The sequence below is a fragment of the Gopherus evgoodei genome, chromosome 3, assembly GCF_007399415.2.
Source record: "Gopherus evgoodei ecotype Sinaloan lineage chromosome 3, rGopEvg1_v1.p, whole genome shotgun sequence".
Lineage (NCBI taxonomy): Eukaryota > Metazoa > Chordata > Testudines > Testudinidae > Gopherus > Gopherus evgoodei.
The window spans coordinates 24383736-24527914 of NC_044324.1; the positions used below are offsets into that span (position 1 = coordinate 24383736).

Below are 144179 nucleotides of genomic sequence, written 5' to 3' on the forward strand. Positions count from 1 at the left end.
TATCTAGTTCCCCAGTGATTTCTAGCACCTGCATCAATTATTTGTATCTGTTCCTACAGAAACCAAGAACAGAGGTCGTACACGGTTCACTGGAAGCCTGACATGAGTGCAAAACACACTGGGAGTTTGGTTTATGGTTAGCATAAAGCCTTCTGGACATTTGATAGTGGATAACAAGCCCTAAGGGTGCTTGTGACATAGCAAGGTACAGTCCAGACTAATAAGCAGCTGTGTCATCCCTTCCCTGCAACCTTGAGTGCCTGATAGTGACTTCCTCGAGTAGCTCCCACTTGGGCTGCTCACAAACAGCCTTCTCGTGTGTCAGCCACATCCTGAGTTCTGTTTGTAGCTTAAGCCTGCCAGCCACACATCAGTCATACTCTGGTTGTCACCAGCCTGGGTTATACTGCAGGGTGACCTCAACACCCCCCCCAACCCCCGAAATGTATGTCCTGCTCTGCACAGACCTCTCCTGGACAGGACAAAATATTTTAAGTCTGTTATTCTTTAAAGGGACTAATATGCCAGTTTAGCTCAAATAATTATTCAGACCCTTCATTTAAAGACACTGGATTAGATAAAACAGCAAAATAAGTTTATTAACTACAAAGTCACTGTAAGGCACCCAAGGTTGCAGAACACAGATTCCTTTGTTTAGGACAGACCTGTTTGCTGGCCTCTGTTTGGATAGGGCTGTGGGGATTGGAACGTGTGTTACTAACACCAGACAGTGGCATGTTATAACTTCACATACAATGTTGCCCCACACATATTTTGCCAGGACAATACCAGCAAATTCTGAGTTTTCCAATGATACTTTACAAAACATACTTTGTACAAAGATTATTATAATAGTGTGTAGGGTGAGGATCCAGGGGTACATTCTGTCACAGTGCTTGAATTCATACCGAGGCTCAAATTAGTCCTTGATAGCCGAAGAGCTCATGGGGAGGACAAAAATGGTGTTCAACCACCTTTGCCACCTGTCTCGGGGTCCTACACCGAGAGCAGCTCAGCCCTTGTTGAGGATCCGGACCTGTGCTATGAACTCTGCCTTTTGCTTCAGCTGCTGAACTGGCAGGCACTTGTTACCAACAACTTTCGGAGCCTCAAAGTGAAATGTTTAGTGTGGAACAATGCGCGTAAACTAATAACCATTGGCCTGAGAGCCAGGGCATTTCATGACATTAACCTGCTTTTTTCTGGTACCCTTATGTTAACAAGTATATCCATGGACACTCCCTTGGGAAAGGGCCTAGAAACTTAACAAGTAGCCTATAATCAAGGTGATTTGGCCTCTGTTTTCATTCCTTTTAACTGTTTCTTCCACACTGATACGAGTAACGGTGAAGTCAAAAGTTTTCCCCCATTGCTATCAATGGCTCTGCTGCAGTGGTGTAAGCATTGTTATAGGCAAGCTTTTTAACCAGTATGTCAAGTAGACCTGCTCTGAGGCTTACCATGCTCATGGTTGCCTGGGGACCTGTTTACATGAGTGCTCCCACTGTTGCTAGCACCAAGGAAGTGATAGCTGTGATGGGAAATTTTTGCTATGTAAGCCAAATAAAGAGACCCCCTGTTAGTATACAGACCTGCTTGTTAGCCTGACTGGGTTTGACTTTCTTTTTTTCATATTCTTACATCCTTACTAATAAGTGTGAGCAAAGAACAAAGACACCGTGTGTTGCTTCTGCCCAAGCAGATGGGTTTGTTATTATGTAAGGAGAGTCAGGATGAGCACTACCCTGACATCTGGTGGTGAATTGTAGAGTGTGGAAAGAACTTCAAGAATTTGCATTGGCATCCACCCCCCACCACTTAGCATAACCCCACAGCAGCTTGGGATGGTGATTTTAACAGCTCTGGGATCCCCAATTTCTTTGTTAGTGGGGCAGGAAAAAATAGTTTGTCACCCTGATTGTGTGAATGGGTAACTGGGGGACTGCTTTGTGACAGAAATGACTCAACCTCAGTTGGGTGGTACTTGCTAAACATGGACATGGGTTCCAAAACACCATGAATTGAGAGTGGTGGGGGATTGGTGTGTGTACTTGGTGGTATGGGTGCTTTTTGAGGGCTTGGAACACCAGTTGCACATTCTCCTCCCTCCAATGTTAAAGAGTAGAGCTAATTTTTGATTCTGTTAGGAGTCCATCTAGAGACTGCTGAGCTGAATTCATGTTGGGCCAATGGTGCACCAGCACCAGGGCTCCCCTACTAAGAGCTGAAAGAGCTGAATTGAGATCATGGAGTGCTGTATTAACTAGTGGGGGAGCCTGAAGACCTATTGTTAAGCAGCTGGCAGAGCAGAGCAGAGCAGTTTGCCGTGTGTTGGAGCAGCCCATGGAACAGTGGGTGGAGTGAGGCGGTTTGCAGGGACAGCTGGAAGAATGGCACAGCTGGTGTGGTGGAGCTGGTCGTGGTGAAGGCTGCAACAGAACTCCATGGAGAGGTGGAGCAGTTGGCCCTGGCCCATGTAAGGTACCCCTTAACACCCTGTGTGGACTTCCCCCCCTTTCCACCCAGGCTGGGGGGGGTGGTAAAACTCTGCAGATAAACTCTCGAATTCTGGGGTGGCACTGACCAGAGACTTCTGGGTTGTTGGACTTTGGGGTGATTGGACTTAAGACCCTAAGGGGAAAGGGACATTGCCAAACATACCTGGGGGTGGGTTTTTTGTTTGTTTGTTTATGGTTTGTGTTATAATCCTGTTTGTGGTGTTTCTCCAGTGGGATGCCCCATTGTTTCCTTCCTTTATTAAAAAGATTTTGCTACACTCAGACTCTGTGCTTGCGAGAGGGGAAGTATTGCCTCCTAGAGGTGCCCAGGGGGGGTGTGGTATGTAATTGTCCCAGGTCACTGGGTGGAGGCTTGAGTCGGTTATGCATGATGCTATTGAAACGGAACCCCTGGATACTGAACCTGGCCCTTGTTGCTGCCAATTCAGAGGGGCAGAAGGATTACAATTATAATCAGAAAAGTGAAGGAATAGTAGAGCTTAAGTGTTGCTGGGTAGAGTGGGAGTTTAATATATGAACGTATGCTTGAAGAACAATCCTGCCTCAACTCCTCTCCCATGATAAGATCAAGCAACCAGTCTGGAGGGGCGAGGAGGATGGGAGGGGAGGTATAAGAAACACCAAAAGCCAAAGAAATGCCTGTCCTTGACCGAAGCACAACCTCACTCCTTACCCTTCCCACGGGATACAAAAGAGGTGGTACCAAAGCCCCAGAGTCATGATCCTCCAAAATGGAACATGATCATAAATTGTAAGGAGTGGGACCAACAGTGTGTACTACAGGTATAATTATGCCTGTTAAGAAAGAGGAGGTAGGAACGGGGACACTGGTAAAGGCTCTGCAGCCTCAGAGCTATGGATATGCTTGCTTGAAACTAATCCCAGTAAACATCTAATTGCCTGAACTTCACACTTCCGGTCTTCTGAACTCTGTCTGTTTGACAAGAACCAGGGGAGGGGTGAAGGGCAAGCCCCTAACAAGGATCTGAGCCCCTGAAGTTTAGGAAGGCTAAGGCAAAAATTAACACACACAGAAATGAGACAGAAAGCTACTGCTCCAGACCAATAGTTCACTGAGTTGTGGGAAGACACTCTTTAGTAATGTTGATAAAAATCTTGTTTAATTGAAATGGTGATGGGGAAAATGAGTTCTTACTGTTACACTATCAGACTTAATAAAGCGGGTGTGATCTATGATAACTTTTAAAGCAGCTTGAAGGAGATAAGCTATGTATAAAGTTCTACTGTGGACAAAGTCTACGTGATCAGTAACTTCCTGATATGTCACATACAGCTGCTGATCAGGCAGGATATTACACATGGCTCAGAGAGATAGGATCCCAGCTGTAACCTGATTCAGCAACTGCTTGGTCTTAGGTCATACCTACACTACAAATCAAGGCTGACACAAGTTATATGAGAATATAGCTGCCACTTGGGCACATGCATACTTGGTTGCTTGTGTTGGAACCACATACTCAGCAGGGGTCAATGTAAAGCATCGTGCACTGCACACAGGTATCTCAGTGGGCCATGCACCAGCATCTGGTGTAATACTTTTTGGGGCACTTTCATAACGTTTTATGGGATAGTAATGACTTGCCCCGGGATTTCTGGAAGCTAGGAGGTCAACTTTCTCCATCCCATAATACCATCCATATCCTATTTTTTTTTAAATACCCATAAATCCGCATGGCACTTTTCAGTCTCTGTCATCTCTGACAGAACAAGGAATCTGCAGAGGTATGCACCGTTCTCATGAATATTGCAAGAAGAACCATTACAACTAAAGCCATGAGGATATCTTTGAGGACAGTTTGCTAGGGGCATAGTGGAAAAACAACTCAAGGTTGTTGGTAGTGTTGGTGTTGCAGCTGGTCGAGCGCTACTTCTGGGCCTGAGAAATGAACACGGACTGGTAGGCTTTCATCGCAGTGTAGGATTGAGATGACAAGCAGTGGCTGAAGACGTTTCAGATGCGAAAGGCCCCATTCCAGGACCTGTGTGTTGAGCTTACTCCAGCACAGGGACACCAGAATGAGAGCTGCGTTGATGGGAGAAGTGAGTGGGGACTGCACTCTAGAAGCTTACAGTGCCGGATTGCTTCTGGATAGTGGGAAATCACTTTGGAGTTGGAAGGAAGAGGCACACTGGGGGCTGTTGTCATGCAAATGTGGGGCCACTAATTGTCTTCTGCTATGCAAAACTGTGACTCTTGGCAATGGGCAAGAAATAATGGATGGATTTGCAGCAATGGCATTCTCATACAGCATTGTGGTGACAGCTGGCACGCAACCCACCTTATCATGGAGTATATTAACAGAAAGTGCTATTTTTCCGTGAAAGTGACAAGGTAGGTGAGGTAATATCTTTTACTGGGCCAACATCTGCTGGTGGAAGGTACAAGCTTTGCATCTACACAGGTCTGGGGAAGGAAGCAGAGTGTCTTTTCTAAATAGAAGTAGAGACAGATTGTTAAGCAGAAAGAGTATTACATGTTGGAGGTGGTCAACTGAAACAAAGCGGGCAACTGGGGGGTAGTTTGTTATGCATAAAAGGTTCGAAATGGGTAAATATGGGTAGTAGGCAGTGTGATGTGTTAAATTGTTGTAATAAGCCAGAAAACCAATGTCTCTGTGAAGTCTATGGGTTTGGTGTTTAGTAGAGTTATGAATTTAAGTTCCCAGGCTTGCCTTTGAAAGCTGCACAGCACCTGTTCTCCCTCCTCATCCTGCTTCTTGTTGTTCATCCAGGCATTTTTGTCTCAGGCTTCTCCAAGACACTCATGGTTGTCTGCATAGGTGGCGTATGAGTCTTCCGTTTGGGGAGCCTTACACACGAGTGCCAGAAGCTCCCTAGAAGTGTGAGGAGGCACCAGCACCTTCCTTCTCCTGTGGATCTGAGTCCAGTGCAGATCGAAAACTCAGAAGGATCCGATTGTCCTGTTTATTTTGGAGGAGGCAGAATCTTTTGAGATGTCTGTGCTGTTGAATCTGAACTGCAGCTCTTTTTAAACCTATTTCAGAGCTGAAAGCTTCCTTTACAGCCCATATTGAGAGGAAATCTTTCTGAGCAAACTCTGCTTCCCATCCCCAATCCGCCAGGCAAGCCCAAACAACTCTGAGGCAGGGTGGTTCTTACGATCCACACTCTCTACTTGCCGTTATGTACACTAGCATCAGCCATTAACCAGTCACACTGGAAACATAGGCGGCGAGTTATATGGGCTCGAGGTGCCCGGGCTCCAGGAATATTCAGGGTTGGGTGCCCTGCTCCAGCAATATGGAGCTGGGTCTCTCCCCTGGCCCTGCCCGGATCGGGCCCCACCCCCGCAGGTCTCCCCCCACTGCCCTGCCCTGCCACATCCCTGCCTGGAGCGGCTCCCGGCCTCTGCCTTCCACCCCTCCTCCTGCGTCCCCCCCTCCGCCGCGTCCCTGCCTGCTCCCAGATTGGCTCCCGGCAGAACTACTGTCTGCTGCCCCAGGGTCCTAGCGCATGCCATCTGCAAATGGCAAGGCAGGCTGCCCTTACCCTGCTCTTTTGCCCTAGCCCTGAGCCTCTCCAATGCCCCAAACCGTCATCCTCAGCCTCAACCCTCATCCCCCTGCACCCTAATACTCTGCCCCAGCCAGACCCCTCATCCCCCTGCACTCTAATCCTCATTCCCAGCCAGAGCCCTCACCCCCCTGCACCCTAATCCTCATCCCCAGACAGAGCCCTCATCCCCCCGTACCTTGAGCCTCTGCCCCAGCTCTGAGCCCCCCTGCATCATGAACCCCTCATCCTCAGCCCCAACCCTCATTCCCCTGCAGCCTGATCCTCTGCCCCAGCGTGCACCACCTCCCCCTTCCTACATCCCCCCCAGCCGAGCCTGCACCCAAACTCCGTCCCAAAGCCTGCACCCCCCACCCCCTCCTGCACACCCACCCTCTGCCCTAGCCCTGACCCTGCACCCAGCACCCAAACTCCCTCCCAGAGCCTGCACCCCTCATCCCTTCCTAAACCCCCACCACCAGCCCAGAGCCTGCACCCAAACTCCATCCCAAAGCCTGCAGCCCTCACCCCCTCCTGCACACCCACTCCGTGCCCCAGCCCGGAGCCTGCACCCAGCACCCAAACTCCTTCCCAAAGCCTGCACCCCTCCTGCACCCTAACCCCCAGCCCAGGACCTGCACTCCAGACCTCCCCCCTGAAACCACGCCCAGAGCCTTAGGCAGGTGGAGGCGGAGTTTGAGGGGGCGGAGTTGGGGGGGTGGGTTCTGGGCACCACCAAAATTTCTACAAACTTGCCTCCCATGACTGGAAAGGATCCAATGTGATCTCAATCTAATATGTCTTTGTGAGTGGGTACCGGAGTGACACAAAGTCTCCAGTAAATAAAGGGTTAATTCTGGCTGCGCCCCCTCGCCCCGCCCTTGCTCAGGATCAGGCTGTTGTGGTGGGGAGAGGTGAAATGGCTGCGGGAGGCAGGGCTCCACACACAGGTTCCCCCCGGGTATGAATGAATCTCAGGCTTAGGAGGGGTTTGTTGGTTATATTTGTCTGGCTTAAGGTAGTCCCTGCTGCAAACTGCTGAGTTATCTCATCAGCTTACATCGCTCTGCAGAGCAGGATTTATAGCCTATCTTAGAGAGAGAGAGAGAGAGATTCAAAGATCTGGGTGTGTTTCCCATTGCTACCTATTAGGATCCTATCTATGCAGCATGAAGAATAGGACTCACTCAAGGCTTCCATCCAACCCCTAGAAATGGTCCTGAACCAAAACCCTGGATCCAAATGCCCCTGAACTGTACACTGCAGAGTTGTGGACCAATAACGTCAGACAGTTGTGGAGAATCAGGACGTTACATGTAGCATTTTTGATAAGTAGCCAGTGCCCCTCAGGTTATGTTTGAGACTCACCTGCTTGAATGCCAGGAGTTAAATCACAGGAGGCTGTTGAAGGAGAAGCCCACTGAAAAATGAAACAATAACACAGATGGGAGTCCAGGAGGAAACAATGGAAGAGCAGTTTATTGGGGACTAGCCCCCATCCGGCTCCATCCAGGCTTGCTGTCCAAGGCTGAGTCTGGGATCAAAGGATCCTAAATCTACAAAAGTCTGACCTTGGGGAGGAAGGTGAGGTATCAGTAGATGAAAGCTGACACCTCCCTTGGAACACGGGGAGCATGTTGTGAGCAGGAGTGGCTGGCTCTCACAGCTCAGAGATGGGAATAAACTGGACCTCCCTGAGCTGTGGCTAGAGAGAGGCTAAGCAGAGGAAAGGAAGTCTGTGTCTAAGCCTTTTCTTGTATTGATCGAGTTTCCTAAATGCTTTGTACCTTTGAGGAATGAATGAATAATTCTTTGCTGCTGGTTCGGTGTCACTGCAAACGGATGTTGTTACTGGCTCCTGAAGGGAAACTCTTACAGGGGCCAAAACTGAGTTGGGCCTGGTTTGTTAACAGGGTTGGGAACCAGAGGGGCTGCAGCCCAGAGATCCAGTCTGAGAGTGATTGGACTGTGTGGTTCTAGCCAGAGATAAATACAAGGAACCAGGTCTGTCATCTATGGGGCACACTCAAGAGGAACTAAAAGGGCTCAAAGGCACAGTTCACCTAGTAGCCCTGACAGCTGCCATGTTTAAATAACACCCATTTTCCTTGAGTTACAAACATAGACCAATGCTTTCCTGACAATAGTTTACATTTTATTTTATGATGCTGAAAGTTACAGGACAACACACGTGTGTCTCCTTTGAGCTCTATGCAAGCAGATTTTATTAACAATTAACATTGCAAGATATAGATGTGTACAGTAAGCACGGCTGCATTCTCGTTCTTCTATACTTTTGAGATATAAACTAGATACAGTAACTCCTCGCTTAATGTTGTAGTTTTGTTCCTGAAAAATGCTACTTTAAGCAAAATGATGTTAAGTGAATCAAATTTCCCCATAAGAATTAATGTAAATAGGGGGGTTAGGTTCCAGGGAATTTTTTTTTGCCAGAGAAAAGACTATAGTATATATATATATATATATATATATATATATATATATATATATATATATATATATATATATATATATATATATATATAATGTGTGTGTGTGTGTGTACACACATGTACACAGTATAAGTTTTAAACAATTTAACACTGTACACAGCAATGATGAGTGTGAAGCTTGGTTGAGGTGGTGAAGTCAGAGGGAGGGATATTTCCCAGGGAATGTCTTACTGCTAAATGATGAACTACCACTCAAGGGCTAACATGTAGTTAATGTCGCTTCATACTCTACAAAGCAGCACACATGGAGGGAGGGGAGACAGCATGGCAGACAGAGACAGAGACACACACCCTGTGTGTGAGAAAGAGAGATGTGCATTGCTCCTTTAAGTAGGCTGACCCTACTCTAAACGCATTGCTTTTTTAAGTAGATTAGCACGCAACTGCTGCCAGCAAGCACTCTCAGTCCTGAGCCCTGTAGTGTTCCCCCTCCCTGTGGAGATAAGGTACAGAAGATGGGGGTACAGAAGCAGGGGGGAGGGGGACACCCTGACATTAGCACCACTCTTCACCACCATCCTGAACAGCAAGCAGAAGACTCCTAGGAGCAGCTCCAAGGCAGAGGGCAGGAGCAGCACATGACAGTGGGGGTGAGGTGGGGGGAGGGACAGCTGAACTGCCTGGCAATTGATAGCCTGCTGGGTGACTGCGACACAGGGAATTTAGGGGAGCAGGGAGACGGCTGCCAGTCCACCCTGGTTCCAAGTCCCCACCAGCTAGCTGCAACGGGCTGCTCTTCCTGCAAGCAGTGGACAAAGCAGGCAGCTGCCAAACAACATTATAAGGGAGCATTGCACAACTTTAAACGAGCATGTTCCCTAATTGATCAGCAACTAACAACGAAACAATGTTAACCGGGACAACTTTAAGTGAGGAGTTACTGTATTAGGGAGAAAATCATAGTACAAAAATAAAGTGCTCTCATTTGTAAAGTACTATAGACAGTATCCTACAAATGGAAGACATTAACAATTACTTCTTTTAAAAAGGAAGGGTTTTAAAATAACACTGAAAGAAGCTGCACAGGAATTACCGGAATTTGACCCAAAGCAAAATCTTTTAAGCAATGGAATGGGAGGTGGTTAAGGAAATTTCCCCTAGATTTTGAATATACTTTATTGTACATTTTTGAATTCCGAATCCCCATCTAGGGAAAGAAAGCTGGATTATCCAGACAGATGGTAGATAATGTTGTTTAAATAACAACCTGTTAGCTTATGTCAGTCCTTAAGAGACTGTGTGACTGCTAAACATGGGTTTTATTTTTCTTGACAAACTTACCTTTCTAAAATGCAGCTGTTGCATAAATGTATCTTCCTTGGGGCAATGTAACAAACCTACTCTAAGCTTAGGTGGCTAGTACATGACAGTGTCATGAAGAATCAGGGCCGCCCAGGGGGGACAATTTGCCCCAGGCCCCGGGCCCCACAGGGGCCCCCACAAGAATATAGTATTCTATAATATTGCAACTTTTTTTGTATGGAAGGGGGCCCCCAAATTGCTTTGTCCCAGGCCCTCTGAATCCTCTGGGCGGCTCTGTGAAGAAATCATGACACAACAGTTTTCACAGTTCACAGCAATGAAATGTGAATTTTACAGTGTATAAACTCCAGAATTGTTGAGCAAATACTAATTCTGCAGGTCAATTCTATGTAGGGGAATATCTGCAATCACAGCTATAAGGCTGACATTTGTTGAATGTGATGTAGCACCTTTCATACTGCAGGATCTCAAAGCATTTTACAGATGATAGGCTAAGTCTGCACTTTAGGCATACACAGGTAGCACTGGGGACCACTGTGTCAAAGGATTCCCCTTTGAGTCCCAGTTCCCTCCTTTGCCACCCTCCGTATGCTAGTTCTGTGGCCAGCAAGTTGGAGCGGCGGAACCAAGGCTCTGAGCATTTGAGGCCACCTGCTCCAGAAAAGGAGGGAGAGAGTAATACTGCTTGATCTTATGCATTTGGCCCCAGAGTCCAAGCAGCCCATACACGGGCCAAAGGGAGATCTCACAACCCCTTTTCCCCCTTGCACAGCCATGTAGTGCAAATCAGAATCGTTCCCTCCACTCCAGCTTCCCAAAGGTCCTGGACCATTAATCAGTGAAAAAGCATTTTGACCCCATGCTTAATCAGGCACAGGCAGCTGCTCTCGCACACTCAGACAGATGAGGGCATTGGGATCTGCTATAAAGTCCCATTCCCAGAGGACAATCCACCTTGCAGTGATGCTGCAGGGGAACTGGCGAGGGGCACACCTAAAGGTGGATGTGGTTATTGACAGCAGTTCAATGTCACAAATTTAGTACAACAGGCCAGAGTTGATGCTTTCACCTGGTCCATGGCCTGGCACTGCTCTTGCATAGGGGGAAGGCTCAGCTGCCTGTTTGAGGCAGCTTTAGGGACCTTAGGCAGGGCTGAGAATCTTGACTGCAGTCTTAGCCCACATCCTTGTGCTGGGGATGTGCTTGTTACATATTCCCCATTAGGTCCCTTTTCAGCAAAGCCCTGAAGCATGTATTTCAATCTGTCCCTGCTCAGCAAAGCCTTGAAACACATTGATGTCAATGAGACTGAAGAAAGCACCTGAAATGAAGCACATGCTCTGTGTTTTAGCAGCATAGGGATGGACTCCTCGGAAGCAGGGTCTTTGTCCTCATTATGAGGCTGGAATAATTTGGCAAGCACACAGCAATGTTCTCATTAATGCAGGATCCATTTCCTGTTAGCCACTGAAGCTACAACTCACTTACAATACTTCACACCTATTCTAAGATCTGAGAATAAGGAGGTCATTTCAAAGAAGAACTTTCACACTGGAGGAGACTTTAAAGCAAAAATAAATTGCTGTGGGTATAAAGAATTTGCTTGACCAATACTTCTCTATTTCCCTTCTGCTACCATCCCACGCCGCTGTGTAACAGTGACATCTCTCTCCCCACAACACAGGTTTCATCCTACAGTGCAGTCACAGGATCAAATTTGCCACATGCGTACGTGGGCCTAATTCCACTGAGGCTAAATGGAGTTGCACCTACTGTTAATGGTAGTGAATCCAGAACTGGGTGAATTTGTGAATACCTTCTGCCAAATTTTGCATGAAGAGTTCCTTTTATTGCAAACAATGTTGACTTTGGCCATGAGTGTTTTGCAGGCAACTCTCGTAATCCTGGTTTAAGACATCAAAATCTGCAGCCATGGAAACAATTGTGAAGCTACAAATTCAGCACTATGATAATAATTTACACACATTTCATCCTGCCTGGCACTCAAAGTGTTTTATGGTAATACTGATCCTGCAAGCTCTCCGAGTTTGGGCCTACCATTGTGGTCAATGGAAGATCACTGAGCGCTTACATGATGGGACCTTATATACATACATCATATGAATACAGCCACCTGTGGGGTGGAGTGCAGCAACCAACCATCTCCTAACACATTATATACCCATGAAGAAGGGGGAATTTTAGCTAGAGATATAAGGTAAGCCATCGTGTTCTTACAAAAGTCCCATAGGGGGCCTTCAGTGTTAAACCACAGTAAGGGTATGTCTACACTACAGGATTATTCCGATTTTACATAAACCGGTTTTGTAAAACAGATTGTATAAAGTCAAGTGCATGCGACCACACAAAGCACAATGAGTCGGTGGTGTGAGTCCATGTACCAAGGCTAGCGTCAATTTCTGGAGCGTTGCACTGTGGGTAGCTACTCCGTAGCTATCCCATAGTTCCCGCAGTCGCCCCCGCCCATTGCAATTCTGGGTTGAGATCCCAATGCACGATGATGCAAAAATAGTGTCGAGGGTGATTCTGGGTAAATGTCGTCACTCATTCCTTCCTCCATGAAAGCAACAGCAGACAATCATTTCGTGCCCTTTTTCCCTGGATTGCACTGGCAGACACCATAGCATGGCAACTATGGAGCCCATTTTGTCTTGTGTCACTGTCACCGTATGTGTACTGGATGCCGCTGACAGAGGCGGTACTGCAGCACTTCACAGCAGCATTCATTTGCCTTTGCAAGGTAGTAGAGACAGTTACCAGTCATTCTGTACCGTCTACTGTGCCATTGTAAATTGGTGATGAGATGACAGTTATCAGTTGTTCTGTACCGTCTGCTGCTGTCATGGGTGTTCCTGGCTGACTTTTGCTGAGGTTGGCCGGGGGTGCAAAGACAAAAATGGAAATGACTCCTCGGGTCATTCCCTCCTTTATGTTGTATCTAAAAATAGAGTCAGTCCTGCCTAGAATATGGGGCAAGTGTACTAGAGAACCAGTGTATCAGAGAACCAGAGAGCACAGCTGCTTCATGTCAGATCCCACAGAAATGATGAGCTGCATGCTATTCTAGGGGGTGCTCCTGCAACAACCCCACCTGTTGCTTCCCTCCTCCCCCAACCCTTCTGGGCTACCGTTGCAGGGTCCCCCCTTTTGTGTGATGAAGTAATAAAGAATGGAGGAATAAGAAACACTGACTTTTTAGTGAGACAAAATGAGGAGGAGGCAGCCTCCAGCTGCTATGATAGTCCAGGCAGGACATTAAACGGTATGGGGGAGAGGAGCCCAGGATCCCGCTGCTATGATAGTCCAGGCGGTACAGAATCTTTTCTTTAGACATGAAAGGGGGAGGGGCTGATGGAGTTCAGCCCCCAGTTGCTCTGATGAGGACGGTTACCAGCCGTTCTGTACCATCTGCCGGGAATAACCGGGAGTCATTCCTATTTTTACCAAGGCGTCCCCGGCCGACCTCACCTGAGGCCAGCCAGGAGCACTCATGGGCTGATGATGAGGACGGCTACCAGTCCTACTGCACTGTACTGTCTACCACCGGGGAAGAGAGGGGAGAGGATGCTACTGTTCAGTGCCCCAGCACTGTGTCTACCAGCAGCATGCAGTAGACATAGGGTGACATTGAAAAAAGTCAAGAAATGATTTTTTTCCCTTTTCATTCATGGGAAGGGAGGGGGAGTAAATTGACAAGATATACCCTGAACCACCCCGGACAATGTGTTTGACCCTACAGGCATTGGGAGCTCAGCCACGAATGCAAATGCTTTTCGGAGACTGCGGGGACTGTGGGATAGCTGGAGTCGTCAGTTCCTTCTCCCTTCCTCCATGAGCGTCCATTTGATTCTTTGGCTTTCCGTTACGCTTGTCACACAGCACTGTTCTGTGGACTCTGTATCATAGCCTGGAGATTTTTTTCAAATGCTTTGGCATTTCGTCTTCTGTAACAGAGCTCTGATAGAACAGATTTGTCTCCCCATACAGTGATCAGATCCAGTATCTCCCGTACGGCCCATGCTGGAGTTCTTTTTGGATTTGGGACTGCATCGCCACCCGTGCTGATCAGAGCTCCATGCTGGGCGAACAGGAAATGAAATTCAAAAGTTCATGGGGCTTTTCCTGTCTACCTGGCCAGTGCATCCGAGTTCAGATTGCTTTCCAGAGTGGTCACAGTGGTGCACTGTGGGATACCGCCCGGAGGCCAATACCATCTATTTGCGGCCACACTAAACCTAATCCGATATGGTAGTACCGATTTCAGCGCTACTCCTCTCATCGGGGAGGAGTACAGAAACCGGTTTAAAGAGCCCTTTATATTGATATAAAGGGCCTCGTTGTGTGGACGGGTGCAGCGTTAAATTGGTTTAACGCTGCTAAAATCAGTATAAACGCCTAGTCTAGACCAGGCCTAAGAAACACTTAGGTTTTTAAGTCATATCTTTGGCAGACCTACCTGTAGTAATCATTAGGGTACTCCAGGTCTCAGAAGATCAGCACTCTGAGCTAACCCATCTGGGGTTTGAACCTGTCATTCCAGGAAGTCTAGATAGCTCAAGCAAGAAATTTAGATTACTAAACCACCTGTCCCCTACAGGAGTGAGCAGATGGGCTGGGATGCACTTGTGTATATATTTATGCATTTGGCATCATTCAGAAAATTGGAAAAGTGAAATTATTAAGACCATGTGAAGTCTATTGTCATGTAGTGTCATGGCTCAATTCTGTGCAGTGCTGAGCACCTCCACGTTGATGCTGACCGCCTTCAACTGTCACTGAGATCAAGGGGAGCCTATGAGGAGTATTTTAAACATTTTTTTAGCATTAGTGGTCTCTTTAACATTCCACATCATGAAACTTCCATACGGGTTAAGTAGAAGGGATGCTTGTTAAAGAACACGCCAAGGCACAGTGCAGTCTGGGTGATGTCCACTTCTCTATGATTCATAGAGTAGTTTTTCATTCTTTTCACGTATGGCTCACAAAAAGACCCAGGTCCCTTCACATATTCTTGGTTCAACATTTGCAACACATCAATGAAACACAGAATATGTGTTGGAGGTGCGCTCACTAAACGAAGTTGTTGCTTCTGTTGAAGAAATTGTGTATTTTCCTGAAAAGAAAAAAAAACATGTTTTGGAGTTGAAGACACACTGTACTGGTTCTATGTTCCACAGACCCATCTATCCAAAATAAGGATTCTGTCTGGACTGTGGCTACATCACAGACCACAAAAACAACATGACTTGTGATTTGTATCAGATGCTAACACAGACAGATTACGCTGATTTGCATTAGATTAGATTGTTTGAAAGTGACACCTGAATTCCATGATGGAGTTCCAGACGCTGATGTAAATTCTGCTCTCCGTTATGCCTCTGCAAGCCGACTGAGGCCTGGATTCTAAAGTGGGGGCCCAATGATAAACTCATACATTCATATTCAGGTAGGTCTAGATCAGTGTTTCCCAAACTTGGGACACCGCTTGTGTAGGGAAAGCCCCTGGCAGGCCGGGCTGGTTTGTTTATCTGCCAGTACGTCCCTTGGCCTGTGCTGCTTCCAGTAGCTCCCACTGACCTAGAGCGGTGAACCAGGACCACTGGGAGCCGCGATCGGCCAGACCTGTGGACGCGGCAGGTAAACAAATCGACCCGGCCCGCCAGGGGCTTTCCCTACACAAGCGGTGTCCCAAGTTTGGGAAACACTGGTCTAGACGATCTAATCATCCCATCTGGCTTTAAACTATACGAATACTGAGGTAGCTAAATAAGTGACTCGATTTTCAAAGTGCTGAGCACCCAGCAGCTCCCATAGAATGCAATCAGGCTACTTAATGAGGTGCCTGAATACAAATGTGGGAGTATAACTTTAAATATCCATTTGGGAAAATCGTGGCATGGCTTTTAAAAAATATAGGACAAATTCTGTTTGGTTGTACTGATGCAATCTTTTTGGCTTCAGTAGGTTCTGGCACTAGATTTTGCCCCAATATGTGGTTAAAAAGACACTTTTAAAACATAATTGTTTGGTATCTATTAAGATCCCTCATTTGCTGCTTTCAGCCCAAACCTTTCCTCATCTCCTCTGAGCTATAGTTGGATTAAAAAGATCACACCTATAGGGACCAAGTTATTCTGAGTTTAATTTAGAACAATACCTTCCTAAGTATCAATTAATAAGTTCGCCTTAGTAAAACAGCTACCCTATGCCAACAGGTGCTGCTTTCAAGCAACAGCTCAGATCTCCTCAGTCCTAGGTGGTGCAGTGTAGCTCAGAACTATACTAATTGCACCATGTCATGAACACAAGAATGGCCATGCTGGGTCAGACCAATGGTCCATCTAGCCCAGTATCCTGTAGATGATTTTGTATCATCTACAAACTTTGCCACCTCAGTATTTACCCATTTTTCCAGATCATTTATTAATATGTTGAACAGCACTGATCCCAGTACAGATCTTCGGGGAGGTCTGCTATTTACCTACCTCCACTGTGAAAACTAACCATTTATTCCTACTCTTTGTTTCCTGTCTTATAATCAGCTACTGATCCATGAGAGGACCTTCCCTCTTATCCCATGACTGCTTACTTTGCTTAAGAGCTTTTGGTGAGGGACCTTGTCAAAGGGTTTCTCAAAGTCTAAGTACACTCTATCCACTGGTTCACCCTCGTCCACATGTTTGTTGACCCATGCAAGAACTGTAATAGATTGGTGACGTATGATTTCTCTTTACAAAAGCTGTGTTGACTTTTCCCCAACATATCATATTCATCTATGTGTCTGATAATTCTGTTCTTAACTATCGTTTCAACCCATTTGGCTGATACTGAATTTAGGCTTACTGGCCTGTAATTGCCAGGATTGCCTCTAAAGCCTTTTAAAAAAATTCAGCATTACATTAGCTACCCACTATCATCTGTTGCAGAGGCTGATTTAAGCAATAGGTTACATACCAAAATTAATAGTTCTGCAATTTCAGATTAGAGTTCCTTCAGAACTCATGGGTATATACTATCTAGTCCTGGCAAATTATTACTGTATAATTTATCAGTTTGTTCTTGTATTGACTCCTCAATCTGGGACAGTTCCTCAGATTGGTCACCTAAATAAAATGGTTCAGGTGTGGGAATCTCCCTCACATCCTCTGCAGTGAAGACCAATGCAAAGAATTTGTTTAACTTGTCTGCAATGGCCTTGTCTTCCTTGAGTGCTCCTTTAGCACCTCGATTATCCAGTGGCTCCACTGACTGTTTGGCAGGCTTCCTGTTCTGATGTACTTAAAAAAATTATTGCAACTAGTTTTCGTGTCTTTTCCTTGTTGCTCTTCAACTTGTTTTCGGGTCTGCCTAACTATATTTGTACACTTGACTATGCTCCTTTCTAGTTTCTTTGTATTGTTTGACTTCCAACATTTTTAAAGGATGTCTTTTTGTCTCTAGCTACCTCATTTACTCTATTGTTTTACCCATAGTGACATTTTTTGGTACTCTTACAGTTGTTTTTTTTATTTGGCGTACACATTTAATTTAATATCAGAGGGGTAGTTGTGTTAGTCTGGATCTGTAAAAGCAGCAAAGAATCCTGTGGCACCTTATAGACTAACAGACGTTTTGGAGCATGAGCTTTCGTGGGTGAATACCCACTTCCTCAGATGCATGTAGTGGAAATTTCCAGGGGCAGGTATATCTATGCAGTCAAGCTAGAGATAATGAGGTTAGTTCAATCAGGGAGGATGAGAACCTATTCTACCAGTTGAGGTGTAAAAACCAAGGGAGGAGAAACTGGTTTTGTAGTTGGCAAGCCATTCACAGTCTTTGTTTAATCCTGAGCTGATGGTGTCAAATTTGCAGATGAACTGAAGCTCAGCAGTTTCTCTTTGAAGTCTGGTCCTGAAGTTTTTTTGCTGCAGGATGGCCACCTTAAGGTCTGCTATAGTGTGGCCAGGGAGGTTGAAGTGTTCTCCTACAGGTTTTTGTATATTGCCATTCCTAATATCTGATTTGTGTCCGTTTATCCTTTTCCGTAGCGACTGTCCAGTTTGGCCGATGTACATAGCAGAGGGGCATTGCTGGCATATGATGGCATATATTACATTGGTGGATGTGCAGGTGAATGAACTGGTGACGGTATGGCTGATCTGGTTAGGTCCTGTGATGGTGTCGCTGGTGTAGATATGTGGGCAGAGTTGGCATCGAGGTTTGTTGCATGGATTGGTTCCTGAGCTAGAGTTACTATGGTGCGGTGTGCAGTTACTGGTGAGAATATGTTTCAGGTTGGCAGGTTGCCTGTGGGCGAGGACTGGCCTGCCACCCAAGGCCTATGAAAGTGTGGGATTGTTGTCCAGGATGTGTTGTAGATCCCTGATGATGCGTTGGAGGGGTTTTAGCTGGGAACTGTATGTGATGGCCAGTGGAGTCCTGTTGGTTTCTTTCTTGGGTTTGTCTTGCAGTAGGAGGCTCCTGCAGCAAAAAAACTTCAGGACCAGACTTCAAAGAGAAACTGCTGAGCTTCAGTTCATCTGCAAATTTGACACCATCAGCTCAGGATTAAACAAAGACTGTGAATGGCTTGCCAACTACAAAACCAGTTTCTCCTCCCTTGGTTTTCACACCTCAACTGCTAGAATAGGGCCTCATCCTCCCTGATTGAATTAAGCTCATTATCTCTAGCTTGCCTGCATATATATACCTGCCCCTGGAAATTTCCTCTACATGCCTCTGATGAAGTGGGTATTCACCCACGAAAGCTCATGCTCCAAAACGTCTGTTAGTCTATAAGGTGCCACAGGATTCTTTGCTATTTAATTTAATAATCGCTATTATGGTGTTTTTTAAAAGTTTCTATGCAGCTTGCAGGCATTTCACTCTTGTAACTGTTCCTTTTAATATCTGTTTAACTAACCTCCTCATTTTTGTATAATTCCCCTTTTTGAAGTAAGATGTTCTGTGGTGGTTTTCTTGGGTATTTCTCCCCTATAAGGAGGTTAAATTTAATTACATTAGGGTTGCTATTACCACACAGTTCAGCTATATTCACCTCTTGGATCAGACACCGTGAGTCATGTAGGACTAAATCAAGAATTGCCTCTCCCCTTATGAGGTCCTGGACTAGCTGCTTGAAGAAGCAGTCATTAATGATGTCTAGAAATTTAATCTCTGCATCCCACCCTGAGGTAACACACACAGTGTGACGTTATCTGATTACAATATGACCATATAGATCATTGTATAAGATTTGCTGCAAATATATAACAGTGATTGCAACAAAATTTGTCAAATGAGGTGTCTATGAAAAGGTTATGATTTGCTGGTTATGATTATCCTATCTGGATGTATCATTTTTGTATGTGAAGTTAAAGGTTTTGGCTCTATACTTGGATTTCAAATATTTGCTCCTGGGGTAATCCCATGAAGTAATTAGCCAGCACATTTTGGAGGAACTATTCAAATTGAGTAGCCGATCAAAAAACATTTAACTGATAATGAACCACGGGAGATGCCTATCTACACTTAATGAAATTTCCTGCTGTGACTAGGCAAAATGCATGGACATGCGACTTGCTCATGTGACTTCAAACTCCATCTTGTAATTTTCCACGGTAAGAACAATGGGATGCCCTCCACAGGGCAAAAGCTATAAAAGGCCCTGGAAACACCTCCATTTTGTCTTCAATCCTGCTTCTTACCTCTGGAGGAATTTTGCTACAAACTGAAGCTCTGAACAATGGCCTGAATGACCCATCCAAGCTGTGGATGTATTCCAGTGACTTGACCTAAGCCAGCAGTTTATTCCATCACTGGTACAATCTTAAACAAAGAACTTTGCCATTACTGTATGTAATTGATTCCTTTAACCAATTTTAACTCTCACCTTTCTTTCTTTCTTTCTTTCTTTCTTTCTTTCTTTCTTTCTTTCTTTCTTTCTTTCTTTCTTTGAATAAACCTTTAGATTTTAGATACTAAAGGATTGGCACTAGTGTGACTTTTGGGTAAAATCTAAGTTATATATTGATCTGAGTCTGTGGCTGGTCCTTTGGGATCAGAACCACCTATTATTTGATGAGACTGGTTGTAAAGAACCACTCATCTCCGAATCCAGTGTTTTTGATGGTGATATAAAAACTGGACTGCCTGAGGAAACTGCCTTTATGTTTTCTTGTTAGCTAGTGTTGTGAAACAGGAGTTTAATGTTGTGGCTGGTTTGGCATATCTTACACAAGAATAACCATCAGTTTTGGGTTTTGTTTGCCCTATTTCTCAGCAGTTTGTCTTGAATTTGGCTTTCTCAGTTATGACCCACTTAAGCACCATTACACACAGACAAATAGGAATAGTTGAAATCCTCAATATTATTGGGTTTTCTGTTTTTGCAGCCTCTCTAATCTTCCTGAGCATTTCACAATCATGATCACTGTCCTGGTTAGGTGGTTGGTAGTACATTCCTACTGCTATAGTCTTATTATTCAAGCATGGAATTTCTATCCATAGAGATTCCATAGTACTGTTTGGTTCATTTAAAATATTTATTATGTTTGACTCTGTTTTTTCACCTATAGTGTCACTCCCCCACCAGTGAAACCTACTCTGTCATTCCTAAATATTTTGTACCTTGGTATTACCATGTCCCATTGATTATCATCTTTCCACCAACTTTCTGTGATGCCTGTTTTAAGAATATTCTCATTTAATACCAGGCACTCAAGTTCACCCATCTTAGTATTTAGACTTCTTGCAATGTACACAAGCACTTATAAAATTTATCAGTAGTTAGTTGTCGACCTTCTTGTGATGTAATTGAATGAGACTCTTTTTCATTTGACTGTTTCTCTTCAATTTCTACCTGTATTTTATCAACTTCTATCCTCTCCTCTTGTCTAGGATATAGATAAGATCCCCTTTAATAAATCCTCCCCTAAGAGATGTGTCTGTCTGAACCGTGTGCTTTTCTGCACCTGTCGGCTTTCCCTAAGGCCTTACTGTAAAAACCTCTCTATGACCTTTTCAATTTTACATGCCAGCAATTGGTTTAGTTGGAGCCCATCATACCTGTATAGGCGCCTCCTTTTCCAAAAGGTTCTCCAGTTCCTAACAAACCTAAATTCCTCCACCAGACAATTGAGAGTCTATGGTTCTGCTGGTCTAAGTGGCCTTATGCATAGAACTGGAAGCATTTCAGAGAATGTTTCCATGGAGGCCCTGGACTTTAATCTCTTACCTGGCAGCCTAAATTTGGCCCCAATGACCTCTCTCTTATGACCTCTCTCTTACTTTCCCTATGTCATTTGTACTTACCTGTACCACAACCAGTGGCTTCTCCCCAGCACTGCACATAAGTCTGTCTCTATGTGTTGAGAGATCTGCAACCTTCACACCTCGCAGGTGTGAGAGGTCCGCAACCTTCACACCATGAGGCTTTCTCAGTCATCACAAACCCAACTACCTATATTTCTAAAATCAAATCCCCCGTTACTGATGCCTGTCTCTTCCTAATAACAGAGGTCCCCTCCCCAGGAAGGGTATCCTCAGTGTGAGAAGATACCATGGCATCACCTGGAAGGATGGTCCCAACTACGGGATCATTTCTTTCTGCTCCAGCTTGATGTTCTCCTTCCACAAGACTTTCATTCTTCTCAACAGCACAGGTGTCAGACTGGGGGTGGGACTGTTCTACTGCGTCCTGGAAAGTCTCCTCTATGTATTTCTGTCTCCTTAACTTCTCCAGATCAGTCACTCTGGTCTCAAGAGCCCATACTTGGTCTCTGAAGGCCATGAACTGCTGGAGATGACTGATTTTTTTTTTAGAAAAACCTAATCTAATCAATTTTTAAACAAACCTAAATAGAAAAGGACTTGAAAGGATAAAAAAAATCCTGTCTGTTGTCCTTGTTATCACGTAGCCATTGTCACATACCTGCTTTGCCAGATAAGTTGTTTAGTGCTTCTGAGAATGGACAGCTCATCGAGAACGCAGGGACAGAATCACCCAAGGACGTTGACTGTAAGATGGAAACTGGTTTTAGTTAAAAGTCAGGAACATTTTCTGCAGCTACATTTTAAGAGATTGTGTGAATAGAATGCTGTTCAGTGGAGCACACACGTGGCATATAAATGGGGTGTTGGGCAGGCTAGATAAAGAGGCCTTTTAAACCAGTGGTTCTCAACAAGGGTGACCAGACAGCAAATGTGAAAAACTGGGACGGGGTGTGTGTGGGGTAATAGGAGCCTATCTATATAAGAAAAAGACCCCAAAAACCAGGACTGTCCCTATAAAATCATGACATCTGGTCACCCTATTCTTCACCAGGGGTACACGTATCCCGGTGGGTACCCAGTGATCTTCCAGGCCTTACATCAACTTATCTAGATACTTGCCTAGTTTTACAACTGGCTACATAAAAAGCACTAGCGAAGTCCATACAAACTAAAATTTCATACAGACACTATACTGCTCTATATGCCATACACTGAAATGTAAGTACAATATTTATATTCCAATCAATTTATTTTATAGTGATATGGTAAAATGAGAAAGTCAGCAACTTGTCATTAACAGTGTAACGCTTTTGTAGTTTTATGTTTGATTTTGTAAGCAAGTCGTTTTTAAGTGAGGTGAAGCTTGTGGGGTACACAAGACAAATCAGACTCCTGAAATGGGTATAGTCTGGAAAAGTTGAGCACCACTGCTTTGAAGCAATCTATTGCAGAGGGAATAATGATGCTATTGAGGCATCCAGTAGCATTCAACCTATCAGCACAAATTAGAGCCTTCACTTCTCTCGGTGTTTGCTTTCTTGTGGCTTGCTCTGTTTGGACTGGATTGTGGTTTTAGACTGAATTGTTTATGTGTGTGCTGTGACTCTATTATTTGTCTGGCAAATTCTCCAGCCAGGAATATGTACATTTATGGTAACGATCATGGACAAGAGAGAAGCAGACAGATTAAATTTAAAATAAAGTACAAGACACAGCCACAAATAGCCTCTGCCTAAATGGTGCATATGATATATGGGGTTAGACTACAGGACCTTTCACTCCAGACAGCACAGGGCTTCTGCCACTTGAGCTCAATGAGAATTCCCATTAGCATGGCCAATAGCCCTATATCTGACATCTTTCTCAGCAGAGGAGATTACTACAAGCATTTCAGCAAGTCTGATTCCATCCACCAGAGGGCAGGTGGAACACAAACTATAAAACAATTGATATTTTACAGAGGGGCAGGGAGAAAATGAGTTTAGCTTGCTGAAGATGAAGGACATTTCCTTTATGGAAAAGTCCCATAGCATTCTATAGGACTGGAACCAACAGGGTTCTCCAGAGATAAAAAGGGGTTCAATAGAAACACCGTAAAAGCCTATAGAATTTAATGAGATCTCTGCAATAGATCGGTTTAAACTTTCTATAGCAGCGTCCTCATTCCCTATTAAATGTGATAGTGTTTTTATAAGCTTCGTCAGAATGAATGACTGTGGAAGAAAGGATGCAATTTAATAGATTTGAAACACAAGTCCATAAGGTGATCAAGGAAGATGAATGTGAATTAATTATTTTTAAGAAGGATGGTCACATAGGGCCTGATCTGCTTTGCTTACTCTCTCCTTATTGGCAAAACTCACATTGAAAGAGGCCAAAATCCTGAAGGCTGCAACTTCCACTGATGTTGCTGGGAGCTTGAGTTGGCCCAGTGGGGGCTTTTTCTGAATCAGGAGTGAGTAAGGAGTGTGCAATTTTAGTTAGGCTGCTCATTTCTGATTGGAATGGAGCACTGGATGAGTTTCCGATTGAACACTATTACCCATTCATATCAACAACCCAACCAGTGGCAGCAGATTAGCAAGTACCACATGAATGATGACCTGTTTTTTTAAAAAGCTGTATGGAAATGTTCCCAGCCTGACAGGAGGCAGACACGCTCTTTACAAAGAGTCTGTAGTGAAGGTGTGTTGGTGAAGTCCTCTGTCAACCCACAGAATAAGTACAGCACAGGCAGGCACAGTGCAAGCTCTCCTGAACTGTCTAGACAAAGCGCCTTAAACCTTTATGTGGAGGTATCAGCTCTGGGACTGCAAGTGTATTTCATCCTGGGATTCTAATGTGCCTGCGAGCAAGGGTGCTAATTCGTATCAACTGCAGCAGTGGCTTCATGACAGCTATAACTCATTCTTCTGTGCATAAACTCCATTGTCTCTTATAGGCCCGTATTTCTATGAATTTAACCATTTAAAAATGTCAGGGCCATAGGAATGGCCATACTGGATCAGACCTGTGGTCCATCTAGTCCAGTAACCAGATGCTACAGAGAGAGGTGGAGGAAACCCTGCAGTTGGAAATTATGGGATAAATCTGTCTCTGGATGTAGACAGGACATGTCTACATTGCATCTGGGAGCGACCCTCCCAGCCCAGGCACACAGACTCATGCTAGTGGGGCTCTCATAGCTGTGTAAGCCTCACAGCTTGGGCTGGAGCAAAGGCTCTCAAGCCTGGAGGGGAGGAGGTTGGAAGGAGTGGGCATGAGAGCCTGAGCTGCACTGTTAAAGCAACATCTACACGGCTATTTTTAGAGTGCTATTGTGAACCCTGCTAACACATGCCCTTCGAAGCTGTCATGCCCAGAAGCATGTGAATTTCTATCCCTTCCTGTTTGTAGTCAGTGGGCACTTCCCCCACAATCAGGCTCCCCATTTGTTTCTATGACCCTGTGTGTGTCAATAGTGGAGCTGGTTGAAATGTTTTGAATTTCAAAAAAAATCAACCAAATTTCAAAGTTTCAAAGAAATTTTGAATATAATTTTTAAAAGTAAAAATATTGATTCAATTTTCATAACACCACCTCCACCATTTTTGACCAACTATAGGTCAAAATATTTTGAATTTTGAAAAAAGGGGAGATTTAAAAAATATTCATTTCTCCCAACTCTTTTCTTTTTTGAGCAGTTCTAGTAAATAAGTATGAGTATAAAATATGTTTGACTAAATATACATCTGAGGCACCGCAGAGTATTAATAAAGTAACTACGAAATCCATTCTTAGAGAGGATTAACCTTTGTTTGCTGCGTACTCCATCTTCCAAGTGAATATTTGTTCAGCAAGGCTTCTACTACCTGTGGTTTGCAAACAAAGTAAATCAGTAAATCCATGCAGACAATTCAAATACTAAGCATATCTTTGTATCAGGTGTAAGACATTAGTTGAATTCTTACCTTCTTGTCCCTGAGAGTTCCAAACACCAGAATGAATAATCCCTATAAAAATATGATATTTAAATATATATAATATATTTAATTTGTCCACATTTAACCACACTAGAGCATTCCTCTCCCACCATTTGTCTGCCTTGACTATTTAAACTATAAGCTCTTCAGGGCAGGAACCATTTCTTGCTATATGTTTGTACAGAACCTAGCACAACGGGGTCCTGATCTTGTTTGAGGTCCTCTAGGCATTGCTGTAATATAGATAGTAATAATAATTCAGCTCACAGACGTGACGCAAACCAACAGACAAGAATTTCCAGGTTATGGATGTTATTGTGTCTTTAAATCATCCCATTGTTCCTGGGTACTGCATGAGAAGATGGTGACCAGTTAAATGCCCTGTTCTATAATGCATTAGTGCTTATTCAATGTTTCCACAATATTGACTGCCATTCTTCCCCAGGCTGTTACTGTGTGGTTAAAATGTTGCTATCAAAAAGTAATATGCAAAGTGACTAGGGATGTAAAATTTTGAAGATGAGGGGAAAACACATTTTTTTCTCTTTTTGTTTCACAAAAAAAATGAAATTTTGTGAAAAATTGAAATATCTGCAGTAGTTAGTTGCTTATCAAAACTAAACTCGATTAACTTCTTTAAGAACGAGAAATGTATTCTGCATAATTTAGTTAGCACATAAAAAGTACTGTTTGGTATATTTATGAAATAAAGAAGTATAAATTCTATTGTTTTGATTCAGATAATAAGGATAAATATGTCTAGCATTAAGGATGAGCTGCAGCTTTACTCTCAGGTATTTAGGTGCATTTTTTTGCCTAGAGAAACATTTTGTTCATTTAAAATACTTATTAGTTATTATTAGAAAGGCCAGAAGGGCAGCAGTAATATTATTTTAAACATTACTCTAAAAATTAATTCACTGAAATATTTCATATAACAGTTCCTTTTCAATTTTTCCCAAAATATGCAATTTTTCCATACAGGGCAAAAAAATGGGGAAGAAAACCCCCAATATTTTTTCCCAAAAGTTTCCTTTCCCCCCCCAAACCCGTACCTTAGTGACACAATAATTCTGATAGTTCTTTTCAATTTGAAAGGCATTTCACGCAGGGAATCTGAGTGGTTTACACATATGAACTATTTGTTAACAGAGCTGGGTAGAGAAAGTTAATTCCATTTTACGGATAATTTGATATTTCAGAATTTGTTGGGTGTTTTTCTCATTTGCAAAGAAACCAAAAATTTCAAAATTCTCAGTGAAAGGGAATATGGTCCTGCTCTAGAGCAGTCTGCGTGATGGGATGCCATGGAGCTATAGACCCTGAAAGCCCTGGGCAGAATGAAAAACAGAGAGAGGACTAGAACCCAGGAGTCCATACTCCCAGGTTACTTCATTAATGATTATCAGAGGGTAGCCGTGTTAGTCTGGATCTGTAAAAGCAGCAAAGAATCCTGTGGCACCTTATAGACTAACAGACGTTTTGGAGCATGAGCTTTCGTGGGTGAATACCCACTTCCTCAGATGCATGTAATGGAAATATCCAGGGGCAGGTATATTTATGTGTGCTAGCAAGCAAGCTAGAGATAACGAGGTCAGTTCAATCAGGGAAGATGAGGCCCTGTTCTAGCAGTTGAGGTGTGAAAACCAAGAGAGGAGAAACTGGTTCTGTAATTGGCAAGCCATTCACAGTCTTTGTTCAATCCTGAGCTGATGGTGTCAAATTTGCAGATGAACTGAAGCTCAGCAGTTTCTCTTTGAAGTCTGGTCCTGAAGTTTTTTTGCTGCAGGATGGCCACCTTAAGGTCTGCTATAGTGTGGCCAGGGAGGTTGAAGTGTTCTCCTACAGGTTTTTGTATATTGCCATTCCTAATGTCTGATTTGTGTCCATTTATCCTTTTCCAAAACGTCTGTTAGTCTATAAGGTGCCACAGGATTCTTTGCTGCTTTTATCAGTAAGAAACACAATCTGTTTATTGACAAAAAGTCCAGTGGCACCTTATAGACTAACAGACACCTTGGAGCATAAGCTTTCGTGAGTGAATACTCACTTCGTCGGATGCATGTAGTGGAAATTTCCAGAGGCAGGTATAAATATACAGGCAAGAATCAGTCTAGAGATAACAAGGTTAGTTCAATCAGGGAGGATGAGGCCCTCTTCTAGCAGTTGAGGTTTGAACACCAAGGGAGGAGAAACTGCTTTTGTAGTTGGCTAGCCATTCGCACTCTTTGTTTAATCCTGAGCTGATGGTGTCAAATTTGCAAATGAACTGAAGCTCAGCAGTTTCTCTTTGAAGTCTGGTCCTGAAGTTTTTTTGTGGACATATATTGGTCCAGGCTGAGGTTGATGGTGAGGTGGAAGCTGTTGAAATCGTGGTGGAATTCTTCCAGAGTCTCCTTCCCATAGGTCCAGATGATGAAGATGTCGTCAATGTAGCGTAGGTGGAGAAGGGGCATGAGTGGACAAGAGCTGAGGAAGCATTGTTCCAGGTCAGCCATAAAAATGTTGGCATATTGTGGGGCCAATGTTGGCATATTGTGGTGCCACTGATCTGGAGGTATATATTGTCACCAAATTTGAAATAATTGTGTGTGAGGATAAAGTCACAGAGCTCCGCTACCAGTTAGGGAGGATTTATTAAAGGGCATGCTCTATATCCTAGATAAGAGGAGAGGATAGAAGTTGATAAAATACAGGTAGAAATTGAAGAGAAACAGTCAAATGAAAAAGAGTCTCATTCAATTACATCATATGAAGGCCAACAACTAACTACTGATAAATTTTATAAGCACTTGTGTACTTATGCAAGAATTCTAAATACTAAGATGGGTGAACTTGAGTCTCTGGTATTAAATGAGGATATTGATATAACAGGCATCACAGAAACTTGGTGGAATGATGATAATCAATGGGACTTGGTAATACCAAGGTTGCTGAGTCGTGTGACTTTATCCTCACGCACAATTATTTCAAATTTGGTGACAATATATACCTCCAGACCAGTGGCAATCTACACGGGAGGTCCACTTCCTAGACACCACGGTACAAATAAGTGACGGTCCCGTTAACACCACCCTATACTGAAAACCTATCGACCGCTATGCCTACCTTCATGCCCCCAGCTTCCATCCTGGGCACACTACACAATCCATCGTCTGCAGCCAAGTGCTGAGGTACAAACACATTTGCTCCAACCCCTTAGACAGAGACCAACACCTACAAGGTCTTCACCAAGCATTCTCAAAACTACGATACCCGCACAAGGAAGTAAGGAAACAAATCAACAGAGCCAGAAGTGTAACCAGAAGCCTCCTGCTGCAAGATAATCTCAAGAAAGAAACCAACAGAACTCCACTGACCATCACCTACAGTCCTCAGCTAAAACCTCTCTAAAGCATCATCAGTGATTACAACCCATCCTGGACAATGATCCCTCTTTTTCACAGGCCTTGGGAGGCAGGCCAGTCCTCACCCACAGACAACCCACCAACCTTAAGCATATTCTCACCAGCAACCACACACTGCACCATAGTAATTCTAACTCAGGAACCAATCCATGCAACAAACCTCGATGCCAACTCTGCCCTCATATCTACACCAGCGACACCATCACAAGACCTAACCAGATCAGCCACAACATCACCGGTTCCTTCACCTGCACAACCACCAATGTAATATACGCCATCATGTGCCAGCAATGCCTCTCTACTATGTACGTTGGCCAAACAGGACAGTCCCTACATAAAAGGATAAACGGACACAAGTCAGATATTAGGAATGGCAATATATAAAAAACCTAGAGGAGAACACTTCAGTCTCCCTGGACACACAATAGCTGATTTAAAGGTAACCATCCTGCAGCAAAAAAACTTCAGGACCAGACTTCAAAGAGAAACTGCTGAGCTTCAGTTCATCTGCAAATTTGACACCATCAGCTCAGGATTAAACAAAGACTGTGAATGGCTAGCCAAACTACAAAAGCAGTTTCTCCTCCCTTGGTATTCACACTTCAACTGCTAGAAGAGGGCCTCATCCTCCCTGATTGAATTAACCTTGTTATCTCTAGACTGATTCTTGCCTGCATATTTATACCTGCCTCTGGAAATTTCCACTACATGCATCTGACGAAGTGAGTATTCACTCACGGAAGCTTATGCTCCAATATGTCTGTTAGTCTATAAGGTGCCACCGGACTCTTTGTTGCTTTTTACAGCTCCAGACTAACACGGCTACCCCTCTGATATAATCTATTTACTGTAATTTCACGGGCCTGAGCATCTTAGTCCCTCCAGTCTTCTTCTATGAGTCTGTGTTAAGTGGTCATGAAAAATAAAGCAGTGCATACATGATACTTACTTGGAAAGCATTGAGGAGAGTAAATAGTATATGGAATACTATTGGGCTGCCATTGCTAAGGGTTGCGACTCCAAATCCCCAGGTAAGGCCAAATAGCGGCGTCAGAGTGGCAACATTTTTGATGGCTTGAATCAAGGAGCTCCTCTCCTGCTTGCTTGGCTTCTCCCCAATGGCAGGCCTTAGTATTTTGACTAGGATTACAACAGCAATGATTGAATTCACAGCCACAATGATCAGCGCGGGTATAATGAAGGCAAGGAGAGCTTTGCTTTTCTCCCAGTTGAGCCAGCAGGCATTTTCCCTCATGTAAGTGTTATGAGGCTGAGTGACAGCTATGGTGATGACTGATATAATAAGAGGGCACCCATATCCCAAAGAGAATGCTATAGCTTTCTGGATGGTCTTGCTAGTGTCATGTAAAATGAAGACAAGGCGATAGAAGATCATGAGGCCCAGGGCAAGCATCCAGAAAAAGAGACTGAGGTAGAACAAGTGGATGAAAAAGGTGGCAGCTATGCAGACATTCCCATTCACTAGCTCCTTTTTGTCTTGTATGAAGGCAGTGACAATGAACCAGCTGTCTGCAAGCAGAAGAGACACAGCTATGTTCAATATACAGATGTGACGCATGTAGGAGGTTCTGTTTTTGGTCACATATTTCCATACCAGGGATTCAATTAATATGCAGATCATCAAGCTCACTATGGAAATGCTCAGGCCAATGTAGGTAATGTAATCTAGTGACTGCAGTTTGGCTCCAGAAGGGGAGGACCCCCGGTCGAATGACATCAGAATTGAGAACGAAGTCAAGTGATTGCAGGTGCAAATGACATTGTCTCCTTCATCCTTCGGGTGACAACCAGTGTCATCCCATCCTCCTACAGCAGCAGAGTGAGAGAAGTTCCAGAAGACACACTGGGGCTCTTTCAGGGAAGAATTGCTTTTGGCAAATGTCAGAGAGATCTCTAAGACCTGAGGGCCCATGCTGTTTGTTGTTGTCATCATCACCAAGCCATTCACATCCTTAACTGTCTCATTGGGGTTGGGCAGAATATATCTGAGGGTTGAGAAAGCCACAGTGATGATGGTCAACTTTTCTGTCAAGTTCTTAATGTTATTTCTAGTAATTAGCACATTGCCGCTGAGGTTTGCTGAATTGGAGAAAGTAAAGCTCTTATTATAGTCCCACGTGCTATTTTCTGTGATAACTATACCTTGCAGCTGAACGTTGGTGTTGGTGATCGAAGGAATGGGATTATTAGTTGGCCGGAGGGACCGGGAAAATTTCTCCACTGAATCCAGTAACCGAGAACTGTCCCCTGTTTGCTGATTGTTCAGATCTTTCCAGGCAAGTATTGTGGAATTGTTGACAATAGTGTTCACTGTAGAGAGGAAATTCTGTAATAAAGACAAACATCTGGTATTAATGAAGTTCTTTACGATCATTGCTACTATCAACAATAACATCTGAAATTTATCTTTTTAGCCTGGCCTCTCTCCTTTTGCCCAGTCTCAAACAACCCCTCAGACCTTTCCCCCTGGATGTCCCATCTCAAGTCTGGGTCACTGAAAGCAGAGGTGCTCATCTTTCCTTCTAATACTGCTACACTTTTGCCTGGCTCCAATCCTGGCTCCCAGGTTTGCATCCTCTGTGTTATCTCTGACTCCAGTCTCCCTTCTGCTCAAACATCCAGTCCACTTAGCTGGTGTAAATCAGCAAGTCTCATGCTGAAACTTGCCATTTCTTCCAGCTAGATATATTACTAAAAATCAGCCCTGTCCTCTCTAATTCCTTTTCCTGTCCATTCCTTGTTCATCTCTTGCAATATACCTGTTTTTATTGCCAATTCGTTTCCCTTACCTCATCATAACAACCCCTCCACATTTATCCTCCTCCTTTTTCCCGTACCTGCTTCTAACCCATCATTCCTCAACACACACCTCTGCCATTCACACACACTCTTCACCTCAGCTGCCTCCCCCCATTTCCATCATCTTGGTTTCATTAATCCTCCAGATAACTCATAACCCTTCTATAAACACCATAATTTATTAAAGAAATAATCTCCCAAGTCCTTCCTTTATAAACCTAGGGGAACCATCTTGATTTGAGTAACTGTATGACCATATCACCGTAACCTCTGTACTCCTCCTTTTCTCCTTTATCCCTACCGTTTATCAGACTCACTTGTGTATCATGTCTAAAATGAGGACCAGACGCTTTGTGTTAGAGACTGTCTTCTATGTTCTGTAAAGTTATTAGCACACTTCTAGATGCTGTACAGATAATAATCGTCCTCTCTCTATTGCTCCAAACATGTCACCCTTTTGTGAATCCTTTCATATAAAAGCAAAGCTCCTGGTCTTCACCTTCAAGGCCTTCCATCTGTATCTTTGTTCTTACTTCCTCTTACCTTATCACTCCCTCAACTCCTCCCTAGTCCACGTACTAACCAATCAGGGAGTATATTCCCATCTGCTGCAAAGGCCAAAGAGCCATCCAGCTTCTATAAGGCTTAACTGTAACTTACTTCCATTGTGCGTGGCTTTGCATCTGTTGGGATATTTGAAACCAAATCCAGAATGGTAATTACTGCCACCAGGTTTGCAGGTGAAGTGTTTATTTCTCGTTGTTCCTTTAGTGTAGTATTATGAAGAATCTCAAGATATGTGGGTAGCTGTTCTTCTGCCTGTGGATCATACACCAAAGACTAGAATGGAAATTAAACATGATGTTACATATATGCAATGCACCTGGGGCTTGATCTTCAGTCAAGATACACAAAGAATACATAGGGAAAGATGTGTAACTCCCACATCGGTCTAGTTGGACAGAGGAACAGGGTGATGGCAGGTGATTTTTAGAAGGGAAGACAAAGGATGCAGCAGCAGGACTGTTTGTATCCAATGGACAGTGCAGATCAGAAATGGGGTTATGACAAAAGCAAAAATGGGAGTGGTCCTACCAATCACTCAGCCAGACTCCATGCTGTGGGAATTATTCCAAGCCAGCGACTAGCTGACAGCAAGGGATGGCTTATGCTCTGGAGCAGGGGTAGGCAACCTATGGCACAGGTGCCGACGGCGGTACACGAACTGATTTTCAGCGGCACTCACATTGCCTGGGTCCTGGCCACTGGTCAGGGGGCTCTGCATTTTAATTTAATTTTAAATGAAACTTCTTAAACATTTTAAAAACCTTATTTACTTTACATACAACAATAGTTTAGTTGGATATTATAGACTTATAGAAAGAGACCTTCTAAAAACGTTAAAATGTATGACTGGCACATGAAACCTTAAATCAGAGTGAATAAATGAAGACTCAGCACACCACTGCTGAAAGGTTGCCGACCCCTGCTCTGAAGCTACCTTTAAAGAGCAGTCATATGTGTGGGGTGTGTCTGCAGATAGAGGACCACTGTTAATGAGCAGTATAAAGGCCAGGGTAGGACAGAGTGATGGTCACCATCCAGCCACTGCAGTATGAACAGAGGGCAGGAACATGCTCCTGGGAGTTGCAAGCCAGCAATGCTCACTGATGGATAGGCAGCACTACAGTAGAACCAGAGGCAAGAAGCAAGTGTTGTGTTAGTGTTGGACAGCTCTGGAGAGAGTCCTGTCTATTTGACTTTGTCATAATTTCTCCTTACTTCCTGTGAAGGCTCTGTGTTGTGGTGAACCTCCCTCTGGCAGTGGAGTGCCATGAATGCTCCATTCAGAGCTAGTCATGGTATGTGTACTATATACACTCACCTATGGCAGATAAAAGTCCTACTACTTCTAACAGCTAAGAATTATTCACCTTTAAGACAAGTGGTATAAGTCTGTACTTATGGTCCCCAGGTTGGTTAGGTGTGGTATAGCACACACATTGCGATGATGAGTATGGGATAAAGCCTTGATTCAGGACAGAACTTAAACACATGCTTACCTTTAAAGATGTGCTTAAGTCTCATTGACTCCAATGGGGCTTAAGTATGTGCTTAAAAGTATGCATGTGCTTAAGTGCTGTTCTGAGTGGGGAATGCTTTCCGGAACCAGGGCCTATATGCCTAGTCAGAATGACCTGAACAGTAATGTCTGCACAGTAGGTAAGTATCATGCAGACTAAGCTGATGCTTCTCCACCTTCTCAGGTTGGTAACCCTTTATTCCGAATCAAATATTTGCACTACCCCCTTATATTTACTATGGAAACAAGCACAAAATGTGCATCTACAATAACAGCGCTCAGCCTCTATAATTTATTTGTGCGTGTGTGTGTGTTTCGAAAGGTTAACAGAGAATAGTGGACCCTGCAGGCTAAGGGTGTGTGGAGCGTGGGGGGGCAAGATTTTCTTTGCTTTAGATTGTAATAGAATTTTCAATGCCTCACAACCCTGTTCCTTCGGTTGGCTTGATAAGCACTGCACCAGGATATTCTAAATTACTCTGCCGCACTCATAGCTCCCCGTAGCCCATGGAACAAAGGGTTTATTACCTAGCTTTAAAAGCACTTGTAATTGAACAGTTGCATTTTTTCCAGTATTGAATGTCTTTTTAAATGGTTAAAGCATTTTGAGCAATAGAAACAATTTGAAAGCACTGTCTATTCTTTATTTAAAACTACTGAAAAAACATGAAAGGAACACAAAGTTGTTACCTCAGCACGATCGAGCAGCGTGTTTATTTGGTCAGATATGCAGCTGTTTCTAGCAACCTCCCAGTTGGTGTTGTTACACACATAGATTACAGTCCCTCTAACCGTGGTGCTCATGCCATTCACACCTTGAGAGGCTGGGCATGGTTTTGTTATCTGTGCTCCTTGCTGTCCCACACCAATGCTGCCTGAGCACGTAACTTTATTTCCTGTATTAAGAAAAAGAAATAAATGGATGACAGGGAATAGAATTCTCTAATTTCTCTGTATTTTCCTTATTACAGATAACTTTCCTTCTGTCTGTCTGTCTATCTATCCACACACACATAGTTCCCTGGCACTCCTCACTGTAGCATTGTATCTGCATGCCTCACAAGCATTACTGAATGAAACCTTGCAGTGCTTTGGAGACAGAAAAGTCCTCTTATCTCCAGGATGGAAAACTCAGCACTGAGTCATTTACCCAAGGTAATTTACAAGAATCCTGTGGCAAAAATGAGAATAGAGCCAAGATCTTCATCCTAGACCTAGGACCTTAACCACAAGAACATCCTTCTTCCTAAAACAATCACAAAATTTTCAAAGCACAGTACAAGCAAGGACAAACTTATTAGCAGACATGGGCTCAGGTTTGAAATATTTGTGGCCACAGCTGACCTATCCCAAATTAAGAGGTGTTTCGATACAGCATTTTGGTTTGGGCTGATCCTTAATTATAACCCTCCCTTGGATATAAGTTTTGGGAGGCTGTTTGCCTGCAAAACCGCCCAAAGATTTGCTGTTGTATAGGATAAAAATTAATCACAGGGATGGGCGAATCTCTCCAACCCTTTTTCTGAAGCCTGAACAGATGTTTTTCTGAGGTTCAGCAAGGTTTGGTTTAGGACCCCATCCACTCATGTTATTAATTTATTTTATTTTCATTTTCATGTACCTCAGCATATATTGGTTCCAAGTGGGAGCAGAAGCAGAAGAATAAAATTCAACATTTCTCATAGATTTCGAGGCCAGAAGTGACAATTGTGATCATCTAGTCTGGTCTCCTGTAGAACTCTGGCCACAGAACGTTCCCAAAATAATTCCTGGAGTATATCTTTTAGAAAAAACATCCCACTTTGATCTAAAAATTGTCTGTGATGGAGCATCCACCATGACCCTTGGTCAGTTCTTCCAGTGGTTAATTACTCTCATTGTTTAAAAATGTACACCTTATTTCCAGTCTGAATTTGTCTAGCTGTACCTTCCAACCATTGGGTCATGTTATACTTTTCTCTGCGAGATTGAAGAGTTCATTATTAAATATTTGTTCCCCATGTAGGTTCTGATAGACTGTAATTAAGTCATGCCTTAGCCTTCTCTTTGTTAAAATTTCAGCAAAATTGACTTTTCTAATGACAACCATATTTTCTACCAAAACCATTTAGATAGAAAATTACCAACCAGATCTAACCACAGCACATGCTGCTGCATTTAAGCAGCCTCATTGATACAGTACATGTCCTTTGATTTGGCAAATACATTAGGGTTGTACATTCAATTGCTGTATATAATTACCAAGATTTCTTCTTACCTAGTATAATACTTAGATTCATAAGTGAACTTATGACCTTATCCTGAATGCGGTTAACAAAGGTACAATATGCCACGACATTTGACTTTGAGCTGCACCTTTCTGTGTAATTGCACGTGTAGCACACTAGGTTTCCTTGTGTGTTTTTCACTGCAAAGAAAGATTTTAGGTGTGTTAACGTAATCATGGGTGGCAGGTATCGAAGACCAGTGGAGGCTAAGCCTCCCCTAACCCAGGTCGTGCCGCCCCCCTTCCACGCTCCACCCCGAGACCCCGCCTTCATTCCCCACTCTTCTCTGATGCTGGTGGGGACTCAGCTCCAGCTGGAGGACTGGAGCTCGGGGATCGGGCTGGTGGCTAAGGGCTGCGGTGACCAGGGCCAGCCCAGGGGTTGGACCAGCTGGGGTTCCTCCGGCTGTCCCTGGCATGCGGGGCTTTGGGCAGAAAGGGCAGGGCCTGGAGACTAGCCTCCCTGAATGGGGGCGGGTTCACCCACCGCCCGTGAATGTGATAGTTTGGTTCTGTAGCCAGAGTAGAACAGGAAGTGCTTGTGAAAACCTCCTTTCTCAGCCTCTTAAAGAACAGCTCTCTCAGCTCCTCTAGGGACAGTCTCCTACTGTTCACGTGTATGATCTTCTGCTGCTTATGCTCATTCCTTGCTACCTTCTTAGGTTGTCTCTTCTGTCTACAGACATAGTTTAACCATCCTTCTGGCCTTCCGCTATGAGAGCAACTTTCCCCAAAGTCCTTTATGGTGCAGCAACAGTGGCTGGGGTAGCCACTTTCGAGCACCTCTTTCATTTCTGCTCTCCATGCTTCTGCTGAAGCCTTTCAGTTTAGGTTAGGATTTTTAACTCTTCATCTGGTGACTCTCAGGTTCTGCACTGACCTCAGTTTATCTTTCAGTCATCCCAAGGGTCTTCAACAGTAACCTCTCCTGTGTTGTTCTCTGCATCCTACTCACAAACCTAATGATCCCCCCGTCTCCTACTCCTTTACACTCCCTCCCAGAAACCTCAGGCGAGCACACCGTGTCCATTAGTCTTCTTCTAGCCAAGGAAGGTTAGATGCAATTCCCCTCAAAGCCCATCCACAGTGATGTTAAATTAATCTGAATGTCTGTCTCCAATAACCGACTAGCTGAATTGCTGAGGGGATATTTTTAGTCAAATTAATTAAATCTTTGACTTTATTACATTTCTGTTCTTGCTTATTTTAGCTACAAGCAGAGCACAAATTCCTGACAACTGCTGACTGATGCAAACAGAATGCACTGTATTTGCATAATTAGATGGTTATTCCTCTCTCTTTTATATCTCATGAAATTTGTTACTTTTTTGAGCCACTCGGGAACTTCAACAATATGCTAAATAATCGATAGAATGTAGAACTGCACTAAATTCAAAGACCTAGAACCACACTGAAAAAGTCCTTTTGTTCATATTCTTGGTGAATATGGGATAGTTCCTTACGTTATATTCTTGAAAGTTTTATCCCATTTGGTTTGAAATTACTCAAGTTGTGGAGTTTTCACCACTTGCTTTGAGAGACTGTTCAACAGTCTAGTAGACATCACTAACAGGAAATGTTTCCTCTTACTCATCTTAAATATGCTTTTGCTTAGTTTCACGGCTATTACCCCTACACACTTGAGCCAGCCTTAACGACGTCTCTTTCCTTGGTATTTACGCATTTGAAATGCTTGGGGATGGCTATCATATCAACCTGAATCATGGCTATGCATCAGTTACATGGACCCACATGAAAAATATACCCTAAATTTCGAATATAAAATTAAATGAATGGCTAGAAAATGTTGGCAAACTGACCAAACCTGATATGACAATCACTGGTAGAAAGTAAAGACAGAATGCCAGTGAGTACCTGTAGCACAGGGATTGGCACATCCCTGTGGCTCGCCGCTTCCCGCAGCTCCCATTGGCTGGGAACGGCAAACCGTGGCCACTGGGAGCTGCGGTGGGGGCCGTGCCTGCGGACAGTCAATGTAAACAAAATGTCTCGCGGCCCACCAGTGGATTACTGATGGGCCGCGTGCCAAAGGTTGCCGACCTCTGCTATAGGACTTTAACGTAACCACATTTTGGATCTGATCCTACACTCATGGAAGTAAATGGCAAAACTTCCATTAACTCCAATGGGATTAGCGTCAGACTTTTTAAGACTAAATTATGAGAGTGCGCAACTTGCACTATGGCATGAACAGAAAGATCTTGGGTTCAAAATGGTGACAATCCCAAATTAGACATGATGTAATGATTAAGGGCAACAAACCACAAGGATAGGAAGAGCCTGGATTACAGTAATGAGACTGCACATTTTAAAAAATACTTACAATTATTTGCTCACTAATTGTGGGCATCATAGAAGAAATGAATCTTATGGGGGGATGTCCACAATTATCCATACATTCAATACCATTTTCAGAGTAAAGTATCGACTTCCTTACCACTCTTACATTCCGTTTGTTGAACTGTGAATATAACGTCATAGTTTTCTGCTCCATTTATGCAGCACTTTAGCACCTGAGGTACATTACATTGTATAAATCCTTGAATGGGATCCAGTACAATATTCTGTTTCAGAGGCAGAGGAACAATCTCAACTGTTGTACTAGAAGAACTTGACAAAGACTTCTGAAATGATGTGCAAGTATAAGTGCCTGAAAGCAATGAAACAAAACCAGGCCTCAGTTGAAAGCCATGGAAAGCAGACTGTGATGAACTGGTCAAATACCTGTATTACATCTTTATGAATATGGTAGATGTCTCTGTGTGGTTGTTTATGGAGGCTTGCTTGCTATGGAGATAGATCAAAAGGGATTGCTAAAGACACTGAGCAGGAAAGGTAAAACAATGGCCCAGATCAGGAGCATCCCTGCAAGCACTCAAGCACAACAGCCAGGTTAGTAGATGCCCGCTGGATTGTGCACTGCACAAAACACAGCTGGAGAAGGAGCTGATGGTGCTCCCTTTATATGCACTACTTGGAGTACTCACGAAGGATGCAAAAGACAGATTCAAATCCCCACTCTGCCTGCTTTGGAGGAGGGACTTGGACCCAGCTCTGTTACCTCTCGCCTGAGTGTCCTAACCTCTGGTGTTAGGGTCTCTCCAGCTCTCTTGTTGAAGCTGTTCCACTCTGTAAAAAATACTTAAATATTAATTGTGCCGGAGAGACCATGAGACTTACCCTAGAGCCGGCTGGTTAAGTCATCCACCAGGGAGATGCAAGTTCCAGCCCCTGTTCTATTGACTTAAATGGGAGCACTTGTGTGATGAAAGCTGTGCATGTGTTTAAGTGTCTTGCCGGATGGGGGCTTAGGTGAAGTTCCGATGTCGGGGCTGCCCAGAGGATTCCAGGACCGCGGGTCTTCGGGGCACTTCGGTGGCGTGTCTTGGAACTGAAAGACCGCCCGCCGCTGAATTACCGCTGAAGACCTGGCTGCACTTCGGCGGCGGGTGCCGCTTCGGTGGTAATTCGGTGGCGGGGGGTCCTTCCACCCCAGAGTAGAAGGACCCCCCGCCGGTGAAGACAGAGAGTGGAAGAAGCTCCAGGGCCCGGACCCCACAAGAGTTTTCCAGGGCCTCTGAAACGAGTGAAGGACCCCACTCCAGGGGCCCTGAAAAACTCTCGTGGGGGCCCCTGCTGGGCCCTAGGCCTGAGGCAAATTGCCCCACTTGCCCCCCCACCCTGGGCAGCCATGGGTAATATCACCTACCTTGTCATTCTGACCGAAACACACTGTGAGGTGATGCCTTCTCTTACCATTCCAGGCCTGAGTGGCAGAGTTCACTGTGAGTATGGACCTGGCTTTGCTTGGGGATTCCACCTTGCAGCTATATAGCCGAGAATCTATCATTTGAGACTGGATTTTCCAGGTGACATTATCGCAATTGCTCACATCGCTGGTGCATATTAGAGTAAAATTGTGTCCCTCAGAAACTTGTGTTTTTGTACTTGGAAATATTTCTGGTTTTGCTGAAAAATATAAGATAAACAACATATGATTGTTATTTGTCATTTGCATGTGGCACAATAGGTAGGCAGGGAGCCATGTGGAGAGAACGGAGACACAGTCCCTGCCCAAGGCACTTACACTCAGCTATGTGCAATCAGATTCTATCAGCATTCTGCAAAGGCTCCTTACCTATTTGTAAATATGTCACGTTGATGGTTTTACTTCTGATGGCGCCATTCCCCGTGCTCAGCTCACACGTGTACGTTATCTCCTTATCAGACGGGTTTGGGCACTGAGAATGACTGGCTTGGAGAGTGTACTTAGTACAGTTTGGAGTTAAACTGGCGGTTCCTGTATTGAAATAAACAATCCCAGAGCTGTCACTACTGTCTGTCTAGCTCAACCACAGTAAAGCCTATAGATACAGGACTTCTCCCAGCTATGCAAACCCTAGGTGTAGGCACAAGTTTTGACAGTGAGACATTTTAAACTTACCCATCCTGAAGTCCACACTCAGTCTTTACGTGGGCAAAACTCACAGTGGCCTAGGAAGGACTTCAGGATTGGGCCAAAGTGCACTTGGCCATTACCTAAGGCCTGGTCTACACTAGGCGTTTATACCGATTTTAGCAGAGTTAAACCGATTTAACACTGCACCCGTCCATACAATGAGGCCCTTTATATCGATATAAAGGGCTCTTTAAACTGGTTTCTATACTCCTCCCCGACGAGAGGAGTAGCGCTGAAATCGGTATTACCATATAGGATTAGGGTTAGTGTGGCTGCAAATCGACGGTTTTGGCCTCCGGGCGGTATCCCATAGTGCACCACAGTGACCGATCTGGAAAGCAATATGAACTTGGATGCACTGGCCAGGTAAACAGGAAAAGCCCCGTGAACTTTTGAATTGCATTTCCTGTTTGCCCAGCGTGGAGCTCTGATCAGCATGGGTGGCGATGCAGTCCCAAATCCAAAAAGAGCTCCAGCATGGGCCGTACAGGAGATACTGGATCTGATCACTGTATGGGGAGACAAATCTGTTCTATCAGAGCTCCGTAACAGAAGACGAAATGCCAAAGCATTTGAAAAAAATATCCAGGTTATGATACAGAGTCCACAGAACAGTGCTGTGTGACAAGCGTAGTGGAAAGCCAAAGAATCAAATGGATGCTCATGGAGGAAGGGAGGGAGGGACTGAGGACTTCAGCTATCCCACAGTCCCTGAAAAGCATTTGCATTCTTGGCTGAGCTCCCAATGCCTGTAGGGTCATACACATTGTCTGGGGTTGTTCAGGGTATATCTCGTCAAAATACTCCCCCTTCCCGCCCGTGAAAAAAAAGGGAAAAAAATCATTTCTTGACTTTTTTCAATGTCACCCTATGTCTACTGCATGCTGCTGGTAGACACGGTGCTGGGGCACTGAACGGTAGCATCCTCTCCTCTCTTTTCCCTGGTGGCAGACAGTACAGTGCAGTAGGACTGGTAGCCGTCCTCATCATCAGCCCGTGAGTGCTCCTGGCTGGCCTCAGGTGAGGCTGGCCGGGGGCGCCTGGGTAAAAATAGGAATGATTTCCAGTTATTCCCGGCAGATAGTACAGAACGGCTGATAATCGTCCTCATCATAGCAACTGGGGGCTGAACTCCATCAGCCCCCTCCTTTCATGTCTAAAGAAAAGATTCTGTACTGCCTGGACTATCATAGCAGCTGGAGGCTGCCTCCCCTTCATGTTATCTCACTAAAAAGTCAGTGTTTCTTATTCCTCCATTCTTTATTACTTCATCACACAAAAGGGGGGACCCTGCAACGGTAGACCAGAAAGGTTGGGGGAGGAGGGAAGCAACAGGTGGGGTTGTTGCAGGGGCACCCCCTAGAATGGCATGCAGCTCATCATTTCTGTGGAATCTGACACGGAGCGGCTGTGCTTTCTGGTTCTCTGATACACTGGTTCTGTAGTACACTTGCCGCATATTCTAGGCAGGACTGACTCTATTTTTAGATACAAAATAAAGGAGGGAATGTCCCGGGGGGGTCATTCCCATTTTTGTCTTTGCGCCTCCGGCTGATCTCAGCAAAGGTCAGCCAGGAGCACCCATGATAGCAGCAGACAGTACAGAATGACTGATAACTATCATCTCATCGCCAATTTACAGTAGCAAAGCAGACGGTACAGAATGACTGGTAACCATCTCTGCTACCTTGCAAAGGCAAATGAATGCTGCTGTGTAGCGCTGCAGTACCACCTCTGTCAGCGCCATCCAGTACACATATGGTGACAGTGACAAAAGGCAAAACGGGCTCCATGGTTGCCATGCTATGGCGTCTGCGAGTGCAATCCAGGGAAAAAGGGCGCAAAATGATTGTCTGCTGTTGCATTCACGGAGGAATTTACATTTACCCAGAATCACCCGTGATACTGTTTTTGCACCATCATGCATTGGAATCTCAACCCAGAATTCCAATGGGTGGGGGCTACTGCGGGAACTATGGGATAGCTATGGGATAGCTACCCACAGTGCAACGCTCCAGAAATCGGGGCTAGCCTCGGTACATGGACACACACCACTGAATTATTGTGCTTTGTGTGGCTGTGTGCACTCGACTTTATACAATCTGTTTTACAAAACCGGTTTATGTAAAATCGGAATAATCCTGTAGTGTAGACGTACCCTAAGACACCCATTGGCCCAGTTCTACAATCTTTACTCCTGTTGAGCAGCACATACTCTCATGAGTAGCCCCACTGAGTCCAATAGCACTGTTTGGGTGAGTGAGGACAAATCACTGTGAGTAACGGTTTCAGATTCAGGCCTGAGAGAAGTATTTGGAGTCAGATAATCTCAGTATTGGCAGATTCAAGGCGTTTCTTACAGTGAGCAGTGGAAAGTACAAAGAGATACCACAAATATTAAACTCATCTATTTATCTTAGGGGAAACTAACATTTTTAAGGGCCACCCTGTAACTGTATTTTGGGTGTCAAGAGAGGAGGGTTAGACATAATGGGGCAAATTTACCAAAACTGCCTATCTAAATCACACCCACAAAATCTGAGTGTGCATCTGTTGTGCAAGCAAAACTCATGGTCGAAATCCTGACCTCACTGAAGTCAAAGGCAAAAATCCTGGTTTCAGTGGGCCACGATTTCACACTGTATGTCTGAGTAATTCATAAGTGCATAAATCCCTGGATCCAAGTGCAATTCTTTGAGGGGGTTAACAGGCATGTGGACATCGGGGATCCAGTGGATATAGTGTATTTATATTGATCTGGAAAAAGGGGTAAACAGTGAGGTGGCAAAATTTGCAGATGATACAAAACTACTCAAGATAGTTAAGTTCCAGGCAGACTGCAAAAGCTACAAAAGGATCTCTCAGAACTGGATGACTGGGCAACAAAATGGCAGATGAAATGTAATGTTCATAAATGCAAAACATAATCCCAACTATACATATAAAATGGTGCGGTCTAAATTAGCTGTTACCACTCAAGAAAGAGATCTTGGAGTCATTGTGGATAGTTCTCTGAAAACATCCACTCAGTGAGAAGCAACAGTCAAAAAAGCTAACAATGTTGGGAATCATTAAGGGATAGATAATAAGACAGAAAATATCATATAGCCTCTATAAAAAATCCATGGTATGCCCACATCTTGAATACTGCATGGAGATGTGGTCGCTCCATCTCAAACATAAATAAATAAATAAATAAATATATTGGACTTGCAAAAGGTTCAAAAAGGGCAACAAGAATGATTAGCGGTCTGGAGCATCTGCCATATGAGGAGAGATTAATAAGACTGGGACCTTTCAGCTTGGGAAAAAAGACGACTAAGGGAGGTCTATAAAATCATAACTGGTGTGGAGAAAGTAAATAAGGAAGTGTTATTTACTCAGTGGCGTAGCTGGGGGGGAACAGGGAGGGCGGCTGCTCCCCCTGAGCACATTCCCCCAAAGTGGCGCCTTTTTAACTCACTTACAAAAAAACGCGCCACCCGCTGTGGTGCGGTCTTTGGCGGCGGGACCTTCACTCGCTCCATGGGGCTTCAGCGGCATTTCGGCGGCGGGTCCTTCAGTGCCGCCAAAGACACCTGGAGCTACTGAAGGGCCTGCCGCCGAAGACCCGGAGCGCCGCCCTGTCAGTAAAAGCGCCGCTGGGTGAGTAAAAGCGCCACAGCAGGTGGTGACTTTTTTTCTGATTGCTCCCCATTCCCTCCACCTGGCTATGCCACTGTATTTACTCCTTCTCATAACACAAGAACTAGGGGTCACCAAATGAAATTAACAGGCAGCAGGTTTAAAACAAACGAAAGGAAGTATTTTTTCACACAACGCACAGTCAACCTATGGAACTCCTTGCCAGAGGATGTTGTGAAGGCAAAGACTATAACAGGGCTAAGAAAAATAAAGAACTAGATAAATTCATGGAGGATAGGTCCATCAATGGCTATTAGCCAGGATGGGTGGGGATGGTGTCCCTAGCCTCTGTTTGCCAGAAGCTGGGAATGGGTGACGGGATGGATCACTTGATGATTACCTGTTCTGTTCATTCCCTCTGGGGCACTTGGCATTTGCCACTGTTGGAAGACAGGATAGTGGGCTAGATGGATCTTTGGTCTGACCCAGTATGGCTGTTCTTATGTACCTTTGTGCAGTTACTCAGTTTGCAGTCATACTTCATATTAAAGTTCCATTTATATACAGTTAATAAAAGGCTAGTAAATGATTAATAGGTGTTTTAATAAGTAGTTACTCCTTTGCTATAGGTTGTTATAGAGTCCAAAAGGGCAACTGGTTGCTTAAGACTTACAACCATCTATAACACCATCTACTGATGTGCTTATAAAAACTCTACCATGTTCTGCTGATGTCTGTAGCATGCATGTGCTATATACATCTATTCATTATTTATAAATCCATTTGAAATGGAACTTTAATATCAAGCATGATTCATTTTGCATGGGACAGTTCAAACTTGCATGTGGGGTTTTGGCCCCAATCTTTAGCTGTGCTGCAGCTGTTTTGGACCACACATTTCACTTACCAAAGGTGAGTACGTGGCCCGTGGAAGGTACTCTCAATATAAGGGTTACCCTGAAGTTGTGGACGACCAGTATAGGGACTTATACACCTCATACTCAGCTTGCTATCAACAAAGCAGGAAAAGGGGAAGATGCACTTTCTGAAAGATGACTAGATATCAGCATGCTGTGCTGATCCTAGGATAGATTTCCAGCCCTCTGTGGCAGTTATGGGATGGCAGAAGTTAGAGCAGCCCCCACTCTAACAGTGCATGGCAATAGCTACAGTAGCACTAAGACAGTGCTAGTGGGAACTTTATCTTGGCTTGGCACAGCACTCGCTGACTTGTGGTCTAAGCATTTGGGGAGTCCCTGAGGATCTGGCCCATTTGTGCATGAAACAGCTGCATATGCCTGCAAATTAGGAGGAGAAATTTAGAAAAAACTGGCCTGTATTTGGTCTCCAGGTAGTATTAAAGTATTGTATATTTCCATCAATGCAGCACCTCAGCGATACTTTGGTACCATCACATATAACCTTAGTGTCTCCTGATTGCATGATGTTTATTGGAGCTACTGTTACATTGCGTGTTGCTTTAAATTCCAATGTGGAGCTCACACTGCTGTCTATGAAAACGCAAGTATAAGGACCTGGAAAGGAAATACAGTATTACTGCTGAGAACTCATTCTGCCTTAATTCCCCAAAGCAATGAAAAATAAATTCAGCTAGTCACCCCCTAGCCCAGTAATAGCTTAATCTCTTTAACCCCTTTTTTGCTGGCCACTGTCATGGTTCCACTGCTGGTGGTATGTGTCATAGGCCCATTGGAACAATGGCACTTTAAGGAGAACAATGAAGTACTGCAAGTACCTCTTATACCATGTAGCTAGTACCAGTGCTCCCAAGCCTATCTCTCTGCCTCTTTTCTTTATCATTGCTGGCAATTTCACTCCTCACTGTGTCCTTCAAGCTTGCTGCCGTGGCATCATATCTTACTCCTTTCTCTCCTTCCCTCCAATAAATAGTGCTGGATTTTCCTCAGCTGCTTCTCCAAAATCTACCTGCTCCCTACTGTTCCCACTGCCAAGCCCTTTGTATCAGCCCAACACACCTCTTGCCTTAACCACTGACACCTCATCTTCTCTGGCTTCCTGAACTCCCACCAGCCAAACTACTGCTGCAAAAATCATCTACATTGCCTGTATCTCTGATCAGGTCCAGCCCCTCCCTTCTCTCGGATATAAAGTGCTGTGTAATAATACTTGGCTGTTTTCATCTATAGATCTCACATTACCCCCTTTTACAGATGATGTGAAGTAGCCTGACCAAGGTCACATAGTAGATCAGTGTCAGAGCTGGGAATAGAACTCATGGTTCTTAACTCCCAGTCCAGTCCATGTTACCTGGCTCCTTAATACTAAGCTCTAATATATCACCTCATTTCAAAGGGCTCTCCAAACATTTAATTTGCTATGGAACTCTAAGCTGTTACTTTTTATTATAATATAATAAATACACTATGCTGGCATCACCATTCAGAAGCTGATTCATTAAAGAAAGTCAGAGAAAGATGATGGGGGGGGGAAGGTGCATTTGCCCTTCTGTTTTAAATAAATAGAATCATTGCATTCTTCTTTGTTCCTTTGTCAATTACAAACAATACACTTGCATATACAGACTCAATCGTACCGGTATCATCCTGTGTAACATTGGTAATTTTCAGAATTGACGTTGTAGTTTTTTCTATAATTATTGTAGATATTGAATGCCGGCCTCTATTCAAGATTACATGTCCAGAATGATACCAGGTCACATTCCCTGTATCCAACTGTATCACACACTTCATTTTTACTGTATCCCCCTGGAAAATGTCCTCAGGGGACACAGAGAAGTTGGTTTGATCTGGAAAGGCAAAGAGAAACCTGCAGTATTATTTATTTTATTACTTCAGCTGATGTTTACCTGGTGCCTCCCATCTCAGAGGAATCCTAAGCATTTCACAAATTATACACATTCAATGTCAATGATATGCAGCCACCTCTAGGGTGCAGGGCATCAGCCCGAGATTCATGAAAAAATCATGAGTGTTGGCAAGATTGCACCATGATCTGAATGGGGCCACTTGGATCAAGATGGAGTTTTGCATGCTGGGAGATGTAATTAGCAAGACGCACTTTCCTATTAAAAATAACAGCTACAGTAGGCCCCAACATATTGTGCTTGGTCCATGGATCACATTTTAGCCAGCCCCACTGACGTGTAAAGATCACTCTCTCTCTCCTGATTAAACTTCATACTATATGCTACTAAGCACAACTTACCTTCAGACTGAAGCTGACAATAGGGTCCTTGAGAAGGCACCTGTGTGATACAGTCACAGATCTCCTCTTGTGTTGGGATGGTACTAGGACAGATTGAATTGGCACTGCACGCTGCAGCTGGCCATCTGTACCCACTTTCACAAGAACAATGGGTCTCATTATTACTGGTGAGACTGCATACTAGTGTAAAATAGAAAGTCTGTGTTAATGGTGCGTTATTCATAATATTTTGCACAGCATGGTTCCCTTAAGTATATTTACCCTACTGGATGTGTATGCAAAAGTTTATATAATATGCTGTGCATCTTAAATGTTCGCTAGCAAGATATAAGCCTGAGTATCTAATGCCCTGAGAATCCTGTTATATGAATCATGAGCAGCTAAATAAGAGGTGGTGATACGGTCATTACACGCTAAGTTTGATTCATTACTCTAAGGCTTGTCTATATTACCCGCTAGATAGGTGGACAGCAATCGATCTAGAGGGGGTCAACTTATCGCGTCTAGTCTAGATGTGATAAATCGACCACCGAGCACTCTCCTGTTGACTCCGATACTCCACCGCAGAGAGAGGTGCAAGCAGGGTCGACGGGAGGGCATCAGCTGTCTACTCACAGTGGTGAGTAGCTCTAAGTACGTCGACTTATTCATGTAGCTGAAGTTGCGTGACTTAGATCGATCCCCTCCAGCGTAGACCAAGCCTAAGAGTTTCCTTTAAATATACAGCATGGACTGAAAATTACCCTGTTCCAAACTCTTGGATCTGTTGTGTTTAGTCTTGGATCAATGTGTTGAAATAGCCCTGCTCATCTATGAGAGCAATGATAGTTTTATGGTCAGATATTTCACAAACTACCTGGGCTAAAAACAAACACCGTATATCTTCTAGACTGGTTTCAATAACGTTTTGTAGTGTTTGTTTCTAGTGAGATATTGAACCATAAAATGATACGATTCTCATCTCTACCTTGAACTTTAGAATGCAAGGGCATTTCAAAGGGCACTATCAGAAAAATGCTGTAGACAAATATACTTCATATCATCTAAAATCTTAAGTCTTAGTTTTCGAACAACATAAACCCATTTTCTTACTGTTTATGAGACTAAATCAAAGTTAACTTTCAATGACATAGCATGAAGTATTGACAAAATGTTTTGAATAAACTAGCTCATGGACAAACACTTGGAAAGATGAACACACGTGTTTAGAACCAGTACACACAGCTTTCCACTGCTCCTGGATCAGAGATTTAAATAAAAAAAAAATCAGGTCCTGAACTATTGTAAATACACGTGGTGTTTATATTTTGTTTCATATTTTAACTATTGAAAATACTATATAGCTGCAATTTTGTATAACAACTAGTGGGAAAATAAAGGTTCTTCAATTCTTTGCTCTTTAATAATGTCCCTTGGAATCACATTGGAAAGAAAATTAGCCCATGAAATGTGTGTCCACATGCTAGGGACAAAGCATAGCCTCTCAGAGTGATTTACATTCCAAATGTCGTTAGAGGGAAGTAAACACTTTGAAAATTGGTGCTGCAGCTTTCTGAAACATAAAAGTAAATCAGACTGCTATTATTATTGTGGTATTAAAGCCATAGCAGAAGGTTTTAGCACAGGGTTTCTCAGGTTCCCTCTCTTCCTATGGCACAGAGGAGCATTCAGGCCTCTCCTAATGTCAGTGTTTTGTAAGAAGGAGAGGTGTGGAATACAAAGACCAGAAAGTGCTGTTATCTATGAATTTTTCTGTCTTGCTGGATCCTTCCCACTCAGACCTGATCTACACTATGAGTTTATATCGAATTTAGCAATATTAAACCAAATTAACCCTGCACCTGCCCACACAACGAAGCCCTTTATATCGATATAAAGGGCTCTTAATACCGATATCTGTACTCCTCCTCGACGAGGGGAGTAGCGCTGAAATCGGTATTGCCATTTCGGATTAGGGTTAGTGTGGCCGCAATTCGACAGTATTGACCTCCGGGAGCTATCCCACAGTGCACCATTGTGACTGCTCTGGACAGCAATCTGAACTCGGATGCACTGGCCAGGTAGACACAAAAAGCCCTGCGAACTTTTGAATTTCATTTCCTGTTTGCCCAGCATGGAGCACTGATCAGCACAGGTGACCATGCAGTCCCAGAATCAAAAAAGAACTCCAGCATGGACCGTACAGGAGATACTGAAGCTGATCTCTGTATGGGGAGATGAATCTGTTCTATCAGAACTCTGTTCCAAAAGATGAAATGCCAAAGCATTTGAAAAAATCTCCAAGGCTATGATAGACAGAGGCCACAACAGGGACTCAACACAGTGCTGCGTGACAAGAGTAATGGAAAGCCAAAGAATCAAATGGACGCTCACGGAGGAAGGGGGGGAGGACTGAGGACTTTAGCTATCCCACAGTTCCCACAGTCTCTGAAAACCATTTGCATCTTGGCTGAGCTCCCAATGCCTGAAGGGTCAAAAACATTGTCGCGGGTGGTTCAGGGTATATGTCATCAATCCTCCTCCCTCCCCCCCATGAAAGAAAAGGGGAAAAAAATCATTTCTCACCTTTTTTCAGTGTCACTGTATGTCTACTGGATGCTGCTGGCAGACGTGGTGCTGCAGCGTTACACAGCAGCATCCCATTGCCTTCCCTTCCTGATGGCAGATGGTACAATATGACTGGTATCCGTCATCATCAATATCCCGTGAGTGCTCCTGGCTAGCCTCGGTGAGGTTGGCTGGGGGCACCTGGGCAAAAATGGGAATGACTCCTAGTCATTCCCTTCTTTAAGCTTTGTCACCTGGAGATTCAGTCCTGCCTGGACTATCATAGCAGTTGGAGGCTGCCTCCCCCCTATTTTATCTCAATAAAGTCAGTGTTGTTTCTTATTCCTGCATTCTTTATTACTTCATCTCACAAATGGGAGGATAACTGCAATGGTAGCCCAGGATGGGTGGGGGAGGAGGGAAGCAACGGGTGGGGTTGTTGCACAGGCACCCCCTAGAATGGCATGCAGCTCATAATTTCTGTGGCATGTCTGGGGCTCTGACCTGGAGCAGCCATTTGCCTCTCTGGTTCTTTAGTAGACTTGCCTGATATTCTAAGCAGGACTGACTTTATCTTTAGACAAAACATAAAGAAGGGAATGACCTGGGAAGTCATTCCCATTTTTGTCTACGCGCCCCTGGCCAACCTCACCGAGGCCAGCCAGGAGCATCCATGGCAGCAGCAGACAGTACAATATTACTGGTAACCATCACTGCCAACTTGCAACGCAGCAGACAGTATAATATGACTGGTAAACATCTCTGCTAACTTGCCAAGGCAAGGGGATACTGCTGTATAGCACTGCAGTACCGCATCTGTCAGCAGCATCCAGTAGACATATTTTGTGACTGTGAAAAAAGCCTGAACGGGCTCCATGGTTGCTGTGCTATGGTGTCTACCAGGGCAATCCAGGGAAAAAGGGATCAAAATGATTGTCTGCCGTTGCTTTCACGGAGGGAGGAATAACTGATGACATTTACCCAGAATCACTCGCGACACTGATTTTGCCCCATCATGCATTGTGCTCTCAACCCAGAATTCCAATGGGTGGGGGAGACTGCAGGAACTATGGGATAGCTATAGGATAGCTACCCACAGTGCAACACTCTGGAAATTGATGTTAGCCTAGGTAACAGAAACAGCCCTGGATTTGTAACACAGGCCTGCTTGGTGTGGTGCTTTGTCCCCCTCTAGAGGCAACTAGCCCAGCTAGAGATTGATGAGTCTGCTATGGCCTTAGCTAAGAGCCATGTGGCTTTCAGTTCATGCGGAAGAGGCTCATATACTAAGCTTCAGAGGTCTCAGGTTCAATCCTGCCTGCCGACAAGCAGGGTCTATCAACATTACGAGTTCATTGCTTTCACATAGCAATCAATCAAATTATTGACAAGCCACTGCATCGTGCAGAACATCAGAAGAGCAACTGACTCACCTGTAGTAACATTGAGGCTTGAAATGTTCATTGCTGCATCTAAGGTGTTTACTATGACTGGAAAACTAAGATTCTTGAAATAATCTTTGATGGCTTCCAAGAGAGATGGATCTGTATAACTGATCTCAATGTCAATCTTGTATTCCATAGGGGAAAGGCCAAATGTAGCGACTGAGAAGAAAAAGGATGGATGTGTTAGGATGTATTATAATAACTGAAGACTTCCAGACTAGCATCTGTGCTTCTATAGCTATTCAACAAGAGCTAATGAGAGGTTGTACTGAGGCAAATAAGTGTAATATTGGCCCTTCTTACTCAGCAGCTCTGTTCCATGTGCCTGTCCTATCTGCCTGCACTTCTGACAGAGGGTCAAATCGTTGCTTCTGAGTGGGCAATCAAAGGAGGAGAGAGTAACAGGAAACCCACTCAGTGGTTTGAAATCTATCAGAGTGAAGGGAGTTAAAGCTGTTTCTCCGCTTTGACCCAACAATCATATCCATCCCAGCTGAATATCCATTGGCCCAGATCTGTAAAGGGGTTCGTTCTTTCTCTCAAACCATTTACTTGACTTATATAGTTGTGTAAGCAGGGTCTGAATGAGCACTCCCCTGACAGCTAGTGACACACCGGGGGAAAAGACTTCAAGAGCAGACTGCGTTTGCATAGACACGCCTAGGTGCACAGCGCAATGGTGCTGCTTTGCCAAAACAATCAATTTTGGTTGGTTTGGGGTTACAAATCCCTCTAGTATCATATGACTCATGGTATTGGACACCATCAGGTGGTCAAGAGACATCTATTTAGAACACATCACCGGACATCAGCAATACCAGGAGAGAGGAGCTGGAGTACTACTGAGAAGTGAAGCTGGGAAAGTAACTGAAATACTTCTCTGGTGTGTTGTAGTTACTGAGGGACAGCCTATCCTAAATTCTCAGTTACTGAGGCACAATCTACACGCATTGCTAGATTTGCTTTTCATAAGCTACTCTTCGTATAACCTTTTATGGATGATTTACCCGAATATTTGGATGCTAAGACAGTATCTAAACTGTATTATTAAATGTATTAACCTAAATTTGGGGTATTGCAGGTTATGTACTATATGTATTTTATGACTTTTAAACCAAATTTTGCACTTTTTGACAATGTAAGCATTATATCCAGATGTACAGACGCTTTCCCTATAATCTGTGTATTCGATAATTTTAACATTAGCTTTAATAAAAAAAATGTAAATTGGAATGCAGGAGTAATGAAATGTCATTATCCTTATTGTATAAGTAAGGGCTGCAGAACTGTGCTTAGCATGCACTGACAGAGGGAGTCACCCTAAACTGAACTGAACTGTCTAAGCGAGTGGGTTAGGAGTGCCAAATCCCAGTAACAAAATGAGAGCAGATAGGGACAGCTGGTTCTATCTGGTTGGGCAGTGGCTGCCTAAGGACGTCTAGACACCAATGGACCTGCCTCTCTTCAATATTTAATGACAGAGTAGATTAGGCTCAGTGGAGAGTCTTTCTTCCTGGCTGTTATTCCTAGAGCTGATGTCATGTCTGAGTCGGTGTAAAACCTAAGTCTTATACTCTGAGTGGGGACAATGAAAGACAACATAGAGACTGCAGTGGCTGTGAGACTACCCTCTATCTGCTGCAATCTCTAAGAGCTGGGTGAAGTGGTGGAACCTCAGAACCTGATGTTGCAGGAGTAGCCAGCGGCAGTGGCTGGGGACAGCAGAGAAACATCAGAGAGAGATGGCGGCCAGCAGTGGCAGCAGAGTGGCAGCAGAGACACAGTACATAGCCAGTGGTGGCACTGAAGCAACAGCAACACAGAAGCATCAGCAGAGACAGTGGCAGCTGGGGGTGGGGAGGTGAGAAGCCTAGGCGACTGCCTCCCACCCCTACCAGTGGGGAGCCAAGAGCTACGGGGGCAGCTGGGCTCTGGGCAAGGCATGGATAGCTCTCAGCCCCTCACACTGCCTCTCTTCAGTTGGTGGACACGCTCCTAATGTGGACACGCCCAGCGACACGAGGAGGGGAACGTGGATATCAATTAATTAGTGTGGTGGCTATAAGTCAACCTAACATAAGTCGACTTAGGGCTGTAGCATAGACATACCCTTAGTGTGCAGTGGAGATATACACTGAGTGACCAAGGATAGAAAAGGGAGGTGGCATAAGCCATTCCTTGGGGGAGGAGCTACATAGTAAAATATGTTCAGACACTTTCATCTGTGATTGGCCACAGGTTTGCACTGCAATGATTCACAGGCTTGATCATTGCCACTCGCTATGTCTAGGAATGACCCAGGAGACCTGTTCCCCTGCTACCTAAAGAAAACCTGCTGTAATGCCAGTGCTGACATACCCTGTCGCTTCTGCTTGTGCAGCTCTGTTGGGACGTTCTCTTTTGTTCCATTTTCGCCATCAGGCTGAAAAAAGAAAGCAGTTGTATAAGCTTTATATTAATTTATTTATTATACCTGAGTTGGAGAAAACTGAGAAGACAATGGAACTCTGCCAGATAGCACAGCTAAGAGTTTGGTCCATCATCTTTTTCCACATGCTTACACAGATCAAAAGCAGCCAGTGATTTCATGCTAATGCACTGACATCTCCTTATTTTCTTCTTCTTATTATTGATTACTTGTACACTCCCCGTAAGTGTGTCCCAGGGTGAAATTCACTCCTCTGCAGAGGCCCAGCACAAAGCCTCTAAGCCGCCTGAGTCCAAATGAACCGTACATACTTTATAGAATGGATACATGGAAATTATCCGTATCAAAGAGTTCACTATCTAATTTTAAACATGACGTGACCAATGACAGTAAGACACAATCGGGGAGATGGGGCAAGGAGTGACAAGGGTTACAATAATAAGATCATGCTGTTACTCACTATGTGATTATATTGAAGGTTCTATTAATTTGACTCTTATGATAATTTAACCCATTTTTTGTAGGTAAATCTTAGATCATTTTTGGTCATCATAATTTCTGACAGCAAAGTAATACTGTGTATTAAAAGGTCAGTGTGGGTAGCCTTGCTTCCGCTCTCATTAAAATTGATGGAAAAACTCGTTGGCCTCACTACAAGGAGGATTGGGCTCATAATTATATGTGCCCTATCAATGGAAATGTTTATTAAAGGGATATTGCAACTATGAGTAACCAGTTGTTGTTTTGCAACCTGAGAGCCTCCAGCCTGTCAGACAATGAGAGAAAACCAACACACAGAATCCCACCTCATTTTTACTACAGATCAGCTCAAACCAGCTCCTGTCCATCACCTGGAAGCTCTGTGAAAGCAGAACACCAGGGAACGCTGTACTCACACTTAGGGACAAAATTGGATGAAAGATGTCAACCTAAAGATACAGAACTTCAAAATAAACCGCACAACTTATCTATCTAAGGTTCTTCTATTACCCTGGTATCTGAGCACTGCCCAATCTTTAATGGATTTCTCCTCACAACAACCCATAAGGTAGCAGCATTTTAACAGTGGGGAGTGGAGGCACAGAGACACTAAGTGACTTAAACAAGGTCACACTGGAAGCCACTGGTAGAGTAGGGAATTGAATACCTGCTTCTCCCAAGTCCCAGGCTTGAGTCCTAACCACTGCACCATCCTATCTCTTGCTCCATGCCACGTCAACATTTGGCCAAGAGTGTTTGACACACATAAAGTCATTTGTCTAAGCTGATGGGGAGCATGTGGATCTAGCGAGAAGACACTGCCTGTGAGGTCCTCCCACCTGAGTCTCCCAAAGGCTGTGGATTTGGGCTAGGACTGACCTTGCTGTAGGGCCTCTGAGGCCTGGTCTACACTATAGATTAGGTCAACATAAAACAGCCTACGTTGACCTAAAAATGTCAGGGTCTACACTACAAGGTCCTTCCTGCCATTGTAACTCTCCTGCTATGCAGACTGAGGGCTGGTCTACACTATGCAGTTAGGTCGACATAAGGAACGAAGCTGTGAAATTGCCGATGCTGCCCTACTCCCCAGAGAGAAGGTGGGGAGGCGGGGAGGAGCCAGAGCAGTGAACCATGCTTCCTGGGGGCGAGAAGCTCAGGGTGGCTTTCCCTGCTCCCAGAGGGGAATGTGAGGGAGGAGGGGCAGTCCACTGGGAGCCTGTGAGCCTGTTGGGCAGCAGGGCTGACAACAGAGCTGAGAGACCAGCCACTCAGCTCCCCACATTTTCCCTCTTACGATGGCAGAAGCGCCCCGGGAGAGGATGCGCTCCGCTGACCCAAGGAGTGCAGTGTGCACAAGCACCATTGCAGTAATTACTGCCGTGGCTGTAAGTCAACCTAATATAGGTCAACTTACGTTTCTAGTGTAGACATACCCTTAATAACTCCACCTCTGTGACAGGCATGGCATTTATGCAGACGTAGTTAGGTCAATGCAATGGCAGAGTAAACACTGTGTTGCTTGCATCGATTTAAGTGCACTCCACAAGGCGTCTCACAATGACCCATTGTGACTGCTCTGGTTGCCATGTTCAACTCCTCTGCCCAGCAGCCAGGTACACAGGAACAAGCGCCTCCCTCCTTACAGGACTGCTAATTTTTTAATTTTCATTTCCTGTTTGGTTGGTGTGGAGAGCTCACCTAGCAACTGACCAACTGAGCATGCCAGGTCCATGCTCCAAATGTGCTCTAGCCTAGAGTACACAGAAGGTGGTGAATCGCCCGTGTCTGTGGGGAGAAGAACCTGAGCAGGCCCAACTCAGATCTAGCTGTAGAAATGTGGACATTTACAAGCAGAACTCTTGGGTTACAGGGAGAGAAGGGCTGCAAGAGATACCTGCAGCAGTACCAGGTGAAAGCCAAGGAGCTGTGTCAGGCTAGAGGAGACCAGCACTGAGCACCCAGAGGCTGCAACTCAGCAGCATGCAACATCTCTAGTGCGAGCTCCCTCCCACTGCCTACTCATGCCGCTTGCGGGGACAGAGACTTGTCTGGCTCTGGCAAGGGAATAGGGCTTAGAGAATGGGGCTGTCTGTCAGTACGGATTCCTAGGTTCTCTCCCTGGCTCCAGGAAGGGAGTGAGGGGTAGAGGTCTGGGGAGGTATATCATTCAGAGATCATAGAAAGTGATGCATTTGCAAGGTTACATTACTCCACTCACAGCATGGTTCAGACCAGGGTGCCAAAAACACAGTGGCAGGCACAACACAGGAAAGCAACATACATTGCTGGGGGTATGGCCATTATTAAAACAGTCTTTCAAAGCCTCCCTGAGCCGTAAGCTCCCTGTCAAGTTCTTCTTATAGTCCTGGTATCTGGCTGCTCAAAATCAACAGACAGCTGATCCACTTCCACCCTCCATGCGGCGGAAAATTCTCTCCCTTTGTTCCACAGATATTATGAAGCACACAGCAGACAGCTATAATCATGGGAATATTTTTTTTTCACTGCAGTCTAACCTAGTGAGTAGACTGCTCCAGTGCCCTTTCAAATGGCCAAAAGCACATCAACCATCATTCTGCACCTGCTGAGCTGATTGTTGAAATGTTTCTTGCTGCTGGGCAGGTGTCTTCATGAGCCATGAGAGTCAGGGATAGGCTGGATCTCCCAGGATCACCGTGGGCATTTCAACATTTCCAATGGTGATTTTTGTGGTCTGGAAAGAAAGTGTCTGCTTGCAGATATCTGAACAGGACTGTATTTTTAAAGATACGTGCATCACGCACCTTCCCGGTCCATTCCATGTTGATGTTGGTAAAAACATCCCCAGTGATCTACCAATCCTTGCAACACCATAGAAAAGTATCATTTTCTGTTTATGTATTCTGTGGCAAGGTGGTCTGGTGCCAAGATAGGGATATGCATGCCATCTATCGCATCACTGCAGTTAAGGAACCCCTATTGCAGCAAAACCATCCAATATCTTCTGCACATTGCCCAGAGTCAGAGTCCTTCTTAGAATCATAGAATGATTGCAGAAGGCAATCTTAGCAGAAGGCAATCAATTGTCTTGCAGACTTGGATCAAAGCAGCCCCCCAGGTGGATTTCCCAACTACAAATTGATTCACGACTCAACTGTAGCAGTCTGGTATTGCCAGCTTCCACACAGCGATCGCCACTCACTTCTCCACTGTTGATGCAGCTCTCATTTTGTATCGCTGTGCTGCAGGGCTAAGCAGAGCTCCTCCCAAAATTGCTGGAAACTGGCCCGGCACATACAAAAGTTCTGCAGCCACTGCTCATCAGCCCATACCTGCACAATGATGCAATCCTATCAGTCAGTGCTTGTTTCTCAGGACCAGAAACGGCACTCCACCATGTTCTTCTGTTCTGTGACTGCCAACAGCAACCAGGAATTGTTTGTTTCCATGGCTTCCAGCTACTTGAAAGGAAGTTGCCATATTCCATGTGGCGGCTCCTCTAGTGGGTCTGGAAATACTGCAGGATCAAGTGTGTTGTGTTTGCCACGCTCACCACAATAGTGCAGAGCTGTGCGGGATCCATGCTTGTCCAGAGATGGCAGATGCATGGCTATATTAGGCTTTTGAAAACAGGCATGAAATATTACGGGATGTAGAGAAAACTGCATTCTGGGACATTCACTCCATGTTCCCAGTCACCCCTGCGGGAATGTTTTGCCCCCATGAGGCACTGAAAGCCCTTCCCATAACACCCGGTACTAGATTCTGGCAAGTTGCACTGTGGGATAGCTACCCAGGGTGCACTGCTCTCAGCATTGATGGAAGTGCTACTAGTGAGGATGTGCTGTGCCAACACGCACAACTGATTTAACTACTGCGGTGGCTGTATGTCGACTTAAGTCGACTGAATTTTGTAGTGTAGACATGCCTTGAAACAGGAATGTCAGCCAAGGTCTGAGGAGCCCAGTGGGGGACAGGGAAAGGGAACTGGAGCTAAGGATATGGGCACTTAGCTGAATTTTTTTTAAATCTGGGGGTCCAGTTTCCCCCAGCCCAATAGCAGGAGCGCAGAGTTTTATCAGCTCTCTCTGGATCCCCCTCAGGTGAAGGACTGGTGGCATCCCAGTCAATTGAAAAATCTTTGCTTCCGTTTAGGTAGCAGATGAGCCACCTATTTCACAGGCCATTACTAGCATGCTTTAGACAGGGGCATGATGGCACAAGGGACATAGAGCAGCCGAGTTCATACAGGGGTCTGCCAAGTAGAGTAGAGCATGTGTTATTTTTATATCATACCCTAGAATGCACTGGCACCATTCTTAGTGATGGGCGAAAAAAACAAGTGGCAATACAGAGGCAGGAAGTTTGCATCTTTGCCAGTTTGTGGAACTTAATTCAAACCTTTATTTACAGAGCTGGTGAATAGCTTGGCACCCCTTAAGACACTTCATCACACAAAGGAACCATGTGGTGTGTGATTAGAGCTGCTTCCTCCTCAGATTACATCAGTTCTCATTGTAAAGATTCCCAGTGCATATGTTGCTGCACAAGTAGGGATGTGAGCCTTTCTCCTGGCCAAATTTCTGCTTAAACAGTTACATGATGCTTACCTAAGTCCACTTCCTCCCTCAGTTTGAAGCTGTAGGAAGAAGTCTTAAGTTTTTCTCCGAAACGATTGTCGTTTTGCTGTGCACTATTAAACAACTGCCACGTTGCACCAAGAGGTGGCTGCAATTCAGGAACTGGTGAAGTTGGTTTGTTTGCAAAGCATTTTGGGACCCTTCTGAATTGTAGATACTATATAAATGTTAGAGGTGGTATATTTAAAAGAGGGTAAAAAATACAAGCTGTCACATTAAATCCTAAAGGGTTGCCTGGTCCTACTTGCCCCCAAGGAAAGTGTGTGATCTATGTCTTATGCAGAAAGCCAGGCTGGAGCAAGGTGAGTTGAGTTGGGCCTCTCTGCTTTAGGGAGCTGGCAGTTTTGTCTCTCTCTGTTTTGAGGTTCTTGTCTTAGGGTTCTGAATTCTAAAAAGTAAAGCAGTGTTACATCACAACCTTCCTGAAGGAACACTGTATGGTTTTTATCTATCTTCTTTGTGTGTATGCTGTGAACATAACCTAGGATATCAGATATTTTTGTTCAATATACGTTCTCCACCCAAAGCACTGTGGTTAAGTAACAGCCTGCCAAAACAAAACAAAAAGAGGTACCTTCTCCCTGTTAGTCGTCAGTTGTAGGAAGTGAGGTGCTGGTGGAATGAGAGAGCTGATGCCTTTAGCTCCTGATCTTGGGCAACCTATTAACTCAGTAAAGCCGCTAGTACAGACAGGGTGAAAATCACTCCTCATCACACTAAGGCCAAGTAAACAGATTTAGTGTGGGGAAATAAGGGGGAGAAAATTGATGTCCCAGCCCAGTCCACCAACAGCTGCCTATGATAACTGCTTTATGCAGAGATTCCCCAACACTGGTTCTAGCCATTGGCTCCTCCTCTGTCTTGTTCCTCTAGGTTCCTCTCTGCTCCATTGTATTTAGTACTAGTGCAAAGTCCATCTCAGTGGTGCAAAGGGGGTGGAGAGCTCTCTCTCCCTCCTTAAATCTGCTCCACTGAAGAACAAATCCTCTCTATAGGCACTCACACTCCGAAACACAGTGGGAATGCGAGGTTCCCATTGCATGTAGAAGATCTGGAAGTTATGGCCCAACACAAGGGGCTTTTGTGCCTTGTGTGTGGTGCTGAATTGTGCTCCATGATGAGGATCTGCACAAGAATGTGTGCTGCGAGGTGTGTGTGTGGGGTCTATTGCCCAAGAACCCTACAGTGGGGTCACAACACGCCACAACCACTTCTCCCTGCAGGCTATCTTCATCTTATTATTTATTTCTAGTGCAGTTGTATGTTGAGGCCCCAGTGGAGATCAGGACCGCATTGTTCTAGGCTCTGTAGATACACACAGAGCAAGAGGCAGTGTCTGCCTTAAAGAGCTTACAGCCAAAAAACAAGAAAGGAAGTATTACGAGGTCTAAGGATTAGCATACTAGACTGGGAGTTGGCAAACATGGGTTATAGTCCTTCTCCCTACACTAACCAGTTGTGGGACCTGGGGTAAGACTTTTCACTTCACGGTTTCTCCTCCCACCTTTTGTCTTGTCTATTTAGACTGTAAGCCCTTCGGGGTGGGGGCTGCCTGCTACCACGTGTATGTTGAGCACCTAGCACACTGGGGGCCTGTAGGTGCTACCATAATAAATATTATCCCTATTTGCCAGGTAGGAAATGAGGCACAGCGAAAAGACATTTTGCACAGGAAGACGATGGAAGAGGTGAAAATTGAACCTAGATCTGAGTCCCAGCTCTGTTTTAAACAGGAGACGCCATTATCATAGCAGCTGACGCTTTTGTCCAGACATTACTCCAGTGCCTGCTCTCAGGGTACTGGGAGCCGGATTTTTGTCTACACTGTGACGTTGCAGTCTATACGGTTTTATAAAAATATGCTAATGAGTGAATATGATGTAACTGGAATATGCTTCATGCAATAGGGTTCTTGTAAGGTATTACAAAACTTATAATCTACTGAGTGTGATCATCCTATTTGTATAAATGTACCATGCTTGTATCTGAAACTAGAAATATGAAATATAACTCTGAGGGCCTATTGTAAATATGCAAAGTGTGGGCCATTAATGGTGGTTTGGAATCTTGATGACTTCCATTAACCAGGACAATTGTCTGCAGATGGCTGTGTTTTACCTGTAAGTCTTCCTGTATACCCGTGTGCTGGCAAGTGGGCAATGAAGTCTTGCAGTGACATGTGATCATGTCACCTGAACTGGAATCCATCTTTAACCTGGTGTCTTTCCATTGAGAAGGATGGGGGGGAACCCGGAGGGGGACAAAGGATTCCAGCCTTATGCAAAAGATATATAAAGGGGTGGAACAGAACAAAGTGGAGGAGCCATCATGAAGAATCCCCTAGCTACTACCTGAGCTGGAACAAGAGCTTTGCCAGGGGAAAGAATTGTGCCCAGGCCTGGAAGGTGTTCAGTCTGAGGAAAAAAATTAATGAAGCGTTTCTAAGGGTGAGATTATCTGTATTCAATTTGACTAGACACAGATTTGCGCTTTTTATTTTATTTTGTTTGGTGACTTACTTTGTTCTGTCTATTACTACTTGGAACCACTTAAATCCCACTTTCTGTATTTAATAAAATCACTTTTTACTTATAATTAAATAAGCTTCATACAGGGTAAAACGGATTTATTTGGGTTTAGACTCCATAGGGAGTTGGGCATCTGAGTATTAAAGACAGGAACACTTCTGTTTGCTGCTTTCAGGTAAACCTGCAGCTTTGGGGTAAGTAATTCAGACCCTGGGCCTTTGTTGGAGCAGACGGGAGTGTCTGGCTCAGCAAGACAGGATGCTGGAGTCCTGAGCTGGCAGGGAAGGCACGGGTGGAAGTAGTCTTGGCACATCGGGTGGCAGCTCCCAGAGGCTTTCTGTGATCCAACTTGTCACACACACAACTATTGACAAAATTCCCACCCAAGCATAGCCCACAGGGCGAGCATTTAAACCAAGCTAACTAAGCCGCCAATAGCCTGACATGGTAAGAAGGCAGGAAATATGACGTCTTGCTCAGTTTACGCTGAATGTGTTGAGTTGGGGCTGCACTTACTGGTTGCTGTGGGTTATTTCTGCAGTCAGTGGAGCAGGACATTTAGCTGTCTATGCATTTATAAAGGATGGCTACATTGCAAAATCCAGCAGCTCCTCAAGTTGTTCTCATTTGACCCAGTGGACAGGGCACAATAGGAGACCTATGTTCAGATCCTGGGTCTCCTGGTTGACTTTGGGCAAGTCATAATGACACTGATCTCCTTTGAGGCTGATGGAAGGAAAAGTGCTACTTAAGAGTTAGGTAGGGTGACCAGACAGCAAATGTGAAAAATCGGGACAAGGTCGGGGGGTAATAGGAGCCTATATAAGAAAAAGACCCCCAAAATCAGGACTGTCCCTATAAAATCGAGACATCTGGTTATCGTAGAGTTAAGCGTCGTTATAAACCAACTGAAAACCACCATAAAAGTTGAAAGTTACTTACTGAGAGATAGACGAATGGGTCAAAATTAACTTCCATCAAAGCATGGGTAGACGTGGTGACAATTAGAAGCAGAAAGCAGAAGACTGTCATGCCCAGGGACGGCATTTCACCCAATATTTTATTGCAGAACCTGAAGGAAAAATATAGCAAAAGGTTAGGAATTTTTCTATTGATTTATATAGTGAAAATCATTAATAAACCCCATTGAAAAGCACTATTTTCAGTCAAATTATGGTCACTGTAGTGCTAGGTGAGCAACAAGCCACAATGAGGGGGAAATATTTATTTATATGATGTACTTTCTTTTTCTCTGCTACCACATGACTTTGTCCTTCAACTCCCTTTCCCAGGGTATCCTGGCCCTAAAAGGCTTCCTGGCTTTTTTTGTGTGCTTGTAGTACTTTCCCCTGAAATGTGTGAGCTCTGCTACCTGCCAAGGGAGAGAAAAGGATTCCTTTCATTGCTGTTCTACCTACTCGGGAGCACCTAGAGGTGCTGTTCAGGGACTGGCAGGTGCTGTACACAATGGTCCCTGCCCCAAAGAGGTTTCAGTCCCAGGACAAGACGGAGTGTCTGGTTTTTACCAGCAATGTGCTATGAGTGCCATTCTCATGATCAGCATTGCAGTTACTAGCTTGTTGAGACTAGACTAGTCTCGTGGCTAGGGCAGTTGAGTGGGACTTAAGAGTGCTGGGTTCTATGCCTGACTCTGCTGTGCACTCTTGACTGAGTCACCTCACCTCTTGTTTTGCTTCCGTTTCATCTCCCACTCATTGTCTCGTTTATTTAGACTGTAAGGTCACCAGGGCAGAGACTGTTTCTTACTGTGTATGTGTGTACAGCACCTAGCACAATGGAGCCTCTAGGCATTACTCTAATAGTAACAATAATGTTCAGGAACAACGAAGAGTTTCTAAAAGGTGTCGGCTTCAAGCTAGTGTAAAGGATGAATGTAAGGCCAATGCACCGCTTTCAACGCGGCATGTTTCCGGATCCTCTTCCTAGACAAGGAGGAAAGAAGCCTGCTTTCCTGGAGAAGCTATCCACGGGGATACACATTTGTAAAACAGAGAAGGACGCCATTGTGAGGGGCAGGAACAAAACTTACTCCCAGTAAAAAGGGACAGGAGGTGAATGAAGATACAAAAATTAAAACCCAGCAATTTTTCAGATTTCGAACATCAAGTATGTTGGGTTCATTTAATCAAATCATTGGAAAACGTGGAGGAATTTTTTTTGTACAAATGTTTGTTTCCTTCTAAAGGCTCTTTTTCATAAGGGAAAAAAAAGCTTTTCTATGAAAAAAAATGAGCAGCTTATTTTCTTGCTTACACCAGTATACATCTATAGTAACGCCACTGAAGTCACTCCTGCTCTACGCTGGAGTAAGCAAGAGGAGAATCAGTGTAATCATAACTCATTTGGAGCTATTGGGCCAAATTCTGCTCTTTTTTGTTGTTATTTACTATTTGTATTACTGTAGTACCCAGTGGCGGATTAATGACTTTGCCACTCCTAGGCCCTGAAATAATTGTCTCCCTGCCTGCCCCGGGCCCCACCCCGACTCCACCCTTTCCCCATCCCCATTCCCCAACGTCCCGCCCAAAGTCCCGCCCCAGCTCCACCCTGTCCCTGCCCTTATTGGATCACTTCCCCAAATCCCCACCCTGGACCCACCTCTTCCCCCAGTTCGTCGTGTTCCCTCTCCTTCCCCCTCCCTCCCTTCTCCATGAAACAGCTGTTTCGTGGCGCAAGCGCTGGGAGGGAGGGGAGAGAAACAGGACACGGCGGCACGCTTGCAGAGGCAGCGAGCTGGAGCAGGGGAGCTTCTCCGCGGGTGCTCAAATTTGCCACTCCTTCAAATTTGCCACCCTAGGCCTTGTCGGCCTAGGCATTAATACACCGCTGGTAGTACCTATGAACCCCAGTCAGGGACCAGGGGCCCATTGTGCAAAGTCCTGTACAAACAGAGAACAAAAAGACAGTCTCCAAGGGACTTGCAATCTAAAGTATAAGAAAAGAGACAACAAATAGATAGAGCCCGATGGGGAAGCCCAAGGAAACAAAGAGATAGCACTAGTTAGCATGACAGGCAGGAGTTTCTGCACACCAGCAGTTTAGCCGTTGTTAGCATCATGGCAAAAGAGATTTTTGAGGAGCGAATTAAGGGTAGATAATGAGATCGCTTTGCTGACATTTACAGGGCACCTCTCCCAAGTGGGAGAGGCAGCGTGGGAGCAAGTACGAAGGCACTTGTTTGATAATTTAATAAGTGGGCAATGGACATTGGCATCGTGGGCTGATTGGCAGTGGGAGCTGACATTTCCATAGCAAATGAGAGATGGTAGGTAGGGTAAGGACAGGCTGTGAGGGTGGAGCCCTGAAAGTGAAGTCAAGTAGGTTATGTCTGACCCAATAGAAAAGGCCAACCAGCAGAAGGATGCAAAGAGGGGAGACATGGTCAAAGTATCAGGTCGAATGATCCTTATAGACTCATAGACTCAAAGACTCATAGGTCAGAAGGGACCAATCTGATCATCTAGTCTGACCTCCTGCACAAGGCAGGCCACAGAACCCCACCCATCCAATTTTATAACAACCCCTATCCCAGGACCGAGTTATTGAAATCCTCAAAATTGGTTTGAAGACCTCAAGCTGCAGAGAAATCACCAGCAAGCGACCCGTGCCCCACGCTGCAGGGGAAGGCGAAAAACCTCCAGGGTCCCAGCCAATCCGCCCTGGAGGAAAATTCCTTCCCGACCCCAAATATGGCGATCAGCTAAACCCTGAGCATGTGGGCAAGAGTCACCAGCCAGCACCCAAGAAGGAATTCTCTGCAGTAACTCAGTTCCCATTCCATCCAACATCTCCCCACAGACCATTGAGCAGACCTATCTGGTGGTAATCCAAGATCAATTGCCCAAATTAACGATCCTATCATAACATCCCCTCCATATACTTATCAAGCTTTGTCTTGAAGCCAGAAAAGTCTTTTGCCCCCACTACTTCCCTCGGAAGGCTGTTCCAGAACTTCACTCCCCTAATGGTTAGAAACCTTCGTCTAATTTCAAGTCTAAACTTCCTAATATCCAGTTTATACCCATTCGTCCTCGTGCCTACATTAGTACTAAACTTAAATAATTCCTCTCCCTCCCTAATGTTAACCCCCCTGATATATTTATATAGAGCAGGCATATCCCCCCGCAGCCTTCTTTTGGCCAGGCTGAACAAGCCAAGCTCTTTGAGTCTCCTTTCATAAGGCAGTTTTTCCATTCCTCGGATCATCCTTGTAGCAGCCTTCTGAGTGGATGTGAGAGGGACAAGATCGCATTTGTCAAGGCCAGAGGGAAGGAGGGGGCACTAATTGCAGTGTCAGGTGACGAGAGCCTGGAGGACAGTGTGAGCTGTGTGGATGGATAGGACAGGCTGTATCTTGGTGATGTTATGCAGAAAGAAGATTTAGACATAGCCTGGGTATCATAACAGAGATCTGAACTGAAGACGCGGCTCAAGTGATGGGCCCAAATGACAGGCAGGATAGTGATGCTGTCCATAGGGCTTGAGAAAGAAGGATGAGGGAGGGTTTGGGGAGAAAGATTATGAGCTCTGTTTTAGCCATGTTGAGCTTGAGCTGACATCGAGGAGGAGAAGTCAGAGAGACTAGCTGAGGCTTTAGTTTGGACAGAAGGAGGCAGGCCTGAAGTACAGAGGTAGATCTGTGAGTTTTCAGCACAGAGAGGGCAGGTCAGTTTGTGTTTGTGGATGACATTGCTCAGATATAAGCTGTAGATGGAGAAGATAAGGGACCAAGGGCAGAGCCCTGAGGAAAGCTGGAGGGGAGGATGAGGGGGATCCTCTGAAGCACTTGCTGAAGGAGCGATTAGAGAGGTAAGAGGAGAACTAAGCAAAGTGTGAGCCACAAAAGCCAAAGGAGGACAAGATTTCAAGAATAAGACCACGGCCCACTGTGTTGAAGTGGCTGACAGGTCAAGGAGGAAGAGGGTAGAGAACTAGTTCTGAGATTTACCTAGGAAGAGGTCATTACAGCCTTTGGTGAGAGCGGTTTCAGTGGAGTGCTAGGGTTAGAAGCTGCATTAGAGAGGGTCTAGGATGGAACTGGAGGAGAACTCCAGTCGTGCAGTCCATGAGCTCAGAGATAGAAGGGAGATGGGGAAGTGGTTGGTGAGGCAAGAAGGGGCCAAGAGGGGTTAAGATGGGAGGACTGCAGCATGTTTGTATGGGGAGGGGAAAAGCCAAGGAAGAGTGAGAGGTTCAGAAAAGAGTATGGGAGCAGATATGAGTGGGCATTGGGGAGATTAGGAGATGGGATGGGGTCACAGGGGCACGTGGACAGTAGGAGAAAAGCCAAGAAACTTCTGTGTCTGTAACAGGGAAGAAAGAGGAAAGAGTTGTAGGAGGCGAAGGGGGAAGGTGGGCAAGTGAGGGGAGGTGGAGATTGTGTCCTATTTTGCCCATTTTCTTGTGGAAGAAATTGGTGAGATCCTGTGTGGAGAGAAAGTGGAGGCAGGAGGAACAAACGCTTTGAGGAGTGAGTCAAAGATGGTAAAAAGGCAGCTGGGATTGCAGGCATGAGATCTGGTTAAGGTGGCAAAGTGGACTTGTTTAGCTAGGAAGATGGCAGAACTGAAGGAGCAGAGAATGAATTTGTAGTGTAGGAAGTCGGGCTGGTCATGGGATTTCTGCTTGAGATGCTCCTCGGTGTAAGGGCAGGAGCAGAGGAAATGGATGTTGGAGGAGAGCCAGTCACGCTGGTGTAAATCCAGAGTAACTCTATTGGAACAGCTCATAAGGAGGCACTTTGGTAAGACAGAGGTGGAGCCAGTGATACCCAATTATATGGACCCACTTGGCATTCTGTCCTATGGATGGCGAGGTGCTGCTGTCCTGAGTGGATCCTTCTCCCCAGACCCTGTGGAAATCATTAATGCACAGCCCAGTGCCTTATGCTGTTCACCGATACCAGCATCCCTCATACCAAGCCAGGACCTCCATTCAATGCTGATTCCAGGGGAAGAGTGCCCCTTGCTAACTAACAAACCTCACTTCATGAAATGTTAGGAAAATGCTTGTAATCTCCCACTGTCAGACCCATCACACACTGTGGCTGCAGGCCAGACAAATTCACATGGAAATATTTGCACGCTTTATGGTACTTTATGAAAGACTCTCTGTAGTCTTCATGCAAATTCTATTAGTCCATATGCCCAAACTCTTTGAGATCTATGAAGTATAGGGGAAATTTATGCCGTTAACTGTAGGCACATTCATAAATCCACAAAGCATAGATGAGAAGAATATTTATTATTACTATTATTACTGCTACTACTACTACTAATTAATAATTTATATTGTTATGGCACCCAAAGGTCAGGACTCCATGTGATATGGAAACATATAACACAGAGACATCCCGTGCTCTGAAGAGCTTATAGTTGAAACAAACCATAGGTGGATAAAGCAAACAGATGGGGAGAGGAAACAATGAACCAATACTGACCATCATGAAAAATAGCCGTTGCGCTGAGCATAGACAGCGCCTTGTGAAATTCTGCATTCCCCGTTCCTCTATTCACAATCTTGTGTGTAACTGCAGACACTATGGGTCAGATTCTTTCCCCAAATACATCATTAGGGCAGCCACATAACTCAGAGCAAACGTCCCATGAGCTGTATCTTTAGTAGGTGCCTTTGGTAGTTGGCCAAAGGAGACATGCACTAATTGCATTGCATCTGAAGAAGTGTTTACCCACGAAAGCTTATGCCCAAATAAATCTGTTCGTCTTTAAGATGCCACCGGAATCCTCGTTGTTTTTGTGGATACAGACTAACATGGCTACCCTTCTGATACTAATTGTGTTATTACTAAAACATAAATATTTATTTATGTATTAGGTAAACACTGAGGTGTACATTTTAATTATACAGTATATCTAAACAGGTTTCTAAATTTATCTTGTTTCAGAGCAGGATGGTACAAAGAACTGTCATATGCCTTCTTGTTTGCATATGAACGAGTAATAAGAACGATTATTTTCCTGCTGAATGAATGCATTGTTTTGATATTCTTTATTATAATGTTTCCTTCCAATACATTATGTTATCTAGCATGTCATTAATAAACATAGATCTAAATTTCCTGGGATTAACCCAAATCTGAAATTAAGCAAAAATTAAGAAAATGGTATACAAGCAAGTTAATTGCACTATTGGTTATCACAGCAAAAGGCACCTGTCACATCAGATCCTTTGTGCTGAGATAGCATGAAATGAAACTTAGCGCAAAAGTATTATTTTTGCAGAACATGAAGCTTCTCTCTCAAGCAGTCTGTTGGGTCTGTGGTAATACCCCTGTAGGTTTGTGTTTCAAGGTAGCTTTTAAGTTATCTCAGCAGCAATGGTGTTTTATATGGACATTATAAAAAAACAGTGAAAAGAGGTAATGAAACATTTCTGAGCTATTGTGTCAGCATGACAAATACAGTGAAAGAGACTAACACCCTTGGAGACTGAGAACATGATGGGAGAACATGGTAAACATCAGTAATTTCTTTCTTTCTTCTTTCCCCTACCCCAGACAGTCCCTGACGCCCCAGAGCTGTTTAGATCTAACTCTGCTTAGTTTTGTCCCAAAGGCAGTTCAAGCAAGGTCTTCTAAACAATCTCTAATCACTTTAATTTTGGATTCCCTAGTCCTTCCTACTTCCTCTACAAACTTTCTTTCTGCATTTCTCACATTGTGAAGGCAGGCAACTAAAGTGATCTTATTTTCCTGAAGAAAATGTCTGCCAAGCCAAAAAGTTGCTTCTGTCAGAATTCCCAGCAGAACATTTCAGCTGTTCACTGCAAAACCCAGAGCTAGAAACCCGAGCTCTTTTTTGATTTTCAGCCACCACCCCACCCATAATCCAACATTTTCAAGAAAAGCAGACAGTTTCCACCCATTAGAGCAAACCTCCAATTTTAGGTTGAAAAAAGTTTGGGTGGGAAATATTCAGCCAGCCCTCACTCCAAGGTGTCTGTACTCCTTCATCGACACATCTCTAAGCCGCAACAGCTCAGAAAGCAAGAAAGACCAACTTTGCTTCCAGCTCTGCCTCCTGCGCTACAGCATTTGAGAGTTTGCTGTCAAATCACTGGCTGAAAACAAATTTGGCTCGCGGATACAAAATAACCGTAGAAAACATACACTGGGGAACCAACCTGAGCTGGGAGAGGATAGTCTGGCTTTCCATGAGCTGAAAGCTGCTCTTCTTCATTCCCAACTTCTGAGAGTTTCTCAGAACTTTAAAGTGCCTCTTACAAATCCAGTCTAACGTTTCTTGCAGATGAAAAGGCAGTAAATGAAACCCAGGTGTGTAATCTCATTTATTTGCCCAATTTTCCCTGAGGAAAGCTCCCTGAATTCAACTCGTGCCATCTTAAAAGTCTTTCTCTCTTCCACTAGCTGTCTGCCTGCTCCCAATGCAGGATGTTTAATGAACTGGCTGGGTTGTCATTGCTGCCTGGAGAATGGCTGCGGTTTGTGGCTGGGACTCCCTTTCAAAGTAACCTCAGTGGCACTGTTACAGGAGACAACATGCTAGGTATTTTAAGGTTTCGTTTCCTGATACCTCTCACCAAGTAAGTATATTACTTTTTCCCTACACGTGATCCAAGTCTCCAGCCTCTTTTCTGCACACTGGTCCAGCAAGTGGCTTAACTTGTTCTGCCAGCGTTACTCATACTGTTTGTTTGGATTAAACAAAGTGTCATGAAAGTAGTAACTAACCTGACAAAAATGAGGTCTGGGCAGCTGGCCCAGGGTGCTCTTCTTTATGAAATTGCAATGGAATGATATTTACTGCCTTTGATTTAATCGCCAAGGGGAAAGAATATGAAAGTTACTCTGATAGGCCAGCAGGCTGGTTGCTTTTCAGAGATTCACAGAGTTCAAGCAGCCCCATATGTAACAGGAATATTTACAGGCACATGATATATCACAACATCATTGCAGGCTGCGATGCACCACTGTCGTCAAAGTCTAGTTTAACAATGGTTTAACCCCAGCCTTCTCAGGGGCTCAAGCTTTTAGGGAACAGACTGCCAGGTGCTTACAGAGCTCTCCCTAATGTATACACAAAATGCAACTTTGTTAACTGGACTTCGAGTTCATTTCATAAGCACCTGTGAAAAAACTGCACCATTAAATCCAATGTCAAAGCATTGGGTACATATTCAACACGCAATGTCAGGGCTGGTGGCCAGCCACGCCTCCTAATCACACTGCTAAGTGGTTTTTTCCTCATCTCATTCATAATTTACAATCGCATCACCGGAGGCTGTAATCATGCCAGAATTTACAACTTCAGACAGATCTGGCTGGGTCACTATTTGGATGAAGGAAGCTAGCAGAAATTTTATGCGCTGCAGGAAGAGTTGTTAATAAGTCAGTAGGCGATAACCTGGTCTCTGAGTCAGCTGGTATTATCTGTAAGCATTTCTGCAAGGGTCACAGGACCAAAGATTACAATCGGTTGTGCTGAATGCTGCACAAACACAGATAAAGTGGCAGTCTCAGCCTTCACGAGCTTAAACTGAAAAGGTGCAAGGCCCGATGGAAGGCCCGATGAAAGGCTGGGGCTGGAGCTGGGGCTGAGGCTGTGACATAGCAGCAAGTTAGTGTGGAGCGGGTGAGCCCAGCTGTGTTAGTTTCATGGTTTGCTGGTGTTGGGAATTAACAGTGAACCGAATGCTCAGCATGGCATTTGGGAACATAGCGCTGCTGACAGCCCTTACCTACACCACTGTGCAGACCTGGGACAGTTTTACTGTCTGGAGCAATAGTAACCTGCCGTGCCTGCTCTGTGAGCCCAGTCAGAAGGGTCAGGTGGGCGAATTGCAGCATGGCCACTGTGCCTGCAGTGTTGCCGGGGCAGAGGAAGTTAAGGAACTGGCCAAAGTGGTTGCCCGGAGACTGGTAAGGTTGGGAATGGCTTTCCCCATGAACCTTTGGGTACCATACATGGGAGAGACGCCCCATTGCTTGCCCCCAAGGGTGGTGCATAATGGAGGCTGAGAGAGGCTAAGCCTCCTCAAACCTCATGCCAACGGGAGGGGAGGGGCAGTGGAGGATTTGGGGCCCCTGGAAAAATCTCCCCTCACCATGCCTCTAGGGTTGGAGGAGCTCGTGCTCCCTGCTGCAGCCCCAGGGATATGGTGGGGTCACAGAGCTTTTCTGGTCTCAGGGCCGCAGCACCGGAGCAGGGGGAAGGAGTGAGCAAGGGGCGGAGCCTTGGGAGAAAGAGGCAGAGTAGGGGCAGAATGGGGATCGGAACGGGAGAAGGGCTGTGGGGTAAGGGGCAGAATCGGGAGGGCCTCTGGGCTCGGCACTCCACTTTCTGAGGGGGAAACAAAGGGAAGCCACATGAGCGGTCATGCGACCCTCCCCAGCAGTATGTTTTGGGTACCCAGGGCAGCTGGCAGAGAGGTAAATCTCTGTGAGGGAGGAGGTGTGACTGGGGAAGACCTGGCTGGTGGCTTGTACCCTGTGCCAGACTCAGCTGCCAGTCCCGGCTGGGCTGGGGAGGATGGGATTTCCTCTTTCCCTGCACAGCATCCAGTACCTGGTCAGACCCACCCCCAGATTCCTCCCCCAGCTATAGGAAGCTCTGCAAACTTCCCCCACCCCCATGTTTCCTGCACCCATCGCTCCTTAGCTTCAGGGGGAGGGATTCCTGTACAGGGAGCTGCACCCCCATCTGCTCAACCCCCATGCATTCAGACCCCTCATACTCAGACCTTCCCACCGTGTCTCACCCTGTCCCGCATTCAGACACCCCCACAATGAGCCCCACTCCCCCTGCACCTGGACCACCCTGATGCACCATCCACATCCAGATCCCAAACCCACCGAGTCTCAACCAGCTGCACCTGGATCCCCACCCCACTGAGCCCCACTTCTCCTACACCCAGAGCCCCCACACTGAACTCCCCACAACCAGAGCCCCCTGCTGAGCTCTATTCCCCCCCACATCCAGACCCCACCCTGCTGAGCCCCAACCACCTTCACCTGGACCCCCCTGCAGAGTCCCATTACCTTTGCACCCAGAATCCCCCCCCAACAAGCCCCTGTGCATCCAGATTCTCCCCTGCACCTGGATCACCCACTGAGCCTCCTGCATCCAGATTGCCCCACACAGAACCCTTTCAACCCACACCTGGATACCCCCACACTAAGCCCCTCCACACTTGGATCCTGCCTTGCTGAGCCTGCCTGCCCACTCCTGTTGCATCTGGCACAGAGGGGCAGGGCCCTGGGGTGTTTCTGGGGCAGGCCCAGTCCTTGCACTGTGTCAGGGTTGGGTGCAGCCTCACCACTGATTCCATGTCCCAGCAGGGTAGAGCTGCAGACTGATCTCCCACATTTGTGCAGCCAATGGCCTGTGCTCCCCAGTGCCATGCTGGAGCCTCCACATTCATTTGACAAATAAACTTTGCAAAATTTTGCAGAATTTTAAAATATTGTGCACAGAATTTTATTTTTTTGGATGCAGAATGCCTTCAGGAGTACTCCATGCAGTCCTTGCACCCAGAAGAATGCAAGAACTGTGATTGTGATGGGCTCTTACGTGGAGGTTGTGTGGCGAGTGACTGTTTCATGAACCCCCTCCACATACACCCTTCATCCCCACAGTGGACCATCATAACCTGATAAAGTGAGGGTGTAGCCCACTGACCCACCCCACCCCTTATTCCTCACCAAGAACACTTCAATCTCCCTGGACACTCAATAACAGTCTTAAAAGTGGCAATTCTTCAACAACAAAATCTTCCAAAACAGACTCCAACAAGAAACTGCAGAGCTGGAATTAATTTGCAAACTGAACACCATCAAATTGGGCCTGAATAAAAACTGGGAGTGGATGGGTCACTAGAAAAAGTAATTTTCCCTCTGCTGATACTCACACCTCCTTGTCAGCTGTTGGAAATGGGCCACCTTGACTGCATTGGCCTCGTTAGCACTACAAAACTAATTTCCCCTCCTTTGATATTCACCCCTTCTTGTCAACTGTTGAGAACAAGCCACTTCAACCTGAATTGAATTGGCTCATTAGCACTGACCCCCAACTTGTAAAGCAACTCCCATCTTATCATGTGTTATAATATATATTCTGCTTACTGTTTTTTTTTCACTCCATGCATCTGATGAAGTGGGTTTTAGCCCACGAATGCTTAAGCCCAAATAAATGTGTGAGACTCTAAGGTGCCACCAGGATGCCTCATTGTTTTTAGTGGTGTCTGAGTAGCCCGGGAACGTATGAGCTCATTCCCACAAGCACCGAGTGCCCTCATCCATCTCCCATCAACTTCAGTAGGGATTGCCAGCATTCTGCGCCTATGCCAGCAGTCTCAGCTATGCAAACAGTGGCCAATGTTCTGATTTCAATGAGGATGTGCATTTATTTTCTGGGATACTCATCACCATGTATCTAAGCGCCTATTGGCTGCCATGCCTATTGCCCCTGGTAGTTATTGAGTTATTTTCTCTCTCAGCCATGTATGCGGGAAAGTCTATGCTTCCAGCCCCTGAGAGGAAAGAAAAGCAGGGAGGGAGGAATTAGGAGAAGCTAGAGACTTAAGTCCAGCTTTTTAAAGGCATTGAGGTACCTAAACATGCAGATAGGCATCTACAAGGTGTTTCAACAATGCCTCGGTACCTAACGCGCCTAGAAATTGAAATCAAGAGGAGTTAGACACCGAGGTGCTATTTTAAAAAAATCACACTAGGCACCTAAATGCCTTTAAAATCTAGCCCTTACTACACAAAGGATTGTGACTAGAGAGGGGCAAAAAATTTCAGCTGAAATGAATTTTCTTCCTATTTTTTTATTCACTGAAAATTTTTAAAATATGTTGGTTTGAGGTTGACCCAAATTTTTTTTTCTTAATTTTGGACTTGCCAGGAACTGAAACATTGATTAGTAGCCAAGCACTTGCTGTAACTGGCCATTGGATTAAAGGACCGGATTTATAGCTGGTGTAATTTTGCATAGGTCATTTGGTGTCAGTGGAGGTACACTAGGATCTGGTCTGAGGTTTTTAAATCTACCAGCATCAACTGTGCATTTGTTCTAAGAGACCAGATTTCTGGAGCCTAAAGTCATAATTTAAGTGCAAACTTTCTTTTGCTGTCTACGGTTCTTTCCTGTCTGCCAATATGGACTGGCTTTGCCTCCATTTGATTATTCATCGCCTAAAACATGACTTTTGACAGGGGTATAATATGACTGGTAAGCAGACAATGTTTGTTTCAAACAGAAAACACACAATGACCGTAAGAAACACGCCCATGCACAACAATAATTTATGGGTGAGTTTTCTGTAAGGGTAGGTGGGGGAAATTGTGCTGACTTTAGATAACGCATCTCATAACTTTAGAGACCAACATAATGTAAACAAATATTAATCAAGGATTCCAGGCTCAACTGCTTGGTGATAAGGATTCAGGAGGTAAAAAACAGGCTGTGACGCACTTTTCTGCTCTGACTTTTTGAAAATGAGCATACAGGATCTGATTATGCCTCTGTTCTTCCAGTTTTATGCCAATGTAATGAAAGTTGTCTGCACAGCCCTGTAGTTCAGGAGTTCTCAAACTGGGGGTTGGGACTCTTCAGGGGTTCGCGCGGTTATTACATGGGGGGTTGTGAGCTGTCAGCCTCCACCCCAAACCCTGCTTTTCCTTCAGCATTTATAATGGTGTTAAATTAAAAACACTATCTAATATATTTATGGGGAGAGGGGTCGCACTCAGAGGCTTGCCATGTGAAAGGGGTCACCAGTACAAAAGTTTGAGAACCACTTCTGTAGCACAATGCTGTCTCAAAAAGGGCTAATGCGATCCTTGGATGTACAGAAATGGACCTCAGGAGGTCATCTAGTCCAACCCCCTGCTCAAAGCAGGACCAATCCTCAGCTAAATCATCCCAGCCAGGGCTTTGTCAAGCCTGACCTTAAAAACCTCTAAGGAAGGAGATTCCACCACCTCCCTAGTAACCCAAGTAGAGAAGTGATCTTTGCCTCTCAATATACTGTTGATAAGACAATAGTGTAGCCAGCCCTGGTGTCCACTATTCAAGAAGGATGTGGAAATACTAGAAAAAGTTCAAAGGAGGGCCACAATAATGATCTGAGGGATGGAACACAAGGCTTTTCATGTGAGGCTTACGGAGTTTAAGCCATTCAGCTCATCGATGAGAAGCCTGAGATGTGACTTGATCACTATATGTAGGTTCTTACACATAGAAAAGAGAGCTGATGGCAGGGCCAGGGTGGGGTGCAGAGGAGAAGAGCATCTCAACCCTGTTGACAAAGGCATAACAAGAGACAGTAGCTGGAAGCTGAAGTTAAATAAATTCAACCTTGAAATAAGACACAGTTGCTCAGCAGTGAGAGCGATTAAACATTTGAACAAGAAGGAGGTGGAGTCATCATCACTTGGAGGTTTTAAGATGAGATTAGATATAATTTACTTTAACACAGTTTCTGGAAGAAATTCAACAACCTATGTGTGTGGGGTAGGGTAGGAGGGAGATTGGGCTGGATTTGTTTTCACTCCCTTCTAAAGCCCCAGAGCTGCCCCAGCTGGAGCTGGGACACCGATTAGGGTGGGCCAGTGCTCTGTGGTGGTACAGAGAATTCTCTTTCTAGATGCCTGGCTGGTACATCTTGCTCACATGCTCAGAGTCTGACAGATTGCTAGCAGTCTGAATGAATTTTGCCCAAGGTCAGATTGGCAGGGACCTTACGGTCTTTCTCTGCAGCATGGAGCACAGTTCTTCTGCTGGGATCATCTGGGCATAGCTCAACTAATCAATTCCCAGGCATTGCACGGATCATGGACAGTGGCAGCACCTCAGTCTCTCCCTGTGGCACAGAACAGTTTTGTCTCCTGAGGTCTGAAATGCTTTAGCCCAGGTCTACACTAGCGGGGGCGGGGGGGGTCGACCTAAGATACACAACTTCAGCTATGTGAATAGCATAGCTGAAATCAGTGTATCTTAGGCCGACCTACCTGGCCGTGAGGACGGTGGCGAGTCAACCGCTGCCACTTCCCTGTTGACTCTGCTTCCGCCTCTTGCAAGCTGGAGTTCCGGAGTTGACAGGGAGCGCGATTGGGGATCGATTTTATTGCGTCTACACTAGTTAATAGGGGTTAATAGGCATGTACCAGTGTAAAATGTAATGGCCTGTGAAGTCAGACCACATGATCTAAGACCACTTCTGGCCTTCAACTCTGTGGAACTATAAATGATTTAGTTATTTAGTTAATTATGCCAGTGGAACAGCAGCAATTTAGACAATGGCCTTAGTCTGAGAAGTTATGCTGTTATACACCTAGTGGGGAATCGGGTCCCAGTGCTTTAGGAATATGCATGGTGACCATTAAACAAGACTATGACGACCATTCATGGTGCTCCCCAGACCCAGTATTCATAGCGCTACTTAGCAGGGACAGGCAGCTGAGTTTGCCTAGTTCTCAACCCAGCGTGTATACTGTGGCTTGGAAAGTTTCTCTTCAACTTGCATATGGAGCTGGGTAGGAAATGATTTTTGAGATTTCTGACAAAATTTCCCATTCCAGATCAAGCGAAAAAGTCAAATTCTTTAAAATGTTAGTGAGCCAACACTGAAAAATACAGCAATCAGATTGGGCCTAGTAAACCATTTCATTTTGCTGTCAAAACATTTTATTTTGTTACTTTTTTTTTTTAATTTTTAACTATAAATTAGTTACCTTACATTTCTAAACTATAAAATTAGTTTTGATCCAAAACCCAAACCTTTTCCATTAGGAAAATGTCAAAACTTTCCATCTAGACAATTCTGAAGCTTTTTTCTCAATTTCTCCCAAGAGGAAATTAATCAGAATTGACCTTTTCCAACAGACTATTTTGATTTTGACAAATTGGCATTTCTGGATGAAAAAACAATTAGTTGAAAAATTCCCAGTCAGCTCTACTTCTGTGTTATTGGGCTCATGTTCCACTGAAGGAGACTGTGAAAAAAGGAACAAAGGGGGGAAAAACCAAACAAAAATAGGATGAGAAATGGCAGGCATTATTCTATCTTACTGAGGTTCTTACACCTTGCCCCTCACCATGGTATTTGAACACAATGTGTTTGGGAACACTCTAGAAGAGCACGTCACCCTGCTTTGGCACAGGCTCTTCTCTGCTGGCTATTGTGATTGGAGAGATGCAACCGTGAACTTTTTCTTCCCCTCCTTATAACATTTTGGAGTTTCTAGAGCTGTTGGCTGGCATGCAAAGACTGGGAGCATGTGTATGAGCACAAAGAAGTTTGAGAACCTCTCGTACTCTCTCCTATCATGTGCACATTGACGGCCCTAATCTAATAACATGCACTGAAGTCAAACGTCCATTGACTTCAATGGGTGTTGGCTCACATCCCTATAGTGGGCCGGGAACAAGCTACTCCTACAGACTGAAGTCCTAGAAAGCCCAGTGACTGGATCCTTCCTGCTGGTTGAGCCTTTTTAACTTCCTATTTATTTTCCTGTTATCGCCACGGGAGCTGCTGAAATGACACAAATGCAGCTGCCTCTGGCTAGCTTTGTAGGAAGTGACTGAAGTGGCTTGGTATTTACATAACCCACTCTGGAAGGTGAAGGAGATTCCTGCACAAAGGAGCAGCCTGTTACACCTAGCAACCAGAATTAAAAGTCCAAAACAGCGTTCAGTGCCTTCCACGTACTCAGGTCCTGCCAGAAATAGTACAGAGTATCTTGGATATGGTGAATACGGCCCCAGCATTTCCAGTGGGTTATGCCAAGGCTATTGTTTTCTTATGACCTTTTTATGCTATCAAAGCTGTTGGTTCCATTTTAGTCATAGGCATTTGGAAGGTGGTTAGCTAGTGATTCACCACTGTGTTACTCTAATTTTATGCCAAAGTAACACCACAGAGAATAACCCTGGTTCTGGAACATGAGGCATGTCTACACAGTATGGCGGTGAGGGCTACAGTGGTGGGATTTCTAAAGTGCATTAACATATTGGACACTAGTTGGGCTCTGTAGACCTTGCTGGTGTGCACTAAACGTTCCCTAGTGCTCTTTAACGTAATATTGTTTGAAAAGGAATGACATTAAGGAGTGCTAGGGAACGTTTAGTGCACACCAGCAGGGTTTAGGTGGAGCAATTAGTGCTCAATATGTTAGTGCGTGTTAGAAATCACACTCCTGTAGCGCACATTACTGCACCATGTTGACAGTAAAAGTGCAGGAGTTCAAAAGGCAACATTTTTGTGTGAAGACCATTATCTTGGCCATCACCTCACTGATTGATCCAGGCACCTCCAGAGCTAAATGCATGAGCTGCTTCAGCTGTACCTGGGGCTACACCAATTCATGTCCTCTGTGGAGTGGGGACCTCTAACACATGCTCACCAGTGGGTTACACTTGTTCTTTGTAAAGGGTTTAAGTCAGCAGGATCCTTGGGCTCTGAACAGAGCAAGCCAATGACATTACTCTGTTGTAAAACTGGAATAACATAGTAGTGACTCGGAACTGCTCGTTTCATTTATGTGGGGCTCGATCCTCCGCTGGTGTAAAGGGATAGCACTCCATTCAGGCTGCCTGCTGCTGAGACTGGTGCAACTCCACCTGTGTTAGTGATACTGGGTAGCCCTGGCGCAGACGTAAAGCCTGGCGGCAATTAGACTGGCTATGAACAGGGTTAAAGATCATAGGGCTTAAAACAGTTCTGGGAGCCAATAGTCCAGCACCACTAGGGATCCTCGCATTGCCCATCTCACCCCACTCTTTGCATCCCTCCACTGGCTCCCTGTCCTCCAGCACTTCAGACATAAGCTGCCTGTCTTCATTCTAAGGCCCCCTAAGGCTCTATCAAATTCATGGCTGTAAAAAATGGACTCAAATCTGGTCTCCGCCATGAAATCTGGTGTTCTGGGGGCTTTTATCCTATATACTAATGAGGTAAAGTATGCAAAAGTACTAAGGCCATCAAGTGTTTAAAAAACTTAATTGTGATTAATTGCAGTTTTAATCCCACGGTTAAACAATATTTGAATGCCATTTATTTAAATATTTTGGAGGTTTCTATATTTTCAAACATAGGGTCAGAGCTGGGGGCTCGGGGCTCCAGCCCCCATCGAGGTGCAGGCCTCCAGCTGCTCTCAGGGTTAGTGAATGGGGCTCCAGCCCACCCACCACCTTGGAAGCTGAGCACTGGGGCTGCTCCAGAGCTGCAGGGCTGCAGCTTCAGTCCCCCCTGCACCTCTGCTGCCAACACCTCCTGCCTCACCATTAATTTTGATTTCAGTTAATCTCAGGTGTTAACTGCAATTAATTGACAGCCCTAAAAAGTACACAGCATTTCTCAAACTTGGGGTCCCAACCCAAAAGGGGGTCACAAGCCAAGTGTGTAGAGGGGTGGTATTAGTACCCTTACTTCTGCCCTGCCTTCAAAGCTGCGCAGCCAGAAAGTGGTGGCAGCTGTCTGGGCGCTCAGCTCTGAAGAAGTAAGGGTGGTATCGTGGGGGGGTCATCACTTTTTGGGGGACAGCCTGAAATATTTTCCACGGGGATCCCAGCAAAAAAAAAAGTTTAAGAACCCCTGATTCAGCAGACTCCCTTATCCAGGGCGACTTACAAATGTAACCGTAGTAGTAATATGCTGTTTATGTACTGTATGATCACATCTGCAAAATATGCTATTTACGCCATGACTAACTCATGAAAAATGTGTGATTTCTCTGCCACTTAAGTAGGGAGCCCCACCTTAGTTATCGTCTCTTATTCACGACTGAGCGGTTGGCTCCCGCCTCCGATTGGCCCATGACGCCGGCCTCCCCATCCACTTGTAGAATTTTCAGCCAAACACCATTGTGCTTTCTCCCTGGCTGCCTCTCACGCGCCGCATAAGCATCTGCAAAGCTGGTGCAGCCTCCTCCTCTGAAACCCTCCTTAAAAGTCTCCTTTGCTGGAATTCCTCTAAAAACTTGACACCAGTAGGCTGTTCCTGTGTTGAGATACAGCCTCTCATGCTGCCCAAGAGTGTCCAATTGTTTCCTTGTCCCACATGGTCACCATCTGTTGTCTCTTGTCTTATACTTAGATTATAATGTCCTTGGATCAGGGACCATCTTCTTCTTCAGTGTTAGTACAGCACATAGTACAATGGGACTGGGGCTCCTACATGCTATGGTAATAATGATAATTAAGGCTAAGTTTTAGTCATGGGTATTTTTAGTAAAAGTCATGGACGGGTCACGGGCAGTAAACAAAAATTCATGGCTCGTGACCTGTCTGTAACTTGTACTATATACCCCTGATTAAATCTTGGGGACAGGGACGGCCCAGGGGTGCTGCGGGTGCTCGGGAGGAGCAACCCAGGAGTGCTGCAGGTGCTCAGGGGGTGGCCCAGGCCCCCTGCTGGTGCTGTGGGAGTGGGTGGGGGTGCGCAGCCCGGGCCACTCGCTGCTAATGGTAGGTGAGAGAATTGGCAGGGATGGCAGGGTCCCTACCTGTCTCTACGCCTCCCTGGAAGGGGTGACATCCCCCTCCCTCAGCTGCTAGGTAGAGGTGTGGCCAGGCACCTGTGCACACTGGTCGGCTCCGCAGCTCCCATTGGCCACAGTTCCCAGGCAGAGTTGTCTGGCCATGCCTCTGCCTAGGAGCTGAGGGATGGGGGATGTCGCCACTTCCGGGGAGCCCTCTGAGGTAAGCACCACCCATAGCCTGCCTCACCCCAACCCGTGCCCCAACCCTCACCCTTTTTACACCCAAACTCCTACTGCTGCTGCTGGGTGGGAGTGGGGAGGCAGTGCGGTGGTCTGAGACTGGCCCATTAGCGACCAGTGCAACTGTTCCAGGGGCTGCCTGAGCTGCTCAGGCAACCACCGGGCCAGATGCACTGGCCACTGCAGAAGTCACAGAGGTCATAGAAATTCACAGAATCCGTGATTTCCACGACAAACTCGCAGCCTTATTGATAATTAATAATAGCTAACACAGGTGGAGCTCAGCCAGCGTCACCAGCAGTGGGACATTGGTGATACATTTCCCTAATAATGATTCTTTCCTCTATTACAGATGCATGTAAAGGCTCCACACTGAGATCAGGACCATGGCGTGCTGGGTACTGTAAAAACACACAGTAAGAGACAGTGCCTTCCCCAAAGAGCTAAGACAGGACAGATGGGAAAGAAAGCATTATTGGCTCTATTTCACAGATAGGGAACTGAGGCACACAGGGATTCATGACTTGCCCAAGGCCACATAGGAAGGCTGTGGCAGAGCCAGGAATAAACCCAAGCCTCTGGCATCATAGTCCAATGGCTTAACCACAGGATCCTCCTTTGCCTCGGAAGGACATGTACGCCAATTTCAGAAGCAAGGGACAGCTTAATGAAGAGCCTGCAATAAAGCACGTAGCGAAGCTTTGTGAAATATTATTACTGTATTTAGTGCCATAGGACCGAGTTAAAGCAGGAACGCCAGTGAAGTCTTTCCTTTCTATTTTAACAATGGGAGGAAGCTCTGCTTTATCAGCAGAATTTCCTAGGATACTAAATCGGACACTAGAATTCCACTCTATTAAACTTCTCTGGCAAGTATTTTAAGATAAGTGCTTTGCAGTAAAATTTAAATGGGGATCAATGGAGCTCAGACATTGCTGGGCTACAGCAAACCCAATGTGCCACAAGATCTTCTCTGGTCTTGAAGCTCTGGATATATTTGAGTGGTTAAGCAGGAGAATTGTCCCTTCCTGACCAGAGAAGTTTTAGCACCAGAGGCAGATTGGGAAGTGAGATCTGTTCCTGGCACTTGCCTTGCACCCCTACCGCCTTCCATAACCCTCTTATAAGCCGATTGACAGGTCTGGCAATGTCATCTGCAACTAGAAAAATTAAGCAAAACCATCCAGCTAGCAAGAGGTTCTGTGGAGAAGGTACTTATACAACCCTCCCCAGCAAAGGAACAGATCACCTCCCAAACAGGAACTCATTCATCTTCCCACCACCAGCTATGTGTGGCAAGGAGGAAACTTTAGTGCGGTTTCACAGACAGAGAGCTGAGGCAAAGAAAGGAGAAGTGGCATGCACAAGGGCACCCAAGAGTTCTGTGACAGAGGCAAAATATGGAGCTTGGCTCTCCTGAGTCACAGCTCAGGGCTTTCATCACTGACTGGTCTGGTGCAGCTGCACAAATGGGAGGAGGGAGGACAGGAGGCTCTTTTACCCCATCTGCATCCACCATGCAGTACGCTGCCAATTTGGGTGCAGCACGCAGGGATGTGGAGCTAGTTGGTGCTGCTGGCAGTGGTTACTGCCTGAGAGGGGTGCAGGGGCGGCGCTAGGTATTTTGCCGCCCCAAGCACGGCAGGCAGGCTGCATTCGGCAGCTTGCCTGCAGGAGGGCCCCGGTCCTGCGGATTCAGCGGCACGCCTGCGGGAGGTCCACTGAAGCCGTGAGGCCAGTCGACCCTACGCAGGCATGCTGCCAAAGGCAACCTGCCTGCTGCCCTTGCGACGACCGGCAGCGCACCCCCCGTGGCTTGCCACACCAGGCACTCGTTTGGCGTGCTGGTGCCTGGAGCCGCCCCTGGAGGGGTGTACTAGCTCAGGGGCAAGGCCATGGCCCTTGTTCTTTCCTGCACATCAGCTGGCAGCTGCATGGCTGCAGAGGTGGGGATCGCACTTTTTGAAAGGTATAGCAAGATCTGCTTCCCCCGGGCCCCGGAGAGTGCATCCCTCTAGTGACGTGACTGGGACACAATTTAGCACAAAGGTGTTTGCAAAAAGAGCAGGTATCTTCCTGAGGTTCTTCCCCCCTGGCAGTTCCAGTTACTGCCCGGTGGGACACGAAAGCGCAGAGCTGTTGTGTCAGAGCTGGCATTAGTCGCCTCTGTGGGGAGCTAGGTTAGCAGAAGGGAAGACACAGGGTTTTGTGGTGAAGTCCTAGGTGGGGTCTCAGGGCACCTATCTTCAATTCTCAGCTTCACCACAGCCTCCATGCAGGACCGTGACCAGGCAACCTACTCTCTCGGTGCCCCTCAGTTCCTCATCCATAATGGGAGCACTGGTACGTCCCCACCTCACAGGGTGTGCCGGGAGGATAACCCCACAACGTTTGGACGCTCACATACTGTGATCCTGCAGGGGCCATATAAGCACCTTACTGACAGGAACTCAATGTGCTACAGCTTCCGTACCACACAGAGCCGAGCGGGAGAATGCTGAGAACTGCCAGCTCCAGGTGACCTTTAAGCTCTACCTAACAGGAACATTCCTTAACATGCTAACGAGCAACGAGCTGAGCCTGGGAGTGGAAGAAACCACTTCTCCTTATTCAGCAGCGGCCCAGCACGACTCTGGCATCTATCTCTCCGGCTGGTAAAATGGTGGCTGTGATGGGCCGGGGAAAGGCTTCGAGGAGGAATTTGTTACAGATATTGGCAGGTCAGCTGGAGCTCCAATAGGAGTGATGGGCTTGATGCAGAGATAACCGGGTGAGCGTCTATCTCCTGTGATGTACAGAAGGTTACTCTAGATCAGTGGTCCCCAACGCAGTGCCCGCGGGCACCATTGTGCCCGCCAGGGCATTTATGTGCGCCCACCTAGTGCCCAGCAGGGGAGAGAATCTGCGGCCCAGCGCCTGCCGGAGACAGAGAACTCCGGGGCCACAGGCTGTGGGCACCGGTGTTCTCTGCCCCTGGCAGGCGCGGGGCCATGGCTTTTCTCCATAGCCGAGAGAAGCCGCAGCCCCGCGTTTGCTGGGGACAGAGAACTCCGGGGCTGCAGGCTGCGGGTGCTGGTGTTGTCGGCCCCTGGCAGACACAGGGCTGCGGCTTCTCTGGTGCTGCAGACTGCAGGCGTTGGTGTTCTTGGTTCCCGGCAGGCACGGGGGCTGCGGCTTAAGCTGGAGAGAAGCTGCGGCCCCCCGTCTGCCAGGGACAGAGAAGTCCGGGGTTGCAGGCTGCAGGTTGCGGGTGCTGGTGTTCTCTGTCCCTGGCAGGTGCGGGACCTGCCTAGTTCCCAGCAGGGGAGAGAAGTCGGGGCCCCACGCCTGCTGGGGACAGAGAACTCTGGGGCTGCAGGTGCCAGTGTTCTTGGTCCCTGGCAGGTGCGGGGCTGCGGCTTAAGGCGAAGAGAAGCCATGGCCCCGCGCCTACTGGGGACAGAAAACTCTGGGGCTGCAAGCTGCGGGCGCCAGTGTTCTCTGTCCTCTCGGCTTCTCTCTGCACTGCCCAGAACTGGTGCCAAAAAAATTAAAAATAAATAAAAATGCTCCTACCCTGCAGAATGGATGGAATGCTTCCTCGTAGCATGTGCTGCCCCAGGCACGTGCTTGCTCTACTGGTGCCTGGAGCCGGCCCTGTATGTGAGTAATTGTTGGCGCCTGCCACACTCTTCTGAAAACATGAATGTGCTACTGGCCACAAAAAGGTTGGGGACCACTGCTCTAGATGATCATAATGGGCCCTTATGGTCTTAAATCTAAGTGCTGAGGTCTCCTAAGGCCAAGGAACTACCTTCAATCATTTTAATTTTGCATTACAAAGAGAAATATAGTTCCAGATACTGGTGTGGCTTTGACTGAAATGATTCACATCCATGTTCCCTCACTACAATCCACTTAGCTTATAGTGCACCAGAGATGTCAGCCACAGGCCGTGATGCTGGGGCTGCTTTTCTTGCTCTAGGCAAATGGGTTAATGAGTGCAGAGTACTCTAGTAAAGCTTCAGGCTTTTAACAATCAGAGGAAGCTCTGCCTTGATTGAGGAATTTCCCATGCCTCTAATTCAGACATTAAAAAACTGCTTTTTTCAGCTAGGAGGAGGGGTGTTTAAATAACAAGATAAAACAATAAGCAAATGTAAGGGGACCAGGGTAAACATATTTAGTTACAGTTCAGCCCTTTCAAGAAGAGGTTTTTATTTGTTATCAGAATCAAAGGAGCCAAGCTCAGGGGATAAGATCTGGGGAAGTTTGATAACAACAAATGCCAGATTCACAATAAGTTGTACTCCTAGGACCAGGTCATCTGCTAAATCAGCGTTGCTCCGTCCACTTCAATGGAGCTTCATTGATTTGCACCAGCCGATGATCTGGCCCTAATTTCTTCATGTCATTTTTCATTGCAGGGCTTGGTACAAAACATTGCAAGATAATGAAAGTGAACAAAATGTTGAAAAAGTTTCTTGCTAAGCAGGAAATCTGTGGATTGAAAAATGCACCTTCTAGGGTATAATAGCAACAGGTAACCTAGAGAACAAAAGAAATTCTAGCCTTCCACAAATTAATACTGATCTCCTTTATAGTTCTGACCCCCTGCTTTCCCACAGTTACAGACTTGTTTCACATGCTAAAACGACGATAAAAACAGAATTCATAATAATATTTTGCAGTTATATGTCACCTTTCTTCCCAAAATTGAAAGGCTCTTTACAAACATACCTGAACATTATTCTCTCACTGATGAGGAAACTGAGGCACAGAGGTGCTGCGACATGCCCAGGGTTACATAACAGCCCAGTAACAGAGCGAGGAATAAAATCCACGTCTTTTGACTCCCAGTCCCCTGGGCTAATCACTAGATAATGCTGCTGCATAAATGTAATCACACTTGGAGAGTTTCGTCTTTGCTGAATCAATGCTTACATGAGTCTACAGTGTTGGAGTCAGGATCATCAGATCCTTCCACAAGGTGCATGTCAAAGGGAGGTGATCTACCCTGAAAGCATCTGTGCTTTCCCACTGATTCACAACTTGACACTGATGACAAGCCAACACAGAGGTGATGGCTGCTTTGCCATGATACAAATTAACGGCAGATAAATGAGTTACTAAAAACCCAGAGAGGGTAGAAAAAGTGATGGAAAATAAAGATAACTGTGAAACCCAAAGTAAGTCCCATGCTAAGGTCTCCTGTACTGCACTTCGTATCCAAGGTCCTTCTCCTTTAAAACTCTGTTTGGTCTAATGTGAAAGTGACAGAGCCAGACTGCAAGAGATCATGTGTAAAATAAATGATTATGGCATAATCTGAATGGAATATGTCACATTTATCTACACTGCAAACCACAGCCAGAGGAGAGATTTCACAAGGGGACCATTATTTTGTCATCACCAGGCTGAACAATTGAGCTCTTTTTATAGTTCTTGTAGTTTCTCAGAGGCACTGTGTTTAATTTTGTTTCCTACATAAAACCAGTGCCTCCTTAATACAGCACCTCCTATCACCTCCATCTCTGATGCGCTGAATTTTATCTAGCTTAGTCATAGTCGCAGTTAAAACCTACCCAAAAGGACATAGCAGAAGGTTACATACTGTAGTTCCCACTTCCACAAGCTGAAAATATCATGCTGGAAGCTGTCATCTTATCACCTTAAAATGAAACATTTATTATGACAGTTATGCTAATGTAAATCTGCACAGGGTCTATGGACTCTTACTGAGTTAATTTAGGTTTGCACTATGAGTTTAGAGACAGGCCCTGAAAACTTTCCTGACCAAATGATTCCACAGCATGAGGGGGAATGGCTGTTGTTACAGTCAACATGCATAGTCCTTACCTGAAGGAAAGCAAGTGCCAGGCTCCTCTGAGCCAAATGTGAGCTTCAGCCTCAATCTCTGTTCTTTGTTTTCCCCTAGAATCCTCTATAGCTCAGCGACATCAGGAAGACACACCTGTTTTTTACCTTTTGGGAAAAATAATAGAACAGCCTGAGCGCAATTTTCAGAGACACACACAGAGCAAGAAAGAGACTTTGGATTTAAGTGAACAAACCAAACTAACATCCAACAAAGATCCCAACTTCCCCTTTCTGTGGCCAATGAGGATCTATCCCATCATTCATATTTCAGGGTGGAACTCCAGTAAATACCACACGGGACTGACTGGCTCTCTGCCATATGGGCAGGGCCGATTTTCCCCACTGTCTCAGTTCTCACGGTGTCTAGAGAGCAGAGGTGTGTTGCCTTCTCCTGCTGCTGCTGGTCTGAAACACTAAATGGCATTTAGCCAGGAGAGAGGGAGGAAGCCCAGGGAAATGTAAGAGTGAAAACCTTTTCCATAGGATTTCCTGTGCTTGAGGAAATGTGAGGCTGGGGGGGAGGGGAGTTCCCCATGGAAGTGATGGAGAGTTTAATTTCAACACAAAGCAAACACTATTTCACCTGTTGCTTCATTTTTTGATAGTTTATGGGGATGAAATAGAAAAGGCGACTGGCTTAGGAGACAAAGCCCCGTTTTCAGATGTGACCTGGACTCTTTGGGGCCTGCATCCCCAAAGGAGACTTAGACTCAGGGTTGCAACACCAAATGTTTGAGCACCCTGCTGCCTCGTGGAATGCCCAGCTCCCGGGGTGGGCACCCCCTAGAATGCCAGGGGAGAGAGAGACACCTGTGAGCAGGAGAGGGTGAGTCGCATAATTCCTACCCTCTACTGAGATAGGTGCCTAGCTGTCAGTCAGGGGTAAATGCCTCCCTCCACCCAGGTTTCACAGCTGGCAACCCCTGCCTGGAGGCAAGCACCTAAGTCAGGTCAGCTCTTTAGCCACTAGTGGTGCCTTGCTTATATCCAAAATCCCAGTGGTTGAACACTCACCCATGATGAAGGAGACCTGGCCTTAAATCCCTACTCTATCTGATATGCACTAGGGAATTGAACCAAGCTCTCCTGCTTTGTAAGTGAGTGCCCTAACCACCAGGCTGTAAACTACTCTGGACTGAGGAGGAGAGAGAAGCTCTCAAACTTTCCTGTTGAAGCTGTTCTACTCTCTTAACAGATCAAGAGGAACTGATCACAGAACTACAAAATAATGGTAGCTTAGGTACAAGTGATCATAACTTGATCACATTTATAATTTGCAAGCAGAATAAAGTCCAGACCAGCTCTGTAGATACACATAGTGCTTTAATAGCGCTAATTGCACAAAGCTGGAAACAATTATAAGCCAAATCAGCTGGGAGGAAAAATATAATCAGAAAAATGTGAATGATGATTGGGAATCATTTAAGAACACTTTACTAGATTCTCCAAAAGCCACAGTCAAGGAAGAAGGCTGTACTGGCTTAAAAATAAATGACCTGGTTTAGAGGGGAAGTGAAGGCAGAAGAACATAAGAATGGCCCTACTGAGTCAGACCAAGGGTCCATCTAGCCCAGTGTCCTGTCTTCTGAGAGTGGCTAGTGCCAGGTGCCCCAGAGGGAATGCATAGAACAGGTAATCATCAAGTGATCCATCCCCTGCCACCCATTCCCAGCTTCTGGCAAACAGAGGCTAAGGACACCATTCCTGTCCATCCTGGCTAAGGGTATGTCCAGACTACCTGCCGGATCAGCGGGTAGCAATCTATCCCTGAACTCTCTCCCGTCGACTCCGGAACTCCACCAGGGCGACAGGCGGAAGCGGAGTCGACGGGGGAGCTGCGGCCATTGATCCCGCGCCGTGAGGACGGGAGGCAAGTCGAAATAAGATACGTCTACTTCAGCTACGCTATTCCCATAGCTGAAGTTGCGTATCTTACATCGACAACCCCCTGCCCAATGCAGATCAGCCCTAATAACCATTGATGAACCTATCCTCCATGAATTTATCTACTTCTTTTTTTAACTCTGTTATTGGCTTGGCCTTCACAACATCCTCTGGCAAAGAGTTCCACAAGCTGACGGTGCATTGGGTGAAGAAATACGTCCTTTTATTTGTTTTAAGCCTTCTGTCTATTAATTTCATTTGGTGACCCCTAGTTCTTGTGTTATGAGAAGTAGTAAACAACACTTTCTTATCTACTTTCTCTACATGAGTCACGATTTTATAGACCTCAATCATATCTCCCCTTAGTCATCTCTTTCCCAAGCTGAAAAGTCCCAGCCTTATTAATCTCCCCTCACACGGAAGCCATTCCATACCCCTAAAAATTTTTGTTGCTCTTTTCTGAACCTTCTCCAATTCCAATATATCTTTTTTGAGATGGGGTGATGTAGCAGGGTGGACCCCTGTTCCTGCCCTGATGGGGTTAAAAACAGCCCTGGGAAGAGGCTGTGGCTGGAGAAAGCAGCCTTTAGGGTGGGACAAGAAGCCTGGGCTGATTGGGGAAAGTCGACTCAGCTGTGGCCATGCTCCAGTCAGGCCCAGCAAGCCCCTATAAGAGGCAGAGAAGCCAGAAGCCCTAAATAGTCTCTCTCTAGCTATAGAGGTAGATGGGCCTGGCTATAGGGAGCTGGACATAAGGTACCTGAGTGAAGCAGGGCTGGGGAAAGGCAGAGGAGCTGGGGAGCTTGAGCCTGGAAAGCCCCAGGCTGTGGCCTAGCATTGGGCTAATAGGTACTGGGGGTTGCAGAGGGCAGCCCAGGGGTAAGCCAAGGCAGCAATGATGAGTAGGCTGATACTGCAGTCTGCCCCAGGGCGTGGGGCTAGAGGATGACTGGCAGTAGCCATACACTGAGGCAAGGTGGGGATAGAGGGTGTGGGTTCCCTGGAGACGGGAGACCCAGAGAGAAAGGGGTTACTGCCAGTGGGCAGCACCCCATGTAAAAGGGCACCAGGTCCAGTGAGGGACACGGGGGCCAGAGGACAGGCAGATCACCATCCTGCAGAGGGCGCTCCAGAGCTGGAATGAGCTAATTTCCAGAAGTCACCAGCAGGAGGCACTGCAGGGATAAGTCCGCTCGTCTACAGGTGACCACGTCTGCATGCAGTATTCAAAATGTGGGCATACCATGGATTTATATAGAGGCAACATGATATTTTCTGTCCTGTTATCTATCCCTTTCTTCCCAACATTCTGTTCACCTTTTTGACTGACGCTGCACCTTGAGTGGATGTTTTCAGAAAACTATCCACAATGACTCCAAGATCTCGTCCTTGAGTGGTAACAGCTAATTTAGACCCCATCATTTTATATGTATAGTTGGGAATATGCTTTCTAATGTGCATTACTTTGCATTTATCAACATTAAATTTCATCTGCCATTTTGTTGCCCAGTCACCCAGTTTTTGAGAGATCCTTTTGTAGCTCTTCGCAGTCTGCCTAGGTCTTAATGATCTTTAGTAATTTTGTAGCTTCAAATTTTGCCACCTCACTGTTTACCCCTTTTTCCAGATAATTTGTGAATGTTGAATAGGACTGGTTCCAGAACAGACCCCTGGGAGATACCACTATTTACCTCTCTCCATTCTGAAAACTGACCATTTATACCTACTCTTTGTTTCCTATCTTTTAACCAGTTACAAATCCATGAGAGCACCTTCCCTCTTATCCCGTGGCAGCTTTCTTTGCATAACAGCCTTTGGTGAGGGACCTTGTCAAAGGCTTTCTGAAAATCTAAGTACGCCATATCCACTAAATCCCTCATGTCCACATGCTTGTTGACCCCCTCAAAGAATTCTAGTAGATTGGTGAGGCATGATTTCCCTTTGCTAAAACCATGTTGACTCTTCCTCAACAAATTATGTTCATATATATATATGTCTGACTATATTGTTTTTTATTATATTTTCAATCAGTTGCCCAGTACTGAAGTCAGGCTTACAGGCCTGCAATTGCCGAGATCACCTCTGGAGCCCTTTTTAAAAATTGTCATCATATTACCTATCCTCCAGTCATCTGGTACAGAAGCTGATTTAAATGATAGGTTACAGACTACAGTTGGTAGTTCTGCAATTTCACATTTGAGTTCCTTCAGAACTCTTGGGTGAATACTATCTGGTCCTGGTAACTTATTGCTGGTTAATTTATCAATTTTTTTCCAAAACCTACTCTAATGATACCTCAATCTGGGACAGTTCCTCAGATCTGTCACCTAAAAAAATGGCTCAGGTTTGGGAATCTCCCTCACATCCTCAGCCATGAAGACTGATGCAAATAATTCATTTAGTTTCTCCACAATGGCCTTATCCTTGAGTGTTCCTTTAGCACCTCGATCACCCAGTGGCCCCACTAGCTGTTTAGCAGGCTTCCTGCTTCTGATGTACTTAAAAAAAATTTGCTATTACTTTTTGAATCTTTGGCTAACTGTTCCTCAAATTCTTTTTTGGCCTTCCTAACTATATTTTTACACTTCATTTGCCAGTATTTATGCTCCTTTCTATTTTCCTCACTAGGATTTAACTTCCGACTTTTTAAAGGATGCCTTTTTGCCTTTCACTGCTTCTTTTACTTTGTTTAGCCATGGTGGCTCTTTTTTGGTTCTCTTACTATGTTTTTTTAATTTGGAGTATACATTTAAGTTGAGCCTCTATTAGAGTGTCTGTAAAAATTTCCATACAGCTTGCAGAGATTTAACTTTTGGCACTATACCCTTTAATTTCTGTTTAACTAACATCCTCATTTTTGTGTAGTTCCCCTTTCTGAAATTAAATGCTACAGTGCTGGGCTGCTGTGGTGTTTTTTCTGCCACAGGGATATTACATTTAATTATATTATGGTTACTATTACCAAGGCAGCTTTAAAAAAATGAAAACATAATACATAACAAATGGAAGAAAGGGGAAACTGATAGTGATGAATATAAATTAGCAGCTCAGCATTGTGGTCCTTTGGTTCACTTATCAAATTTCTACAATTTATGGCCAGAAGAGTCAAGGACAATAAGAAGGAATTTTTCTGAATTCTCTGACATCTAGTGATGAGTGGGGGATTGGGGGTGGGGAGGGAAGGGGAAGGAGAGACTTCAGGACCAAACTGTATTTACATGAACACACCTGCATTGCTGAGGTAGGCAGCAAACACAGCTGTGTTGCCAAAGTGATCCATTTTGCCTGGTATTGGGTTACAAATCACTTTAGTTCTCAACACCAGGAAGAAAAGAGGCAACAGGACAATTTTCAGCAATTTTAGAGCCTGAGCCTGTGGAGATTGAGCAGCCAGAAGCACAGCAGCCAACGGTGAAGGCAGCCACACCATGGCAAGCCTCTTGGATGGAGGAGTTGGCAAGGACAGTCGCCTCCGATGACTTTGATCTCCTTGTAGACAGACTCACTAAGGACCTATCTGCAGAAATTGTATCCGGGAGGAAGGGAACTCAGGAGAACACACTGACTGCTCACAACTCCTGAATCGAGCCATAACAAAAACAGCATCAGAGAAGCCAGGAGAACAATATCAGTCATTGTTATGATCCAGCAGCAGCATCCAGGATCCAGAAGCTCTACTGGTCAAACCGCCCAAAGGCTATGAGAGAGATCCTCGACAGGCCCTCATATTACTGCGCAATCCCATCTGAGAGACTATTCTCTTACTTCAAAGGTGTGTTTGACCGTGTAGCTCAGAACGATGCGCAGTGTCCAGGGTGCCTTCATCCTCTACCCCAGGTTGACTATGCAGGGGACCTGGAACAAGACTTTACATCACAGGAAGTAATGACCAGACTTAAAAAGACAAAAACCACAGCCCCAGGAAAAGATGGCATTCGCTATAACTTCCTGAAAAAACAAGACCCGGGTTGCCTGGTGTTAACTGCCATTTTCAACAAATGCAAACAGTTTCACTTTACTCCCAGCTCCTGGAAGAAGTCTATGATGGTGCTTGTTTACAAGAAGGATGAGGGGGACAGAAGCAAGCTCCGTGAATCTAAACAGAGGGACTCCGCCCTCCCTATTTCCAGTCCTGGAAAACACAAGTACCGAGAGAGAGCAAATCTCTCCTCTTCCTCCCTTCCTCCCCAGAGGGTATGCAAAGTCAGGCTAGTAAATCTAACACACACAGCTTTCCCCCTGACTTCTTCCTCCCACCAATTCCCTGGTGAGCTACAGACTCAATTCCCTGGAGTTCCCCACTAAAGAAAAACTCCAACAGGTCTTAAAAAGAAAGCTTTATGTAAAAAGAAAGAAAAATACATAAAAATGGTCTCTCTGTATTAAGGTGACAAATACAGGGTCAATTGCTTAAAAGAAATATGAATAAACAGCCTTAGTCAAAAGAACACAATTCAAAACACTCCAGCAACTACATGTAAATACAAAAGAAAAAAACAATAACCCCTATTGTTTTATGATCTTTGTACTCACAACTTGGAAACAGAAGATTAGAAAGCAGGAGACAGAAAAATCACTCTCATAGCCGAGAGGGTCAGACACCAGACAAAGGACAAAGAACTCACACACAAACTTACTTCCCCCCAGATTTGAAAAAGTCTTATTTCCTGATTGGTCCTCTGGTCAGGTGTTTCAGGTTAGTCCTTTCCAGGTGAAAGAGACATTAACCCTTAGCTATCTGTTTATGACACCCAGCGACTGGAAGCCCATCTCTCTCTGTTCCACAATGTACAAACTGTATGCTAGCTGCCCTGTGGCTAGGATTATAGACTGGTTGGTGAACAGAAGAGCCATCAGCTCCATCCAGAAGGGTTCATGTCATGCGAAGGATTCTATGAACACAACTTTTGTCCTTCAGCCTGCCATCCACATGGCCAGGAGGGCACTGAGGCAATGTGCAATAGTGTTACTCGACCTGCCTAATGCTTTTGGATCAATGACCCACCAGCAAATTTTTGCATTCCTGCAAGAGTATGGGATGTCTGAAAACTTCCTTCTACTGATCCGGGACTGTATGAAGGCTGCACCATCATCATCCACTCCATGGAAGGAGAGACGTCTGAAATTCCTATCCGTAGTGGTGTGAAGCAAGGCTGTCCCCTGAGCCCCATCATTTTCAACTTAGCTCAAATGAGCAGCTCCATGGCTATCTCCAGCACTCTAGGCAATTTTGACCTGTACAGCAATAGAGTGAATATCCTGGCCTATGCAGATGATCTGGACCTGATTGCAGATAACCCTGAGAGTCTCCAACAAATGCTCAACATTATCAGCCAGGCTACCAACTGGATGGGACTCCACTTCAATGCTAGGAAGTGCACATGCCTGCATATTGATGGCAGTAGAAGTGACTCGATCCAGATGATGCTGTTTCAGATCTAAGATGGACCCATAATCTTCCTTGAGGAGGGGCAAGCATACCAACATCTCAGCACACCCATGGGTTTCTGCATCCAGCAGACACCCTGAGGATATCATTGAGGACATCCTATGAGATGTGGCCAGGATTGACTCCTCTCTACTGGCACCATGGCAGAAGATCCCCCATATTTCATTCATCCTGAGGGGATCTGCCATGACGAAGGTACCTCTGAACAAGGCAGACAACACCATCCGGCAGCTAGTGAAGAAGTGGATGTTCTTCCCCTGACAGCCAGCAATGAACTGGTGTACACGTCGCACAGGCAGTGCGGCACCAACATCTTTCATATGGGTGATCTGTGTGACCTTGCAGTGATCATTCACGCCTTATACGTTTGGATATTTGGACCTGTGGTGTCCAGCTGCTTAGCCCTAGCATTAAACTTGAAACTTGAAGTGTTGCTAGGTGCTGTTTAACAGCTGTGTTGCAGCCCAGATATGGCTGCATTTTAGTGATTTAGGATATGTCTACACTACCCACCGGATCAGCGGGTAGTGATTGATCTATTGGGGATCGATGTATTGTGTCTCATCTAGACAAGATACATTGATCCCCGATAGATCAAACACACTCCCCATCGACTCCAGAACTCCACCAGGGTGAGATGTGGAAGTGGAGTTGACAAGGGAGCTGTGGCCATCGAGCCAGTGCTGGGAGCACGTGAAGTCAATCAATCTAAGTCGAACTGAAATACGTCGACTTTAGCTATGCTATTCTCGTAGCTGAAGTTGAGTATCTTAGATCGATTCCCTCCCGCCCCGCCCCCTCAGTGTAGACCAGGCCTCAGATACTCCAGTAAATATTTGCAAAGTGTTTTGGCATCCTTTGCCGGGGCAACATTTTCAAACATACTTAAATCAAATGTGCTGAAAGCCAATGGGATTTAGAATCCTAAGGGCTAGATCCAGAAAAGGGATTTAGGTCCCATATTGCCACTTTAGTAGCCTAGGTCCAAAATTTAGATCCTCAAAAGGCCCTCAACTACTGCGTAATCCTGTAGGTGCCCACGTTTCCACAGGTAAAGTCCCCTAAATTTCTGCCTGCGGGCATGCACAAAGGTACCCAGGCCCTGATAACACTGAACTAGTTGGCATGTAACTCACCTTGGCCCCAGCACAATTCCCAAACCAGGTACTCCGCCTCCTACCTCATATTCATTAGAGCAGAGACTTGATGAGTGCCTTAACACCAGCCTATAGAATCACTCTAAGACTATCGCTGCCCCAAGGAAACCCCTCATCCTCGGGGGATAAGGCCATTGTGGAGAAGATATATTTCACAGCAGTCTTCACTGCAGGGGATGTGAGAGAGATTCCCACACCTGAGCCATTCTTTTTAGGTAGCAAATATGAGGAACTGTCCCTGATTGCAGAGCTTTTGGAATAAATTGATAAATTAAACAGTTATAATTTACCAGGACGAGATGGTATTCACCCAAGAGTTCTGAAGGAACTCAAATGTGAAATTGCAGAACTACTAACCGTGGTATGTGACCTATCTTGGACACAAGAACAAATAGATATAAACTGGATACTAGGAAGTTTAGACTTGAAATTAGACAAAGGTTTCAAACCATTAGAGGAGTGAAGTTCTGGAACAGCCTTCCAAGGGGAGTACTGGGGGCAAAAGACATATCTGGTTTTAAGACTAAGCTTGATAAATTTATGGAGGGGATGGTATGATGGGATAGCCTAATTTTTGGCAATTAATTTGGCAATTGATCTTCGATTATCAGCAGATAAGTATGCCCAGTGGTCTGTGATGGGATGTTAGATAGGGTGGGATCTGAGTTACTACAGAGAATTCTTTTCTGGGTGCTGGCTGGAGAGTCTTGCCCACAAGCTCAGGGTTTAACTGATCGCCATATCTGGGGTCGGGAAGGAATTTTCCTCCAGGGCAGTTTGGCAGAGGCCCTGGAGGTTTTTCACCGTCCTCTGCAGCATAGGGCATGGATCACTTGCTGGAGGATTCTGTGCAGCTTGAGATCTTCAAACCACAATCTGAGGACTTCAATAACTCAGACATAGGTTAGGGCTTTGTTACAGGAGTGGATGGGTGAGATTCTGTGGCTGCATTGTGCAGGAGGTCATACTAGATGATCATAACGGTCCCTTCTGACCTTAGTCTATGAGTCTATCATTTAAATCAGCTTCTAGAGCAGATGACTGGAAGATAGCTAATGTAACACCGATTATTAAAAAAGGCTCCACAATAGGGTTGCCAACTTTCTAATCGCACAAAACCGAACACCCCTGCCCCACCCCCATCTTGCACTTCCCTGAGGCCCGGCCCCTGCCCCGCTCCCTCTCCGAGGCCCCACACCCCTCCATCCCCCCTCCTTCTGTCACTTGCTCTCCCCCCACCCTCACTCACTTTCAATGGGCTGGGGTAGGGGGTTGGCATGCAGGAGAGGGGTGAGGGTTTTGTCTGGGGGTGCAGGCTCTTAGGTAAGGATGAGGGATTTGGGATGCAGGAGAGGATAGTTGGGGTGCAGGGTGGGGGGTGAGGGCTCCAGTTGGGGGTACGGGCTCTGGGGTGGAGAAGAGATCTCAGAGCTGAGGCAGGTGTTGGGGTGTGGGCTCTGGGAGTGAATTTGGTTACAGGAAGGGACTCTGGGCTGGTGTAGGGGATTGAGGTGCGGGATGGGGTGCGAGGTGTGGGGTCCCAGCAATGCTTACCACGGCTCCTAGGAGTGGCCGACAGGTCCCTGTGGCCCTAGGTGCATAGGCAGCCAGGGAGCATCCATGCACTGCCCTTGCACCTGCAGGTGCCCCCCCCCCGCAGCTCCGTTGGTCACATTGCCCGGCCAATGGGAGCTGCAGACCTGGCACTCGGGCGGGGACAGCATGCAGAGCCTCCCAGACTGCCATTGTGCCTAGGGGTCACAGGGACCTGGCAGATGCTTCCAGGAGCCACGTGGAACCAGGGCAGTTAGGGAGCCTGCCTTAGCCCCAGGTCACCGCTGCACTGCTGACCGGACTTTTAACAGCCCAGTCAGCAGTGCTGACCAGAGCCACCAGGGTCCCTTTTCAACCAGGTGTTCCAGTCGAAAACCAGATGCCTGGCAACCTACTCCACAGGTGATCCTGGCAATTACAGGCCAATAAACCTAACTTCAGTACCAGGCAAATTGGTTGAAACTATAGTAAAGAACAGAATAATCAGACACATAGATGAACACAATTTGTTGAGGAAGAGTCAACATGGTTTTTGTAAATGGAAATCATGCCTCACCGATATATTAGAATTCTTTGAGGAGCTCAACAAGCATGTGGACAATGGTGATCCAGTGGATATATTGTACTTAGATTTTCAGGAAGCCTTTGACAAGGTCCCTCATCAAAGGCTCTTAAGCAAAATAAGGAGTCATGGGATAAAAGGGAAGGTCCTCTCATGGGTTGGTAACTGGTTAAAAGACAGGAAACAAAGGGTAGGAATAAATGGTCAGTTTTCACAATAGAGAGGCATCTGTACTGGGACCAGTACTGTTCAACATATTCATAAATGATGTGGAAAAAGGGGTAAGTACTGAGATGGCAAAATTTTCAGATGCTACAAAACTATTCAGCATAGTTAAGTCCAAAGCTGACTGCAAAGATTTACAAAGGGATCTCACAAAACTGGGTGACTGGGCAACAAAATGGCAGACGAAATTCAGTTTTGATAAGTGCAAAGCAATGCATATTGGAAAACATAACCTCAACTATACATATAAAATGATGGTATGCCCACATCTTGAATACTGTGCTCAGTTCTGGTCGCCCCCATCTCAAAAAAGATACATTGAAATGGAAAAGGTACAGAAAAGGGCAATAAAAATTATTAGGGGTATGGAATGGCTTCCGTATGAGGAGAGATTAATAAGACTGGGACTCTTCAGCTTGGAAAAGAGATGAGTAAGGGGGGATATGATTGAGGTCTATAGAATCATGACTGGTGTGGAGAAAATAAATAAGGAAGTATTATTTACTCTCTTATAACACAAGAATGAAATTAATAGGCAGCAGGTTTAAAACAAACAAAAGGAAATATTTCTTCACATGATGCACAGTCAACTTGTTGAACTCTTTGCCAGAGGATGTTGTGAAGGCCAAGACTATAACAGGGTTCAAAAAAGAATTAGATAAGTTCATGGAGGATAGGTCCATCAATGGCTATTAGCCAGGATGGGCAGGGATGGTGTCCCTAGCCTCTGTTTGCCAGAAACTGGGAGTGGGCAACAGGGGATGAATCACTTGATGTACCTGTTCTGTTCATTCCCTCTGAAGCACCTGGCATTGGCCACTGTTAGAAGACAGGATACTGGGCTAGATGGACCATTGGTCTGACCCAATATTACCATTCTTACATGTAGTGTTAACTATGTACACCCCAGGGAAACACTATAGAAGAGAGATAGGGCTTGTCTACATGAAGACTGAGTGAACAGTAAGCGGGGATGTGAATCTGCACTGCTCTAGCCTGACACACACTAACTGGCTGAGTGAACCTTGCTACTGTGCATTAAAGGTTCTGCTATGTGCCTGGATATCTGCAGGGGTATGGATCAGTGTTCACGTTGCACTCCCTGTCAGTACCAGCCCCAGCCAGGGAAGCTAATGATCCAACCAGCGGACCAAATTTGGTGATAAATCCTGGTTACGTCCTACCTGAGGCACATTGCACATACACAGAGGGTATGGCTACACTTGAAACTTTAAAGTGCTGCCGTGGCAGCGCTTTGAAATGCGAGTGTGGTCGCAGCGCCAGCATTGGGAGAGAGCTCTCCCAGCGCTGCACGTACTCCACATCCTGATGGGGCTTAGCTTGCAGCGCTGGGAGCTGCGCTCCCAGCGCTGTGGCACTGTTTACACTGGCGGTTTACAGCGCTGTATCTTGCAGCGCTCAGGGGTGTGTTTTTTCACACCCCTGAACGAGAAATTTGCAGGGTTGTAAAGCGCCAGTGTAACCAAGGCCCAAGAAGAAGAAATGTGTGGCAAGCTAGTATGCTGTAGAGTAACAAGGCAGCTTGCCATGCACTAAGTAATGATGTAGACAGGACCTTAGCTACACATCTGTGTATTCATTTACATTCCAGAGCGTAGAACTGCAGAAGGTAACAAGTTCTGCTCCTGTTGGAGTCATTTACTTCCTTAAGAGCAGGATGCACTTTGAATGCCCTCCCCAGGCAGCATTGCAAAGGGTCAGATAAGGATCAGCTCAATAACTAGCTTGGATATCTCAATGAGTTTAATAAAAAGATGATTTCTCTTCGGCAAGCCTGTCAGCACCAGCATCTAACAGGACCCATACCAGCCCATTGGTATGCAACTATACTGGTTTTAATCCCTTCACGGGAACAGCAGCTTTGTCACTGAGGCAAGTCTCATCAGGTTCCAGTCCATTTCTTGCGGGGAGCAGAGTAGCAATACATTAAACCACAAAAGGTTGCACTGAAATAAGCATCTCGGAGGGAATTATTCAAATCTCTTGAGCATGCCAAATTGGCTGTATCATTATGATTTATAAAATTGGGGGGGGGGAGCTTTAGACCCCAGTAAAAATAATCCCTTTTATCTGAGTACCTCCGTGCCTTGAAAAATGAATTAAGTACCATGATCCTCATTTTACATATGGGGAAACTGAGGCACAGAGTGGTGACCTAAGTTGCTCAAGGTATCACAGCGAGCCTCCTTGAGAGCTGAGAATAGATTCTTTGCCTGTGGAGGATAGTTAAGTGCCTCCATCCACTTCACCACCTGTCTCCTTGAGGTTGAGGAGAGATTGGACTCAAGGGCGGGAGAAGGTTTGGCAGCTGGTAATGGAAGGGGCACTCAAGCACAGGCTCTTTCGTGAGAATGGTAGTATCTTGCAGATCTCACTGGGCAGGAAATAGCACAACAAACACCTCTCACATGGTATTCTGACACTTTTGGCCCCAGCCACCACCAGGAAGGGCAAAGAGAAGCAAAAACAAAAAGTCAATATTTAAAACCTGCCATCTAGTTGGCAAGACTGGACTGGGTTAAAGGGCAAAGTTAGAGGTGACCAACAGAGGAAAAAACATATCGGGCTGGTATTCTTTTCTTCTTTATTATGCTCTATGCAAAATGCTGGAAATGTAGAGGATCGGGCCTGATCCTGCAAACACATACACAAGTGCTTAACTTTCTGCACAGGAGTAATTCCATGGGAGTCTGTAGGACTGTTCCTGGGAGTACAGTTAAGCACATGGATAAGGGTTTGCCGGATCAGGGCCGTTGGCGTTGAAGTCAGTAGAGCAGATCCTCAATTGATATAAATGGTCAGAACTCCATGGATTCTAATTGAGCTCTGACGGTTTACACCAGCTGAGGCTCTGCCCCAGTGAGTCACTGTGAAGGTGCAGCACTCCTCAGGCATGCTACACATTGCAGGATTAGTGTGTGTATGCTTCCAAGGTTATCTTTCTTACTTGTTTGTTACAATAGAAATTCTGATCTTGCCTGCCCTGGAAGACTTGACAGATGACTGGCAATCTGGCAGGATTATAGAAAATCCATTTATAGTACAGCTAGAGATGAAAAGTTCCGACTGCACATTCCCAAAGCCCTCCAAGAAAAACGGGAACACACGACTTGACAATCCTGATATCATATCACATTAGTATAGCCTGAAAATACAGTTTATGGGCTGAATCATTAGGTCAGTTATTATTGAACCAGAACACCAGGCAATTTTACTAGTGCAAGACCAGACTTTCTTGCTTCATAATCAGCACAAAAATGAAAGAAAAAAAATCAGTAAGGTGCTATGTACAATGAAATAAAAATCATTGCTATCAGCTTGGGGAATTGTGCTGAACAGGATCAGCTGACATGGAGAAGGAGTGCTAAAAACATTGCTAGATCTACCTGAAAAGAGGTTTCAGGACTCTCAAAACATGAGGCTTGATTCTTCTCTCATTGGCACCAATTTCACACCAGTGTAATTCCATGGGAGGCAATGGACTCACTCCTCATTTACACACTAGTGCAAGTGAGAGCAGAATCAGGTCCATTGACTTCACTTACATTCAGGGTGGGAGTGGGTGGAGTTAAAGAGAGTGGCCATTCGCCTTTGAGCCCAGTGACTGGTATGAACACACATAGGAGCCTGCATCCCCTCGGCAGAGAGGAGGTCTGCACTAGGACAGGAGGTGCACAGCTCTAGCTTTCTGTTGGATACTGGCACTGTCCAGAGACGCCATGAGTCAACTTCAAGTGGACCTGATCTAGATTTAGCTTCAGCCAAGCCACCTTCTTCTAGGGGGCCAGACTGTGCCTATTAAGGTATGTCTACACTGCCATTAGACCCCCATGGCTGGCCTTGCCCGCTGACTCAGGCTCACAGGGCTTGGGCTGAGGACTCTGTGAGGTGAGAGAGTCCCAGAGCTCAGGCTGCAGCCTGACTTCGAACATATACACCAAATTAAAACAGCCTCAGAGCCTGAGCCCCATGAGCCCGAGTCAGCAGGCACAGGCCAGCCGCGAGTGTCAGACTGCAGCACAAACATTACCCTTGGAGTGCTTGGTGGAGAGTCTGGGAGGAGGGAGGTGTGAGAGGCTGAGATTCTTTGTGGCCTTCATACACACGAGTCAATCGAGATCCAGCTCAGAGCAAACTGCGTTGTCTCCTTTCTTGCACTGCTCCTGAAATGTGTCTATTTCCTCTACATGTTATTTACCAACTGCCCTTCCTGATAGGGGAACTGCTGAGGTATATTTTTTTATGAAACCGTTATTTGTATTACTCACCTTTGACTGAAACAGGCTCTTCACCGAATTTTACCGCCCCTTCCCACTTCTTCATCATGAGTGCATGCTGTTTTGTTGTTGTAGGGTTGCTCTCGTCCTGGATAACGGTGCTGGGGGCAGAGGTGCAGAATCAGATGGAGAAGAGAGGGTAGGAATGCTGCTGTTTAGTTTGCAGAAATCCTAGCCAACTTGGCAAAGTCTCGCTCATTTCCCATTGAGAGAGGGAAGTAATCTTTCACAGGCTGCTTACATGCCAACACCTTCACCCAAGGCACTTACTGGAAGGAATGTATCACCTTGATCTCTATATAATTAAAAGAATTTGTGCCCCTCCCCCTTTGAGATCCCAGACACGCTCAACAATCTCCAACAATTCCCCCAGCTGCCTCCCCCTCTCTGCCCGGACTGGAGGGGTGTTAGCAGGTCACTTTACCTTGAGTGGTCCTTTGAAATGAATTAACTACTTATGCTAAACAATCTATCCCACCTTGCATTTAGCTGTGACACCCTGAGGTCAGACCTACTTTTACAAGGCTGCAGCTGAGCTGCTGTAGCACCTCAGGGCGAGTCTATGCTACAGGGTTAAGTCAACCTAAGTTATGCAACTCCAGCTACGCGAATAACGTAGCTGTAGCTGGAGTCGACCTATGCTTCTTGTGCCGGTGGAGTACCAGAGTCGATGGGAGCACGATCAGTGGCCAGTTTAGTGGGTCTTCACTAGACCCACTAAATCAACCGCCAGTGGATCGATCGCCACGCATGGATCCCGGGTAAGTGGAGAGAAGCCCTCAGTGAAGACACTACTATGCTGGCGGGAGAGCTTCTCCCATCAGCGTGGTTAATACCCCTCTGAGAGTGGCGGTAGCTGTGTCGAGGTAAGACACCCTCCCATCGACATAGTGCTGTCCACCCCAGGGCTTAGGTTGGTGTAACTGCCTCACTCAAGGGTATGGATTTTTCATATACCCTGAGTGACACAGTTATACGGACGTAAGTTAATAGTGTTGACATGGCCTGCATATGTTCCCCAGACCTCAAGAAGAGCTCTGGGTAAGCTTGAAAGCTTGTCTCTCTCCACCAACCGAAGTTACCTCACCCACCTTGTCTCGCTAATATCCCGGGACTGACACAGCTACAACAGCTTGCTTAATCCCTGTTAACGGCACTTGGCACTCGGCCATTTGATTAAGCTGTGTCTGGGACTCAGCCACTGGTATTTCCAGCATCAACAGTTCCTGCTGACTTTGCTGGGCACTTACAGAGCTTAGCACCTGACAGGAACGGGTCCTTTGCATGATTACCAACCCCAAGGGCGAGATTCACAAAAGGACTCGGGCACTTGACTGCCACTTTGGAGGCCTAAATCCCAAAATCAGGCCCCTCTGGGATTCACAGCCCCCATCCTCAGCTGGCCCTGCAGATGCCTAAACTTGCTTGGCCCTTAAATTTTTTTTTCAGTAAAAGTTCCCTATATTCCTGCGTCTGAGCTTGCACAGTGCAGCCTCATGCCAGGCGTCCAGATGCCAAAGCCCTAGAGCAATGCACAAACAGGGGGAAGGGAGGAGTTTCTCTGCTCAGTTTGCAGGACCTGATCCAGTACACAGGCTGGGCTGTTTGCACTGGAAAAAAGAGGAGAAAGGATTAAAAAAATGAAAACCTCACTTTTCATACTTTTAAAAATGTTTTCCAATGGGAAGAAGCTATAAAACAGTAAGAATGGGTGTGTAAATAGGTTTTTTAAAAATGAAAGTAGGAAAAACCCTTTCTCCCCAATTTCCCCAGTGTCAAAATTGGGGCAAGAGTTTTTAAAAAGGGAGAAAAAAGTGTGGGTGCGGGAGGGACCCTAACCAAATCCAAAAGTTGAAAAAAGGAAAAACAGACTGAATCAAAACACTGTTGTAAGTTGCGACGAATGAAGTAATTGTGTTTTGTTTCAAAATGGTGATTCAAAATGAAAAAATTCATTTTTAATTTTCCATTTGAAATCAACCATTTTCCTGCAGAAAACTGTATGATGCTGGCAGACCAAGTAAGTATCAGCTGAGCACTGACAAATTCATAGCTGGAAACCAGGCCAGCTCACCTGTATGTTAGCATTGTTCAAGAAAGGTTTTAGACTTCTACGAATATGTCAGTGTTTATGACTCTATGGAATGCTTGTGAATTGCTGCATGTGTCAATTTCCCTTGTAATGGATGTACCCCATGCTATAAAGTGATATGTAAGTTTGCTTTATAACTATAAAACTGCTTGCACTGAACCTGTCAACCAGTCAGGAGGGATGGTCAACCACCCATCAAGAAGGACTATCAAAATTAAATGGGCCTTTGTGGAACATAATAATACAAAGACTTGGTTAATGGCCCTCTCACACCCATAAAGGTGCTCTGTGCAAGAAAGCTTATCCCCATCAACTTGAATTCTGAAAGAAGGAAATAAAAATAGCTGACATTTCATCTCTTTGCTCTTTGGACTGTCACAGGACTGCAGCTAGGAAACAGAGATCCCCAAGTCAACCTGGCTTAACCCTAAGAGACATTCAGTGCTGACAGATTGCTACAACTCTGTCACCTTTTGGAGCCATAGGCTGTAACTCATTAGTATATCTATGTTTGCCTGCTTTAACCTGTAAATAACTCTTATTTCTTTTTCCTAGTTAATTTTATTAATTTACTATAGAATTGGCTGCAAGTGTTGTCTTTGATGTGAGATCTGTGGTACAAATTGACCCTGAGGTAAGTGACTGTTTCTTGGGACTGGAAGCAACCTGAGTTTTTGGTGATCTTTGGTGTATAGCAACCAGCTTTCACTAAACCCAGCTTGCCTGGGTGGCAAGGTAGACCGGAGTGCCTAAGGGGACTGTCTGTGACTCCATGGCAAAACTGTTATAGTGCTGGAAGAGTTCACACTTGTTACTGGTTTGATGAAATCTAATTACAGACTATACAATCCATTTCGGGTCACTGCCTTGCCTTTTTGACAGTCTTCCCTGAAGTTGGCCCTCACGGCTCTGACCACTCCAGCCAGCATGAGAAACTGTGACAAAGTTTCTTGTGTGAAAAATTTTCTACCAGGTCTACAACACTGAGGTGAAATCCAAGCCCATTGAAGCTAATGGCAAAACTCCCATTGACTTCAGTGGGCTAGGATTTGACGTCAGGTGTGTAGCTGAGATGGCATTCCGGTGAGTGACCCTGGTGCACTTCTCAGTCCTGTCCATGTATGCCTGGGCACTCAGCATCTGCATTTAGTTTCCTAAAGCATCTGCACTCTTCTAAGGGAACAAAAGGGAGTTAGCAGAGAAACGATTGTTAGGAAAGAAAAAAGGGAACTGCTTTGGGATTCAGGATAACTAAAGCTACGATTTTGTCACTGAGGTCGTGGAAGTCATGGAATCTGTGACTTCCAAAGATTTCCATGACTTCAGCCCACCGCAGCTGGGAGCTGTAGGGTCCCGCCAATCCCTGCAGCTCCCAGACACCATAGTGGGACCTAGCAGTGTGGGGGTCTTAGCCACCATGGGCAGCAGGTGGTGGGACACTGCAGCTCCCATCATGTCCTCCTGTTCAGAAACTGTTCACCCATCTAAAGAAAACAATTTACCATTTTGAAACAACAAATTCTGTTTCCTTTTTGAAACACTGATTCGAAAGGTGAGTTTTTGTTTTGATTCTTCCAAATGGAATTTTGTTGTTGCTCCTGAAATCCCATGGAAAATCTCCATTTTGACAAAACCACATATTCCAACGGGACCATCTTTCAGTGAAAACATTTTGACCCGCTCCACTGCTGCAATCTGCAGTACTGGGTAGAGATCAGGCTGTATTGAAACAATGAGGAGTCTGGTGGCACCTTAAAGACTAACAGAGTTATTTGGGCATAAGCTTTTGTGGGTATAAAATAAGTAGGGATTTTTATCCATGAAAGCTTATGCCCAAATAAATCTGTTAGTCTTTAAGGTGCCACCAGACTCCTCACTGTTTTTGTAGATACAGATTAACATGGCTACCCACTGACACTTGACACCAGGCTGTACTGGAATCAGAGCAAGCCAGGCAAAGTCTCCCTTGCTCTTCTTGAAGTGTTTTCTTAACATGGCGCTGCTGGTGGGGATATCTGGGGAGGGCTGCTGGGGTGGGGGGGAGGTGCCAGGGGCTGGGGGCACCTGGGGCCAGCAGCACCAGCTGGCAGGGGACACGTACTGTGGTTGCTCCGACTGGCAGCCCAGAGGCCACTGCTGAGGGCCACAGACCACGGCTGCCCTGGCCAGCCAGCCGCCAGTGGACTATGGCTGCTCCAGCCACCCCAGGATTACTGCCAGGGGCCACTCCAGCAGCAGCAGGATCCAGCTGCTTGGGCGGCCCTGGACTCAACCACACCAGCCGCTGCAGAAGTCAGAGGTCATGGAAAGTCATGGAATCCGTGACTTCCTCGACCTCTGTGACAGACACGGGGCCCTAATCATAATTAAATACAGTGCCAGCCATTCTGAAGTGTGCAGAGCTCTGAATGTTCTTACACTGTGAAACTGGAACAGAATAGGAAACTAAGGCCATGTCCAGACTACCCGCCGTATCGGCGGGTTAAAATCGATTGCTCGAGGATCAATATATCGCGTCTAATCTAGACGCGATATATCGATCCCTGAGCGCGCTTATATCGATTCCGGAACTCCATCAACCCCAACGGAGTTCCGGAATCGACACGGAGAGCCGCGAACATCGATCCCGTGCCGTCTGGGCGGGTGAGTAATCCGATCTTAGATATTTGACTTCAGCTACGTTATTCACGTAGCTGAAGTTGCGTATCTAAGATCGATTTCCCCCCTCTAGTCTGGACCAGCCCTAAGTCAAGTGCACAGCAGTTTTCAAGAATTGAGCTGCTCCAAAAATGGGGTTTTGACTATGGAAAATTTCAATGAGAACAAGTGCTCAACAGAAAATTTCAACTATTTGTCAAAAATTCAAAAACTCAAAAAACTGAACATTTTTGGCTGAAACCTGAAAAATGTTGCTGAAAATTTTTCCATTTTCCAACACAAAACATCAAAAAAATTTGAGGAAAGCAGAACCATAGACTTTGAGGCCAGAAGGGACCATCATGATCGTCTAGTCTGACCTCCTACACATCACAGGCCACAGAGCCTCACCCATCCACTCCTGTAATAGGCCCGTAACCTCTGGGTAAGTTACTGATGTCCTCAAATCACTATTTAAAAGACTTAAAGTTACTAAGAATCCACCATTTACACTAGTTTAAACCTGCAAGTGACCCATGTCCCATGCTGCAGAGGAAGGTGAAGAACCTCCAACGTCTCTGCCAATCTGACCTGGCAGAAAATTCTTTCTCCCAACCCCAAATATGGTGATCAGTTAGATCCTGAGCATGTGGGCAAGAACCAGTAGCCAGACACCTGGGAAACAATTTTCTGCAGCAACTCAGAGCCCTCCCCATCTAGTGTCCCATCACTGGTTGTTGGATACATTTGCTACCGTTGTTTTGTCAAAAATCCCATTTTCTCTTTAAAATAATTTTACCAATTTTTTTTTTAATCCAGCCTTATTTAGTTAGCCAGAATAGGCAGGGGTGGGGTCCCTATGCTCTGTTTACCAGAACCTGGGAATGAGCGACAGGGGATGGATCACTTGATGATTACCTGTTCTGTTCATTCCCTCTGGGGCACCTGGCATTGGCCGATGTTGGAAGACAGAGATGGACCTTTGGTCTGACCCAGGATGGCCGTTCTTAGGTTCTTATGTAATGAGTTGCCAAGGAGGCAATTTGCTCTGGGTTGCAAGTGCCTCACATTTTAAGCAGACATCAGATTCCAGACATTATTGTATTGCAGATATCGTGAAGATTGCAAACACCATTTTGGAAAACAGGAAGCTCATGCAGTTATTTTTAATTCAGTTTTGCATACAGCTGCTGATTTACCGGTTGATGGACAACTAATCCTCTTAAACCTTCTGCTTGGTTGCTTTCATTATTGTGAATTTCTTTTGCTTCCTTCTTCCTTCTGCATTTAGAAAACACTGTCATTTTTGTTATGTAACCAAACTGATTTCCCTGTATTGGAAATAAATCTTCATGGTAGACACATGGCTGGAATTAGCTTGGTTGGAATGAGCTACAGGGTCAGTCAGGGGGATTGTAGCACTCATTATAACCCAATGAAGTTGTCTTTTATTTTTAAAAGGATGTATTTGTATTTTAATAAGCATCTGATTTGCTTTGTTCTGTAGAAAAAAGGTCATTCCTATGTGGCCAGGTGGCATATGTGGTGACATTTTAAGGTCAGGTCTATAGCACAAAGTTGTGCCGGCATAGCTACATTGGCTAACACTGTGAAAAAAGCACACCCCTGACATGGCTATGCCAGCAAAACACCCCCTGGAGACACCTGAAAACAAAACTCAGACTGTTTTGAACTGAATGAAATTTTTGTTCAACCCAGAACAAAATTTGTGTTTGGTTTTTCATTTTGGGGAGGAAAAATGGTCACTTTGGGTTGACTTGAAACAACGCTTTTTTGGATTTTTTAGATTGGCCACGAACCTGAAAAAACAACAAACAACAAAAACCCAGAACACCATTTGTCTAGCTCCAAGCGCGAGCTCTTATTCAAACGAGCAAACTCCGAGGGACTATGTCCGAGGGCTCGCCAGCATGAGCCGCACAATCGTGTCTATAATATTCGTACAACACTGCCATAGTGCATGGGGGCCACATAACTAAAGCCATCAGACAGGCCCCTGCCTCACAGACCTTGCAGAAAAAATGATGGGAAATAGGTTCCAACATGGAGTAGCTCTTACATAAAGTGAAGATACAGCTAGGCCACCTCTACGCTACCGGCACTACAGAGGCACAGCCATGCTGCTGTAGCACCATAGGGTAAAACATTTCCTATGGCGATGGAACTGTTACACACACACACACACACACACACACACACACACACACACACACACACACACACACACACACACACACACAAACAGTGAATGAGGAGCAAATCTAGATGTCATCTGTGCACAGGTAGGGGATTTTTAGAGGCCACCCAGGGGTGGGGATGGGCACCCCTGGTGCAGCTGGTAACTTAGCTCTCCAAAAGCTCACTGCCTGGGCGCACACAGTGGGGAGCGGATAATGGGAATGGGTGAGCTGTGGGAGAGCCACAAGTCTCACCACAGAAATCTTCAGGTTTTTCCTTCTACATAGGGTGGGCAGAGGCATCAGCCACCATCAGGGCTGGTGCAAGGATATGTTGCACCGTAGGCGAAACTTCCACCTTGCACCCCCCCGGAGCATAAATTAACATGCAAACTCATATTTAATGCAATATTAATGTTGCAAGCTTAAAATATACAAAGACCATGAAATTAGTAACATAAGGTTTCAGAAAAAAACTAATTCATCTCATTTTAAATTACTTTTTAGTGAGAAGGAAAAAAATCAGTTTGGGTTTTTCCTGAAAAAAAACAAAATACTGAACAGCAAATGATAGTTCCAGATTGTACCGATCTTATAACCAAGATGTTAAATATTTAATTGCCCAAAGAGTGATCCAAAATATCACTTGTGAGCAAGTGACCATCTCACAATGGGAATTTTTCTTGACTTATTTCAGTTAGCAATTTCATTCATGTACTTTTTTCCCGGGGTGCGGAGAGGAGGGGGGCAGCATCCAAGGAAATAAACAAACAAACGGGGAGAAGGAGAAGACACTTTGAGCTGAGAAACTGAGTATTGTACAATACTACGAGACTATGAGGTTAAACAAGGAGTTAATTTGGCTCCTCTGAAGCACTCCACCCTCCTTTAATGCTTTAGAACAATGCAATTTCTCCAAACCTAACCTGGTCCATGTGTTGTAAACATGTTAATGCTTAACTTAAAGCCCAAACAGTGCCGTGATGGATGGCAAGGACAGGAAATTTACTCTCCTAAAATAAAGCAGCGCTCAAGTGTTTGCAGGATCAGGGCTTTAGTGGCTCGTCCCTCTATTGAGAATTAAACAGCAGAACAGGAGCACCCCAGGGAACCACCAGTGCCAGAGCAATGGAGGCCGCAGAGCACCCGAGGGAGTCCTACAGAATCTTTTCTGTAAGAAGGGCCAGGCTGGGGAGCCAGACATGCCACCAGCGCCCGACACACGTGTGTGAAGTCTGACCTGAGCTGTTGGAGCTCAGCAAGCCCCCCTCCAGCTCCCTGGGGCACGGATCTCCCCTCCGCAGCATCTTGCCATCTCCCAATGCCAAAGCCCTGCCCCTCTTCCCTTGGCTCCCTGCCGAGACCCAGCCCTGGCCCCCAGCTCTCCATGCTGGGAGTCCCGGTGTGCAAGTGAGTGCCCCACCCTGACCTAGGCATGGACTGCGAAACCCCCAGCAGGACAAGCTGCCTCTAGTCTTCTGAGTTCAGTCAGCCTGGACTGCCTGGCCGCCGGGGGAGGAACCCGCTGTCTCCTCCTCCTGCCCCACATGCTATGCACCGAGCAGAGCGGAAGCGGCAGCAGGCGGGGGTGAGAGGTAAGCAGCAGCTGCTTTTTGGCTCCCCCAAATCTTGGCGCCATAGGCGGCTGCCTAGTGGTCACACCAGCCCTGGCCACCATGAGGCTGGAAAGGAGTCTATGGAGCAGCTCCCCAGCCTTTCTGTGACTTTAGGAGAAGGGATTCTGCTTCGTTTCAGCAGTGCCCAGCCTGGACAGTACAGGGTGTGTCTGACCCTGGATGTTTGCTGGAAGAAAACCTGGTATTTATTTTTGATTCCAAGCCAAACAATGTCCAATATCTAGTGAACTGGCCTTCCTCTGACCTTGAGAAGCCAAAACATCCCGTAATGGAAATTCCCTCTGCCAAGCAGAACTGCAGCCACCTCACGCGTTTCCTTTGATTGTCCCCATCTGTGAAGCTTTCAGCCAATTTGGCTTTTTCATCTGATGCTCCTTTAACATATTCATCTATATGCAGCGTAACGAGTTTCAGAGCTTCTCAGAAACAAGCTAGCCATCGTACAGAATACTGAATAAGTAATACAGAGAACTTATCAATGTATTCAGGTCTCATTTTCAATAGCAAAGGAAACGAGCGGCTCACACACGAATCACATACTCCGGCAGCCCCTGCAGAACTGAGCATGACTCTGCTGGCCCATCTCTACTGACTGCCCTGCCCAGCTCGGGTTTTTAATTTATTTCTCTACATTGTATAATGTTGGCTATTATTTATACCGCGTTGGTTGTTAGCCAAGAACAGGGCTCCATTGTGCTCTACGTACGCAGAAGAAGACACACTCTCCCTCAAGTCTCATTACCAAGAGACAATGAATAAGCAAAGGTGCTTTTAATCCCAACACCCTCCTTGACCTCTCTTGCTTGATTTTACCTTCATTGGATGCAGCTGTATAATTCTGGGGCACATATCACAGCTCTGCCAGTCACCCATCAGAGGGGTCATGCAAACCATACCCCCGCAAAGGAGCTTTGCTTTCCGCCCTAGACACATTGTTATTGTTTTGCAAAGTGATCTGTGAAACGGGCCAGATTGAGACCAGCATGGATCTCTGATTAGCCACAGTATAGGGTCAGCACGCTCAGTGGCAGCATTCGTTCCCCCCACACTAGCCTTCACTGTTAACCTGGAGAAGGCACCTAGGGCTAGAAGGTGTCTATAGTTCACTCTCTAGGACCCATTCAGCCTTTGGTCACCCTGCGGAGATGGCCTACAATGGTACGTCTCCACTGCAATAAAAAACCTGCGGCACCGAGTCTCAGAGTCCAGGCTGAGTTTGGATCCTAATAGTGAAAGGTTTCAGGTGCCAATGAAAATAGTTTTGGCCGTCTGCCCTTATACGTACTGTACATTGGCTTTTGTACCGCTTCTCCACTTCTTTTCTTCTAGATACAGATGGTATTGAACAAAAGGTTAATAACTTTGAATGTGCTAATGTGATGACCACCATGTTGGCCGGCACATGGGGGAATTGAACCAGGAACCTCAAGGACTAAAAGGCTGAGCTATGGAAGTTTGAGCTGAAGAGCCAGGACACCACAGCTGATGCTATAGCACATTCACATCCTATGTGGATCAGGCACAGAGGAGAACTTCAGAGTACCAGCCGTGTTAGTCTGTATCAGCATAAAGAACAGGAGTACTTGTGGCACCTTAGAGACTAACAAATTTATTTGAGCATAAGCTTTCGTGGGCTAAAACCCACTTCACTGGATGCATGGAGTGGAAAATACTGTAGGAAGATATATACATACATTGTGTGTGTGTGTATACATATATATATACACACACAAACACACACACACCATGAAACAATGGGTGTTGCCATACCAACTGTAACAAGAGTAATCAGTTAAGATGGGCTATTATCAGCAGGAGAAAAAAAATCTTTTGTAGTGATAATCAGGATGGCCCATTTCCAACAGTTGACAAGAAGGTGTGAGTAACAATAGGGGAAAAAGTTAGCATGGGGAAATAGATTTTACTTGGTGTAATGACCCATCCACTCCCAGTCTTTATTCAAGCCTAATTTGATGGTGTCCGGTTCTCAAATTAATTCCAATTCTGCAGTTTCTCACTGGAGTCTGTTTTTGAAGTTTTTTTGTTGGAGTATTGTGACTTTGAGGTCTGTAATTGAGTGACCACTAATTGAGTAATTGTAACAGATACTCACTAGTAGGTCACACTGACAAGAAAGAGAAAGCAACAAATTTGAAAAAAACCAGAACCAAAACCAAAAAGAAAAAAATGATGGGCAACTTTCATGAGGCTGGGAGCCCGCATTCAGCTGGGAAACTCCTACTGTTTCAGACACTTACCTGAACAATATGAAACTATTTGATCCAACCACAACCTACAAAACTGCTCTGGAGATTTTGTATTTCAGCATTTTCACTTGTGGTCTCAGCCAGAACCCAAAAGTGCAGACACATGAAAATGGGGAGGAGTCCAAATATTCACAACCTGAATGTGGTTCATTGAGTTTATTCTACAGAGCAAGGAAAGTTTGTGGAGTCACTGGTGGTGGGGTGTATCCATCCCTAGGTAAAACAAAGTGACTAGAGAGCAGAGATGGGCCTACACCAAACCTGGTATGCACCCTCAACCCCAGACTTGGGGTGTTCAGAATTGGATCCAGATCAACTTTTCCAGCCTGAATTCACCTTGGAATGTAATGTCCAATCTATGTTTCATGCTAGTTTGGACTGTGTTACCTGTGTCTAATTTAGTGTCGGAGCCAAAGGCCACTGAAATCAATGGAAAGCCTCCCATTAACTTCAATGACCTTTGGAGCGGGCCCTTAGATTGTAAGCAGGAACCATTTCTTCCTCTGTGTGAGAGGAAATATGGTTTTTCTGGCACTTGCTTAGAACACAAAGGCCTGTATCACTATTTCCCTTTTCCCAGTGGAGGAAATTGGTGGCCCAACTTTCAGAGGTGCTCTGAGGACCTATGATACCAGCGGAGGTCAGCACCTCTGAAGACCTGGTTATAAGCACTTTACCTGGTGGCCTGACTCCCAGGCCTGGGCTTTATTCACTGGATCATGCTGCCATCTGTACTGACTGCATAAGACAAATATTAAAAATAACATTAATAATAAAATGACTATCCACCTTACCATATGGCTTGTTAAACCAATCCAGCAGCAGTGGATTCCAGGGCCTGATTCATACGCTGTATGAAGTAGTATTTTTTTCCTTGTTTTATATTTACTGATCATTAATTTCACTAAATGACTTCTTATTCTTACAGAATGGGTCAGTATGAAAGGAAACACTGCTCAGTTTTCACTATGTCAGTTACAATTCAGCTCTCCTTTACAGGCTAATAACTCCAGTGTTTGCAGCCTCTCTATCACAACCGTTCCATGCTGCTTTCCTTCTGCCCAGTTATTAGTAATTATTATTGTGTGTAAAGAGTTACAGCGGGGTGAAAGCCTTCCTAGCAAATGGCTGTCACTAACCTCCTGCAAAGCTGTCATGAACCCAGCAAAAACTCCCTAGCTCCCACCATCATAGTCATTCCATCTGTTACAGGTAAAACAAAACAAAACCAACCAACCATTTTCCTTTCTGTTTCACCAGTGGGATAAATGATCATTTTTTACCCTGGGGATTTTAAAGCTCTCCCCAAAGCTGAATACCAGTTTGATGAGACTCTGCCCCCTTGTGGTGGAAAGTACGAATTCCTAGAGTTTTGCCCAACACTGATTTTTTATAAAGAAAAGTAAGAATGAACCCTATGTGCTAGCTTTATTATGGCGCTGTGGAAAAACCCAAGATGGAAAGATCATTGTAGGGATTGTTATGAGGAGGTAAATGGCCATTCAACATACCTAAAGCTTGAATCACCGGGCTCCTTTGCAGACTTTTGTGACACTGAAGAATCTGCAGAAGACATCCAAGAACTTGGCTATGTAAATATCTGGTTATAAAGCAAGAAATCATGTGACCTGTAGAATAAATGTTTTTCCAGGTTGGAGCATTGTTTTACTCAGTTGATATTTCTCTCTCCCTGGGGGCCACAGATCAGGGAGCAGGTGCTCTGGAGTGATGGTCCTTTCCCTAACTGGTTATGGGATGAATGATGTAAATCCCCTGGGACTGTTCCCCGAATGTTTGAGGATTTTGATGCCAACTGGTCTCTAACATTGTGGATTGATTGACATAATCCATGGAAAGTCAAACACCAAGGAGCTGTCACACCACCTGGCCTAAAGAACTGGGAAGAGGGAAGCAAATTGCTCTCTATCCTAGTAGTCCATGGTTTCAAGATACCCAAATGCAAATAGCTAAATCTGTTATACTGGTGGGGTTAGAATCTTCACTGCAGGAACATGGAGTGCCAGCTTTGGTGTGATCACTATTCCTCTGTCTCCATCCTTATGCTTGAGTCCTTGAGGATTTAGGCTGGGCTTTTCAGAGGGCTCTAATGGAGGGAGGTGCCTAAATCCCAAAGAAAACCATTTGGAATGAGTACTTAATTCTCTTTGGCTTCTTTGGTAATCTCAACCTTAATAGGGATAAAACCAAGAGGGTTTCGATAGGAATTGTATAGGTGCCTCTAGAATTTGCATTTAAAACTAGCACAAGTTAATAGCGAATGAGATCCTTTTTATACATTTTTTTAAATTATCAGAGATCAGGGATAAAATCTTCTATTCATTTCTATAGGGTGGTTAATAAACCTATAGAAAACTTATTGTTTTATTCTATAGAACTCTTCCATAAATTTCCCCTCTCTTTTCCATTTTCTTTGCTTCCCATCACCCATTTTTCTCTATCTACCGTCTCTATCCCATTCCCTCTTTTTCCTTTGGGTTAATAACATTATGCGTCTGCATATCATCATAAATACATGGCACAAAGAACTGGGGAAATGGACGAAATTCTATTTGCAGAGGCATTAGTCAACAGCTGGTCGGGGGGGGGGAATATAGTGAATAAACCACTAGCGAATAATAGCTGGCCATCTGGACTGACTGTTGAGTTTGCTAACAGCAAGTAATATCTAAACAGAGGGGAATCCAATATCTTCACACTCAGCCAATAGTACTAATGCTGGACAGGACCACGAATAACAAATGGGGTCTGTTGTGATGATCATACCAAATAGTTCATCTTCAGAGTGCTACATAGAAAATGGGCCTGACTCTCTTCTCAGTTATACCAAGAGTAGGTCCCTTGACAGCCATTGGTATCAAATTGGTGAGAGGAGAATCAGGGCCATCAGCTAAATAATCCTCCCAACCCTTCTGCCAGGTAGATTATTATTTTATTATATTATTTTATTTATAGTTGGGGAACTGAGGCGGGAAGGTTAAGTGCCTTGCCCAGTGGCACAGAGGGTACCAGTGTGAAAGCCAGACTCAGAAACTAGGGCTTTCCGGCTCCTTGTTATGCACTCAGATGATCAGATCACGTCCCTAACCCCTGGCAGCTTCACAGTGTTTGTAAACAAACCCCATAAGAAATACACCAGGGCTGTGATGCATTTGTGAGTTTGTGTATGAGGCAGATCTGCATAGCAAATGGCATTTAAAGCAGTGAAAAAGCAACCGCCTTTCCACTGTTTCCAGCCTGTCTCCTGCCCGCCTCCATTCTCCTGTCTGTTCCCCCCCAAAATCCATAGTGGAAGGGCTTCCTTATTGTCTCGCAGGCTGGCTCAGAAGATGAGACTATACAGCTGACCTATGTGCCTGAAAGCTGACCTGCAGGTGGATTTGTTCATCCTCCGTAGATAGGGGAAATTGTAGAGTGAAATCCTGGCCTCAGTGGCTGATGCCTATGGGAGTTTTGCTATTGGCTTCCCTGGGGTGAGGATTTCACCTAGTATCAGGCCGCAGAGATGCCGTGTTGAGCTAATGGCAGAACTGAGCTCTGTGGATCTACAGCTGTGACGATGACGAACTTGCAAATTAGAGATGCTTTGGCAATGAAGGGAGTTGTTCCTATTGACTGCGGGCCAGATGCTGTCATATGGGGCAATATCTTTCTCCTCGAGTAACCCCACTGAAGCCAGTGGAACTCCATGTAGGAAATGGTACTAATCAGCACGAGTGAGGGGCCCATAGTCCCCAAGGGGCATGTGGGGATCACATGCCCCACCCTCCAGGTTTGCTGCTCACATGGACTGAGCATGCTCAGTAACACTGCTGAAGCTGGCTGCCCTCACTCTCTCCTCCCAGTTCTCTGCAGGCATGGGTCATCTCCGCCCACAGCAAATGCAGAAAGGTTACTGCCAAAGTCTTAAGAGGCTGAACTGTACCATATCAGACCATAGACCCACAATCAGCAGACATATTTTTACAGGCAGAAAGTCAGCAAGGAAATAGTGGCCATTTCCTGAAATGTGTCAGTGTGCGTTTCTAATGCCATTTCTGGTGCACTGTTTTGGGTTGACCGGGGGAAGTCACTTCACTGCTCTGCGTCCCCATCTATAAAATGGGAATAATGATACTGACCTTGGAAGGTCTGAGGCCTTTTGCTGCAGCCATATTAGGAGAGCAGCAGCCATGAGCCAAGCAGCAGAAAGTCACATCCTCAGATTCCTTCTGAATTATATCAAAACCATGCAATATAGGCTTGTTAAGAAGACGCTCCACCTAACAGTAACCACCATCACCAGATAAGCAAGGAATCTCTTAAGATGTTTAAAGAAAACTTGGTTTGATGGCATGCTGGATGGCACAGAATCACTTAACAGTTGTGCTTGTAAAATCAATACTTTTATTGTTTTGCCTTTATTCTTCCTGCTTCTCTATTGATCATCTGTATGGTCTTGGTCTGATTCTTTGATTGTTAGTTATGCAAATCAACTAAGGTGGAGGGGTATGATTGGTTAAAGAATTTTGCAATATGTTAGGATTGGCCAAAGAATTATTTTGGAATATTTTAGTAAAATGATTGGTTAAGATATAGCTAAGCAGGACTCAAATTTCACTGTCTAAACTGGGGTCCAAAAAGGAGACCCAACGGGGGAAGAAGAAGAAGAAGAAGGAGGAAAGACCTGAAGGAAGAAGAACTCAACCCCCAAGACACAGCCTAAAATCAGAACTGCTAAGAATCCTCTGCATGACTGTGATGTGCAGCAACCAGAACGCAGACAAGACCGACCTCTGGCGAACAGGGGAAGTGTGCCTGTGTGAGCAGGATTGACGAGCATAGCATTGTATGCTCAGTGTGTGTATTTTGCTTGGTAATTAATAAACAGAGGATAAGGACATTACTGTGTAAGGCTCTTTCACTGGTAAAAAGATCCTGCAAATCTGTAGAAGAGTACACCCTGAGGGAGCCCATGGAAGGGTAAGGGTGGGTGCTTAAATGAACCAGATTGCACCCCGAGCCCTAGGAATTTGGTATGGGTGGCCCTGAGCCCTAGGAACTGGGAAAGGGTGGAGATGCCTAAGTCAACCAGGTTATGCCTTGAGCCCTAGAAACTGGGTAAAGGAGGGTGCCCTGGAACGTGGGGGTAACAACCTTTGTAAAGTGCTTTGAGGTCTGCTGATGCTAAGCACTAGATAAGAGCTAGGGATTTTATTACTGCTACTTGGGGGAATCTGCATGATATCCTGTCACGTGACCTAGGTAGAGGATGAGCAAGCCATGACTCCAGACAAGCGCCACTACGGAAGCAGTGTTGGAAAAAGCACACTAGCCGGTGCTGTGTGCTTCTTTTAGCTCCAGTTAGTGAGGATGTCAGACACTGCCAGTGTTTTACTAGGCGTGCTAGAAAAACAGGAAACAGTTGTCACACTCATTCGCAGGAGAAGTTTGTTTCCTTTCCCTTCACAAGCGAAGTTATAAAATTTGATCTCCACCCCGCAGCAGCTCTAGCACCCACGAGTTCTCCTTTCCTCCCTTTTCTGTAGCCATAAAGGAACAGACCAGGATACTTTCCACTGGTGATAATTGTCTCCTGTCACTGTTTGCCGCGCACAGAAGTCGCCGCTCCATTGCTTCCTTTGCTTGGAAAGCTTTATTCTTGCACGTGAATATGGGTCACAAAATGGGCATATTTGTTATGAGAGTGCTCTGTGGCTGTACAGTTGTCAAGAGTTAGAGTGGCATCTGCTGGTACTCAAGAATATGTAGCATAGTGCCTGGGTTTTCTAGGACCAATAAAACTAGTCATGCAAAAGACTTCCTGTATGCAGCTCTCTACAGCAGTTCCCAATGATGGTTTGGATGATTTTTTTCAGTGGGAAAATCCTCTTATTCTACAGAGCCACACTTGCTGCTAAGAGTTTGTGATTAGCTAAAAACCCACTTGCCGATCAGTGTTGGATCGCAAACATTAGCAAAACCCATGTTTATGGGCAATTCATGAATGGACAAAAATACTTTCAGAGATTCAGAAGCCTGTGATCTGGCCTCTTACATGGCACAGCCCATAGAATTTCCATCAGGGATGCCATCACCGAGCCCACAAATTTGAGATTGAGCAAGAGCATTTCTTGCAGCAAGACATTCAGTTCTGCTTAAAGAATCCACGTAATGGAACATTTACCACATCCCTTGGAAGTCTGCTCCAATGGTTGGTGACACTCACTGTTAATCATTTGCATCTTATTTCCAGTTGAAACTTTGTGGATTTCAATATGGCTATCTCCAGCAACAATACAACAGTTAGGTTGTTCCTATTTTGTCTCCTATTTCATGTTTACACCTGTTCATATTTAATATTGACACTTGCATATGGGTAAGACTTAGACAGAGCTACACCAGGGATGAATCTGAGCCACAGAGGCTGTCTATACTGCAATTAGACACTCATGGCTGGCTCTTGTCAGCTGACTTGGGCTTGTGGGGCTCAGGCTAAGGGGTTGTTTAACTGCAATGAAGATGTTCCCTCTTGGGCTGTAGCCTGGGCTCTGGTATCCTCCCAACTCACAGTGTCCTAGAGCCTTGGTCCAGCCTGAGCCTGAACATTCCCACTGCAATTAAACAGCCCCTTAGCCTGAGCTCCATGAGCCTGAGTCAGCTGGTACAGGCCAGTTCTGCATTTTTAATTGCAGAGTAGACAGACCCCAGTCCTCCTTTCTCAGGCATATCTGAAATCAGCTTTAGAACCACCTGCCGGAAAAGTGTGCATTCTTGGAATTACTTTACACCATTATGAGGGGAAAAAAGTAGCAGTAGTCTTTCAAACTCCATCCACAAGCCAGATTCCACCCACTTGAGACATCAAAATGAGACACCATTCACACTAGATGTTGAAGATCTTCCAATGATCCTCCTTCCCCTCTTTTTGGCACTAGTTTTGATCAGCAGAGAAATCGTTAACAGTGTTGACAGTTCAATCTTCACCAGTGGGCATCTGAGTTAACCTCCCTGAGATGAAAAGGGGTAGTTCTCAGCTCTCATTGATTCTTTATACATTTACTGATAGCTGTCTGCAAATCAGGGCTTATCTACACATGGACACTCAGGAAAATTAATCCAAATTATCTAAAGGTGTAAATTAAAAGTGGGTTTGTTACACTGCATTAAAGCCTTCATTTGGTTTCACTTAATGCACTTTAATTCTGAATGAGTGTCCACACGGGGGTTCAATGCAGTTTAATGAATCCACTTTAAATTCACACTTTAAAATTTATACCTTTCGGTAATTTGGATTAATTTTTTTGAGGGTCCCCATGTAGCTGAGCCCTTAAACCAGACATCACTGCATCAGTAGCACTGGGTTAATGTTCTGATGGTTTTCTTGGCATTAAAACTAGAGAATTACTTTAAAAGAAAATAAAAAATAAAAGCTTAGATTCTGGAGCAGAAAAAGCAGGTCAGGCTATGCCACACTCTACTGTCAATTGAAGCCGCCCCATAACCCTGTTTATTCAAATGTAAAGCGCCATAGGACCTAAGCAAATGTTATGTTGAAGTGCACAGACAAGATCTAAACTGGCACTACCAGTAAAATAAGCAGGCAACTCTGGCACTAGGAAATACATCCAGGAAGTTGGCAATGTTTACAGCACCGAAAAATTAATCAGTATGTTTTCACGGCTACAGCCTCTTCTGATAAGAAAAACAGTCGTGTGCTAAGATAATTGGAAACAGCTCACAAGTAAAAAGTCTGATTTTTGCTCAGCAATGAATTTCAGGTCTTTGCACTGGAATTGTTATTCTGCATTCATTTGCTTTTGCATATGGCTATTTGAAGGGTGGTTCTGCTCTGATTTTGTGGCTTTGCAATATTTGCACTGCGGCCTTTGATGTTTATTGCCTCTTACTGGCTTCAGAAAAAAAATCTGCTCAGTTCACAAGTTCCAAGAAGTTTGTTTTTGGTCTAATTGCTAGCTCTGTAAACTCTGTCTGGAATTCTGAAATAACCTGAATCTTCCTGGACTCTCAATAAAACACTGAACACATCTAGATGCCCCAAAAGTACACCAATAGTTTAATAATAATTATAGTGATTTGCATTTGCACAGCACCCTACATCTCTGCATATCAATGTATTCTACAAACTAATTTACCCTGACAAGAAGTTAGGTGAGAGAGACAGCATCACATGATCCTCCACTGAAATGCAGCTATCTCTGAGGCAGAACACAGCATTCAACTATTAAATCATTTGCTGCTTAACAGTGCACAGAAACACTAACCTTTGGATTGCTCATTTATGATAAGTGCTGCAGCAGATGACATAAGAAAATGTAAGAGGTAAATTGGCATTCTGTCATAATCTCTGATGGAAGACTACCCGCAATACTGTTGCTTCTTCCTCTAACACCAGCATCCCATTCTGACACCAGTGATGCCCCTCTGCCAATCAGTAGCAGATATCCAGGGCCTTCCCAGGGGAGGAGAAATCAGTGACACAGAATATGGTTATTCTCTACATGTAATTTGGTTTATATAGATACACACATGCGCGTATCAGTCCTGTAACAGGTGGTCACAAAAGAATGTAGGGCAACCTGTTTTTAGGTTTCAGAGCAGTAGCCGTGTTAGTCTGTATCAGCAAAAACAACGAGGAGTCCTTGTTAGTCTCTAAGGTGCCACAAGGACTCCTCGTTGTTTTTGCTGTTCTTTTAGGAATCCCAGCCTAACACCAATGCTTTGTTCTTGGAACAACTCTCCCTTAAAAAATGATTCTAATCAGAGACCAGGGCAGAAAGCAAACTCTCCTGCTCATACAGCTTCCTCTACCCAGAACTTGCAAAACAAAACAGTGTGTCTTCCTAAGGCTGAACACTTGCTCACATGCTAAGAAAAAGAACTTAGAAGCCTATGTATAACAGTGACACCTGCTGCAATATGGCACCATGGCTATGAGCTCCTCTAAAGTCTATTACACTAAATTGATTCTTTATCTAACACATACACACACACACACACACTATATGCCCTAATTTGCATATGCCATTGCTGCAGTTACAGTAATGGTGCGTGCAAATGACTTGATTACACATCTAATTGCTCAATGACACGTGCAGATATAAATTTCACATGCGACGGCCATAGGTGGGTGTACAAAGAAGTATGCAGTTGCCAGTGCATGATTGTCCTAAGTATGCAGGTTCCAGTGCTTTGTCTAGTCATGTTTCAAAACACTCAAGTAATGGGACTTCCACTACTCCATTTAGGATACTATTCCCATGTTTAACATGGCGTCTCCCAAGCCGTGGTTTGTCAGCCACCACTGAGCTGAGCAGCACCTACTGGTGGGCCTCAGAGAGCTTGCTGTCCACATGGTGCTGGCTCCTCTTTGCTTTCAATTGCAATGTCCAACACAAACAGCTCAAATGAAATGTTTTGCAATATTCCTCTTCCACATAGTGTCATTTTTCTATGGGGCTGCAAACGGAAGGTGGGCCATGTGATTGCAAAGGGGAGGCATGGTGGGGCTCATGCAGTGGTGAAACCACCAGTTCCTGGCTCTGCCATGGACTCTGTGTGTGACCTCAGGCAAGCCACTTAGGGTTGGTCTACACTGCCATTAAACACCTGCGGCTTGCTCATGCCAGCTGACTCAGAATCACAGGCCTCAGGCTAAGAGGCTGTTTAATTGGGGTGTAGATATTTGTGGGGCATGGGCTGCAGCCTGAGCTCTGGGAGCCTTCCACCTTGCAGGGTCCTAGAACCTGGACTCCAGCCTGAACCTGAATGTCTGCACCTAATCTTTCTGTGCCTCAGGTTCCCAGTCTGTGAAATGGGGTAATAGTACTTCCCTTCTCCTGCCCTTGGTCTGTCTTGTCTATTCAGATTCTCAGCTCTTTGGGGCAAAGACTGTTTCTCACTAGGAATATATCCAGTTGCAGCACAATTATGATTCATCAGGTTTATTACAGTGGTGCCTAGGTGCAAGGAATTCATGCAGCCTGCAAGTGAATGAGTACAGCTTCCCCACATTGGTTGTTTCCCACCAGAGGCTGCCCACGCCGACTATATAAGAACTCGGAAAGTACCAGTCAGTATCTGCTCAATGCAACGGCTGCCTGGCTCCTTACCGCTAGCTGCTATGTAGCGCTCTCGGAATAAAGCCCGACGCAGCTTCAGCTGAACCTGAGTTTGTAGTGAGGGTTATGTGGTTACAGGGCACGAGGGACCACCTGATATCAGGACTCCATTGTGTCAGGCACTGCACGAACATAGAATGGGAGACAGATCCTGGCCTGAATTACTTACAATCTATGCAGACAAGACAGATGTAAAGTGGGGGAAGCAGAAAGATCAGTGTTGGCAGCAAACGGCTATGTGAGTTGTGTGATTTTTTTTTTTTTGGTTGCCTTTGGCTAGCTATATAACTTCTTTTGGTGTGGTTATGTTAGGAGGGGATTAGCTAGCTGGAAAGACAAAGGCAAGGAGAGGGCTGGAGACCATGGGGGAGCGGAGTGGAGATGTTTGCACAAAACAGCCAGTGAGCACCTGGGAGAGGAGGTTCACAGATTCATAGATACCAAGGCCAGAAGTGGCCCCAGTGGTCTAGTCTGCCCTCCTAGATAACACAGGCCATAGAACTTCCCCAGATTAATTTTCCAGAGCAGCTCTGTTAGAAAAACATCAGTCTTGATTTAAAAATTGTCAGTGATGGGGAATCCACCATGCCCCTTGGGAAGTGATTCCAATGGTTAAAAATTTACACCCTACTTCCAGGCTGAGTTTGTCTAGCTTCAGCTTCCAGCCGTTGGCTTGTGTGATAGCTTCTTCTGTTCAGCATGCACAGTGCAGAAAGGAGCCCCCCTGGCTCACTCAGGAGCTCTGGGCACTACTGTAATGCCAGTAGTAAGCAGCGATCATGATAAACAGGCCATTGCTCTGCTATCGTGTAATCTGCACTATGAAACATTGCGAGAATGATCTGGTCTAATAGCTTTCACTAGTGCAAATGTCTCTAATACAGACAGGACTTGAATGTCTTCTGGGTTGTATCTATTTGGGGACAGATCTTTTACTCCCCTCTGTCTGCTAGGGGTTGCCAAAAAAGTGGCATGGACAACTGTCAAGAAAATCCCTGCGTGGTTCTGAGCCCATTTAGTTGTGTAGAGAATATGAGGGGTGTGGCTGAAGTGCATTCTGGGACATTCCAGCTACTGGACTGGCCCCTTGGGGGCTGTTGCAGCTGGGTGCAACTTTGAACAGCCCTGAGGTCACTCTAAATTGCACTGAGGGCTAAAACAGCCACAGGATTGGAGTGAGGAAGTGTAAAGGTGGCAAAGGTGGGCCTTTCCTCCTTCTCGTGTTCTGTGCTATACACACCCAAGACCCCAAAATCTGGCCACCTGTGTTTATGTTTTCATTAGAATCTTTCTCTCCCCCATCTGAGCACCTATTTTCCCATAATTTCTCCCCCCACCCCCCGTCTACTCTCTGTTGTTTTCCCACAACTTTGCCATTGGATTATTTCACCTCTTGCTCTCTTTTTCCACAATTGTGCATGAGCAGAATGCAAATTCCATAACTTCCAAGTTGATCACTGGACAATGTGATACTTCAGTGCCTTCAAAACTAAGGGGGGGAAGGTGGGCCATTCATCATAATCAAGCTGATGCCCATGTTTGATCCATGTCCTATAGGCAGGAGGGGACACCTAGTGGTACAAATGTGCTATGCTAGAAAATGATAAACATGGATCACCATTTGCAGCTATTGGCTACTAGATCAGTGGTTCTCAAACTTTTTTCCTGGTGACCCCTTTCACATAGCAAGCCTCCAAGTGTGACCCCCACCCTATGAATTAAATACACTTTTTAATATATTTAGCACCATTATGAATGCTGGAGGCAAAGTGGGGTTTGGGGTGGAGGGTGACAGCTCACAACTCCCCATGTAATAACCTCATGACCCCTTGAGGGGTACCGACCCCCAGTTTGAGAACCCCTGTACTAGATCATTCTGAGCTCCATCTATTTTCACACTCACTGCAATGGAGTCTACAACTCAAATCAGTATGTATTACAATTCAGACAGAAGCTAAAATCCCTTGGCAGGTCTGCAAAAGAGAACTTGAAAGCACAACACGACAGAACTAGAACAAGGATGCCTATGTTACCAGCACTCCTCCCGGGTGTCGTGTTCTGTCTCATCTAGTGATTCTGAGACCACTTAGAGAGATTAAGGAGTCTGCTCCAGGGCCGTCCAGAAGAGGGGTTGGGGAAGCAAGTGGGGCAATTTGCCCCAGGACCTGGTCCCCACAGGGGCCCCCATGAGAGTTTTTCGGGGCTCCCAGAGCGGGGTCCTTCACTTGCTCCAGGGGCCCCGGAAAACTCTTGCGGGGCCCAGGCCCACGGAGCTTCTTCTGCTCCGGGTCTTCGGCAGCAATTCAGCGGCAGGGGGTCCTTCCGCTCCGGGGCGGAAGGACCCCCCCACCGGTGAATTACTGCCAAAGCAGGACTCACTGCCGAAGTGCCGGGTCCTGCTTTGATGGTAATTCGGCGGCGGGGGATCCCCACCCTGGGTCTTTGGGGCACTTCAGTGGCAAGTCCCAGAGTGGAAGGACCCCTCGCCTCTGAATTACGGCCGAAGAGGGGGCCCCCCGCCGCCAAAGACCCCAGACCCCCTGTAGCCTCTAGGTGGCCCTGGTCTGCTCTACAGCCTTAGCTAACCAGCAGTTGGCTTTTAGCTCATGCGGTAGATGCTCATGAACTAAGCTCCAGAGGTCCCAGGTTCGATCCTGCCCGCTGGCAACCGGGGTCTGTCGGTGTTACACCTCTGTCTGAGAATTCCAGTGGGGGGACCGAGAACTTCTCCTGCTACCTCTCTCTGCAGCGCTGCAGGGATACAAAAATTTGGACTCGGAGCCAATCTGCATCTGCAAGAATCAACTTCTATCCCACCTGTAATCTGCACTCCAACTCTTATCTGTATCAGCATCCAGGCCGCACCAGCACGCTACCTCACTGTGCCTCTCCGGAGGAGCATCTATCTGTGTGCGTGTGTGTACAGTATAAGAAAGCTATACGGCTTAATAAATGTACACGCTATTATCTGATTATACAACAGGCATCAGAACAAACAGCCTTTTACATACAAAAATAATAAAATAAATGTCTCAAGTCAATGCTCAAAAGTCACAAACTGAACTATAAAATAAAAAAGCCTGCTGCCTAGTTTGCTTGTGCCTTATAAAGTCACCACACTTAGCGCTCGGCAATCCCAGGTTTTTTGCACAAGCCCTTTGGCTTAGGGTTGGTTTTCCCCTGTAGCAGTTCATGTGTTGAAGAAACTAGCTGTGTGCTCCCAACTCGGGGTTTGCAGTCTTTTCCCAACAGCTGGGATGTCAGGGGCTGAGAAGGGAGCCTTCACCTCCTGGTCCTGTAACTATCAGTCTCCCTGCTCGATGCTTCCTGTTGTGGTTTGCAATATTCCATTGAGTTAAAGCCCCACTGAGGTCTCAATCAATAAAGTTGTCTGCTGCATGTGGTGCAATGTGTTACTGATGATGTTGAGGAAAAAAAATGTCTTGAGTACTAATGCCCATGGTGTCACTAGCCTCTGTTTACCGGAAGCGGGTGACAGGAGATGGAACACTTGATGATTGCTTGTTCTGTTCATTCCCTCTGGGGCACCTGGCACTGGTCATTAGGATAGTGGGCTAGATGGACCCTTGGCCTGACCCAGGGTGGCTGTTCTCCCATAGTTTCTCTGGCAGCCTGCATGGGTTTTTTGATTGATCAGAGCCCCCTAGCCTATGGTAGGGGATTATCTGCATCACCCAGTGTGAGCTGCTGATAAAAAGGTAACTGAAGCCGACGATATTCTAAATTGCCCAGATAGTGCAAGGGACAGTGAGTCTGTTCTTCCTGTAGAAGCATGCAAGGGGAGTACTACTGCAGGGCTACAGTGCAGGGCAGGGCATCCTGCTAGCAAGGCTGTGGGGGGTAGGGGGGAGCAAGTAGCAACAGGTGCTCTGTGACTCCACCTCAGTTTCCCCACATGGGCATAGGATGGGGCTGAAGGGGCTTTCCAGCCAGCCAGGGCTTAAATTTTTGCCAGGACTTGCCAGGACTGAGCTCCAGCACTCGTTCAGTACAAATTAAGCACCACAGGGCTATATGGAGATTTCATTTCCCTTAGGCTGACGTGGTACAGTTGCTCTATTAAATGGGTTTCCAGGTTATATGTTCCCTGTTGCAGAGCTGTGTCAAGACACCTCTCGTTATGCGAGGCTCACTGTTTGCACTTCCACCTTCTCTGGAAGTAGGAGCTCGAAGGCAGGGAAGCAGCTGTCTGTAGCTATGGCTTCCTGACTGCAGAAACCACTGCCTCCCTCTCCAACTGACCTGTTATGGCCATAATGGAGTTGGGAGAGGGTTCCTAAATTGCTTGGCTGCTTGAACAGCAGTGATCAGAGCATGAGGGATTTTGCTGCCTATGTTGATCTATCTCCTCTCCTTTCTCTGTATACAGTGGGGTGAGGGGGAGGGAATATTTAGTTTCTATGGGGAGGAGGCGGACTTTGCTGTGTGTGTTGGTCTGTGTCACATTTCTCTCTCTTTGCGGGAGGGAAGCTTTGTGTCTCTTTGAAGTAGATGCAGGAATCTCATATCCGCAAGCAATCAGCGATCTGCAAACATGGTGAACAATACAACCACACCCCTGGATGCGGGATAGCCACGGATGTAAAGTGGCTATCTGCAGATTTGCAGGGCTCCACCTATCTCTGAATCCAAGCTGTTGGTCCAGTGGCATGGGCCCTTTGAAATAGTGAGACAGGTCAGAATAGTAGATTACAAAGCTCACCAGCCCAGAAAGAGAAAAGACCAGGGGAGCTGGAACTAAGGGTACTGGGGGTGAGGCATCGTCCCCTGGCTTGAAGTGGTTTCCATCATATACAGGGTTTAGTTTTGTTCAGTGGCTCTCAGCACCCCCATGCTACAAATTGTTCCAGCACCACTAGGAAAGCCACTCAAATATACCATATCAGCTGCCTGAAGGCATGGAAAGAATGGGAGGGATGTCTGTGTTCCCTCCTGAGCCCACACTCAGCCCCGATGGTTCCCCAATTGGGGACCATATCAGTTGGGGAAGGCTAACCCAAACAGAGGCAGCAGTTAGACAAACTCATCAGCACTTTTCCCTCTTGTTTTCAGTGCCCCCAGGCCAGACACTTCGTGTTCTAGCATATAGAAACTGAGCCCATCCAGAAAGTGCCAGCAGGCCTGTGACCGTTACCCAGAGAAATGTAGAGACTGTGCAATAAGAGTTACAGAACTGGGAAGAAGTGACCTGGGGAAAACATAGTTTGCGGTGGCTCTATAACTGCACCGGATGCTTTGATAAACCCCAAGCAGCCCGGGGTCAGGTTCCAGTGGAGTTGGTGGGCCTACGTTCCCCAAACTTGTCACCCCCACCCCCAGCTTCTCTGTAGTGACAGGACCTCTGGGGGAGCAACTGAAGCATGCAGGGATGATTGAGGCTGGAGCCAGGTCCCCCTCTAGCCTGACTAGTCTGGCAAAACCCATAAGGCCATAACCTGACCACTAGGCCAGCTTGTCATTGGACCTTCCTGCTATAGTCATAGACACAAGATTCACCAATGGGTGTGGTAAACAAAATAACACAAAATCAGTACAAACTGATTTACACCTAGCAAGGGACATAAAAGGCACAGTAGAAGCAGTTCTATAAATAAATTAGCAGCAAGTGAAAGATTAAGAAAAGTGTAGGTCCACTACTTAGCAGGGAAGGGGAGCTAGTAAGAAGTGATGTCAAGAAGGCTGTCCCAGACTTCACTAAACTTATTAATAGTAACCAGATGCTTAGCACAATTCATATGACAAGGGGGAGAGAACACAAGCCAGAACAGGGAAAGAATACATTAAAGAATATTTAGATAATTTACATGGATTCAGGCTCGCAGGGCCTGATGAAATTCACCTAGGGTACTTAAGAAACTAGCTGAACCCATCTTGAAATCTTTAGCAAATATCTTTGAGAACTCATGGAGAACTGATGAGGTTCCACGGGACTGGAGAAGGGCAAATATAATACCTGTCTTTAAATAGGAACAACGAGGAAACACGGAATTATAGACCAGTCAGCCTAATTTCAATACCTGGAAAGATACAGCAACAAATTATGAATCAATCAATTTGTTAGCACCTGAGGATAATAGGGTACTAAGTAATAGCCAACATGGATCTATCAAGAACAAATAATGCCAAACCAAACTTATTTTCTTCTTTGATAGGGTTACTGGCCTAGTGGATGGGGGAAAGCTGCAGACATGACACAGCTATGTCTTAGTAAGGAATGTCCCTCATGACATTCTCATAAGCAAACCAGGGAAACGTGGTCTAGCTGAAATTACTATAAGGGGGTACATAATTGGTTGAAAGACCATACTCAAGTCTAGTTATCAATAGTTCACTGTCAAAATTGGAGGATCTCTCTACTGGGGTCCTTTAGGCATCCATCCTGAATCCAGTACTATTCAAAATTTTTATTAATGACTTGGATAATGGAGTGGAGAGTATGCTTATAAAATTTGTGGGTGACACCAAGCTAGGAGGAGTTGCAAGCTAGGAGGACAGGATTAGAATCAAAACAACCTTAACAAATTAGAAAATTAGTCTGAAATTCGCAAGATGAAATTCAATAAAGTACAAAATAGTATACTTTGGAAGGAAAAATCAAATACACTGTAACAGCATGGCACCCACCTCTCACAAGTGCCCCCTTCTGGTCAGATGTATCTGCAGTCTTTCAGTTTATAGTTGCCCTGCTAGTGGTTTCTCAGGTGATTTTTTCAGGACGCAGCCCTCCAGGCTAGACACACACTGTCTATATGCAAAACAGAACAACTCCCTTCCAGGGCATAGTCTTTTACTTGTCCATACCCCCAGGACTTCTTCCCTGGTGACACTGTCTTCTTGCAGCTCTCTCTGGTCTCAGTCCTTACTCAGTCCCAGCATCCCTCTTAGCTCCCCCATTCCCTGCCTACACTGAACTGTCCATGATCCAGCTGTTTTTTCAGCCAGCCAGTAACCCAGTACTCTCTTCTCCAACTCCAGACAGCAACTGACTACTGTGCTGTTCCGCAGCTCCTTTTATATGGCCCTGCTGGGTCCTGACTGGCCGCTATCTGTAGCCTCTCTCATTGGCTACTTCCTTGCAATTGCTCTAGGCCACTTGGAGGACTTCTCTTCTGCTCCTTTCTGGGACAGGGTGTGGCAGGACCCTGAGGACTCCAGCAGGAGTCCCTAGGCCTAGTCCACCCCGTCACATGCACAAATACAAAATGAGGTTTAACTGGCTAGTACTGCTGAAAAAGATGAAGGCGATAGTGGATCAGAACGTCAATATGAGTCAACAATGTGGAGCTGGAAAATGGGCTAATATCATTCAGGGGTGTCATAACAGGAGTGTTGCATGTAAGACACAGAATTGTCCCACTCTACTTATCATTGATGAAGCCTCAGCTGGAGTACTGTGTCCATTTCTGTGCACCACGCTTCAGGAAAGAAGTGGACAAATTGGAGAGAGTCCAGAGAAGAGTAACAAAAATGATAAAATGTTTAGAAAACCTGACCTATGAGGCAAGGTTAAAAAAACTGGGCATGTTTAGTCTTGAGAAAATAAGACTGATGTGGTTGATAAGTCTTTCAATATGTTAAGGGATGTTATAAAGAGGACTGTGGTTAATTGTTCTCCATGTCCACAGAAGAGAGGACAAGAAATAATTAGCTTAATTTGCAGGAAATTCTCCATCATCTGAAGTCTATGAATCAAGATTGGGGACTTTCTAAAAAGTCAATCAGAATGTGATGCTGGCAGATCAGGCACCAGCTCATGCCAAGGTCCCCATATCTCAGCTGAACACTGACAAACATATAGCTGGAATCTGTCTGGCATGTTTGTGGATTAATATTAATAAAATCTGTATTAGAATGATAAGAAATGTGCAGTGTTTGGACTCTATTGAATGGCTCTGAGATGAGGCATGCATTAATCATACTTGTAATATCTCTGTTCTGTATTGTAATGTAATATTTGAGTGGTTTTATTGTGAGACTCTATGACTGTATGAATCGCCATACAGGAGAGAGACATCAATCAGTATGAAGAGCTGCTCTTCTACAGAAATTGTGATGCCCCTTCCAACAGAGGAGACCAATGGATAGCAGACGAGCTCTCGTTGGATCATCTTACAACTGGAAACACTCTACATCTGGGTTCAGAAACCATCAACAAAAGGACTTTTATTGTTCTGGTCTCCTAAGTGTGCAGATGAGTCATGAAAATAGACTTCTCCCATCAGCAGAGTTTGCAGCTCAAAGCGCATGGCAGGAGGGGATTAAAAAAAAAAACAAGCCAAAGGAACTAAGCATCTCTATGCTGCTCGGACATTTGGAGGGCAAGGTGTTTCTAGGCTGAAGCAACTCCAGCTGCCTAGCCTGGGTTATGGGCTTAATGCAGAAATCAGGGGGTGAAATTCTATGACATGTATTGTACAGGTCAGGTGTTATGCAGGTTAAGTGTTCTATGGCTTGTGTTGTGCAGGTCAGACAAGATGATCATGGTGGTCCTCTCTGGCCTTAACATCTATTATTTGAATTGGCTATAATGGTGGCAAAAAAGCCTGGATAATACTGGGATTGGAAAACTCATGCACAGAGACTTCATAATGAAAGGATCAATATAGAGGATATGTCCTTAATCAGACATGTTCCTTGCAGGATCCTTGCACATCTTGCACTATTTGTATTTTTTGCAAGATGGCAACAGCGATGAACGAGCTGTCTGAGAGACAGATGACATGCCATAGAGTTCAGCTGGACTGACCAGAGCACAAAAAAGAAATGGAAAGAGGAAAGGGAAAGCCAGGAGGTACCTAGACAAATCCAACTGTTCCAGACAGGCAAATGCCCCTCATGGGACCAAATCTGGCTCCTGTGCAAGTGATGTGGTGCTTAGTTGCCTACACTGTATATTTTTCTCAAGAGATGGCCATCTGGCCCCAGCTGCTGGAGGGTCCCATACATATCCTGGGGAATTTTAGCTCATTCTCCCACTTACTCTAACCACAGCTGCCAGGTTAGATGCAGCACCATCTCTACTCCTTCCACGGCTTGAGGCAGGAGCTTTTGTCCATAAATGGATGTTCATGGTTTTATGCTAATTAGATTCATTAAATAATTTGCAGGGAACGTCACACGAGGAGCAGCAGAGAACTGGGCAGCTCAGAGGCATGTCTACCCAACTAACTTAATTCGACCTATGTTAGATTGACTTACAGCCGCTGCAGTAATTACTGCGGTGGTTCACGTCCACACTACTCTCCTTCTCTCAGTGAGGTGTGTCCTCACCTGGAGCACTTTCACCAACTTAAGAGTGGCGGGGGGGCGGGGCTGAGAGTATGGGCTCTCAGCTTGGTGCGCGGTTGCCTGCTGGGAGCCCGGCTGCCCCCAGGCTCCCTGCTCCCCACAGGGAGCCTGGCTACGTCCCTTGGGCTCCTGGTGGGGAGCTCTGCATCTGGAGCCCAGGCAGCTGCCAGGCTCCCGGGGGGAGCCGGGAGACTGGGGGCAGCCGGGATCAGAGCAGGGAGCCCAGGCAACAGCCTGCCTGGAAGCAGGGATCTGAGATGCTGGGGGCAGCAGGGCTCTCCAAAGGGGGCAGGGAGCCCAGGTGGCAGCCTGGCGAAGCCAAGAGCCCAGACAGTAGCCCAGATTGGAGCCAGAAGCCAGGAGCCTGGGTGGCAGCCTGGCTTGGAGTGGGGAGCCCAGGTGGCAGCCAGGCTCAGAGCAAGGAGACTAGGCAGCAGCCCAGCCAGGACCAGGAAGCCCAGGGGGAAGACAGGCTCTAGCTGGAGCCCCCATATCTGCCCCAGAGTGACAGCCCAAGCTGTGAACCTAGTTTTCTTGTCAATTTCATGGCTCCAGCAGGAAGCCATGAAATTGACAAGAATGACAGCCGACGTAAGTAACTCACAGTGTCTAACCAGACACTGTGTCCCCCTAACTACACCAACATAAGCCCTATGCCTCTTATGGAGGTGGAGTTATTATGCTGGGGTACAGGGCACTTACATCAGCGGGAGCAAGACTGTAGTGTGTACACTGACATCATTAGGTTGACGTAAGCTGCCTTACATCAACCTTTGTAATACAGATCAGGCCTGAGCCTCCACAGAGGAAGAAGCTGAGTGTCCAGTTAGCCTCCTTCCACTATGTCTTCTTTAGAGAACTGCTGTAATTGCCCTAGCAGAGCATATCCAGGTATCAGACCCATTTGGCACATCTGTGTTCCTGGAAGGCTGGGAGCGTCTCTCTCCAGCCATGATAGAGCACAGTCAGCATGGGCACTCACGTTCCCAGTCTCCAGCCCCTGAACTGCCACAATGGTATGATCACTGCAAGTGAATTGAGTTGCCGTTGGTGAAGACCAAAGTTCATGCTGGTGCCCAGCTCACAAGCAGACATCAGCTGCGTATCTTAGTCTAGGGCTGTGCAAAATCTATACTGTAAAGCCCTGTGCATCACGTGGAACTCAGCTTTGTTACAAACTCAAAACTCTGCCAGGCTCACTGATAGGCTCCTGGGAACCTTGAAAACCTCTTGAATGGAGCTGAGTCCAATTTGCAGTCAAAGTGGGATGATTTATAGTTTTGACACTAAATCAGGGGAAACCCAAATCCAGCCTTTCCTGCTGTTCAGGGGTCTTTGGGGTGAGGACTACTGGTTTGAGCCATATCAAACAATTCTCAGAAGGTGTGAACCCAAGCAATCAGAACGTATAGAAACGGATCCCCTCAGCCTCCACCAGCTGGATCTGCTGAGTGCCACGCTCAGGGACATTTCGTCTTGACAAGGTACCATCCACTTGCCCCAGCACCAAAGCAATGAGTTCCCCTCTCTTTCACCAGCGTTCATTCATATAAAACAACACCAGGCCAGAGATGCAGCCGCAGCAGCTGTGTGAGTCTCTCATTTGTCACTGCCTGGTTGGAGGAAGCCTTCTCTACTGCTGAACCTTTGGACATAATTTTGGTTGATGTGAGTCTCAAACAAAATGCCAGACCCAGTGTGGAGTGGTACTGAAATCAGAACCAGGATCCAGATCCAAATGTTACAGTTGGCCACTGCAGTAGTTACCACTGCACTCAGAAGCGACTAGAACCATTTACCTTTATAATCCTGACCCAGGTGAGGTGACTCGAGCCGGGGAATAAAAATCATTGCATACCTCATTTTCATTACAGCTGTTATTTCTGTCATTGTAATCACCTGGATCAAATCCCTGGATCAGAACAAATCCAGATCTAAATGCTGCGTCTCTGGCCCAGCTCTGCTTAACATGAACACATAAAGGTCACACAGGAGGCTATAAGAACATCATTCCATCTGTGTGCATAACACTGCGAACAACAAGGGAATCTGAATATTAAAATAACCATTTCGTGAGACAATGACTGAGGATGTGCAGAGGACAGAAGTTCCATTTTCCAAAGGATTGCAGGGAATTTGGCTTTGTTTATGAATGGACACGAAAAACTGAAAATGTCTAAATTTTCCACAAAGAAAAACTCCCTTAAAAAATAGATTTGGGTCATTCCGAACATTTCCTTTCAATGTCAACTTTTTATTTTTGTAATTATATTTGACTATCGAACAAAATATCAAACCAACTGCAAAACGATAAAGGTTTCAAAACAAAAATCAAAACAATTTGTTCCAAAAATGTCAAAACAGGTGGTTTGACATTATTGGGCTTTTCCTCTAGGTTTCCTCCAAAACAAAAATCCAACAAAATCAGCCCTACTCCACAGAGCATTTCAGTTTCGCTGGACCTGCATCTTCTGATGCCACTGTGGTTTCAGTGGAATTTGTCCAACTAGTTCTACAAACAAGTTCATCATTTTGAGAGGGAGTTTTATATTCTGAAGAAAGCTAGAAACTCAGGAACTGCTGTCCATTTAGTGCCATTTTTCAAGTGCGGTTGCCTCCCAATGGAAGTGCCAGGATCCTCACTTATAACTCGATTAGAGAATATTCAGCAGGGAACAAATCTGCTCTAAGGGCACAGCTGTATTCCTAGGAGTCAATCAGTTTATTTTCTGCTCAGTTACAGTATCTCACTGTGATGGAGTAGGGGCTGTCTGTGTGGGGGATGGGAGAGCTGGGGATGTCTTTAGGTGAGGGACAGGATCTTTAAGCCTGTAACCTGAGCCAGGTAGGGGGGAGGGGGTTAGCACCTTGGCCTGGGAAGCTGGACAAAGGAATCGGCCGGCTGGAGGAGGGGCAGTTCAGTTTCGGTTTTGGGCTGGGTGAGGGGAATTCAGGGGATCTTATGCTGGACCCAAGCACCCTGAAACTCCAGAAGGACTCGATTGAGGGGTCCTGACTGTGCCTGCAAGCTCTGCTGTAACCTGCATTCCTGTTGTCCAATAAACCTTCTGTTTTACTGGCTGGCTGAGAGTCATTGTGGGTCCCAGGAAGAGGGGTGCCGGACCGGACTCCCCCACACTCCGTGACAACTGGTGGCAGAGGTGGGAAATACTGCATCCCATGGACGGTGCTTCCTGCAGTAAGTGACTGGGGAGCAGTAAAATGAAGGGACGATTGTAGGGGTGATTAACCCCTGGAAGTGTGTGCCCAGTGAGAAGGACTTTGCAGTAACAGGGTCCCCCGGGGAATTGCAGCGAGCGGTCCCGGGGCGGAGGAGTCTGCAGCTCGACCCTGGCAGAGAGGTGGTGACCTCAAGAAGGGCTGGTGCACTGGGGGTCTCCCTGGAAACTGTGGGGAGCGGCGAGCACCCCGGCCTGTGAGTGGCCAGCAGGAAGATGTATGCCAAGCGGCGCAAGTACTGCCTGGTGGAGCTGTGCAAGCAGAGGGGGCTGCGCAGTGGGAGACTCACAAAAGACCAGCCGATTGCCCGGCTGGAGGAGGGAGACCGCTTGAATGAATGGAGCCCTGTCTCTGAGGGAAGCAGAAGGGCAGATGCAGCGCAGGCACCAGTGTCTGTCCCAGCTGGGGTGGTCAGCCGGCGGCTGAGGGCTTCCCGAGACCCCCCCTTCCTATGCCTAGGGGAAGGGCAGGGAGGAGCCCAGCGAATATCGAGGGCACCGTGACCCCCCTGGCCAGCAGGGGATCCTCCCGGCAAAACTCACCCCCCAGCAGGGGATCGTCCCGGCAGTGCTCGGCATCCATGGAGCGGATGTGGCTGGAATATGACAGGAAGCTGAGACGGGAAGAGCTCGAGTTATGGAGGCAAGAACTGAAGGAACGGGAGATCCAGCGTAAACATGAGGCGAACCAGCGCCAGCGTGAGGAGAACCAGCGCCAGCAAGAGCTGGAGGAGAAGGCGAAACAGTGTAAACATGAGTAGAACCAGCGCCAGCATGAGCTGGAGGAGAAGGAGAAACAGAGTAAACATGAGCTGGACCTGGCCCAGCTGAGGAGCAGTGAGACCCTGGCTGCGGTGAGTGAGGGGGGGAGCCAAGCCTACAAAGAGCTTTGATAAGCACTTGCTGCCCCGGTGTAAGGAGGGGGAGGACATAGATACCTTCCTGACGGCCTTTGAGAATGACTGCGAGCTGCACAGGGTTGACCCTGCAGACAGGATCTCATTTCTCACCCCCTTACTGGACTCTACAGCCGTGGAGGTGTACAGCCGACTGAAAGGGGCGGAGGCAGGGGACTACGAACCGTTCAAACAGGCCCTGCTCCGCGAGTTTGGGCTGACTCCTGAGATGTACCGGAAAAGGTTCCGGAGTCAGTGTAAAACCCGTGAGGTCACATACCTACAACTGGTCAACCGGGCGCAGGGGTATGCCTGCAAGTGGACAGCTGGGGCCCAAACTAAAGAGGACCTGCTTGACCTATTCATACTAGAGCACCGTACGAGCAGTGCCCGTCCGACCTGAGGCTGTGGTTGATGGACCAGAAGCCGGAGAACCCGCAGCACGCAGGCCAACTGGCCGACCAATTTGTGGACAGTCGGGCAGGAGACAACAGGGAGGAGTTTCGAAGGAGCAGGCCTGCCTCAACGCAGAGAGAGAGTCACCATGGGACCTCCCAGCGGGGGCCTATGGAGAACCCCCACCAAAGGGGAACATCCAGTGTCAGGTCCATCCGACCCACTCGAGGGGACCCACGAGACATGGGCTGCTATCACTGTGGCCAGCGAGGCCACATACGGGCCCAGTGCCCCAAGCTCAGGGACAGACTGAGCAGACCCAACCCGCAGAGGGTTGATTGGGTAAAGACCCAGTCGGAGGAGGGGCAATGTTCCCAGTCAAGGGGGGCTAGCAGCGTACAACCTGTGAAGGAGAGAGGAGGTCCCCAGGTCAGCTCCTCTGGGGAGCTGGATGCTCCAGGCTCTGGGTTTTTGGTTTATAGGATGGGCGCAGGGCTTCCCCTCCAGACAGAGTGCCTTGTTTCCCTGGAGGTAGATGGAAGGAAGGTCACTGGGTACTGGGACACGGGCGCAGAGGTGACGCTTGCCTGGCCTGAGGTGGTGGCCTCAGATGGGATGATGACAGACACCTACCTGACCTTGATGGGTGTGGGCGGGACCCCATTCAAGGTGCCTGTGGCAAGGGTACACCTGAAGTGGGGGGCCAAGGAGGGCCCCAAGGACGTGGGGGTACACCCACATTTGCCCACGGACGTGTTAATGGGAGGGGACCTCGAGGACTGGCCAAGTAACACCCAGAGTGCCCTGGTCGTGACTCGCAGTCAGAGTCAGCAAAGGGAACTGCGCCCCGACAACGGGGAAGGGACTCTGCCCGAGGTGCAGGACCCTAACCTGATGGGGGGGAACACCCAGGGACACGGCTCAGAGAGGCTGCGGCCTCAGCTGCGACCCAGCGAGAGAGAGCAGGTCCCCATCCCTGTCCCAGCTGCTGAGTTCCAGGCTGAGTTGCAGAAAGATCCCTCCTTGCGGAAGCCCAGGGACCGGGCTAACCTCAGTGCGGTACAGACCATGAGGAGAGGTTGCAAAGAGAGGTTCCTGTGGGAGAAGGGGTTCCTGTACCGAGAATGGGCTCCCTCAGGGGAAGTAGAGTCATGGGGGATCAGGAGGCAGCTGGTGGTTCCCCAGAAGTTTCGCCACAACTACTGTATCTGGCCCATGACATCCCTCTCGCAGGGCACCAGGGAATCCAGCGCACCAGGCAGAGGCTGCTACAGAACTTTTACTGGCCTGGGGTCTTTACCCATGTCCGACAGTACTGCCAATCCTGTGACCCCTGCCAGAGGATGGGCAAGGCCCGGGACAAGGGGAAAGCGGCTTTGAGGCCTTTACCCATCATAGAAGAACCTTTCCAGAAGGTGGCCATGGACATAGTGGGACTTCTCAGCTACCCCGAGGCGGTGGCCTTGTCCTCTATCGAAGCAGACACCATGGCAGATGCGCTGCTGACAATTTTCAGCAGGGTGGGGTTCCCCAAGGAAGTCTTAACGGACCAGGGGTCCAACTTCATGTCGGTGCTTGTGGGAAAAATGTGGGGTCCGGCATAAGTGGGCCTCAGCATATCATCCCCACTCCAACGGGCTGGTGGAAAGGTTCAACGGGACGCTGAAGATGATGCTAAAAACATTTATGAACCAGCACCCGCAGGACTGGGACAAGTACTTACCTCACCTGCTGTTCGCATATAGGGAGGTACCCCAGGAATCTACCGGGTTTTCACCTTTCGAACTGTTGTATGGAAGGAGGGTAAGGGGGCCCCTGGACCTGATGAGAGATGAATGGGAGGGGAAGGCCACTCCTGAGGGAGAGTCGGTGGTGGAGTATGTCCTGACCTTCCTGGAAAGACTGGCTGAGCTCATGGGCCTGGCCAGGGAGAATCTGGCCCGAGCCCAGAGGAAGCAGAAGGTCTGGTATGACCGCACGGCGCGGGCCCGCGCCTTCGCCACTGGGGATCAAGTGATGGTTCTCATCCCCGTGAGGAAAAACAGACTCCAGGCTGCTTGGGAAGGGCCCTTCAAGGTTATCAAGCTACTAAATGAGGTAAACTATGTGGCGGAGCTGTTGAACCGGGCACATCACTGTCGGGTGTACCATGTGAACATGATGAAGCCATACTATGACAGGGGGAATGTGGTGTTGGCCGTGTGTGGACATTGGGAGGAGCAGGGAGATGACCCCTTAGTGGATCTATTCCCTGGGACAAAAGCTGGTTCCCCCCTGGAGGCGATTCCCCTCTCTGATCTGCTGACCCTGGCCCAGCACGCTGAGATCAGAGAGGTGCTGCATCTATACCGACAGCTGTTTTCCAACCAGCCTGGACGCACTAATTTGACTGTCCACCGGGTGGAGATCAGGTCACATCCTCCTATAAGATGCTCCCCTTTTCGGGTCACTGGGAAAACTGCCCAGGACCTAGAAAGAGAGGTCAGGGACATGGTGGCTTTGGGGGTGATCCAGCCATCTTCCAGCCCTTGGGCCTCGCTAGTGGTGCTGGTCTCCAAAAAGGACGGGTCAATCCGGTTCTGTGTGGACTATCGAAAGCTCAATGCCATCACCGTATCTGATGCCTATCCCATGCCCAGGCCTGACGAGCTCCTAGACAAGCTGGGAGGTGCTCGGTACCTCACCACTATGGATCTTACAAAGGGCCACTGGCAAGTGCCACTGGACGCAGATGCCAGGCTGAAATTGGCCTTTATCACCCCTCTGGGGCTCTACGAGTTTCTGACCATGCCCTTCGGCCTCAAGGGAGCACCAGCCACCTTCCTGTGCCTGGTAGATCAGCTACTGAGGGGGATGGAGAGTTTTGCCCTGGCATATATTGACGACATCTGCGTCTTCAGCCAGACCTAGGAGGACCACGTGTCCCAGGTTAAACAAGTACTGAACCGACTCCGGGAGGCTGGGTTAACCGTAAAGGCTGAGAAGTGCAAGGTGGGGATGGCTGAAGTATCTTACCTGGGCCATCGAGTGGGGAGTGGCTGCCTAAAGCCGGAACCAGCCAAGGTGGAGGTGATCAGAGACTGGCCCACTCCCCAAACCAAAAAGCAGGTGATGGCGGGGTACTATTGAAGGTTCGTGCCCCACTTTAGCGCCATAGCCGCCCCCATCACTGAGCTGTGCAAGAAGGGGAAGCCAGACAAGGTGGTCTGGACTGAGCAGTGCCAGCAGGCTCTCCGGGAGCTGAAGGAGGCTCTGGTTAGTGGCCCAGTTCTGGCAAACCCAGATTTTGACAAGCCCTTTATGGTGTTCACCGACGCCTCAGACACAGGACTGGGGGCGGTGTTAATGCAGGAGGATGAAAAGGGGGAGAGACAACCCATCGTGTACCTGAGCAAGAAGTTGCTACCCCGGGAGCAGAACTACGTGGCCATCGAGAAGGAATGCCTGGCCATGGTGTGGGCCCTAAAGAAGCTAGAGCCATATCTCTTTGGGCGACGCTTCACCGTGTACACCGATGACTCTCCCCTGACCTGGCTGCACCAGATGAAAGAAGCCAACGCCAAGCTCCTGAGGTGGAGCCTGCTCCTGCAGGACTATGACATGTCGTTGTCCATGTGAAGGGAAGTGCCAACCTGATAGCAGACATGTTGTCCCGGAGAGGGGGGCCCTGAACTTCCCCAGGTCACTGGGCAGAGTGACCCCGCTCAGTTCAGTCTCGAAGGGGGGAGAGATGTGATGGAGTAGGGGCTGTCTGTGTGGGGGATGGGAGAGCTGGGAATGTCTTTAGGTGAGGGACAGGATCTTTAAGCCTGTAAACTGAGTCAGGGAGGGGGGAGGGGGTTAGCATCTTGGCCTGGGAAGCTGGACAAAGGAATCGGCCGGCTGGAGGAGGGGCAGTTCAGTTTCGGTTTTGGGCTGGGTGAGGGGAATTCAGGGGATCTTATGCTGGACCCAAGCACTCTGAAACTCCAGAAGGACTCGATTGAGGGGTCCTGACTGTGCCTGCAAGCGCTGCTGTAACCTGCATTCCTGTTTCCAATAAACCTTCTGTTTTACTGGCTGGCTGAGAGCCACTGTGGGTCCCAGGAAGAGGGGTGCCGGACCGGACTCCCCCACACTCCGTGACACTCACTATGGCAACATTTAAAGTGAACTCATTCTGGAACCCAGAAGATATCTGTATTTCTGTTTATTTCAACTGTTACTTACAAACAAATGCTAAAATTCAGATGAATAAATTCTGGACTGGCCTTTTGGTCCATCTCTTGTTTTCTTTCTGGTGCATTTGCTGTTCTGGTTTCAGCCTCCAGAGGGCAGTGATCCTTCAAAAAGGTGGTACAAAAAGAAACAGCAGTGAAGCTGAAGGTAGATCTGTTGTTTACCAAGCAGCAGGGGAAAAAACAGGGAAGGAATTGTTCCTTTTCTGTGATTATTCCTGTGACTAAATATTTGACCATCTCTCCTGGTCACACTATACCTGAGGCTAGTAAAATGGAGTAAGGATGAATCCCATCCAAGAACATGGAGAGAACATGAAATATTCCATCCTGATGATTTAGACATAGATCTACCCCATCTCCCTAGATAGCATCTTTTTTCAAAATGATAAAAGCACCATGTTCGAAAATCAGAAAGTAAACTTTTCATGCAATCTCCTCAGCAGCTGATTTGCAAGCCAGAATTTGTGTATGTGATACTGTCAAGCCCAGCATGTTTCTTACACTCAAATTATTCTTTTTTTATGTAAACATACACAAACCATTCCTTTGTAAGCTGCTTTAGGAAAAAAAGGGCCTACTTCTCCATTGCCCTGTGCTTTGTGTCTTCAATTACACCAGTGCAAAGTGGGCATAAAATGCTACCAGATCAGAATGTATGGGTGTAAATGTCCACCCAAGGTACATAGTCACAGAAAATCAGGCCTTAGGATTCCTGTAATTAAGGCCAAGACTTTCAATGGCTGTGGATGCCTCAATTTTGGATGCGCACATTTAAAAGACCTGATTTAAAAGACTTCTTTGTTTCGGTCTTCACTGAGAAGTCTGAAGGAATGTCTAGTATAGTGAATGCTTACGGGAAGAGGGTAGGTTTAGAAGAGGAAATAAGGAAAGAGCAAGTAAAAAATCACTTAGAAAAGTTAGATGCCTGCAAGTCACCAGGGCCTGATGAAATGCATCCTAGAATACTCAAGGAGTTAATAGAGGAGGTATCTGAGCCTCTAGCTATTATCTTTGGGAAATCATGGGAGACGGGGGAGATTCCAGAAGACTGGAAGGGGGCAAATATAGTGCCCATCTATAAAAAGGGAAATAAAAACAACCCAGGAAACTACAGACCAGTTAGTTTAACTTCTGTGCCAGGGAAGATAATGGAGCAGGTAATCAAAGAAATCATCTGCAAACACTTGGAAGGTGGTAAGGTGATAGGGAATAGCCAGCATGGATTTGTAAAGAACAAATCGTGTCAAACTAATCTGATAACGTTCTTTGATAGGATAACGAGCCTTGTGGATAAGGGAGAAGCGGTGGATGTGATATACCTAGACTTTAGTAAGGCATTTGATACAGTTTCGCATGATATTCTTATAGATAAGCTAGGAAAGTACAATTTAGATGGGGCTACTATAAGGTGGGTGCATAACTGGCTGGATAACCGTACTCAGAGAGTAGTTGTTAATGGCTCCCAATCCTGCTGGAAAGGTATAACAAGTGGGGGTCCGCCGGGGTCTGTTTTGGGACCGGTTCTGTTCAATATCTTCATCAACGATTTAGATGTTGGCATAGAAAGTACGCTTATTAAGTTTGCGGACGATACCAAACTGGGAGGGATTGCAACTGCTCTGGAGGACAGGGTCAAAATTCAAAATGATCTGGACAAATTGGAGAAATGGTCTGAGGTAAACAGGATGAAGTTCAATAAAGATAAATGCAAAGTGCTCCACTTAGGAAGGAACAATCAGTTTCACACATACAGAATGGGAAGAGACTGTCTAGGAAGGAGTACGGCAGAAAGAGATCTAGGGGTCATAGTGGACCACAAGCTTAATATGAGTGAACAGTGTGATACTGTTGCAAAAAAAGCAAACATGATTCTGGGATGCATTAACAGGTGTGTTGTAAACAAGACACGAGAAGTCATTCTTCCGCTTTACTCTGCGCTGGTTAGGGCTCAACTGGAGTATTGTGTCCAGTTCTGGGCACCGCATTTCAAGAAAGATGTGGAGAAATTGGAGAGGATCCAGAGAAGAGCGACAAGAATGATTAAAGGTCTTGAGAACATGACCTATGAAGGAAGGCTGAAGGAATTGGGTTTATTTAGTTTGGAAAAGAGAAGACTGAGAGGGGACCTGATATCAGTTTTCAGGTATCTAAAAGGGTGTCATCAGGAGGAGGGAGAAAACTTGTTCACCTTAGCCTCCAATGATCGAACAAGAAGCAATGGGCTTAAACTGCAGCAAGGGAGATTTAGGTTGGACATTAGGAAAAAGTTCCTAACTGTCAGGGTAGTTAAACACTGGAATAGATTGCCTAGGGAAGTTGTGGAATCTCCATCGCTGGAGATATTTAAGAGTAGGTTAGATAAATGTCTATTAGGGATGGTCTAGACAGTATTTGGTCCTGCCATGAGGGCAGGGGACTGGACTCGATGACCTCTCGAGGTCCCTTCCAGTCCTAGAGTCTATGAGTCTATGAGTCTATGATTTTCAGACAAGCTGATCACCTGCCCTCTGAAAATCAAGGCCTCTTACTCAGATTGGACACCCAAAAATTGAGGCATGCAAAAGCTTTGGTTACTTTGGAAAATTTTGGCCGGACATCATCCTCCTTTCTACCAAATTCATTGCTGCAGAACCAGCCTCCTCAATAGACTGGAATCTGTTCACAACACTGGTGTATTGTGTTCGGTGTGTGCCTACTTTCATGCCACCTTTCGTATTTGTAAAAGCCTCCCAATTAATGTTCCTCAAGCAGCTTCCTTTTCTTCTGTCCACAAACTCTTCAAGCTCTGCCTGTTCCACAAAACACCTGAGCCATGAGATAATATCCTGTTCTGTTCTGCACCGGGCCAATTTACACTTTGAAGGCCCGATTCTAGGAGATGATGGGCACCCTCAGTTTCTGTGGAAATCAACAGGAGCTCAGCCTCTTCCAGGATCAGGCCTTTAGATGGATTGTTCAATGTGTTTAACATATTGTCCAGGCCGATTCCCACCTTTGGCCCTCTGTGAATAACAGCAACCACAGTGAAAGAGATGGATGATGTCTGCATAAAGGCTTGGGTGATTCTGGGTGTGCTTTGTAGAAGAAGCAATGTTTGAGGCGGGATTTGAAGAGAAGCTAGGAATCTTGCACGCTGGACTAAGGAGGGAGCATCCTGCATAGGAGAAGACATTGAGAGGGGAGTGAGACCAGGAGAAGTAAGGCAGGTTTTCTTTGGGGAATGAGGGAAGTGGTAGGAGTGGAAGAGGGAGATGGGAGAAGTAAGACATGATTTTATAAATGGGGGACATTAACACTTACATATAGATACAGTGTTGAAGGGATGGGACCTGAGATCTTCAGCCCTGAAAGCGGAAGGCAGCAGCATTTGAACCAAAGGAGTAACTCCGTCATCATGTGTAAACGGTAGGTTCTACACCATGGGGTACTGCAT

General features: G+C 45.9%; 1 protein-coding gene across 6 annotated transcripts; it reads right to left on the reverse strand.

Moving 5' to 3' along the window:
• Window positions 1–14197: 14197 nt before the first annotated feature.
• ADGRF5 (adhesion G protein-coupled receptor F5) lies at window positions 14198–92273 on the reverse strand. 6 transcript variants are annotated; one of them, XM_030555301.1, is made up of 19 exons: window positions 92237–92273; window positions 86567–86692; window positions 61945–62074; window positions 53303–53366; window positions 50933–51103; window positions 46953–47132; window positions 46321–46533; window positions 45080–45280; window positions 39801–39962; window positions 39419–39631; window positions 38100–38312; window positions 35633–35782; window positions 34066–34271; window positions 31953–32132; window positions 29422–30819; window positions 25054–25095; window positions 24895–24954; window positions 21762–21846; window positions 14198–14963 (listed from the first exon to the last, which is right to left on the reverse strand). In XM_030555301.1, the coding sequence occupies exons 3-19, from the start codon at window positions 62047–62049 to the stop codon at window positions 14884–14886; spliced, it is 3723 nt and encodes a 1240-aa protein (XP_030411161.1). In that variant the 5' UTR covers window positions 62050–62074; window positions 86567–86692; window positions 92237–92273; the 3' UTR covers window positions 14198–14883. The 6 variants fall into 6 exon arrangements, with proteins under 6 accessions (XP_030411161.1, XP_030411159.1, XP_030411160.1 ...); XM_030555299.1 differs by lacking the exon at window positions 92237–92273 and adding an exon at window positions 86791–86921; XM_030555300.1 differs by lacking the exon at window positions 92237–92273 and adding an exon at window positions 86791–86921 and having other exon boundaries at window positions 86567–86717.
• Between the last annotated feature and the right edge of the window lie 51906 nt (window positions 92274–144179).

Excerpts from the sequence above, each read along its gene's own strand:
- ADGRF5 (XM_030555296.1), bottom strand. The coding sequence starts at position 69,221 with ATGAAGAAGAGCAGCTTTCAGCTCATGGAAAGCCAGACTATCCTCTCC. Across the intron at positions 39,963-45,079 it reads TACCTGGAGACCAAATACAG|GAACCGCCAGTTTAACTCCA; the intron begins GCCAGTTTTTTC and ends ATTTCAATACAG. Across the intron at positions 25,096-29,421 it reads CTCTCCTCAATGCTTTCCAA|GGATTATTCATTCTGGTGTT; the intron begins GTAAGTATCATG and ends ATATTTTTATAG.